General features: G+C 36.9%; 5 protein-coding genes and 1 long non-coding RNA gene across 8 annotated transcripts; 5 read left to right on the top strand and 1 right to left on the bottom strand.

The window, feature by feature from the left end:
* The first annotated feature begins 11,054 nt into the window (after positions 1-11,054).
* Positions 11,055-23,461, top strand: LOC138307906 (monocarboxylate transporter 13-like). The gene is made up of 5 exons (XM_069248835.1): positions 11,055-11,208; positions 15,250-15,467; positions 18,491-18,634; positions 20,590-21,384; positions 21,685-23,461. The coding sequence occupies exons 2-5, from the start codon at positions 15,281-15,283 to the stop codon at positions 21,999-22,001; spliced, it is 1,443 nt and encodes a 480-aa protein (XP_069104936.1). The 5' UTR covers positions 11,055-11,208; positions 15,250-15,280; the 3' UTR covers positions 22,002-23,461.
* An 8,859-nt stretch (positions 23,462-32,320) lies between these two features.
* Positions 32,321-34,539, top strand: LOC138308157 (uncharacterized). Its single transcript, XR_011206084.1, has 5 exons — positions 32,321-32,524; positions 32,830-32,908; positions 33,300-33,374; positions 34,031-34,121; positions 34,518-34,539. It is a non-coding gene; the product is annotated as an uncharacterized lncRNA (long non-coding RNA).
* A 10,735-nt stretch (positions 34,540-45,274) lies between these two features.
* LOC138307007 (mucin-2-like) lies at positions 45,275-71,930 on the top strand. The gene is made up of 20 exons (XM_069247631.1): positions 45,275-46,299; positions 54,686-54,938; positions 55,412-55,435; positions 56,281-56,384; positions 56,741-56,814; positions 57,216-58,957; positions 59,266-59,535; positions 61,723-62,046; positions 62,401-62,739; positions 63,288-63,638; positions 64,358-64,534; positions 65,431-65,475; positions 65,705-66,046; positions 66,374-66,715; positions 66,970-67,128; positions 67,440-67,469; positions 67,749-67,766; positions 70,365-70,583; positions 71,469-71,498; positions 71,881-71,930. The coding sequence occupies exons 1-20, from the start codon at positions 45,619-45,621 to the stop codon at positions 71,928-71,930; spliced, it is 5,574 nt and encodes a 1,857-aa protein (XP_069103732.1). The 5' UTR covers positions 45,275-45,618.
* A 90-nt stretch (positions 71,931-72,020) lies between these two features.
* LOC138308154 (uncharacterized) lies at positions 72,021-93,409 on the top strand. Its single transcript, XM_069249093.1, has 7 exons — positions 72,021-72,048; positions 83,790-84,131; positions 84,370-84,564; positions 85,418-85,459; positions 86,140-86,475; positions 86,854-87,186; positions 92,387-93,409. Exons 1-7 carry the CDS (start codon positions 72,021-72,023, stop codon positions 92,551-92,553), a joined length of 1,443 nt encoding a protein of 480 aa, XP_069105194.1. The 3' UTR covers positions 92,554-93,409.
* An 824-nt stretch (positions 93,410-94,233) lies between these two features.
* LOC138308337 (1-deoxyxylulose-5-phosphate synthase YajO-like) lies at positions 94,234-109,140 on the bottom strand. Its single transcript, XM_069249331.1, has 8 exons — positions 108,981-109,140; positions 107,493-107,638; positions 106,092-106,242; positions 104,182-104,379; positions 103,542-103,639; positions 100,933-101,117; positions 100,224-100,363; positions 94,234-95,258 (listed from the first exon to the last, which is right to left on the bottom strand). Exons 1-8 carry the CDS (start codon positions 109,089-109,091, stop codon positions 95,133-95,135), a joined length of 1,155 nt encoding a protein of 384 aa, XP_069105432.1. The 5' UTR covers positions 109,092-109,140; the 3' UTR covers positions 94,234-95,132.
* Positions 109,001-127,912, top strand: LOC138308336 (monocarboxylate transporter 12-like). 3 transcript variants are annotated; one of them, XM_069249328.1, is made up of 6 exons: positions 109,001-109,139; positions 111,800-112,140; positions 112,417-112,560; positions 113,210-113,353; positions 125,180-126,250; positions 126,619-127,912. In XM_069249328.1, exons 2-6 carry the CDS (start codon positions 111,834-111,836, stop codon positions 126,756-126,758), a joined length of 1,806 nt encoding a protein of 601 aa, XP_069105429.1. In that variant the 5' UTR covers positions 109,001-109,139; positions 111,800-111,833; the 3' UTR covers positions 126,759-127,912. The 3 variants fall into 3 exon arrangements, with proteins under 3 accessions (XP_069105429.1, XP_069105431.1, XP_069105430.1); XM_069249330.1 differs by having other exon boundaries at positions 109,006-109,139; positions 111,791-112,140; XM_069249329.1 differs by lacking the exon at positions 109,001-109,139 and having other exon boundaries at positions 110,573-112,140.
* Positions 127,913-140,693: the final 12,781 nt, after the last annotated feature.

The following is a 140,693-nucleotide window of genomic DNA, read 5'->3' as shown; positions in this document are numbered from 1 at the left end:
TTTTTAAATTTGCTACATCTCGTTGTTTATTATCATTATAGTGTCGAATCTAAATAGTCAGATAAGTATATCTTAGCAAGTTTACTACAGAGTCTTTTTGTATGGAAAACTGTTATAAACATTTGTTTCATTTTGGGAACTGTTCGCATATAAATTCCAGTTATATTATCTGTTCTCGGACTATTGGGCCTTCGGACTATTGGGCCGTAGGGATTTTAAGGCGGTCACCTTAGATTCTATAGATATACGGACATAATGTGGAATAATGATATATTACATATATTTATCTACAAAACAAAAGCTTGTTGTGTTACCAAGGATAAAGTACATCGGTCTTCTGCTTTTCATTTTATAAGCACGTTACATAGAACCTAGCATCAGAGATGGGGATCGAACCCTGTATATTGTAACGTCCCAACCTCGGCTAAAATCTTAGCCCTCGACTGAGATAACCCGATCTTGATCATTTACAGGTAACAGATTTTATTAATCTCTCCATCCACAATGGGTTTCTAGAGCTCTATCTACTTGACAATTAACAGGTTATTGTTTACAAAATGCACACGGAAGCGACTGGTAGTATGCATATGCGACAGAGGTCAAACGAAAAATTGTTTTAAAGACGCTTTGAGTCGCTCAACATAATGAAACTAATTTTAAAGGATTATGGTCAGCGTGGCCACTAAGAGTTCGAAATTTAAATCATTGGTGTTTGATTTGAGAAAGAAAAGTGGAATTGGAACAATTTTCAGTCTGGATGACCTGCATCTATAACATTTGTTTTTCTTTTAAGTGCTATCTTTTAACTTATTTAATTTAATTATCATACTCAAGAATTGGAAACGGTTTCTAATTTTCAGTCACCATAAAATATTACCAACATTGTGAGAATTACAATACTAGCAATGCATAGGTTTTAATTTTACAAGTAGTAGTGCAAATAACAGCTGGAAATAATTGTTTAAGGTCTACAGTGCAGTGAAATGAGTAGTATGGTCAGAACATGAAGCAGAGTTGTGATGTACAATTTCACATTTTGAGGTCAGGATGACCTATAATCATCATGCTTCGTCCGTCATCCTTCGTTCGTTAACGTTTCATTCAAACGACTCCTTCTCAATAATAGGTCCAGGGTACTGATATTGGGCCTACAGTATGCTGGGCTGGCTACCAAGTTTGTTCAATGGAATGACACTGACCTTCATTAAAAGTCACATGAGTCAAAAAGGCTAAAATCTTTAAACTTTTCTTCTTGTTGATAACTAAGAGGCATAGAGACCTGATATTGGGCATGAAGGATGCTGGGAAGAAGGGCTACCAAGTAGGAAATGAGTAAACTATGCTTATGATATAGCATTTTAAAATCATATCCAAATTGGTCCTGGCTAACCCCCAGGGACCAGAGGTTTGAGACCAAAAGGTGTCAAAAAGGGTAAAACTTCAAATATCTTCTGATTTTACAGATTTTATGGAACCAAATACTCTTTATAAATTGAAAGGACTTACACTCTCTAAAAGAAATTGTGAATTTCATGGCTTTGGGTTATCTGATTTTCCCCTTTGGAGGGGGTAAGATTTACTATGGTTTATATAGGGAAAATATTTTTGAGCGTTACTTGTCCAATATCCACATGAAATAAATCAAATTGGGGTATAGTTATTAGCATGAGACAACTTTTACATATAACAACATATCCATAATGGTCCTGGCTGACACTCAGGGGCCAGAAGATTGGGGCCAAACGGTACCAAAAAGGCTATAATTTCCAAAATCGTCTTCTGACTTTACAGATTTGATTGAACCAAATACTCTCCATGGTTACCAATGCAATACAGACCCGTGACGTCACTGCGTCAACAACATGTCTTATTCGCTGATATTTTTTTTACATAATTTCAGAAACTAAGCTAGTTTTGCAACACCATAAAAAAATTTCAACAACGGAATTTGCATTAAAGATATCACGTAATTTTCATTAAGTATTGAGAAATGTCTTGCAGTCGCGGATTTCTACGATCTTACTTATGAAGTTATTTCAAAATGGCGGGAAATGGTAAAACTATCCCCATCCTGCATATTGATATAAGAAAGAGTCTTTTACATGTAATATTTATTAAATCATTAGCTCACCATCAAATTGTATTTGTAGGATTTCCTATGGCCCTAGTTGTGCATACCGATCGGTCAACAACTTAGCCGACAAGCCACCATCTCGGATTTCGATAATTGAAGGGTTTTTACCGCTATTTCTCATAAAGTACTGTATTTGGGACAAAATATGCAGATTTGTAGAAATGCACTTAAACTCCGAACATTTATCTTAAAACCTGTATTCCCACTATATTCGAATGGCATTATAACATTGAATATATATGTAATTGGTACTTATTAGAACGCCTTCATACGATATATACCATATTGGCATGATATAATCTACAAACGTCAATTGCATGACAATGTCAAAAAAACTCAATGTTATATACTTTAGGTAAATCGAATCCGGTCAAACAAGTGCTCCTTGTACATGCTGTAGACATCAGTAAACATAATGGCATGGTTATTTGGTGACAGACATTTGTACTTATCCCCTTGGATTTGCTAAACTAAACCTTTCATTTTATATATCTACGAGTCAACAGTGATACTGAAGTTAGGCTCGTTGCATACACTTTGTATCAACTAAGTTATGTTAAAGGGATAAATAGGTATACAAAATATCACTTGTGTAAACAGGATCTAAAAACCTTAAAGTCCATTGGACCTCTTGTGTATTATTTAAGAAAAAAAAATGATTTTCGGTATGTCTACGCCTTTCTGTAAGAGTTACCTCCCTTCCGAAAACGTGAGGTAAACGTTGAACAATACATTAAAATTACTTTATATGCAAATGAGCTGTACCATTGTGATGCGATACATCATTTATATAAGAGAAATTGTCCAACTGGTTGGGAGGGTGGGAAATCATATACCATAACATGTAAGGTAAGTCCAGCTTGTCTCTCACAGTGCTCAACAACTGTGAGTACTACTCTAGGTATCGTGAGTTTTTAATACAACACAATATGGATTAAATAGTCTGATTCGCTAATGACACATATACGAATCACGAGACGTCCTTGATTGACTTTTAGAGAAAATCTCAAGTTGTATCCTTTTTTCAAATTGCATCATGAGAGAAAATATTAAATTGTATCCTTATAACTCACACATACACACACACTGACAGAAAAGGCAATGATAATGAATACAAGAATAGTAAAGACTGAAATAGATATATATCATATAATTCACACTTGCTACTTAATGTTAAAATCTCCGAGTATTTCTTTTAAAAACATCTTCATTGTTCGACTGTTTAATAAAATTATTAATATTATTCCATAATACAGAGCAATTAAAGCTTAAAGAGACAATTCGCTCAAGTTAATTCTTTTACATAATCAAGAAGCAAACTATGGCATAAATGTATTGTTCTACATTTCTTATGAAACACATAACATAAAATATTGACAAATTCCATGTCATTGTTTAGTATTTTAATTGATACCGTCGTAAATACAAATCATTGATCAATACGATTTAGCAGGTACAAATGTACGATGTACTCATACCCGAGCCAAAGTCACGCACGTTAAACAAATGAACTACATAACCACTGCGGAGGTGATAAAATGATTTTGAGGCAAGATAATTCGTCTAATAAGGTAAACACACTACTGTCAGGGCGATTTGAGCAGTTCTAGACGAAAGTTGCATTACTCTACGAGCAAGGGACAGGGTTCGGCATACAAGATGTTCGACCACAATGTGTAATGGCGGACAGCGAGCGAGTTTGAACATTTCACACGCATTTCACCACCATGGGCTTTTCTGGCATATCACAGTAGAACCAACTGATCTAATTTCCATTGGAACTGGATTTTTTCCGATATATGTACAAATTTTAATGTACTCTTAGACTGAATTGTCCCTTTAAAAAAAGTGTTTTAAAAAGTTGATTTTATTCTACAGGAACACAGAGCCTATATGCAGTGGTAGATCGGGAAGACACTTCCAATATAAATGAAAATATGTAGTTTTCAATTTATGTAAGACATTCGGAACTTTAAATTTCAAAAGATTAAAAGTGACTATTGTTTTTTTTTATTCTAATCTCATAAAAAGCATCATCTAAGTCTGTTAAATCTGTTGTTGCTAGGGATACACCACATTCGTCAACAATATATAAAATTTAAATTCAAAATGTTCTTATATATCTTATTCCAGCGACTCAACTGTTGTATTTTTACATCTTGTGATGTGACGTCTGCATTACTGGTAAAGGCACGCAAAAATGAAAAAAAACCTTCTCAAACTCGTTTTTTAAAATCTCATATAAAATAAATACTCCTTTAAGAATCTAAATATATCGTATAATAACATTTTCAATACGCCTGAGGTGCAATGAAGATGTTTCGATTTGTTTTGTTTTCAATTCAAATCTTCATTTTCTTGCCCAAATATTATTGTCCACAATTTCATTGCACATTTTTACAGTATTATTAATAATTGTAAAGTGATTTCTGAAGGTATGTTTCCATCTAAACGTGTATAAGGCATAAAAAACAAGAATTTCACAGTGCATAACCTATGTGTTCCAACTAACGTTTATAAGGCATTATACATGTTTGTCTGTCCATTTGAATGATTTTCACAGCTTTATTTATTAAAACTTCTGGTTTTAAATAGATATTTGAAGAAAAAATAACATGTCCAAATTTTCGGCCAGGTACGGCACATATAACTTTAAAACTCATCGTGGATATAAACACTCTACCTGATGATGTCAACAGAGAATCGATTTGTATTGATAGTCAACATATCCAAGCTTGTACTGTGTCCTTATTAACAAGTTAGAACGATACGAATTTCCAATCAAGTCCACAGTACATATGTGAAAGAAGCCCTGCCGAGATATCTTAAATAGTCAACGTCCTCCTGAATATTAAATCGAAAGTGGTTAAAGTAATCTTTTCATCTTAATGTGAATATGTGCATTTGAAATAATCGTTGAACCACACTGCGGAATTTTCTGTAAACGATTTTATTGATCATGTTGGGACTATTGTGTTGATACAAAATAATGTGACACAAAAAACCTGCGAGCTGCTATTTACCTGCAGATAGGTATGGCGGTACAGTGTACTTTGAATAATTTATTGTATAAAATAGATTCCCTCCAATACTAGTTAGCTGTTAACTATGCGTGAAGCAATGCAATTTATTTCGAATACTTTGTAATTCACTTTGTGGGAAAGATTTCCATCGTAAACCCCGGTTCTGATGTGTATGAAATATAAGAAATTAGAGTGCAGATTCTGCCAGGGTTTCATAATAATATATTAACCGGAATAAAATGTCCGAATAAATTATCCAACATGAAAGTCTTTAAAAAAGATGTTATTTCGTTGAATTATCTCCTTAACACAAGTCCACATTAGAGCAAAGTAATATCACACTTAAATACATGTAACAGCTATTTCTGTAAATAACAACATGGGGGATAGTTAACTTTAGTTAACCTTTCCCAACCAAAGACAAGGTGGGATATTTACAATTATCATATATCATAGATATGTCTTCTGTTTCTATTTGCTACTCTTCATTGTGTTGATTTAGTAAGTGTAATTGAACGTCTGAGTACAGACACCCAGGGTCGCTGAACACTGGAATATGTCATCTCTTGTTAAATGCTATTTGTAAAATTATAAATCCTACTAACACTGTGTAGTCTCGTGCGATTTATATCTTGGTTTAGCCACAGAAGCTTGAAGTTCTGTCAATAATATATGTTAGCATAAATACTTATAAATACCCACTTATATTCCTGAAGAGCCATTAAGAAACTGCGAAAGTACTAAAGGAAGGTCGTAGTTTTCTATACAAATACCTCTATATACTATATATATAAAAACACCATAAGTATATTTCAAATATGTTATGCTATATACTGTATCATTGACAGAACTGCATGCTCCTGTGGTTTAACAATATTTTATTAAATAAATATACAGTCTTGCACGATGCAACAAATAAATCATATAGAGTTAAATTCAGAAACAAGTACACAGTACTTGCATTAATCTGTCTCTTTTATACGGCACTAGTATCTTTTTGGTACTGGTGTGTATTACGTGCGGCGCTAGTATCTTCTTGGGACTGGTGTGTATTACGTGTAGGCCAATATTTTATGAATAATTTAAATTTTATCTTTACATGCTTTTCTTAAAACGTTAAATCCAGTTAAAATACGTTTTCCTAAGATCAGAAGTGCTGTTCAGCCACGTCGGGTTTTTTTTCACATATGATCATACATGAGCTATTTATAGATACTCAACTTTTGAAAAATTACCTTAATTGTAGCCCGAGATACTCTGGCCCTGACACCAGACTTAGACATTATGAGAGATAGATGTCTGGTGTAGCCCCAGACATCTATCTCTCATAATGTCTATGTTTTGTGTCAGGGCCATATAGTGTCTCGGGCTACCTTAATTGTTACTAGATATACAAGAATGAACATAAACCCCAAACTAATGAGAAAAAGTAAATGTATTTTCGATTTTATGGACTATTCATACATTAACTCACTCGAAATCCTCAATGAAGAATACATTGATACCAATATCAAAGAACGGTTAACAGTGCCCAATGACGGAAACAAAAAATCATTAAATAGTTACAAATGCATACAAAATGTGATTAAATGCCAAATTCGCCATAACAACCAAATAAATTTTGATGGTGGGCTATTCAAATCGCCTTTTGTCCGTGGTCCGACGTCCGTCCGTCCATTAACAACTCTTGTTACCGCTATTTCTCAGAAAGTACTAAAAGAATCAATTTCAAATTGCATATGTAGGTTCCCCTATGGCCCCAGTTGTGCATATTGCATTTTGGGACCGATCGGTCAACAAGATGGCCGACCGGTGGCCATCTTGGATTTTGATAGTTAAAGTTTGTTACCGCCATTTCTGACAAAGTACAGAAGGGATCTTTCTCAAATTTCATATGTAGGTTCCCCTAGGGACCTAGTTGCGCATATTGTGTTTTGATACCGATCTGTCAACAAACAGGCGGCCATCTTGGATTTTTGTAGTGGAAGTTTGTTACCACTATTTCTCTGAAAGTGTTGAAGGGATCTCATGCAAATTCCATACATAGTTTCCCCTAGGGCCTTAGTTGTGCATATTGCGTTTTGGGACCGATCGGTCAACAAAATGGCTGCCAGGCAGCTATCATGGATTTTGATAGTTAAAGTTTGATATTGCTATTTCTCAGAAAGTATTGAAGGGATCTGTCTCAAATTTCATATGTAGGTCCCTCTAGGTCCCTAGCTAGTTGTGTATATTGTGTTATGGGACGGATCGGTCAACATGATGGCCGCCTAGCAGCCATCTTGGATTTTGATAGTTAAAGTTTGTTATCGCTATTTCTCAGAAAGTCTTGAAGGGATCATTCTCAAATTTCATATGTAGGTTCCTCTAGGGCCCTAGTTGTGCATATTGCATTTTGGGACGGATCGGTCAACAAGATGGCTGCCAGGCAGCTATCATGGATTTTGATAGTTAAAGTTTTATATTGCTATTTCTCAGAAAGTATTGAAGGGATCTGTCTCAAATTTCATATGTAGGTTCCTCTGGGGCCCTAGCTAGTTGTGTACATTGTGTTATGGGACGAATCGGTCAACATGATGGCCGCCTAGCAGCCATCTTGGATTTTGATAGTTAAAGTTTGTTATTGCTATTTCTAAAAAAGTACTGAAGGGATCTATCTCAAATTTTATATGTAAGTTCCCCTAGGGCCCCAGTTGTGCATATTGCATTTTGTTACTGATAGGTAAACAAGATGGCTGCACGGTCGCCATCTTGGATTTCATTGTTGAAGTTTGTTATCACTATTTCTTAGAAAGTACTATAGCGATCTGTCTCAAATTTTATATGTAGTGTGTTTGAAAAGCAGGGAAAAGATCCCTCTTTCCATTGTTAGACATAGATCATTCTTTGGTGGCCGCCAAGATCCCTCTGGGATCTCTTGTTGATGACTGTTGAAAATAAAGAGGACATTTTGGATTCTTACCACGATACATTCTGGTTCGACTTGACCCATTTCGATTCTAATTTGAAATTATCATTTAGTTTCTTACCTTCCAGTCAGTCCATTTCTTAGTAGAACATATGGTTATAGTGATAGACAGTTCTGTTACACATGCATTTTTTATCAATAGATTTAAAAAAAAATAAAAAAAATCAATATTCTTTTAGTTATCACGTGAATATTTTATTGTCCAAATACTTTTACAATTTTTCATGATAATGCAATGGCCCTGATTTCATGTATTGTAATGAAATTGGAATATTTGTTAAAAATAAAAAATATTGTTATTCTGTTAATATTTGGTATATCCTCCACGTGCTCTAAGTACTGCCTGTATACGGTCAGGCATACTTTTGATCAATGTTCTACATCTTCTAGCAGGTATCTCATCCCATGCTAGCTGCAATGCAGCTTCCAGTTCCCCAAGGTTTCCGCACTTGTGCTTGCGGACTTCCATACCAAGATCTCTCCACAGGTTTTCAATTGGGTTCAGGTCAGGGGATTGTGGGGGCCATTCCAAAGACTGAATATTGTTTTCATCCTTCCATTCAGTTACTATACGGGCTCTGTGGCATGGGGCACCATCATCCTGGAAGAAAAAGTTATTACCGTAGCCTAGCAGATGTGCTGATGGTATTGCACTGTTCTCTAAAATGTCAATGTACTTTATTCCATTGAGATTTCCTTTCAAAGGAGTAAGATATCCAGTATCCAGTCCCTCGGAAAGACATAGAACCCCAAACCGTCACACCACCCCCACCAAACTTAACTGTAGGCACTACACACTCGTGATGTAATTGTTCATTCACTCTTCTTCTCACGTACGTTCTGCCATCTGTTTGGAAGAGAGTGAATCTTGACTCATCAGTCCATAGAACTGTTGACCAGTCCACCCAGGTCCAATTTGCGTGATTCTGTGCAAATGCCAACCTCTTCTGACGATGGGTAACAGTTAAAAGTGGTTTTTTGGCAGCAACACAACCCTTCAACCCTGCATTGTGTAATCTTCTCCTCACTGTTGTATTTGATGCCACAACACCAGTTTGGATCCATTCGGTTCGAAGTTCAGGAACGGTCTCCTTACGATTTCTTAGACTGGCCCGGACTAGCAATCTGTCATCCCGATCCGTAGAAATACGTGGCCGACCAGAACGTTCCCGATCCTCGTAGTTACCCGTATCTTGGAATCTTTTAATAGCCCTGTACACGTTCTGTCTGTAACAAAAGAGAAATGGTCAAACTTTAAAACTGCATACCAAATTATGAATAGCAAAATCCTCAAAAGTTTCAAGGAAAACAATGATCACTTACCTGCTAGTTCCAAGTATCCTTGCAGTTTGTGCCGCCGGAACACCATGACAATGGTAAAAAAAACACTGAAAACGGTCTTCTCTAGATAATCGCTGCATTTTGTTACATGAAATTTTTCATAATTAAATCATACTTTAAGAATAACAAAAATGATGACACACGGTGAGCAGTGATTAATTTTGTCATTTAAATTAAATTTCCATGGAAATACAGTCCATAAGTGAGTTTGCTTTACTATTTTTAGGCATTTGATAGGTCTGTATTAAATATGAAATAATTGAATTATTAATAAAAACACGTTTTAGGACTTAATTAGGACAATTATTTGTGTTAAAATACCAAAGTAGTATTACCCCCCTTTACTTCATTTAAAACAAAAGACAAAAAAATTCTATCCCCAATAATTTTGTCAAAAATAATTTTATACAGAATTAAGAGAGTTGTAACAGTCAGTCCATTTCTTAGTAGAACATATGGTTATAGTGATAGACATTTTCTACTCTTCTTTATAGTTCAATCTATGATAAACAATTATCGACCTGTTTTGAGATGGATGCCATGATTTTATCAACCCGCGAAAGTGCTGTGATCGGAGGTCAAGGGTTATATATACATGGAAACAAGTCGATAATGTCTGCATTATTGCATGACACTTACGTGGTATTAAACACTTCATGATATTATTCCTGGTTGTATATCTAAATTGATATGGAATCATATACCAACCTGAACTGAAGGGAAGGTCTGCTCCTCATGGCGAAGTACAAATGTATAAATCTTAAGATAATTAATACAAATTCATCCCAGTTTTGTTTCTTTTTTACTGTTTTGAGTTAAACTTAGATGGTGATGTTATAATATGATTTCTATTTATTACAAGTAGTAACAAGTCTGAAGCAATGTCATGCTCTGTTTGTGATAAACCATGTTTTATCATTATTGCAAATCTAAATTAAATTCACAGGTATTGAAACAGGTACTGTGATTAAAGTAAGATTTTTTTATGTTACATCCAAATTGAAGTCCTAATCCTATTCAAGTAAAATCTGTATTTAGATAAATACTTATAAACTATTTTAATTTGGGTTTCAGTAATAATTAAATACGTATAATTCAATTTTGCTTGTTACGAGCATTTTCATTGGCTTAAAAATTTACTTTATCAGCCCATAAAGGAAAAAATGGCGTCGCCGTTTATAACGTTGCTTCTGATTGGCTGAGATGACGGCGTGATGATTTCATAGACAAAAGAGTCCCAAAATGAATTTTAAATGTTGAAGAGATTATCTTTAGTAAATTGAATTATAAGGATTAGATTTTTTAGATTTTTGTGTTATATCTCCATAACATAAAAAATCTATTCAAGTTAATCCTTAAATAATATCATTTTTCGAATATACACCTAGTCCTTAATAATCTAAGTATACAAAATTAATAATCTCTATTAATGCCGTGCTAAGAGATCCCGGATTTTTAGATGTACAGTTCCATTTTATAACACATGATATCCTGGTTTTCAGATCTATTTCCACATGGCTTCTATTTAAAGCTCTATCGACAGTGCCACCACTGTAATTTTCCATACACATAGGCAATGATGCGAATCAATTAATAATGAATTTTGCTTTTGTTGTTCCGCGCATGCTCTGGAGAAGACGGACGCACGTGATGCACTCAGAGAGAAAGACGTCGATGGTGAGGTCAGCAGCAGAGGAGACTGGTCGTAACAGCTGACCAGGGTAGAGATACTGGAGAGTAAGGTAGGCTCAATGATATATACCGCTATTATACTGTATAATCTATTAGGAGTAGTAACACCGTACTATATATAATGTCAGGCTGTAAACCGAGTAAGAAGCCAGCTGATTGTGTAAATCCTTACCAGTCATGAGCTAAACTTAGAAACACACGTACTATCCTGCAGTGTGTGTATGTGTATATTGATTAAGTTTCTTTATTACAGACGATATAGCATTTACACCACTTCCCTTTAGCACTCCATATAAAACCATTCGCCTATCATACACATACATTTATAATATATCTATGTACTAAATATATATGTTTCTTTGTGTGGCTTAATGTTTACAAACACAACCAAAACTGCAGTTTTCAATTGTGAAAATGTGTATTCCATTTTCATTGTTTTATAAAAGCATAGAGTTGGATTTGGAACGTGGACGGAATTGGCAACACTGGGTTCGAATTCTCTACCTACGCATTAGTATGTGGAACACACGTCAGAGAAAATAAGGTTTCTATTTTAACATACACACAGTGATTGTAATACATGTGTATGAACTTATTAAATCCACGACTTATATAGATGCTAGAACTGGCTTCGGTCCAGTACTACGTATTTAAATAGAAAATCGCGTTTAATTTACATTTTAAATGGTAAACAACTAAAAATACCAGTCATAATTTTACCAAGTAGAGCTACATGATGAAACGTGCTGGACTATCTAGAGTGTGATCGGCTTATGAATATCCTTCAAATGTAGCCGAGTCTTTTTTACTCAAATAAATACACCACATTCAACAAATAATAGAAACATATTTTAAAATAACTTTTCACGGATTCACATTCCTGACCAGACTAGTATCCGGTGTTGCTTTTATGTTTATTGTTGTGTTGGTATCCTTATTCATGCGTGACGGTCTGTTTACTGACTTGAACAAAAAGGAAGGATTTCTGTGATGTGAACTGCGTCATTATCTAAGGCATGAGTGTAGAAATGAAAAAAAGGATGGACGTGTTATATAATCCTTTTATTATTGTAATGTTACAGGTCTTAATAGTATACCAGTATTATGTTAGGTAGAAGTGATTATGTAGAACAAAGGTAGAACAATTCTATTGTTAAATGCCAACATCTGTTTCTCCATCTAGATAGCATCAGCGATAACAAGGACAGCACATAGATGTTTGTGCGGGACACCATAAGTATTCGACTCTTTCGTCGTTCTGGGTTTTGTCAGTGATATTAACTAATTATAAGTTGACTATAAGTCTGTTCCGTCCTTCTAGATAAGTTTTTTCGTGTTTCTACTACTTGATATATTGTGATCACTGATTAATACTAAAGAGTGACTGATTTGACGACATTTGTGTATTTGCACAGTTCACTAGACACATAATGTAAATGTAGTAATTTATGAACGATACAGCTGTTGTATCCTTCTAATTAACTAATAAGGCGATATTTTATTATTGTAATGATACTATTTACAGCTGTATGTTTGTTGATAGTTATGTATAACTATAGATCTATCGTATGTAAATAGGGATTGATTAATATTGACGTTCGTCCCCGATATTGTTCTGAAGGTATCATTATCATTATGATCTGTGTTCTAGTCGCTTTATTATGCCCTAGGATAACCATACAGCTGTTTTACCGAGTGGTGGTGTACTAGGTCGGTCCGGATGGGATGTGGAGGATACTGGAATACTCACTATATGATGTAGACACCGGAACCTTGAGATTTAGAACGCCCTTCATGCTGAATCACTGCGCTCACAATTGGTTCTTGTATAATACAATAAGAAACACACAAAGGATAATATCATCTATTATACTTACTGTACTGAAGCAATCGGTCAAAAAATCATTTATGTTTTATATTAAAGAATTTTATGTGGAAAGAATCAAAGCGAAAACTGTTAAATAGTTAATGCTATGTGACAAAAGTCACTGTTAAATATAAATTTCTATTTGCAAAAAACATTACAGACTCTTAAATATAAAGTGAAAAATCATACCACAAACTGTTAAATTGTAAGCGTTACGTGGGAAAGCCTTAGCACAAGGTGCAAGTTAGAAGGTCGGGACATCATAGCAAAACCTGTTTATATACACTGTCTTATTGTCTTTTCTCTTTTTTGTCAGCCTGTTTCATCTGTTTACACAATATGCTAACGTATTTTGGATTAAATGTATAACAGGTTCACTTTTCAATCAAGTAATACCCTACTAGAACGTGTGGTGTAAAGGATTAGTAAAATTTCTACACTTGCTATATCGTATCGATATTGTATCGCAGTTCTTTGGAATCAAGATTTGGTAATATGCAGATATTGGTTACCTGTAAATATTGAATACAGTATCACTGGAGGTTTCTTGAACATTACCATGAAACGTCTATTAGAAAGTCAGTGTTGAAAATAAGGGGAAAGGGATGTAGAAAGAGAATGTGTTATGACTATAAATCCCGAATGAATGATGTGAGTTCTGGGTGATAATTTGGTGAAATAGATTTAGATACAGGTACAGAAAATGTTTTGAAGTAAATATACAAATCTTAAACATTAAACAATAATAACATAATTTATCTGCAATAATCTTTATCTCAATATACTACAGTTCTTTCTCTACCAGCATCGTTATCATATAATCCAGCATAATATTGCTCTTTATACCGGCGCGTAATGTCGACAAGGGCTAGCTTGTTGGACCAAGCAAGTGAATGAAAACCAACAACATGATATGAATTGAAAATGACCGTTTATTATGATAAACGACGAGATATGACATAAACATAAAATGATTCTTTCAATCATTTCTATTAAGCATATAAGCAAATTTAAGATATGGTCCAAGGTGGGGATAAAAAGCGCCCCATCCATAGTTAATGAAAATTCTTACATAAAGTACATGATATACCTATTAAGTAAAACATGAAAAGAATCTTGACATGTGTCATGGTCAAAAGCAAGATACAACTTGCAAGGATGCAACTCGATACAAAGACAACATGTGGTCAAACTATAATATTATATAAAAGCTATTCCGTAACGAAACCTTTTAGCCACAGAATTGAGGAAGGTCATGGGGAGGAGGTGGGTGCTGATAAAATATTGAAAAATATCAGAAAAAACTGACCTTGATCTGTGTCCATCTTGTGATAAAGTGGCTAATGAAGCTGACACACGCGCACTGGTCAGTAGATAATACTACGCGTGATAAGACCTTGACCCAATTACCTCTTACTTGCCCCTTGACCCTCCTCTCAGAAAAATAGCACCGAATATAACAACGTGCAAAATATTAATATGAAGCATTAATATTTAAAAAAAAAAACCTACTTGCCTGTATAAAATACATTAAAATTGAAATTTTAATTTACCATTATTAGGATAAGTCATAAATAATTTTAAATATTATAGAAAGAAACTAAATGGAAGCATTTACTCTCGTCACCTTTTGAATTCGATGTGTAAATAGGCGATATAGCTGTGCCAGACATAGTTTAAACTACCACATCAGGATAGACAGGATATAATATATAGCTAGGTCTGGGGAGGAGGGAGGTATGAATACACATACTAGATATCCACTCAGTTCACCACAAAATACACATACTAGCTCGTCATTACGCCCCATAAAATGAATATCCACTAAGTTCACCACAAATTTAAAAACAATTTTAAATGAAAGCAGGTAACTGCATGAAAACCTATTAGAAGGAATGAATTTGTCTTGCTACTTAGGATGATTATGGCCATTGTCTGAGGTGCATCACGCGTATTTCATTTGAAGTGACGACAGAGCAGGTCACGGACAGCGTCCCACTGCCCTATACTGCACAAGGTCAGGCTAAAACGAGAGTGTAGACACGACAGGGATATTTGTTTTAATTGCACATTGTTAAACTTCCATGCATTGCCCTGAATTTGAGACAGTCCCAGCAGAGTACGGTAAGGTATGGTGTAACGTTTGTATCCAGATGTAATGTAGCTAGAAGGTGATATTTAACAACAAAGGCAGTCTCAAACAATTTCTATTTCCCATTTTCAGATGAAAATAAGTTAGAGACATCCAAACAAACATGGAGAAACCGGACGGATGTTGGGCTTGGATGGTTGTCATAGCAGCGTCATGTATCCGGATTATCGTGTACGGGAACTCGTACACTTCCGGAATTGTGTACTACGTCATCCTGGATGTGTTTCAGAAGAGTAGGGCTGAGACGTCATGGGTTGCGTCTGTGATCACAGCAGCTACGTTTGCCACATGTAAGTACGATAAAAATGGCATAGTTTTAAAATCTTGTTCAGATCCTGGAAATTGTTTTTAAAATTCCGTGATCACAGGACCCAGGTATACACTAGACGTCAAGTACGTAATGAAAAAAGAAAGAATGATATTAAAGAATAATCATCGTTGCCTAAATATATTGAATCAAAACCCATAAAATAATACAATCTGTCAAAATACAACAAAGTGATATTTGTTAGGTTGGTTGGTTATAGGCTATTGACGTCCTATTAACAGCCAGTGGGATTTAAGGACCGCCTCCCATTTATGTAGTGTGTTGCGTGTGTGAAGTGCATGTACAAGCGTATTTTTGGAAGACTGCAGTATTTTCGAATTGTGACTCTTTGTTATCTCACTGAATCATCTTGTCAGAGACTCAGAACAAGCTCATACGGTCACATTACACTGACAACGGGAAAACCAGTCGTGACACTCACTTTCTGCTGAGCAGAAAGCAGCACTTGTATAGACTATGGTGTCTTTCGGTCAGGGAAAAGAGCCCAGAGCCTTTCTCACAAGGACAAGCATTCAATTCGTGGCAAAAATGAGGCGATGTCAAGGGACACACTAGGGAAATGAAACTTCTAGTGAAACTTAATCATACGTAGTCACATTTGACTGTGAATGGAATCTTATGCCCTTGCCCTGCCTTCAGGTCAGATCGTAAAAAGAAACATTTCTCTTCGTAATATTTTTATTCTTCTAAACGAACCTAGTCACCGCCTCACTCTTTTGCCATCTGTGGCTCTGAGTTATAGTATATTAAAATTGAAGCTTCTCTTTCTGATTATAGTCTACGGAGAAAAGGCGAATAGATTGCCCGTTGTCCGTATACTGTGGCCAGATGGGTTGTGTTATTTGGTGTCAGAACAGGAATTCAATGTCTCCACATGGACGTACCGTCTCCCAAAAATTAAACACACTCACCGCTTGTAATTAATAACTTGCGGTAGCTGTGAATAAGATGTTAAGAAGCCAACCCAAAATGTAATTGATCAAATCCTTTTAGACATTCGTAACTTAAAATGACTCTGATAACAAGACACACTAGCAATGATTGTCATCAATGACAATACATGTAATTTGTTTTTTTGAATTCCTGAATGCTTTATCGTAATTATTCCTGAATGCTTCATCTTTATGAACTAGAACAACTTACGTTGACCTTAGCGCATTCAGTCTGAATATCACATTCCATAACCATATATCTACGTGACAAGTACACAGTGATGCACCGTTGGATTTTGAAATGTTTCATGTTACAAAGAACGAGGACCAATGTCAACAATTTCGGTTGCTGAATTTGTATTGAAATATATGTAGATTGAACCCTGTCGTCGGGGGGTAACTATCTGTGAGGGGTTCAAATGTTTTATACATCCTGTTGCTATTGCCTCTGTTGAACTTGCCAGTTATTTCTGATCATTTGTCCGTGTCATAGATAGCGAATCTTACATTATATGTCATGTGGAATTTGTTAAACGCGTTCAACAATTTGATATCCCACAAGCCCTTTCTACTATGTAACGAGTTGTATTTTCATATTGGCCAGTTATGTGATAATTTGAATTTTTACAAGTTCGATACCTGCTTTAGTGTGCTATGGTGTATATATGTGTCAACATGTGACATAATATTTAAAGGAATGTGTGTGAAATACTTTGATTTCACGTACGTGTGACGACAGTACATTGATACCTACTTGAAATAAAAGCTATTTTTGTTTTTTGCCTCTAAACAGAAAGGCATTTTTAGAACACTGATTGACGCAGTATGCACAATTGTTGTTCTTTGTTCTTACACATATGAAATTAAAAAAAAATGAGTGACATAAATTCCTAATTAATAAGTTTTTACCGAGTAGTTGATTCTTTATTGATTCTATCAGGCTGCCGTCCTAAAATGACAACATATGTGAACAACACTACACCATATGTCAGACAGAACACTATCCCTAGCTTTATTTTTTTCTGCATATATCATTTTTAAAAGCTGTGTATTACATCACACATAACTGTGATAATAGTGTGAATATTGATGTTATTAGGCCTTTGAGGTCAATAAAGATAGAGGACGTAACAAATGCTGCCTTGTTTACTCCACCAGATCTCATCAAGAATGACTCACTTCTTATTTACCTACGCAGGTTTAACCGGAACATTACGTAATTATTTAAATCATAATACCACGAAATATTGTCGTCAGTTACCATACACCATGCCACACCTATTCAGGTTCACAGAATTTCTTTTTCCACTTCCATACTTTAAAATTATATACAATGTCAGTGATGTAAGACATGCGCTATTTAATATGTCATATACACAGGTGTCTGTCCGTGTCTTAAGAACAAATAATAAACACATAAAGATATGAATTATTATACGATTTTATCCTAGCAGTACACTGTAAAGTGGAAATTTAACTATGGCGGACTTTCTTCTTCATCACTTTTGGCATTGAGTGAAACGATCGCTTCTGTGAGGAAGGCTGCGAGTTCTGTCATCTAACCGAGATAAACCTAGAGGAGTGGTAGTTTCTGTTCAGACTCAATGGAGTTTGTCCGTTGTTAGTAAACTGTTCTAGATGATTGCTCGGCGTCTCAGCAGTATGTTTCAGCAATATAGAACTATAAAAAGGCAAATGTCTCATTATTACAAGGACGAACAATCGAGATAAACCTAGAGGAGTGGTAGTTTCTGTTCAGACTCAATGGAGTGGGAAGACTGGTTTGTCCGTTGTTAGTATAGTGCTCCAGGGGATTTTACCGGTCAGCGTCTTGGCAGTATGCTTCGGTATTATGGAACTGTATAAGACAATAGTCTCATTTATACAAGGACGCACACCACGAGTCTCTCTCACACAGCACATCGTATACATTTCATTCGTTCTTCATAAGACACTAAGCTAATTCAATCAACCAACTAACCATCTTAGTATTACCACCAGAATTTAACATTGCCTATGATAACTTGTTGATTTGATCCTGTTTCCCTCGTAGGTCCCATCTCCGGTCTGCTGGTGAATCGTTTCGGGATGAGGAAGGTAGCTCTTGTCGGCGGCATCGTGTCGTCGTCTGGTCTGATGGCGAGCTCGTTTGCGGAAAGCCTCCCACTCATGACTGTATGTTACGGCGTTATAACAGGTAATGAAACATCCAATGTGTGACTGAGAGAAATGGAGGCGATGACATGTTTTTTTTTGTTTTCAGTCCAGACTGATACATTCCCCTTATTAATCTCGTTATACCTGGTTTCCTTTCCAGCAGAATAGACAGGCGGTGACAAGCCTCGCCCAGGCGCCACACAATGGTTCCACCATGGGGATAATATCAGTGATGGTAATGTATCTGAGAGACTTCCAGCAGAACCCCGAATCACCCGATCAATTACACGATCAACAGTACATCACACAGGAAACGTTCCAGCGAAACCAAGTTCATGTACTGAAACACTGCTGCAACGCACTGTTCTATGAAATACATAGACACTTAAACGCTCAGCAAATTTCAAGCAAGTCCTGCTACCAATCAATCTGATTAAAATACAGATCCTTAATATCCCTGCGTTGGATAAGAGGATATGACAACATCCCATTAGGGGTCATGTCCAGGTGACCTTTGGAAATGGCCAATTAAATTGCTCATGCCAGAATCTTGAATGTGGTTAAAGGGGACGAAATAGTTTGAAAAGGTGTTAGAAGAATTGTTTTCATGTACAATTCACCTAGCCCCAGCAGCACAAGAAAGTTTATTGTATATGTATACTGGGACGAAATGGCTTTATCAATGGATGTAGCAAAGTGTAGAAAATGCATTTGATCATATGTACATATCGTACAAAGGTCATCCGAATACGGCCCCTCATAGGATGTGGTCAGATCCTCTATTGAACAGAGTGGCTATAAGGATATGTATTTCAATTAGATTGGTTGCCAACGTACTACAATATAAATCAGCACACTGTATATTTGTATATAGATGCCTTAAAAAGAGCACCAGGCCCATGTTTCTGTAAATACTGCATATGCAAATTCATTAATAACCGGTAGAGATTGGGTTCTAAATACTAGGTTGTTCAAAGTAAGTATAGTTGAACAGTATTCCATGGACTGTATCAGGAAGTAATGAGTAGTAAATAGTGCAACTCTTGTCGTTATCATATTATCAACACATAAAAATCGTCCTGAAATATATCAAGTTGCTGGAACCTAATCTTTATGTGTTTGCCGCTATACAATGATCTTGCGATACAACTCTAAAATAGTTTGTCAAGTCTAGCTTTACTACATGTACAGTACACGTGGAAATGAACACGAGGTATGTAGAAATCCACGCTAATTACACGAACACTTTTTTAATTCCCCTGTGACTAAACTGTTGTGACGATATGATAGATAGTTTACAGATGTATATTTCCCGAAATGTTTACACGTGCAAATCGCGAAAATAAACACTCGTGCATATATCCACGTTTAGAATAAATGATAATATTTGGCCATTGTATATATATATATATATGCCAATAGTTTTAAAATTAATACGAATGGAAACAGAGATGTAAATCTTACATGTTCCCCCTATCTCGTATGAAGGGATCCGTGTTTTTATCCTGTGTGTAAAATATGGAACAATTTATCGGTAACTTGGAAGGAATTTACTGAGATTTGTCTTAAGAGTATGGGAGGGGAAGATCAATAATCTAGAGACAATTCTCACGACGCTTAAACTCTGATTTTATATCAACACTAACACATAATTATATATTCATGTATCATGTTTTGCAATGTACAATTTTACTAGCTTGCTCAAATCACATCACAAGCAAACGCATTGATTAATATGAACTTTTATACGTAGTTCATATGTGAACGATTTTTCATAGTTTTAAATAATTTTTGTGATTATATTTTCGTTAAGGTTAGAGAGTTGCTTTTCGTTAAGGTTAGAGAGTTGCTTTGTTTTATGAACTAAAAATGCACTAATCTTCTATTTTTTCCAAAGGGTTTTAATTTATGGCATTCGATTTCAGACGCCGTCAGTCAAAAAAGGTAATGGAGATGCAATGTCTGCCATGTATTATTTGAGAACTATCTTTGCAGGAGTTGGATGCGGACTCACATTTATACCGGGTAGTGTGGCTGTGGCGAGGTATTTCACAAAGCGGAGGAATATAGCGATGGGATTAGCCTCAGCAGGGGGCGGGGTTGGATCGTTTGCATTCCCACCAATCATCAACTACTTAAATGATAAATATTCCTGGCGCGGAATGTTCATGATTTTATCCGGGATTTCATTGAATATGTGTGTGTTTGCATTACTATACCGTCCTGTTTCGACACCAAACAACAACGATGATGAGGTTTCCGACAATGAACAGCCAATCACAGATAAGAACTCTCAAAGAAAGAAAAATGAGTGGACGTTTTTAAAACTAAGCGATTTCTATATTCTTGGTATCAACAATGTACTTTTTCAATTGGGGGCAACAATAATTTATGGACATTTAGGAGCATGTGTCATCCGTCAGCTCCATTTCGACAAGGTATTTGCATCTTTACTGTATTCAATTATTGGTATTACGATTATGTTTTTCAAAATAATTCAAGGATTCGTAATCCAAAATCCCAGATGGAAGTTGTTGCAGCCATACCAGCAGTACATGCTGTGGTACATTGTAGGGGGTCTGTCCGCCTTTATTTTCCTGTTTAAGAATATAAACCATGCAGGTCTCGTGGTGTTCGCCCTGCTGTTCGGGTCCAGCTATGCCGCCTGTGGTGGATCTCTCATTCCAGCTATCCTGATAGATATGTCCGGAGTGGACCAGTTTACCTTGGCCTACGGGATCATCCTGTTTGGACAAGCCATCGGGATGTTATTTGGCCCATTTATTGCAGGTAGGTGATAGTTCTTGTTTAAGAATATGATACAGCATAATGATCATATTATGCTATATCTTGTTGCTAATAAGAGAGGCACGATTTGAAAATGAGAAAGTGTAAATGTGGCTGTTTCAATTTGGAACAAAAGAACGACATAACAATTATTTTACAATCCAATTGATAGTGTAATAGAATATTAAGACAAAAATGCTCGTAATGATAACGTAATATATTTCGTTTGGATATTTTATGTTCTTTCAGTCATAATTCCCAAACTTTTACATTTGTTACAAATATCGGTGCCCATTATTTAAGGTCTGTTGTTTGACACGCTGAGGGCGTATGATGCAGCGTTCGTTTTGGCGGGAGTGTTGATGATTCTCAGTGCCGGCATAATGATCTTTCCCTGTCGGAACTACAGAACGGCAGACAAGAAGTCTGATGTCACATTTGTTGTCACCTATAATGAGCCGACAAATGATGTCGAGGCTGGAGGGAACATCGTCAGCGAGGACGGTGATGTGATTGGGCCAAATAATAGTCCAATTCGACCAATACTTAAGAAGAGAAATGGAGCTGTGAGTGAACCTGACACGGCAGAAGTGGAACAGTTACTGGAATCTACATCATAGTACATAAATTAGTTACTTCTATACATTAGGCCTATCAATCTACATCATAGTATAATACAATAAGAATTAGTTACTTCTATACATTAGACCTATCAATCTACATCACAGTATAATACAATAAGAGTTAGTTACTTCTGTACATTAGACCTATCAATCTACATCATAGTATAATACAATAAGAATTAGTAACTTCTATACATTAGGCCTATCAATCTACATCATAGTATAATACAATAAGAATTAGTTACTTCTATACATTAGACCTATCAATCTACATCATAGTATAATACAATAAGAATTAGTTACTTCTATACATTAGGCCTATCAATCTACATCATAGTATAATACAATAAGAATTAGTAACTTCTATACATTAGGCCTATCAATCTACATCATAGTATAATACAATAAGAATTAGTTACTTCTATACATTAGGCCTATCAATCTACATCATAGTATAATACAATAAGAATTAGTAACTTCTATACATTAGGCCTATCAATCTACATCATAGTATAATACAATAAGAATAAGTTACTTCTATACATTAGGCCTATCAATCTACATCATAGTATAATACAATGATAATTAGTAACTTCTATACATTAGGCCTATCAATCTACATCATAGTATAATCCAATAAGAATTAGTAACTTGTATACATTAGGTCTATACCTTTCTTTAAGGAGTATTGTTTTAGCGCCAAGGCAGCAACGATGGTATATGCCTTTTTGGAGTTTCAACAGAGGTTTTTTATGAATAAGTTGTCGATTCATCGATTCATCGCCATTATTGTGTATAGTTTGTGACATCCGATTTGTTAAACATGGTACAACAGTATCTTGAAGCATCGACTCAACTGCATGCTATAATTTTATGACCTTTTTTTGCTGCGAAATGAATCTTCATTTTGTGTACCTCTTGCTGTTATGGAAAATTCGTTAAATTCCTTGTTGTATTTAATTATTGTTGTATGTTAGTTCTACCCCGCTGAATATGCACATAAAATGCAGATTTAGTAATGAAAGAATATGTATTGTCAGTTGTGACATTTGGGCACAATTTGTCAGTTTTTGTCACATATATAGTCAATTAAATTTCACTGTGGAGGCAATTCATGACTTCCAGTATTCGTTGCGATATAACAATGTATCAATTTCTAGCTGGATAATTTATCATTTATCTTTTAATGAGTTCTCTGAATTATTGAGCCTTAAAAGGTTTTTTTTCTATATGTGAATTTACTTAATGCGATGCATTTTATATTGAATTACAAAATAGTGCTTGATATTGAAATATAATTTTATTGCTTTTCTTACTTCTTACAATTTGATTTAAAATCTGCCGATATATATATACCGAGTAAACAGATGAGCTTGCCCTTTACTCACACATCGCTGGTATATGTGTTATCACTGTGTGCTAGACGTGTGTGTGTATGTTGACAGATGAGCTTGCCCTTTACTCACACATCGCTGGTGTATGTGTTATCTATGTGTGCTAGACGTGTGTGTGTTTGTTGACAGATGAGCTTGCCCTTTACTCACACATGCTGGTGTATATGACGTGTGTGTGTGTTGTTGACAGATGAGCTTGCCCTTTACTCACACATCGCTGGTGTATGTGTTATCACTGTGTGCTAGACGTGTGTGTGTTTGTTGACAGATGAGCTTGCCCTTTACTCACACATCGCTGGTGTATGTGTTATCACTGTGTGCTAGACGTGTGTGTGTTTGTTGACAGATGAGCTTGCCCTTTACTCACACATCGCTGGTGTATGTGTTATCACTGTGTGCTAGACGTGTGTGTGTGTTTGTTGACAGATGAGCTTGCCCTTTACTCACACATCGCTGGTGTATGTGTTATCTATGTGTGCTAGACGTGTTTGTGTGTTTGTTGACAGATGAGCTTGCCCTTTACTCACACATCGCTGGTGTATGTGTTATCACTGTGTGCTAGACGTGTGTGTGTTTGTTGACAGATGAGCTTGCCCTTTACTCACACATCGCTGGTGTATGTGTTATCACTGTGTGCTAGACGTGTGTGTGTTTGTTGACAGATGAGCTTGCCCTTTACTCACACATCGCTGGTGTATGTGTTATCTATGTGTGCTAGACGTGTTTGTGTGTTTGTTGACAGATGAGCTTGCCCTTTACTCACACATCGCTGGTGTATGTGTTATTACTGTGTGCTAGACGTGTGTGTGTTTGTTGACAGATGAGCTTGCCCTTTACTCACACATCGCTGTGTATGTGTTATCACTGTGTGCTAGACGTGTGTGTGTTTGTTGACAGATGAGCTTGCCTTTTACTCACACATCGCTGGTGTGTGTTATTTTTTGTGTGCTAGACTGTGTTTGTGTGTGTTGTGATGTGTTTTGATGAGCTTGCCCTTTACTCACACATCGCTGGTGTATGTGTTATTACTGTGTGCTAGACGTGTGTGTGTTTGTTGACAGATGAGCTTGCCCTTTACTCACACATCGCTATGTATGTGTTATCACTGTGTGCTTGACGTGTGTGTGTTTGTTGACAGATGAGCTTGCCTTTTACTCACACATCGCTGGTGTATGTGTTATTTTTTGTGTGCTGATAGGTTTGTTTTTGTTGACGTGTTTGTGTGTTTGTTGACAGGTGAGCATATTTGATCTCAAATATCATTCCTCACAAATATTTGATATTTTCTTGGATGATATATTAGGATTTTGTTAAATGCCAAATCCAACGAGTAACTCAAGTTAGCAAGATATACTATATCTTTCTCAAAACTATTTTAAACACATAATAAAGGTAACTTAGTCCATTAAAACTGAATTGACACACAATTCAATTAATCGTACACACAATGTCTTGGTGCGTATGAATGGAAATAACTTTAGTGAATTCCCCCCTTAGTGGTTTTCTATTTTTCCATTTATTTTTATCATTTTTCTTCATTTTAAATGTTTTTGTAAAAATGTACAATGTATATTACATTTTGATATGCTAATCAATGAAACATAACGTTTTAGCGTTAAACACTCACCGGAACTCGCAATGAACACACGGCATAAAGTGAAGATGCTTAAACTTCTTTAAGTGCTTTTAGATTCTGCTAGTATATTTACTATATATTTATTAATATTTTATCATTGTTACCTAAATGCTATAGTGCTGAATGTACTGTTCATGTTTATTGATGAGAACTTTGTTAAGACAAATATTAGTGCTCAATGTCTGTATATATGTCACTGACTGTAATTTTGTCATGCAAGTTGAAGTCACGAAAGTGATGGTTTACAAATATCATTCATTCTGCTATTCAGGAAATTTATAATTGGTGCTGATTTAAGTATGTTGATTGGCTATCTATAATTTAAAAAACAGGGGAAATAAGGATTTTTCTTTTGCTTGCCACAGATGTCAAATCCCCCTCGTGTGAGTCGAAAAAATGTTGATACGTATCCTCAGGATTTTACTGTAGCAAAAAAGGAAAAAAAACTTCACATAAAACAATGTTATCTTTGTCTAACATTGTACATTAAGTATTAAATATAACGTAAGATGTCATTACATGGTCATCTTTAAGATGTCGTTACATCTTCATCCATCCTGCTGTCAACTATAAGGAGCCATCAGTGCTAAAGCTTCATGATTTGGCTATTTTCATATCCTGTTTTATTCTTAGATAACTGCTGACTGCCATCATGCAATTTACAGCGAACCTGCCTTAGTGACCTCCTCTGTTTAAAGTATAAAGACCACCTTCCTATTAGATGCCTTTTTTGAGTGTCACAAATTTAACATGACAATTGACCGCATGGTCATTAAGAAAAATAATCATTGTCATTATCATTGACACAATTTATTGCAGTTAAGTTTAAGCATGTAGTATGTTGTTCATCTCATCAATGTAACATCACTGTATACACGTACACCGGATATTGCGTCTAACGAAGCAGTAGACAAATGACACTTTTATATATTTTGCAAATATTTGCAACAATATCGTAGAAAAATACATAGTGAACGTGTGAATATATCAAACTTCCTTTAGTTTATCAATCCATACAGATGAACTCACCTTTCTCACCATCGTTAAGACTATATATTGTTTGGAATATATATAATGTAAACTATTTATCACATAATCTGTCTGATAAACTCATGGTAGTTTTGTTTATGTCCCTAGTGTAATATAACCCGGAGCGTCTTCATTGGCTGGGATTTATTATGATGCCATGACTTGACGTTAGTAAACAATGACAAAATGGCGACCTTTTTTGGACTTTTTTTCAACACATTCGTTGAAATGTAGGTCGTAGCGACGTGATAAAAGTATTTTGTGTGTTCATTTTATACGAAATTTTATGAAACGACTTTTTGGATTTGCTCGCCAAAAATAAAACCTTCTTTGACTCGTTTCATAAAATTTCATATTAAATGAAAACTCATTTCAGACTTATATATATGAGATAAACATTGAGTATGATATCATTCATGTAAAGATGGCGCTGTATATTGGTGGTGACAGTAGTAAATGTTTCGATACGTGGTCAGACATGTATATTGACTTTGAAGTTTCATTAGATTCGTGAAGGCAGTTTGTTAATCACACTTCGTGGAAAATGCAATCTCAGTTACCTTCTGGAAAACTTAATTCGTAACAAAATGTATTTTATTGTATTTTTTGTTTTGTTTTGTAAAGTTTGAATATTGATAGATATTGGAATTTTACTATTTAACTACCTTGCCATTAAATTACGTTTTGACAAAGGGCAATATTGACAAACATTTAGTTTTAGTTTGTTTATGTTATATTTATAGTTCAAAAGGAAAACTTGCCACACTATTTGATCTTTACAACATATTATAGTCTTTAAAATCTTGCCTTGTAATCTAATAATTTGGTATTTTATGTAGACTGATACATGTATCACAATCCAACGAAACAAGAATCACTTTTACCCTCTCCTTTTAGTACCACCTGTTGGGGAATGACCAGAGTCTGTAGTAGAAGAAGTTTACCAGAGTGATGATAATGTAGAGTCTGTAGGGAGATGTTTCCCATGTAATAATGTAGAGTCTGTAGGGGAGCATGTTATTTACCATGTTATAATATAGAGAGTCTGTAGGGAGAGATGTTTACCATGTGATAATGTAGAGTCTGTAGGGAAGATGTTTTCCGATGTTGATAATGTAATGTCTGGTAGGGAAGATGTTTACCATATAGTGATAATGTAGAGTCTGTAGGGAAGATGTTTACCATGTGATAATGTAGAGTCTGTAGGGAAGATGTTTACCATGTAATAATGTAGAGTCTGTAGGGAAGATGTTTACCATATGTGATAATGTAGAGTCTGTAGGGAAGATGTTAACCCTGTGATAATGTAGAGTCTGTAGGGGGAGATGTTTTACCAGTGTGATAATGTGTAGAGTCTGTAGGGAAGATGTTTACCATGTGATAATGTAGAGTCTGTATGGAAGATGTTTACCATGTGATAAATGTAGAGTCTGTAGGGCAAGATGTTTACCATGTGATAATGTAGAGTCTGTAGGGGAGATGTTTACCGATGTGATAATGTAATAGAGTCTGTAGGGTGAGATGTTATACCATGTGATAATGTAGAGTCTATGTAGGGAAGATGTTTACCATGTGATAATGTAGTTCGGTAGTCGTCAGTAGGGAAGCATGTTTACCATGTGATAATGTAGGAGTCTGTAGGGGAAGATGTTTACCATGTGATTAATGTAGAGTCCATGTGATAGGGAGTCTAGATGTTTACCATGTGATAATGTAGAGTCTGTAGGGAAGATGTTTTACCATGTGATAATGTAGAGTCTGTAGGGAAGATGTTTACCCTGTGATAATGTAGAGTCTGTAGGAAGATGTTTACCATGTGATAATGTAGAGTCTAGGGGAAGATGTTAACCATGTGTGATAATGTAGAGTCTGTAGGGAAGATGTTTACCCATGTGATAATGTAAGAGTCCAGTAGGGAAAGATGTTTACCATGTGATAATGTAGAGTCTGAGGGGAAGATGTTACCCTGTGATAATGTAGAGTCTGAGTCTGATAATGTAGAGTCTGTAGGGATGATTTTACCATGTGATAATGTAGAGTCTGTAGGGAAGATGTTTACCCTGTGATAATGTAGAGTCTGTAGGGGGAGATGTTTGCCATGTATGTGATAATGTAGAGTCTGTAGGGAAGATGTTTACCATGTGATAATGTAGAGTCTGTAGGGGAGATGTTTACCATGTGATAATGTAGAGTCTGTAGGGAAGATGTTTACCATGTGATAATGTAGAGTCTGTAGGGAGATGTTTACCATGTGATGAAATGTAGAGTCCTGTAGGGAAGATGTTTTACCATGTGATAATGTAGAGTCTGTAGGGGAAGATGTTTACCATGTGATAATGTAGAGTCTGTAGGGAAGATGTTTACCATGTGATAATGTAGAGATCTGTAGGGAAGATGTTTACCATGTGATAATGTAGAGTCTGTAGGGAAGATGTTTACCATGTGATAATGTAGAGTCTATAGGGGAGATGTTTACCATGTGATAATGTAGAGTCTGTAGGGAAGATGTTTACCCTGTGATCAATGTAGTAGGAAGATGTTTACCATGTGATAATGTAGAGTCTGTAGGGGAGATGTTTACCATGTGATAATGTAGAGTCTGTAGGGAAGATGTTTACCATGTGATAATGTAAGTCTGTAGGGAAGATGTTTACCATGTGATAATGTAGAGTCTATAGGGAGATGTTTACCATGTGATAATGTAGAGTCTGTAGATGGTACCATTAATAATCTATGTTTACCATGTGATAATGTAGAGTCTGTAGGGAAGATGTTTACCATGTGATAATGTAGAGTCTGTAGGGAGAGATGTTTACCATGTGATAATGTAGAGTCTGTAGGGGAGATGTTTTTACCATGTGATAATGTAGAGTCTGTAGGAAGATGTTTACCATGTGATAATGTAGAGTCTAAAGGGAGATGTTTACCCATGTGATAATGTAGAGTCTGTATGGAAGATGTTTACCATGTGATAATGTAGAGTCTGTAGGGAAGATGTTTACCCTGTGATAATGTAGAGTCTGTAGGGAGATGTTTACCATGTGATAATGTAGAGTCTGTAGGGAGACGTTTACCATGTGATAATGTAGAGTCTGTAGGGAAGATGTTTACCCATGTGATAATGTAGAGTCTGTAGGGAAGATGTTTACCATGTGATAATGTAGAGTCTGTAGGGGAGATGTTTTACCATGTGATAATGTAGAGTCTGTAGGGGAGATGTTTACCATGTGATAATGTAGAGTCGGTAGGGAGATATTTACCATGTGATAATGTAGAGTCTGTAGGGAAGATGTTTACCATGTGATAATGTAGAGTCTGTAGGGAAGATGTTTACCCTGTGATAATGTAGAGTCTGTAGGGAAGATGTTTACCATGTGATAATGTAGAGTCTGTAGGGAAGATGTTTACCATGTGATAATGTAGAGTCTGTAGGGAAGATGTTTACCATGTGATAATGTAGAGTCTGTAGGGGAGATGTTTACCATGTGATAATGTAGAGTCTGTAGGGGAGATGTTTACCATGTGATAATGTAGAGTCGGTAGGGGAGATATTTACCATGTGATAATGTAGAGTCTGTAGGGAAGATGTTTACCATGTGATAATGTAGAGTCTGTAGGGAAGATGTTTACCATGTGAATAATGTAGAGTCTGTAGGGAAGATGTTTACCATGTGAATAATGTAGAGTCTGTATGGAAGATGTTTACCGGTGTGATAATGTAAAGTCACACCATTGTGTTTGTAATGTTGTAGCTACTTCCACTGCCAAATTCCTACCCCATATCACCAGATGACGGGGAGAATGCTGAACTTCTCAAGTCTAATTCTTTAAAGGTAACATAATTTTGTATATGGTAAAACTTATCAAGTCTGGTTCTTTAAAGGTAATACAATCATGTATATGGTAATAATTATCAAGTTATGGTAAAAACTGTGTCAAGCCTGGTTTGATTATTTAAATGAAATACAATCATGATATAGTGGTTATAACTCCTTCCCTGAAGTCTGGTTTATTTAAAGGTATTAAAATGTATATAGTAGAACTGAACAATTCATGTCATGTTTATTTAGCAGAATTTGTACTGAAATAGGACTGTCGAGAATCCTGTAAATGCTTGGTGTTTTCTGAAAAGGCTGTTATTTCGACATTAGATAAAAGTCTATAAGATATTTTATTTACCTTACATTACAACCCCCAAATCAGATATAGAAAGGCAAGACTTGTTTAGAACATTTAATTAAAATACTTAACACCTTTAAAATGATGTTGTATTGAAACTAATGGACTGTTTGGTGTGACCTGTGTTGTAATAACTATATTCGACCCAGTGTAAGCGCCCAGGGCATTTGAAAAATTTGAAAAAGAATCATAAACAAAAGATGCCAATAAGACAAAATTATTACAAATCTATACAGTTTTATGTAGTTTTGGTCTTTATCTATGCTTAGGCAATTGAAATTAAGGCCTCAAAATGGGTGAGAGAAGCGCCTTTTAGGGACATGGGCGCTTATTGGGTCAAATACGGTACCTACATTATTGTTGTGTTGTGATTCAGATGAGGCTTCGGGGTAACTTGGAGTGGGCCCCTCCCCGGCCACAGATTATATTTTAATATCCATCCTGCTCCAAAGTAAGTAACTGAACAAGAAACCTGTTAGAATTAATCAGGAAAATTAATTGACTGAAAGCCTCTATATCCATATCAACATTATGATACATACATGGAATATAATTATCATTATGAGCACCAATGCACTATAACATACAATAGCTATGCAGCTACTACAAATTATTAACTTCAAACAATTTACATTTGTAATAAATAGTATTTCCCAAGTATTCTTTGAGCAAAATCACATGTTGTGGTAAATGGATACCACTGCTGATAGTCATTCTAATTCTTACCACTAAGTCATCATATTTATCATCTTTCTTTGCATTCTCGTTTACATGTAATTTTTTTCTATATACATGTATATTATTAACACCACATAGGCTGCTGTCTCCCTATATATAGCTATATATATATAGCTAGTAGATACAATATCATGTTTTAGTTTTTGTATTGAATGATAAATCATTTTTATGTTTCAATGCAATGGTAAATACTGGGTATCTTTGGTATTAATCAACAAAAGTTTATTTGTTTCAAAACAAAGTCTGTGTTTGAATAAATGTGAATTTGAGTGAAAAAAGATTGACTGAAAGTTTACAATATAATAATGTTTATTCCTGTCAATATGAATGTATTACATGTTTGTTCTTGTTTTCGTCGTATTGTTGTGAGGGCCATATGTAAGATATGACTGTACTAAATATGTAACCCTCGTGAAATAAAGTTTGTATTATTATTATTATGTTACTGGTTTGTCTATCAAAGTGGCATAAAGTCAAATATTCGTTAGAACATGGTCAGAACCCCTGATTGTGATATCACTTATAATTTTGATGTCAAAATCAATATGTGACATAACATGATTTCCTTGTTCTGTAAAAAACTAAAATTGTAGAAAACTATGATTTTGATGTCAAAATCAATGTGTGACATAACATGATTTCCATGTTCTGTAAAAAATTAAAATTGTAGAAACTATGGATTTGTCCTCTGTATACTCCTTATACAGAGAAATGATTGTTGTGTTCCTTTTCTGTTTACAGAAGAAGTACCATCATGGCCAAACAGAATTATATGTGTGTGCTGGGTGTGGTACGCGGGTCGAACAAGGTGAGAACTACACAGTTTGTATAGGATTTGGATACGTTATCAGGTCTCTTCATTGTAATTGAAGTCAACAATTCCTTGGAATAGTCAAAGTCAAACCTCATTGGGTTCCAGTTCTCTGGCTGATTAAGTTTCACATGTTACTTGTCCTAAATGTGAATTCCTCAGAAAGTCATACTCAGATATTATTTGTTTTAATATTATTATGGACTCTCAATCAGATTTTGTTATCCATACTTTAAATGATAGTTTTTGAATTCCGGTAGCATGCCATTTGTCTCGTGTGATAATTAAAAGTAATAAGATATTATATATCAATAGAAGTCATTACATATGTTCACACAAATAAATAATTGGAAATAATATTGGAAATTCGCCAGATCTTGATCTGATTTATAAAATTAAAGTGTTATATGTTGTGTTTTTGTCATTTCAGGTTATATAAGAAGATTCCGTTATTGTGAATATCTTGGGAAGTACTTTTGTCAGTGTTTGTCATAGTAACAGTTTATCATACATTCCTGGACGGATATTAAGACGTTGGGATTTCAAAAAAGTATTATGTGTCAAACTTTTCACGTGATTTGATATCAAGAATCATTGGTGATCCGTTATTCAATCTGACGGATATCAATTCTAATTTGTATCGGCGAGTCCGAGCGTTGGACAATATTAAGGATCTGCGGACACAGTTGATACATCTGAAAAACTTCCTCAGGATTTGTAAAAGGGCTTCCAGGTAAGTCTACAGGGTGTATAGAGTGATTACAGAATATTTTATGGTGCTGTTCCTGATGCTTGGGACTATTTCACATATCATGTGATACCCGATAACATTTGTGCATAACTTTTGTTTCCATTAGTGATTGAATTACGCTAAAAGATCATATCCGGTGTCATTTTTGTATGTATTCTTTTTTCATTGAAAAAGATTGATTTGTCAGTATAATAGAGAAATACAATCAGAAATTTTGTCGTTAGCACAATATTGTGATAAATTCTGATAAGGGGAGGTAATCACTACAACTTATCTTAATGTTTCAGTGTGCTTAGTGATGTAGAACAACTCCAAGGTCATTGGACAGATGATATACACCTGTACTCGTTATCCGACCTTGTACAGGTATTTTAATTGATACATTCTTCCCATTTGCCTGCCTGTTTTACTTGAATTTTACTTGAAAACCAATACACCAATGATTGCCAATAAGTTATTGTATGTAGATGTATATACATGTAGTGGAGTCCTTTAATAATCATAGTATCCAATCGTCTTACTGTACATCCTAAATTGCTTTAAGTTTTACTCGGAACAGACACACATATTTATTGCCAATAACTCATTGTATGTAGATGTGAAATGTGAAATTGAAATTTGAAAATATTTGCTGAGAAATCCAAGATGGAGGCCTTGATCCCTATCTAGATAATTGTCAAATTTGTGGTACAAATTCGTAGGAAATACTAACCAGAATAATCTGAGTAATTGGTTTTTCATCGTTTGACTGTGACAGGTGAAATCTGGTGAGATGCTGACCCAGCTGAGAAACATTGTAAATATTTCCATGGTTCACGTCCAGGACTGTGCTGTAAGTATACTTTACCATCATATAAATAGCTTAAAGTGTATAGTTAGCTACAAACCCTTCAGAAAAAAAGTATTGTCACAGATTCTGAAGCTGTAACAGAAAAATCTTAGCTTAAGGAACTCTCTTTACCTTTTGTGCTGATTACGTTTGGATAATTTCAATTCAAGTTCAGGTGATCATGATGAGCTGGGCCTCATCTTGGTCCATAGTTTGAGTTTGTCTTTTGTTTACCTCTCAACAAGGCTGGGATTTATATACGTGTATAGATATTTAACTGGTCAGGAATAGCCTGTAGGTTCTCGTTTAATTTACTGTTAAAGACTAATTAACAATCTGAAGTATATGATTTCTTTTCCAATATTTTGTACCTTACAGTTACAAAATATATTGGGATTAAATATTATGCCCCATTTCCATTAAATGGATGGGATGGAGACGAGAACCCATCTTATCTTGTCCTAGTTTGTCCTACTTTGATATATCGAGGTGGGGAGATTTATTTGTATGGTCAGCTTTGATTAAGTCCGCTTTACAGAATAATATTTATTCGCCCATAATGATATGTATTTAGTCAAATTAGCAGACCCATCATTTCTAAAGGTCTGATTTCTAGTATTAGATTATCACACTTAATTTTTTTTTCTTCCCTTTGATAGTTTTGCCAGGGTCTTGGCTTTTTCTGTGAGATGTGCCATGATAAAGAAGTAATTTTTCCGTTTGAGCTACAGAAAGTCACAGTTTGTCCAGGTAAGCTACAGAAAGTCACAGTTTTGTTCAGGTAAGCTACAGAAAGACACAGTTAGTCCAGGTGAAACTTGAAGGAAAAGTTGTCAAGTTACAGAACTTCATTATATATACATCATATATTATCAAAGTCATCATGTCATGTCATCAAATATTTTAAATGTTCATCGCTATTTTGAACAAAAAATAGGTCGCTGTTACTATTAAATAGAAATTGACAGTTATGGGTCCATCAATTTCTATACCAGCTGAGTTAAATGACAAAGCTTTAACATACATGACGACGTGTGGAAGGGGAGAGCATTCTGCAATACCTTTGTTAAGTAAATCTATGAAACAAACAGTTTCTATTACCTTACTGTTCTTTGATATTATATAATATTACTTGCTGTTTACCAGGTTGTCGTGCTTGCTACCATAAAGTCCTTGTTTTATCCCTGACAAATGTCCAAAATGTGCAATGAATTGAAGCAAGGTAATACTGCTCATACAGATCTTGACTTAGTGCAAATATTTGTATATATCAGTGTTATTAGTTAGTGTTTTCTCGACATATAATGGTTTTCTTTAATTTCATTTGTATACTTTTAAAAAAAGTGGTTCTGTTACTGCTAAAAAATGTATTGAAATCACACACTCCATGTGAAACATAACAATGATTTTCATGTCTGAGTAGTTTTCTCATCTTTAAGAAGTTCTGATGGAGGTTACATTTGTGATATAGTTATTTGACCTTTTTGAAAGATAAATAGTTTGAAATAAAAATTTAGAATTTTGTTAAAGTTATCTGTTGCGTACCAATAGTTTGTCAATTTTACATTTTAGGCGTTTGAGGTTAGCTAAAGAGGCTTCCACAGATGTAGAGGAACTGGATGAGCAGAATGAAATCGACGATGGATGACATATGGAGTTAAATGATGTGTGTTCTTTGTTTTTATAAAATCGGTGATGTTGACTGTGATATTATAATACAGGGGTTATGAGGTCCCAACAGGTAATGGGTTAAGTACGATTTACAGTTGATAGGTCCCACTTTCCAGTGATGGTGACATCATCTGTTGGCGTGAATTTTGTGACGTCGTAATCACCGGAAGGTTACACTACTGTAAACCAACTTTCCTTCGTGTGTGATTTATTTTCGCAAATTTAGTGATCAAGGTAAATTCGCAAATGTAAATCTCCGCGAAATAATATCTTAGGACCATTCTAGCACAATTATATTCAAAGATGACTCAGTTAAATTTTAAATCCGCAAAACATTTTCTCTGCAAAAATGTTTTAAAACCAAATTACGCGAAATTTAGAAAGCCGTGGAAAAAGTAAAGTTTACCAGTAATCCAACAGGTTAGGACTAATTTGATGGTGTAAATTGTACTTATACTCATGTTCAATTGGGATCTCTAAATCCCCATTACTGTTGGTCATGATAAGTTTAATATGGGTAATCATGTGCATATAGGAGGGAATAATCAAAAAATATTGCTTTTAGTAGGGTTTTCCATCTGTCTTGGAATTTCTTGTACTTCCCTTTATTGCGTTAAATGTCATACTGTGTAACTAGTGAGAACACATGCTTTAGGCAAATTTTTACCAGTATATATCAAATATGGTAATTACAGTTCAAGAAAAAAGTTTTTACAATCATATCAAGGGTTTGAATAATGTTGACTTTATTTTTGTCAATGCCAGTAATTTCTTACTTGGTATATCAGGCATGCTTTTACCTGATTTTTACTCCAATACTTTATTATATATATCAGTTACCAGGTAGTTTGGTTATTCAAAATGATATGCTACGGTATAAATTGAGGTCAATATCATATGTCTTCCATTGTATACTATTAGAGCTATTCAGCTCATGATCGTAATTATTTTAATTATCCTCACTTTTGCCACAGCTTTTAAAGTGCATATTACCGGGTATATTGTTTATTTATTATTTTGATAACTTAGAATATTTAATTGGATTCTGGTATAGGTAAAACTAAATCTGAAGAGTAAAAAGTGTTATTACCCATATTTATTATTTAAGGCAACCAAAACTATGAAATCCTTTTCCTACATGTTTATTTTATGTGTCCATACAAAGTTCTTGGTTTACATGAGGCTTTTAAACTCACCATTCCGCACCTTTGATATACACATGTAACTTTATCAGAAATTACTGAAATCCTAATTCTTTTATCTCATTCCCCATGAAGACAAATTTTAGACTCTTCTACATTTGTAAATCAAAGACTAGACCAGTCTATTATGAAAATTTAGAGGTGTATAAGTTAGAAATTTTGCTTTTCTGAACCCAGCTTAAATGAAACTAAAAACTTCTTTCTTTTTTGTTTATTTCCAATCCTCTGTGTTCAGCTTGCCATCCTTCTGTATTTTGTCAGTTCTAGTCTCATTAAACTGATGTCAAATTATATTGAGTTGTGCTTTAACTAATCGTTGTGTCCTTATAACAAATGAAGTCTTTTACTTCCTAAGCAGATTATTTATATACCCAATCCTCCCCATAATCCAGATTTTAGGCAGGTGCAATTTCTATAATACCTTTGTTCATTTGATGTGTTATTTTTGCATGATCAATAAATTGTTTATGATTTCACATATTATTTATTTTATTAAACAACCGATGCAATACGATTAAATGAAAAACATTTATGTTGTTTTTTTTTTTTTTAAATTTTTTATTGAAGATGTAAAGAATGAGTCATTCAATTTAGTTTTGAATTGGATCTGAGGTAACACCATTATCCAGTGGTCCGACTTATGGTGTGTACGAACAATTGAAACAATAATCGTAAAAAGGCTTTTGCGATTTACACACAGGTGGGCGAACTTAATGTCCGGAAAATACGGTAAGTCAATCACTATGCAAACATTGGCATGGGGGGGATTCATTTACCTTGAGACGAACTTACTTCAGTTGGTAGTAGACTAAAGGTTACACCCTTGTGCACATGAAGTGCACGAGGTTTAGACTACAGGTAGACACGGAGTGCACAAGGTTTAGACTACAGGTAGACACGGAGTGCACGAGGTTTAGACTACAGGTAGACACGGAGTGCACGAGGTTTAGACTACAGGTAGACACGGAGTGCACAATATTTAGACTACAGGTAGACACGGAGTGCACTACGTGTGAACACACGGTGTCCATCTACAGGTGGACATCGTGTCCAGGTACATTGAGACCTAGACAGACAAGGTGATGTGTTACAGTTAGGGATCGGGGAAGAATAAGTTCTTCAATTTGAAATAATACATAATTATAATTTTTAAGTGTTTATTTTTTTATTACAACATCTACAATTTAATGTACAGTATACATAACTATATAATACGATATTTTTTTAGTATACACGAATAAAATTTTTTCACTGCAAAAGTAATAAAGATTAATTTATATTCATTAAGTATATGTCTATTTAAATTTTATATCAGTAGTTTCCATTTCATATCTTAAATTGTCTATATTACGTTTTCAAAAATAAATGTTTTATGGGTAAATTGCATTAAATATATATATATATATATATCATTTACATGAAATAGTAAATACAAGCATTTTCACAAGTCAAAAACAACTTTAAATTGCAGCAAAAACCCAGTCCTAATGTGCTTTTGAGACACTTTTTTATGATAAGCTATCAGTAATACAATCATATACCGGGTAATACATAGCTTTTAAATAAAAAGATTTGGTGCCTATCAATCAGTTGTCTAGCGATACCCTTGTAGATCGTCTTTCATTAAATATATACACACTTTTATAATATTTTTCTTGCTATTTTAAGTTCTAAAAGTATTGTACGTAAAAATAGCTTAATTACATATTTTTTATTAAAAATTGAACATCTTTAAAAGATCATGCAGAATTAAATCCACTTCAAACTATATGACGTCCTCCACTAATTGGTGGCTAGTCTACCTACAATTACCCAATTCAGCTTGTTTTGATTCTTAATTACCGGTACACACAATATGTTTATGATTCCCAACCCCGTAAGTTATCTTGACCGTATATTGCGTCATGGTCCAATAATTATAACTTGTCAAGCATACAGGTAAGCCACAGTATCCAGCTATACAGGTGCCTCAAGGTGACCATCGATAGATGGCCAGGAGGGCAGAATCGTTGCCTTCTGTGTTTGCACGGCTTTATGAGAATGGGGGCAGTATCTTTATATAATATGTGATTTTAGAATTGTTTCTATGTAAGTTTGTTAAGACAAACAAATATACTTAACCGTTTAAAAATCATATAGGTTCATGAGTTTGAAACACATAAGTACCATTCTTATTAGATACATGTACATGCTTGTTGTAGAGCCTGGGTAAACATGTACACCGTTTCCCGAGGGGGGGGGGGTGTAGATTGGGGGATTGGGATGAGGTAAAATCTAGCTGCCAAAACATATAGTAAGTGATGCTGAATACACCTCAATTATTGTCACAATTATTGTCATGACAGGCAGCCATAAAGTGGAGCTGATGGAAGCTGTACAATGTGTAATATCATACCAATAATACATGTATAAATTATAATCAATTAGGGATTTGGGATGAGGTAAAAAACTAGCTGCCAAAACATATAGTAAGTGATGCTGAATTCACCTCAATTATTGTCATGAAAGGCAGCCGTGAAGTGGAGCTGACGGGAGCTGTACAATGCGTAAATCAAGCATGTCTGTCACAACCTTGAATTTACCAATAATGTATACATGTATATATTATAATCAAATATTAATTTAGATTAGGTACTTATTCAACATTGTAATATGGTATTTTATATACATAGTCATGATAATCAGGTTTCTGATATATGTAAAAAGCCAGTGTAAAAAAAATAAATTAATGAGAAGATATCGGATGAAATATGATATTCCAATAATCTTGAAATAAATGTTTTAGTTAATTATACACTTGGTATTTAGATTATTTTTAATTTTAATATATAAAGCTTCATTATCAAATCAATTAAAATGCACTACCAGTTAAAACAACATATCCCTATTGACTAGCATTGTTGTATAACTGTACGTATTTGTGTGATGAGTACAATGTATGTATGTAAAGAGGCTGCCACCTAGGTACAGCATGCTATAAATGGACCCCCTGGGGTTGGGACAAGGTACTACAAATATACAGGTGTTGTTAGTATGTGATACACTTGACTGAACATATTGAAGGTTGCCCAAGGAAGGCCCCAGGCCCCTGACCCCACCATGACCAATGTTAGGTAATTTAGATTATCATACCTGTGTGGTTGATGGAACAGTATGAAGTCCAAGTGACCATGGCAACTGCAGTCCTAGCCTATATAGCTAGGGGTTTACTTTTCGAGCAGGCAACAAATGGCATCGGGAGTTCTTCCAGGCTCGTCCCCATTGCTGGGGCACTCTCTAGTAACACCAGGAGTGAGAACTGAAGTAAACAACCAGCCAACACACCACACATCCAAATGTTATCCATCGACAACCACCCACTCCCCCCCCAACCCCGTATACAATCCCCATTTCTGCCCTCATGTTTTTATCTCCCACTCTGTTGTCCACTATCGTAGAAATATTTATCTATTTATTTATTTAATGTTTTTTTTTTCTCTCTTCCAAAATTATCCATACATGCACTTTCGGCTCAACACCCTCTTTCTATAATAACTTCCTATAGTCGTCCTACTAAAATTCTCTACTCCCTCACAAAAAACTAATGTCACAATATGCACAATCATACTTTAAAAAAAACGTCGGAATGTACAGTATTATGTGTCGAAAGATAGGTATGGCAATACAGAAAGCAGAGACATTGACAAGAAGAACAGTTTTTGTATGGAGTCAGTCTTGGTTTGTGTTTAAATGTAGGGACACCAAAAAATTCACAAGCACACGCACGACAACCACTAACTACTAACACCTAGTCCGTCGGATGGGACTTAAAGACGGTGTCCCGTGTGAGGATGCCCAGCCTTGCACGATAAAAAACCCCTCTGCGGTCTTTCGATGAAGAGTAGGTGTGATAACGCCGGCCCAGAGGTTAGGTATAGGTACAGGTCATAGCTTAGATATTTTCACATAGATAAATTAGAAGGGCTTCAAAATTATAGAATCTATATACAAAATTGATAGATTAGGTTCCTTCCTTTCCCTCTGCTCTTGATGGGTGGGGCTAGTTGCTGCTAGACGATGCCATGGTAGGACATTTTAGAATCTAGGAGTCGTCTTCCAAATTAATAGATATATAGGTATAGCAGACGACTCCTCACTCTATGCTTTCTCTATATACTCTGCTCTTCCTACTCCATTTCCTATCTTTTCTCGTGCCCCGAAACGTTATATTTAGCGTCACGGTACGTAAAACTCTTCATTCTTTCGAGCAGGCAAATTTTAAGTGTACAATATAATACATGTATGGATCATACATTGTTATCACGTAACTCACGCGGTTTGTAAAAGAAGGTCAGAATAGGATATTGTCAAATTATCAAGGTTTCTAGAATTAAACTAATTATGACAAATTCAGAATTTAATCAACAACTTTGAATCTACAGTTTAAAACAAAAAAAAAAAAAAAACAATGGGTAGAAGTTGGATTTATTTTTGATTCTATCTGTTTGATTAATAGGCATGTGACCTACATTTTAGCGATCGGTCCTTTGAACAGTGTTGATGCTCACGGGCAGCCACATGCCCGATACTAAATTTTTGCTTTCTTAAGCCAGTTTTTTACAGGTTCCTCAATCGGTTGACACAATAAAATGTAGTTTCTAATGCAAATTTTTAACGTCAATGGACGATTTCTCATTTTTCCAATGCTTTGCAACGAACCAGGTTCCATGTAGCAAATGTATACATATTATACATTTGACAGGATTAAAACTATTTCGCGCACCTTGCCGTTTAGAAAACTATATTCCCATACATACATAGTTAAACATTTTATGAAGAATTTAATTTGTTTATGTTTATATGTCCTTGTTTTTATTATGCCCATCAATATATTCTTTTTAATCAAAATATTTTGCCGATCAAAATATCTCTTTGGCGACGATTTGCTTACACTGAAAATCTTACTTCACGCAAGGTTCATCACTTTATGCATTCGAAAAAAAATTTCATCTTTAAACTACATATCACTAGCTAAGAAAAATATTTTTTCCTGGAAAATGCGGACTTGAACTATCCATTGATGAGACATAACCAGAACGTGATTTACCGTACGCAGTTAATTTGCAACGCAGTTAATTTGCTTTTATAACTTCTAATAAACGTCCTTATTTATAAATTAAATTGTATGATAATATATATTGATACATTTTGCTTTATATGTATCTATTCAAATAAACATTACAGTACGAATGATTTCCAGTAATTAACGGCAATTTTTATGTTGCAATAAATATTATGTTTCTGATCGCAATAAATATTTCTATCTGTCAAAGTCCATATAGACTGCAGAATAAATACATTTTTTTCTCATATCTCTGTGGCACATCATCTAGTCTGTCTGTGGTCTGGATGTAGTGGACATTTTACCTGGACACGATGTCCACTTGTAGTGGACACCGTGTTCACACGTAGTGCACTCCGTGTCTACCTGTAGTCTAAATCTTGTGCACTCCGTGTCTACCTGTAGTCTAAACCTCGTGCACTCCGTGTCTACCTGTAGTCTAAACCTCGTGCACTCCGTGTCCACTCGTAGTTCACACCGTGTGCACAATGTGTAACCTTTAGTCTACTACCAACTGTACGTCATGAATCACATGACTATGAAACACTCATGCAAGTTTATTCACATGCCCTATGAAGAATGTAATTTTGGATACAATTCCTATGTTACAAGCATCATATAAAATATTGTTTAATCTATGGGATGGGGTGTTTATACAATGTTCAGCTCCTTATAAGAGAATAGGAAAGGGACGCTAATTACGGCAATTACGGTAATACGATAGTGTCTCAGCTGATGGTTCCATTAAGTGCCATTCTGATCAATCAGAATTACTTCGTTTCACTCTCCCAGTATTTACTGAAGAGAAGGGAAATAACTCTGATATATCATATAGATTTGATGTATGAATTGCAGGCCTGAGTAAACAATCTGAAATAAAGTCTATAGTTTTATTTTGCTAAACATTATACTGATATTTTGTTGTGAAGATACATGTATATGTCTCACGATTAAAAAAAGACAAAACGTAGATTTATGATTAGTGAATGACATCTACCCAAATCGGCAACCTTGGGATGGAATAGTGACAGAACATTGGATCATTTAATCAACAAGTAAATATATATTGCCCATATATAGAGCATCATGGTATAAGCGCAAATCGCTCAGAGATCCAAAGAGATGACAATAAATGTACACTAGCTAAATGGATGCTCAGCAGATATAGGATACCTTCTTTGCCTCCGTTTCTTTGCTTAATCTTCAAGGGAAAAGTGAAATGGAAAGCAAGACTACGTATACTTTTATGTCATAGAAAGAAGAAACTGGAGGAAGCTTTAAAGTTTACCAACTGGAATGTATATACTTGTCGGACCTCAGTTGTATATCAGTACCACCGCCAAGACTAGCTTTGAGCATCAAAAAGACATTCTGGCGTTTTGTCTAATGACAAGTCTGGAGTAGCACCGTTGAAAAGATTAGGGCACAACTTCAGTAACTGGAAAGATAAAACACGAAATTGCTGCTAAGAGGAAAATTGGAGGACGGCAACCACCTGCTTTATAACGTGTTCAAACACTTCGAGAAACCCAGCACCAATGAGATCAAACCAACCCGCACTCTCTGTCGTCCCTGCGTCTGGCAGCCCGACATACCAAATCAAGGAACGATTTGATTCGTAGCCACAGAACACCGTGCAGATGGGCGGCTCATTTATTTTTTTCAAAAGTATTATCCCAAACTGTTCCATGTGATCAAAATACAAAAAGTCCCGTAAAATGTCGACGGTTGGTTTGGAAGGTCGGTTTAGATATAAACAATTAACGGGGTTAGACCTCTGTGTAAATATTGAAACCAATGCCCACAGTAATGGATACGATGACATGAAACCCGATAGTACATTTATATCATTACTTCTTTGTTTAAAATCAGTTCCGGATCGACTCAGAACGGTCTGTGGGGACAAGAGCAAACCAGTCAGAGTATGCTTTGATCTCTACATAAACTGTGTCCACTGTGATGAGCAAATAGTGAGTTTATATTGTAACCCTTTAGGTAGGACAGTAGAATTGTACCTGCTTCTATCATTTCATGTTATCGTTTCTCTTATTCTGGTTTCCTTTTCACAATGTCTCCCATGACTTTGCCCCACTTTAAACCTTGAGGGTTCGCGGCATGAACCATCAAGGTTCTCGTTCTTTCGGCCTAAAACTCTAATGCCTATAACATTGGAAGTGCATGCTCCTGTTCATCGTAAAGTGAATGGGACGACTAGTTTCTAATCTGATCAGTATACTGTTACTAGAGAAGGTGGGTGTGTTGTTAGGGTCTTTGAAAGTATGATGCATTGGGATACCACTATAGGGTGACACCCTTATATCCCTACGGCCCAATAGTCCGAAGGCCCGTTAGTCCGAAGGCCCAATAGTCCGAAGGCCCGTTAGTCCGAAGGCCTAATAGTCCGAAGGCCCGTTAGTCCGAAAATTAGTAAATATTGCAAGTTAGAGAGTTGTTATAATTAACGTATTTTGACGAAAACATTTTTCGGCACTGATGATCTGACAATTTCTATGGACAGCAAGTTGTCATTTCTTCATGAGCAATGCCAGGTCAAAATTACATCAAAATAAAAAAATAGATAAAAAAATAAAATAAAATAACATCTTACATTTTATAGGGTATCTCACAAGCATACATTCTATGGATTATCTTACAAACATGCAAGCTTTAAAATGTCCGATTGTTAGCCTTTTGTACACTGTATTGCATTAGGATTAACATTGTTTCATGAATAAATGATGTATATAATCAAATCTTATCGAAAAATGACTTTTATTATACCTGTAAACGTCGTTATTTTGTACAATATATACATGTATTTAAGGACTTATTTTTGCTTCCCCATTCTTTGAATTGTTTATTCTACCAATAATGATGGAAATGGTCCACATAATGATATTTTTTCGGGGAAATATTAAACAGGATCACATTGTACATATGCAAAATAATACTCTTTAATATCAGATACGTTTATGTATTTCAAGATTATGCTCTTTTTGAAAATACGCTACATTTCGTTGTTTCATATCATTTTCCGTATCAATTCTATAGTCACATACATGTAAGTATACCTTAGCAAGTTTACAACAAATCTTTTGCATCGAAAACTGTAATAAACGTTTGTTTCATTTCAAGTACTATTCGCATATAAATCCCAATTGTATTATCTGTTTTCGGACTATCGGGCCTTCGGACTAACGGGCCTTAGGACTAATGGGCCTTCGGACTGACGGGCCTTCGGACTATTGGGCCGTAGGGATATAAGGCGGTCACCCACTATAGAATGGCCTGAGTTCACGCTGCTAAAGGTATGTTGGGTACACGCATAGATAATACAGGCTTCAAAAATCAAACCCAAAGATAATTATATATAGGGGACCTTACTGATATTATATTGATAGTGGGCGTTAGGAAACAAGAAAACTACCCCGAATCACACCGTATCATGCTTTCTAAATAATTCAAACAAAAATAAGTAGCAGTTAATGGTACAGGTAAACAATTCAATATAACAATAAATGTCAATATACTACAACAAAAAGTGAATGTCAGCAAGGATAATCATCATATCGATCTGGATATATATACCGCCAGATGAAAAGAAGCGTGAATCCCCTGGCATTCAGAATGGCCTTCAACTACTGCAAGGCTTAATAAGTAAGCGTTGTAACTAGACCAGGTATGTTGTTTTACATACCTTTATGTGGTAGATTCAGCCTAATGATAGGTAATCTAAGGTTCTTACGACAAAACGCAAAGTTCGGTAATTATTATCTCACTGTTCCTACTCACAAAACTAACCGAGATAATGATTGACAATTTGTTGTTTTATCGATCGATTGCCATTGTTAATATTTAAACCCCCGATTCTCTGTATATAATATCTATCTTATACGAATGGTTCCAAACCCGGTAGTAAAATTCCAGTTGTTTGTTGTGTAATGAAATGCATGGAGGAATCATTACCTGTGGTATACATAGTTGTTGCGCACCCCGGACAGTTGGTGGACTCGGAGTGGTATTAGATTGTGGGTATCGGATTATTTATTGGCAGTTGTTAATAGAACTCGGTAAAACAGAGAGGTTCCATTAGCATACGAGATTTGAGATATACGCAAGGTTCTGTTGCAATATAAAGGAATTTACCAAGAGTAAAAGTAAAATCACCCAGTGAGCTGTGAACATCCATTGGGTGTTGTAGGTACCTGTGGGGAGAGCCATTGGTCTAAAACGCCAACTTTGCAGTGCAACACTTGATGGTTCTTAGCTGACCATGGCCGATAGTCATTATCTCCGCCACACCTACCACCCGAACACCGATAATGTGCCTACGGACGATAGACAGAATACCAATTTGGGACGATCTCTTGGACCACGTGCTTTCGAAGGATTTGATGGACCAACGGATACACAGAATTCTCCTTTGAGGCGATCTCTTGGACCACTTGCGTTCAAAGAATTCAATAGTCCGAATAAAAATGCAGAACAGAAGGCCGAAGAGGATGCAGCAATGATGCTGAGGCGGTCTGTTGTCTATACAGGATATCGTAACACGACAGTCGATGGAATAGCAAATCAAGAAAATGATAGACTCCCCGATACCTTCTTATCTGGTGCAGGTAATCTGCCAAATAATCAGAACCTTAACAGACATAATCAACTCAGGGCAACTATGCCCGCCGGCAGACTTACCGGGGAACCGAATCCGTCATTTAAGTTAGGGTTGTCAGAAAAGCCGAGACTTACAAGAATGTACGAATCTGATGATATGGCCAGCAACAGGCAAAGTGACAACGAAAGTTATCTTCACAGAGAAGTAGAATCGGACAACAATGCCAGGAAAAAAAGTCAGTTCAACAAAACAGATAAGAAGAAAGTGAAAAATAAAAAGAAAGGAAAAACGAAAAAGCAGGGGGAGGAACAGCACGACGATGAGAGTGTTTTCAGTCGACAGGTAAGATCATTAATATCTATTAATTATTACATTTGCTTTATTCTCTCTTGAAAATCCCTCACTTCATGCTCTAGTGATTCTTCATATAAACCTTGCATGACACTTTTCCCGTGAGATTTTGGTCTATTATCTTTTTTGCTGGCTGCATACTTTGTATACTGTGTGATAATAATTTTCTCATTTCTGTAGAGAATAAAATACAATGTCGATAATTTCATTCAGGTATCTCACACTAATAACGCTAATACTGAGGTTCTTACATCAAAATAGCGACTTGCAATAAAAAAATGTTTCACAACTTCTTAAGAAATTAATCAGTTGATTGACAAGAAAACCTATTTAACAAAACACTTAGATACAGTTTGTTACATTGTGTTTTCAGTAGATATTGACAGTGTTGTCAGAACGATATTTATGTAATTTTTAATTACATAAGGATATAAATAATTGCTCTTTCTATGACATAATTATTACATATTGTATGTTCATTGTGGAATGTGTCAATAATACAAGTGTACCAGAATTGATATGTATCATTCATTCAATGGTTAGATAAGTAATTTAAAGATGCTCCACCGCTGACAAATGGTATTTTTTCCTCTACCAAAAACAGGAACAGACGAATTAGTATTTTTCTTTAGTTACAAAAGTTACTTACTTTACACAATTGACACCATTGAAAAGTTTGAGTTTCTGATTTTATTTAAGATAAAAATATTAAAAATAATCAATTGTGTCCAGAAAAAAATCCATGGCACTATATCCTGTAAGGCATGACGTACTGATTGCGCATGCATAAAAAATAAAATAAATTATTTGATATTTCTTTTTGTGAATTAGGCACATATAAACACAATTATACATAAGTTATTGTACAAATATTGAGTATCGTTTATGCTCTGACGGCGGTGGGGCATCTTCAAGTTTTTTAAGAATAAAATTAACCAATAAACTGAAAAACTTAATTACGTTGATGTCATAAATTAAATAATGTTTTTAGATTTGTAATTTAAGAATAGAATTAACCTGAATAGCTTTTTATGTTATGGAGGTATATTAAGTGCTTCTAATAATACACAAACCATGGTCAAATTTCAACAACACTCATTAAATGTAAAGAATTCCTTAACTTAAAATTCTCCATAGGAAAGCATTACAGAAGTTAAGAAAAGCTCCGTAACTCAAGACGTTCCCTTATCTCTCTTATACCTTTCCTGGTGGTATTTTTTTTAAAGTTTCGGAATTCCTTAAAGTTAAGGAATTTTCATGAAGCTGGGTCCTGAGAAATAAACCACGTATAGGTTTATGATGAGAGTACACTAAGTTTGGGTTACATCTCTATAACGCAAAGAACAGAAGATTACTCGTGTTTTCATGGGAGTACACTCAGAGATTTTGTTTATCTCTATCGCATAAACATCTATTCAAGTTTGAAACGATGACGTCATGTTTTACGCCATGAGATGTTACCATAATTTTTAATCCAATGATATAGCTCGTTACAATAAGATTGAATTATATATTGGACAATTTAACAGAACACAGTCTTCAGCACCAGGGAAAATGTGTTTGGTTAAAACAAATGTAATAATTGTTACGTTTTATAACTAAAATACGTTTTTACGTTTTGCACAAAAGCAGATGTACCAGTAATTGTTATATTTATAGATATACGGTGTGTATTTGTGTATCAATAAATCAATTACTATTCATATATATGGAATTTACATAAAATAACTAGGCAAAAAATTGACATTTTAATATTTTTCCAGTAATCTATTGAAAATCATCAGGTTTGATGAATGAAGCTCTGGAAATCATTTAAATGGACAAACAAATATTCATGATGTCTTATAAACAACATAAGTTACAACACACAATCTATGCACAGTAAAATCCGGTTTTATGCCTTATGTATCTTATGGAAACATACCTGCTGAAATCATTTTTTACCTTTTGAATTAAATCCTATGTAAGTATTGTAATTATCAAAATGTTGGTATATTTGGTGGTGAATAAAATATTAATGCTCTTCCCGATTCATGGGTGTAAAAATTGCGAAATAAACTGAAACTGAAATAAATATTATAAACGTCTATAAACCTTCAGATCCTGTTCAGATGGTAAAATTCGTATTTTAACACAGGTCAAAATAAATTATTGTTTCCTGAGAGTGACATATCTTCTAAACGTTTAGATTTTCAAATTAAATTTACAAAAAAGTACGAATGTTAGAACATAGTTGTGTTTTTGGGATGATAGTATACTGTATTGGGCAAATAATTCTGTTCAAGTACAGCTGTATATCACATTATACATGTAAAAGCGTTCTTTGATAATAATCAAGATATTTATCTTAAATGCTTTGAAAAAGACGATAAATATAGTAAGTGATTAATTTATATTCAAATAAATATCACAACTACAGTCTGACGAAATAATAAATCTATATATCTTTTATTACATGAATAGGTATAATATCTATATACCATAGAAAACGTCAATATTCAACCCCTTGAGAAAAACCAGGCATAGACTAGGCGGTATTCTATGTCTGTACTTGCTATTCGATTGCACTGAGAACAAAACCATTGAGAGAATTCACACAATGCACAATATTGTATAGATCTAGTGTTGTACGATAGTTCTAGTCAGGATTAGACAATAGATGGCGCTATGTAAATGTCACTAGATCCAGTGTGGTACTATATAATAGGTACATTTCGATTCAGTATTAGACAATGGAGTCAGTCATGGTACTATGATAATGTCACTACATGTATGTTTGAGTTAAGACCCGGAAGTTAAAACAGTTCTACGTATTTAGGTAGTCTGACTACATGCTACATGTATTGCAATTAGCAATTCGAATACCCAGGTGTTTCAGCCACATGGCCTTTTATCATGGTGATAGCAATTAACGGTATTGATGTCTGATCACTTCCTTGATATCATAGTCTATGACGGAGTACGAATTAAATCTAAATACCCTGGTCATTGTAACGTATATCTCTAATAGACTTTTAACTGTTTATGATAATTTCGCCGCACAAGTTCGTACAGATGAAAAATGAATAGTATTTATTAATGTTAAAAGATTTAAATTCTAAGTCCATTGATTTGATGTATAAACGATTCGAATATAACGGTTTAAAATCTAAAATTTACTGACAGTACTTGTTACTAGATTATTTTATTACCACGAATAAATCTATTTCAACCTTTATTTAGTGATGTTTGAAAAAATCTAAAATTGGAATTATATACATTTATATATAGGATATGTTTGGTGACTCCAATTATGGGTTTGAACCAGTTCTATATGTTGTTATACTATGCCGGTCAATCCCCACTCCTGAGATCTTTATAACTGACTCATCGAGAAATGGCTCCATTCATTATGTAATACGCAATTCGAAATGGCAATTATTCAAGAATACATAACAATACACTGATACCAACCTGTATAATTGTTATATCTACTACATGTATATGCATGGCTTATTACCTCAATATAAATACTTTATTGAGTTTTTAACATACCTGATATATCATTAACAAAATATTGTATTGAAATGAAGCAATAGTTTACCTGATGAATGGTGATTGTGCCACATAAAACAATTATAGAAAGGCTATTTACATGGTATCTTACCCATATATCATAAATACAGTCTTTTTTCAAAAAAATATGTTATTTATATATCTAAGTTAAAGCTTACTAAAACAGGTGAATTATATATATAAAAAAACTGAAATATTAGCACTTATTAAAAGACACATGTAAACTAGACCCAGGTGCTCAGAGAGAGTTAGCGCTTACAATGGCAACATATCTAATTGACAGATCGGCAGTAGGTGTCATGCAAACTTAATTGAAAATTATGGCTTTACGATGCAAAGAAGAAACCTTTTCACAATAATTCATGTATAACTAAACTGCTCCGTAGAAATTACCAACCACCAAATAACTATATTCTGAATTTGAATTTCGTTTGATGACGGAGCGATCAGAATTCAAGTTGTTAGTGTTTCAGGTTGATAGTTATTTAACTATGGTTCTAGTCTGTTTCGGCACTTATCAGTACTAGTGCCTTTGATATCAACATTTAATTGTTTATTTATTAAAGCTTCATCACATCAATTTGGAATGCCTTTAAAGATCTGCTCTGGTGAGGTTTTAGTCTCGTTTCAACATTAATCAAAGATTTGTAGATTTTTTATTCACGATTTTTAAGATTTGGTTGCCATTTTCAAAGATGCATTTCTTACACTTTGTAGAGAGATGAAATTTCACATTTTTTTTTATAACTCGCTGGTGCAACATTTTCAGGTATATCAAGTTATATTGATTGTTGTTGTTTATCGTTTTAACAAAGGTCTTTGAGATGAAAATGATAAGCATTTAAGTATGGAATTAAAACTTATTGATTTTTAATTTTTACATTTAGGTGAGCATAAAGTGATTTGAATTTATAGCAACGATTTTTGTAACGAGACCAAAAATCAAGCACACTGACCCACTATTTTTATTATAGTTTTAGAACCAGCAACTTGTTTTCTTTTGAACTGCAAAATTTTAGAGAAATCTTTTGATTTTGTCAATTTTGCAAATATTCATTATTATCAGACAACTAATTTGCTAAATATTGCTTTAGTTTGTCTTAAATCATTGAAATTCCGGTAAAATAACAATTTACGTTAAATAGCTATCTTTTTGATCAATACTAGTTCAAAATCAAGCACACCACACCATTATCTTTATTATATATTTAAACTTTGGTATGGATTCTTATTTCCAAATATATATATTAGAAAAATGTATTTTCACCAGAGCAGATCCTTTAATTATACAGTTTAAGAAGACTGTCCTAGCTGACAAACTTTGAATAGACATAATTATTATGTCGGTATAATCATGATTAACATTTTACTCAGCACGCCTTATTTTGTCTTCCTGATTTCCTACCTGAACGGTCTGCCTACCTGGCATCGTTTATACACAATAGACACTACACCATTATCGATATATTAGCCTTACAACCAGGAAGGTTCCATGCCATATCTAGCGTAACTGTACACCATTAGGTAAAGGGTAAAGTAGCCATTACATTAAAATTAAGACATAGATCGAGACAAATCATAATATACAATACTTATTATGACAACGTAAAATAATTACCATAAGAAAGTAAAATGCTTTGAACTTGGTGTAAAATACATATTCATACACATTGCTGGGATGTTTAAAAACACATACAACGTACGTGGATGTACTTGTATTTTATCGTCGGAAAACAGTTATGCATTACCAACATACTCAAAACATTAATAAATAAAACATACCTTTGTTAGTAAGCAATTGTTAGTAAGCATTTCTCGTATTGGTACTGTGTATAGTGAGATCTCTCGAGTTTAAATATGGATAATTCTTTACAATATACCAAAGTGTCGTCTAACAAAGCTATTCTTTAAAAACTATTGTCCGCATTTAAACTCTGCACCATAGTATAATCTGGTGAATATTATATTTTTTACCAGCTTTTGTTGCAATGCTGCGTTTTGTTTCGTTCTTTGTCATATCATCTAACATAATATGACTATAATAAAGATCACACTGTCAGGAATCTCTTTGTTAGCATAACAAAACTATTTTATCTACGTCATTTTGGATTTAATTGGCACGTGTTTAAAATTCAACCAAATACTAAGACATTGAATACAAGTATACTAAACTATTAATGGTGTTTCTACGTAATACAAATTCTATCTATACAATCACAATCTATCTCGAATGATGTTTCGAATTTAGCATTGATTTCAAAACTACTAAAATAATTGAAATTAAAACAACGATATTACTCATTGATACGTAAATATAATATACTCCTTTCGCTGTGTACAAATAAAGTATCGCTTTATTTTCTTTCGCTTTAACAATATTTTTTTATTCAATAAGGGTACAGTACAACATGTATCACATAAAGGTTGGATTGAAAAACAAGTGCAATGTTCTTATATTAATTCGTCTCCATAACATCTTTCGTTTCAGTCTTGCTTGATTTAATGTTTTTAATTATCTACTTAAGGCACTTCCCAGTTATTTTCTGTTTTCCTTTGACTTTGACCGACCCAACCCTAATTGGCATGTCCTGAAATGGCCATAACTCTAATGTTATGACGTAAAAACTATCTGACAACGACAACGATTGAAATATACTGTACTTTAAACACAACAAAGTACATAACACGTATTTACTTTGTCTCCGTCATTCAGCTATATATTTATATCAAACGTTCACTTGGTCGCTTTATATGATAGCAGAAATTACAACACCAGTAAATAATAGCCAAGAAGTACTGATGGTACAGATTCAAGTGTGATGAATAAGGCGTTCTACAGCACTTTTATAATTCGTTATATGTCAATGATAGGCACGCATGGTCAGCACAACACGTATACACAATAGCCTGGCAATGTCATGTATATTAGTTTGCAAAAAGTAAACATCTTATCCAGCATACAGTGCGCATTTGATTCATCTGAATTATATATGCTCCTATATTGGCCCATTTATTGCAATCAATTCCATTTAATTTCATTCAATGAAAATGTTATATGCATGACCAGTGTATAAAACAAGAGGCCCAGAGGGCCCGTATTTCTCACTTGGTTTGTAAGGCCAAGTAATGTTCTGAATACAGGTTCATTGTGCCTTTACTGAAGGAATTTAGATATTTACCTCTAATTTGTCTTTTATGCCCCACTCATTATGCTCAAGGAGGTCAAAGCCAAAAGTTATAAAATTCTCTACAACCGCTCTTCAGCCCCGCCACTACTGCCTGCAGGGGCCTGAGCCAAAGTGTATACAAATTCTGTCCCCCTTCCCCAGAGGAAGTTTCTGGCAAATTGGGTTGTAATCCATGCAAACTCTATGACTAGTAGCGATTTAAAATTTTTTCCTCTATTTCCCCAATTGGGCCCCACCCTCCTATCCCCGTGGTCAGAGCTAAAATTTATACAAACTCTGTTCCCCTTCCCCTAAGAATGTTTCTGGCCAAATTTGGTTTCCGTCCATCCATACATGACTAGTAGCGATTAAAATGGATTTACCTCTATTTCCCTATTGGGCCCCGCCCATCGTGCCCCCCGGGGATCTGAGCTAAAATTTAAGGTTACAATCTATACAAAACTTTATGACTAGCAGCAATTTAAAGAATTTACCTTTATTTCCCCTATTGTCCCGGGGGTCAGCGCCAAATTTATACAAACTCTGTTCCCCTTCCCCCAAGGATGTTTCTGGCCAAATTTTCATTTGGTTACAATCCATGTGGAGGTCTATGACTAGTAGCGATTTAAAGTAAATGTTGACAGACGGACGGACGACGGACGCTGCGCCATGATATAAGCTCACTGGCTCCTCGGGCCAGGTGAGAGCCAACAAGCCTCACGTTGGTTAGATTGGAAAAAACCGATTCATTAACACTTAAACTACTACTTTTTTCACAAATATTTAAATGCAAATTCGTTTCATCTGAATGATATCTGTTCTCATTTTGGCCCATTTATTGCAATTATCTTTCATCTTATTTCATTCAATGGTACAAGTTGATCTGCACAGTGTACTAAAACCATACACTAATGCAGTCAGTGTTTATAGAGTCTGGTGAGCGAGACATAAAATGAGTGGGACTTGGTTAAATCTTCATAGTGTATTATTTCCCCTTCTCATCCAGGCACTATGTTTTATCAGAACAAATTACATATCTTAATTTCATTCTAAAATCAAGATGAAAGAAATATGCAGGACCACACACTTAAACATGCGAACAACAAAAAAGGTCTTCAGTTTACACACTCGTGAATATATTCATCCACACTTCATCCACACAATAAAGAAAAAAATAACACAATTGTGTGTTTTTGGTTTTACCTTCCGTAGTTGATATTGATCGATACTTAGTTTTTAAGGATTAACTTGAATATATTTTTCATGTTATGGAGATATAACACAAAAATCTGAGTGCACTCTAAATAAACCGCGAAGCGGTTTATGATGAGAGTACATTCAGATTTTTGTGTTATATCTCCATAACATAAAATATCTATTCAAATTAACCCTAATAATTCAATTAACTAAAGACAATATGTTGAAAATTCCGATTTCATTTTGGGACTTTTGTTTTCCCTATGAAGTCATTACGCCGTTGTATCAACCAATCAGAAGCAACGTTACAAACGGCGACGCCATTCTTTCCTTTATGGGCTGACAAAGTAAATGTTAAAGCCTATGAAAATTCTTGTTTCAAGCAAAACAGATATTATTTTATGAAAACACAATATTAATATTTTGTTTGTAAACGTTTTTAAACTTTACAATTACAGTTGCCGACCCGGTGGAGTACACGGGGAGCGGAGTTCGATGCCTTGTCTGTTAAGCAACACCTTAGTTACGGTAACTGGTGGACCGGTAGTTATGACGACTACACCGACTCACAGTCCTCTATTGTCAGTTGCCATGGTGACGACGACAAGGTACACTGGTGGCCAAATAAGAAACTGATAGTTGCTGCCTTATGTGTAGCCTTGTTCACTGTGGTGTTGATCTCAGTTATTTTCGTCAGTCTGCGTGACACCCGTAAGTGTTCATTATCTATATAACACTTTATAACGTATAATCAAAAGTAAAATAATTGATCCATATTCATACATATACATATCATTACTCACAAATGACCTGTCTCCGATTTCTCGAAACAAAAGTGCAAATTGAGCTAAACTTCACATTTTTTCCTTATGTAACGTATATGAAAATGTTTCACCCAAGTCAATTTTTAATTCAAGCCTGTTTCGAGAAATTGGGGCAAGGAGGTTTTTGATTATATTTAATGATATCTCTCTGGCCCAGAATAATATGATTTTAGCTATTTTTGATGCAGACTAATCTTATTTCCACAGAAAGACGGGATTAAATAGGCTGATATTGTCATTTTTGTCGCTTATAATACACTGAATCATTATTGAGTATTAATGAAATTATTTATTACTCTCAATTATTACAATTCAGTAATCAATCGGATATTTTCATTGTTTTGTATTTTTGTGTTACAGCTTTGATTGAACAGAAACAGGACAGTGAGTACAAACACCAAATTTTAATTTATATAGAATTAACCTGCGTGCATCAGTTTTCAAGACATATACTTCTTACGACTTTTTGTTTTATTAACAAGATACTAGCAAACAAACATGGTATTGGAGTGATATCACCAAGTGATTTTACAATTACAGAATTAATAACCGTATGAGTAATTTGATGGCATTAGAAATTCATTAAAAACTCTCAACAATATACAGAAATATCAAGGACTTTGGACTTATGGAAGTACGAATGATAACTGGACAGCAGCAGATCGAACGAAGCGCGTTTGCGCTTATTGTTGAATTTATCGTTGTCCATTCGGCATTCATACTCCCCTAATTGCCAAATAATTGCAGTTTAACGCTTATTTTTACATTTGATAACAATTTCATGATAGAATACCAAACGATTTAATATTTATCATGAATAACTAATTCAGTATCGCCAAGGACAGGGCAGTCATTTAAATAGCCATTTTCCATGATCACTTGCGCAATTGTGGCGTCACAATGACAATAACGTCAAAATAAGCGGATGTCAGTTCATGCACTGGTGAACGCCAACTGAGTTTGGTAATGTTAAATAGTGGGATTGCAAGGAAAATGTAAATGCTTCCTTATCTTTCGTTATATTGGTAGTAGTTTCTCTTGCTAATTAAGCTATTTATATATGCCTAGCTTTTTATTAGAAGTAGTTTTTGTCATTGACCACTCCTGACACCTCAATGTTGTATATTTTCTATGTATTCGTATTAATATGTACATTTTGCAGTAGTGTTTTACAATACTTGATAATTTTGTAGTTATTGTTACTTTACCAATGACCCTTTATGTTTTAGTGAGCGTGGCTATGAGTATGACACTTAATAAAACATACCTACAAGAATACAATGACACTAGCTCTACAGGATTCAAAAACTTCCAAAGCGAGTTCTGTGAAGTGGTGAGTGATAATAATTTATCCGTGTTGTAAATAGTTGTTTATTACTTATAAATATTGTAGAAGAAGATATGTATACCTAAATGACAAAACTTTAAATGTTAACTTGAAAGTCACATATTTTAAATGATATTCAATTATTGGCAAATCGTGTAAAATTACCTTTTGGATCGGAGTATTTTTCCTATAAATGGAGAGGATTGGTGTGGCTTGTAAATTGTACTTACATGTACATGTAGTGTTAAATACTCACTCAGCTGATGTAGCATGATTCTTTCATTCAATCAGTATAACTACTGATTCATCGGTATAGAATAGTTGTATGAATATAGTTTTTATGTCTTTATTTTATGAATCAGGTTCACCAGACATTCACAGCTGACGACAGTGTCTTTAAGGAACATTACTCGAGATGCCTCGTAACTGCACTGACGTAAGATACTTCAATATTAACCATTTATTTTAAGTCGATTCGTTAACGGTTATATTGCTGCAGATTTGTATATAAAAGAAAACATGACATACGGATTTGTTGATCTTTCAAATATTACAAAACACTTAATATCAGTAATGTCTTTTATTATAATGAACTCACCTCAAATCAGAAATATTGAAAATATTTATCATTTCAATTTTATTTCGTCGTTTGTAAAGTAGTTTTGGTGTTAACTATAAGTGTACTTATGTTATGAAACGTGGAAAATTACTGACCACTATTTAAAGCTTATCAAAGAAGTATCAGTTATACTGACAGAACCGTGACCGTACTTTTTGTTGTGTATCAATTATATCGACAACACGGTGACCATACCTTTTGTTGTGTTTTTTCTTTAGACCAGGCAGTGTGCATGTCATGTTTACAGTTTTATTTGATGCCGTGACTGTCACGGATAAACAAACCTACCTTTATGCCATAACATCAGTTGTAACATCGACTGGACAGGATAACGGAAAGTTTGGGACATATGTAGTGGTGATTTCTACCATAGTAGTGTTGTCTGTCAACGAAATAACAACAACAACACCTGAAATAACAACCACAACCCCTACTACGACCATGTCAACGTCAACTATCACTACACCCACCACAACTACAACACCGACAACCATCACACCCACAGCTACTGACACTTCAATAACTACTACCACTGCAACAACTACAACTACCACTCCAACAGCTACAACTACCACTCCAACAACTACAACTACCACTCCAACAACGACAACTACCACTCCAACAACTACAACTACCACTCCAACAACAATTACTACCATTCCAACAACTATAACTACGACACCAGCAACAACTACCACTCCCACATCCACAACTACCACTCCACCAACTACCACTCAAACAACCACAACTACCATTCTGACAACTACTACCACTCCAACAACCACAACTATCACTCCAACTACAACACCAACCACTACTACTACTCCAACAACTACTACTACTACTCCAACAACTACAACTACTACTCCAACAACCACAACTACCACTCCAACAACTACAACTACCACTCCAACAACTACTACCACTCCAACAACTACTACCACACCAACCACTACTACTACTCCAACAACTACTACTACTACTCCAACAACTACAACTACTACTCCAACAACTACAACTAGCACTCCAACAACCACAACTACCACTCCAACAACTACTACCACTCCAACAACTACTACCGCACCAACCACTACTACTACTCCAACAACCACAACTACCACTCCAACAACTAAAACTACCACACCAACAACTACAACTAACAATCCACCAACAACAACTACCACTCCAGAAACCACAACTACCACTCCAACAACTACTACCACTCCAAAAACCACAACTACCACTCCAACAACTACTACCACTCCAACAACCACAACTACCACACTAACCACTACTACTACTCCAACAACCACAACTACCACTCCAACAACCACAACTACCACTCCAACAACAACTACCACTCCAACAACTACTACCACTCCAACAACCACAACTACCACTCCAACAACTACAACTACCACTCCAACAACTACTACCACTCCAGAAACCACAACTACCACTCCAACAACTACTACCACTCCAAAAACCACAACTACCACTCCAACAACTACTACCACTCCAACAACCACAACTACCACACTAACCACTACTACCACTCCAACAACCACAACTACCACACTAACCACTACTATTACTCCAACAACCACAACTACCACTCCAACAACAACAACCACTCCAACAACAACTACCACTCCAACAACAACTACCACTCCAACAACAACTACCACTCCAACAACAACTACCACTCCAACAACTACTACCACTCCAACAACCACAACTACCACTCCAACAGCTACAACTACCACTCCAACAACTACTACCACATCATCAACCACAACTACAACTCCAACAACTACTACCACTCCCACAACTACCACTCCAACAGCTACTACCACTCCCACAACTACCACCCCAACAACTACTACCACTCCACCAACTACTACTACCACTCCCCTTACAACATCATCTTCGCCGATAACCACTACAGTTGCATTACCTAGTAAGTACTTAAGATCTTGTATAGTCCTTATCGTTTGCAAATGCTAGGAGAAAAAAATCACATTGTTTAAGTTATGTTGAAATTATAACTAATTAATGAATTATTTTGATTCTTGTTTCGTACATATTTTGAGTTACTTACAGGATCTACACAATATTCCTTAAATCTAAGGTATTCATTCACTTAAAATACCCCATAGGAAAGCATTACAGACGTTAATGATAAAGGAGCCTTCCTTTAAATCTGTAAGGCTTTCCTTTTATAAGAGAGTTATAAAGGTCGGCATGTAATAATAGTTTCCCTTCCAGTTGTTGTTTTTGATGACGTCACTGTTACATCAAAGGAGTCAGCACAAATAGTGTGTGTAGTTGTGAATGCTGGTGACTGGGACAATATAACCATATTCCATACCGGAAGTGACGCTATTGTTTTCAAGAAAAGTGAGAGTAAACACACAGAGAACGGCGACAACGTCACTGCAGCTGTAGACATCCCGTCTGTTACATGTAATGACGCTGGTATCTACACATGCGCAGTTGACAACTTAATCACAGGCACGGCAGGCGTTACAGTTATAGGTAAGTTGTTGTCATGGGAACACAGGTGTATATAAAAAAAAATCAAGTTAAATTCTACCCATTTGGTATAGGTTCTCTTATTGGTTTCAACAAGAAAAAATAGAAAATAACATTATGTTTGTGGAGACTGCCAAAATAGTGCAAACATGCGGGTCACATATTAGACACGAATAATTATGTATCAAATATAATTGAACTCAATATCGTAAATAAATTAATATTTTTCAATAATGCCATGCCGGTGTAACGTTGAAAATGGACCTCCGTTGAAAATTGACCTTGGGTCAGTTTTCAGCTTTGAAAACGGACCCCGAATGCCGTTGAAAATTGAACATGCCGTTGAAAATTGACAGTGTCTAGGGTCAATTCTCAACGGCAGGTCTGTTGAAAAATGACCGTTAAAAATGACCTTGGCAAACTATCAGCGGATGATCTTTTGAAAAGTTTGTACTATGTGGTGTTCACTTCATAGTACAAGCGGATATTGTTAAAAAACTGTAATTATGTGATATTATTAATTTGTTTCTTCATGGTTTTTTATGATTATATTTTCGACGATTTTACGTTTGTCAGTAATTGTTAATATATATTTATTCCCTGCAATACAAGAATACATTAATATATATCTGCGTATGGATCAGTTATGTTGTGTTCTGCGTATGGTTGTGTTGTGTTGTTGTGTTGTTTTGTGGTTGTGTGTTGTATGTTGTTTGTTGTGTTGTTATGTTGTGTGTTATTGTGTGTTGTTATGTTGTGTGTTATTGTGTGTTGTGATGTGTCGTTGTCTAATGTTATTGTGTTGTGTGATATTGGTGTGTTGTTGTATGCTGTATGGCTGTGTTTGTGTTGTGTTGTTTCATTGTTCCGTGTTGTGTAATGTGTTGTTGTGTGATGTTTTGTGATGTGTTGTTGCGTTATGTTGTGTGATGTTGTGTTGGTGTCGGGTGTTGTGGTTGTTAGGTGGTGTTGTATTGTTGTTGTGTGGTTGTGTTGTGTTGTTGTGTGATGTTTTGTTGTGTGATTTTGTGTTGTGTTATGTTGTGTGATGTTGTTGTGTGTTGTGCTGTTGTGTATTATTGTGTTGTGTTGTCTTTGGGAGGTGTTGTATTGTTGCTGCGTGGTTGTATGTTGTGGTTGTGTTGTGTTATGTATTGTTGTGTGATTTTTTGTTTTTATGTTGTGTTGTGAATCGTGTTGTGTTGTTGTTGCGTGTTTGTGTGATATGTTCTTGTGTTATGTTGTGTGATGTGCTGTTGTGCTGTGTTGTGTTGTGTGATGTTGTGTTGTGTTGTTGTTATATGTTGTATTGTTATTGCGTGTTTATGTGTTGCGGTGTGGTTGTGTTGTGTGTTGTTGTATTGTGTGATGTTTTGTTGTGATATTATGTCGTGTTGTTGTGTGGTTTTATGTTGTGTGATGTTGTGTTTAGTGTGATGCGTTGTTGTGTTGTGTGATGTTATTTTGTGTGATGTTGTGTTATTTTTTGTTGTGTTGTGTGATGTGTTGTTGTGTTGTTGGTGTGGTGATGTGCTGTGTGATGCTGTGTGGTTTCGTGGTGTTGTGGTGTCGTGTTGTGTTGTTGTGTAAAAATGAGGGTCACTTTTCAACGGGGTCTATTTTCAACGTGTCGGTGTAAAAAGTGCGCTTAAAGTTCAGTTTTCAACGGTTTTCGGAGTCATTTTTCAACGTTGAAAAATGACCCGAGGTCAATTTTCAACGGGGGTCCATTTTCAACGTTACACCGGTTCTCTTGAGTTGAATAAATATAAGAATTTAACGAAATAATCTTGGTACAATTCTCTGGGTGTTGAAACACATACATTTTTGACTTTCGTGTTTGGTTCACGCCCAAATAAAACAATAAATTGCGATTAGCATTTACTATGTATTGTCCGGATACCCGGTATGATACAAATGATATCTTTTCGATAATGTCACACCAGGCGAAGATATCCCGTTTAGAAATTATTGCCCCGAAAGTGATATGTATAAGAATATTCCGAAGACACAGCAGAACAAGAATTGTACATTGTATATCACTTTCCTAGAAAGGCAAACACCGAATAGTTTTCTTCTTGATAAGCATATAGGCAAACAAGTACAACGAACTAAATATACTTAAAAATACATATATATATTTTTTTTAACTTTTCACTTATTTATGATATGGTTATACTTTCATTCAAGGTAAACCTGAAAACGTCACTCTGGTCGTATCGGGAACACTTAACGAAGGACAAACAACGTCTGTTGTGTGTGAAGCGATAGGAACTGCAGACATCAATATCGAACTGCGTGTAAAGAAACCGTCATCGGCAACTTTTGAAAACTACGTTGGAGGGAGCCTGACTCACCAACAGGATAACGACTGTATCGTGTTATTTACAGCTGCCTTCGACTTTGTTCCTAGTTATGTGGACAATGGGACAGAATTCAAGTGTGTAGCGGAGAACACTAAGCTGGGTGTGACGAGCGAGTCGGGGTCAGGGGTCGTCACTGTGATCAGGGGAGGTAAGTGTGGAGTTTGTGTTTACTTTCACCAAAAAGCTGTCACAAAGGTCGATTTGTTGAGGTGTTCAAGTTGAATCTGAAAAGGCATCGTAAGTAAAGATTGGGTTTATTTTCAACAAAAAGCGGTCACAAAGGTCGATTTGTTGAGGTGTCCAAGTTGTCTCCAAAAAGGCATCAGCATCTATAGTAATTCTTCAGTTATACGATCATGCAACAATCAGTTGTTCCTTTAATCAGATGAAATTGACATATATCACTCCCTGTCAAATGTTAGAATATACAGTCTATTTAACTTTTGGTATTTTATCCATCGTGACAGTGTCAATAAGTATTTTTTGTTTTTATTTCGCACAGATGTGTCTTTCGACAGCTACAAAGACACATTACAGCAAGGTGAGATATCTCCTACCTTCAGATGTACTGCTTCAAACACGTCACCTTCATCTCAAATGACCATTTATAGACGTGACAAATATGGGAATAAAACTGTAGTTATTACCTTTGATGGCGCCACAGTCCAGTTTGATCCAGCCAGACTACAAGATGGAGCAGTTTCCTCTCCCAGCGGAAATGACCTTGACCTATCGTTTGTGATCAGCAATGTGTCCTGTGATGATATCGGTGATTACAGCTGTGAGGTCAATAACAGCGTCTCCATTCTGACGTCACCGGACAAAACTGTTGACGTAGAACGTAAGTTATTCACGCTATAAGCGACTGTTGATGGAATACTGAAAAGGAAACAGGAACGTTCTAGATTAAACGGTCATGCTATTTCAATACTTCGAATTTTTAACCATCAGTTACTATATCCGTTAACGAAATGCGTATCTGATCGTTGTATATTAAGTCAAGGAACAAACATTACCTTACTATTTGAAAAGGACATATACTATAGAAACGCTAATATTCGTGGAGTTTTCGTGGTGGTTTTAATGTTATTAAATTCATCCGAATTTACGAATTTAATAAGTTTTAAAAAGGCATTTCAAATGATACAAAGTTGATTTGCGAATAAGTTCTAAACCCTAAATTGTGAACATTTACACCCGTGAACTTTAAGAATTATACAGTTCCTGATCCTCATGCCTACTGAGTAAGATATATATATATAAATTTTGAAAACGCAATGTTTTGAAATGAACTGATCAATGAGATATAAGATTCATTGGTTTTCATAACATCTTGTATCTTCAAGGACATCAAATGTGATTTTTAGCACATAAATGCCATTATTTTAGGGTCCCCTGGTACCCCAACACTAGTACTAGATCCTCACCAGACCACCATACCCAACGATCCCCAGGCCCCGGGGCACAGACACACGTGTAGTGTGGACGTGGGGTACCCGGCGGGAACGGCACAGATAGAAATTCTGAGGAGAGATTCCACCATGTTCGAGCAGCTAACCGAGGTCAACAGTGTAGACGTTACACCGGAGAATTGGGGATGTGACGACAGTTTACAGACGATCAAATTCGGAATAGATTTTACAGAGGACATGGAAGGAGCGACCGTCAGGTGTGTGGCTGAAAATAGTAATGGAGACTTGAAGACATACTCAGAAAATGCTACCATACAACTTGTACCAGGTACGATTCATTAAACGCGTGTGTCATCATGCAACGCAATGAACAATTGTATACTTCGCAGCAATTACCTTGTTATAATCTTAAAATTATGTTGTTTATAATGCAATAAACATTTAATGTTAACGATGTTGGAGTTTAAATCACGTTTTTGTCATTAATATCACAACTTAAAATGTATTGGACCATTCTTGTTGACATATTCAGTATTACAGCACATCATAGGACCAGTCTGGTTAAACAAATGCTCCAACGCTCCTTGCTCCTGCTAAACTAGTAGGCACTAGTAAACATAATTGAACGGTTATTTGGTGACAGATATTTTGGTGAAAGATATTCCGAACATTATGGACTTATTTTCCTGAAATGGACAATTTTCGTTATATTGCCAAAACTTACAAGCTAAACACGAAATATCGAGTCAATAGTAATACCTAGTATTAGCACCGATGCGTACACACGTTTTATCAACTTATTATGTTCATGTCCACCTCAGAAGTGAAATAAAGGCATACACAATACAATATGGTTAAAAGGGGCTAATAACTTAAAACAATTTCGTGGGTAGAAATTTTCGAGGTTAGTCTATAACGATAGTTAAGGTAGCGTATAAACATATTTTGTTTTAATATTCGTGGCTCCATAGTAACCACAAAACTAACGGAATAGTCTAAATTACGACAGTTTTATGCATATATTGTTAGTTTAAATCGGTTTTCCAGGTGACATATGCGAGGATATTGGAGATGACAAGGTTACAGCCCATCCTAGTGACTGTCACAAACATGTTGAGTGTTACAGTGGAGTGCTGGTAGTCAACCATTGTAAACACCAATGTTTCGTGTCTAAAGGGACGTATGCCGGGTGTGATGACTGCAGTAATGTACTGTGTCCCCCTCGTAAGTAGTATTTATCTATAAGAGTGTGATTTAAATGACAACATTAATGTTGATTTAGGTTCATATTCATATTCGATAACATGGATACTAGATACGAAACATACGTGGAAACTGGTATTCATGGTAGATGTACATTTTAAAGTGAACAGTCGGGCAAGGATGGCTGAAGTCGGTAAAAATGGTGTGAATGTATCCAGTATAATTTCTTATGAAATGGAAAAATAAAATCTCTTGTCAAAATCTGTCTGCGTACGAAGAAATTAATTTAAAGTATTTGAAATTCTAAAACGTCCTCCCGGCTCACTATGTCCGTGGTTACAATTCCACGCAGCCTCGCTTTCAATGCTTTCAACTTTTCTTTACTTTAATGGTCAGAACTGGGAAACTAAGCAGAACTTGGCCGTCGTATTAATATATGAGATCTTTTGGAAGGCCAATGAACGCATTTAGACTGGTTTTCTTTGCCCGACTTTTCACTTTAACGTTATATTTTATGTTTGATTCACATATTCTGGTGTTGCATTGTCACGTGATATATTACTTTTCATTCACGTTTCCTGGTGTTCCATTCTCATGTGATATAATACTGTTGATTCACATTTCCTGGTGTAGCATTTTCATGTGATATAATACTGTTGATTCACATTTCCTGGTGTTCCAATCTCACGTGATATATTACTTTTGATTCACTTTTCCTGGTGTTCCAATCTCACGTGATATATTACTTTTGATTCACTTTTCCTGGTGTTACAATATCATGTGATATATTACTTTTGATTCACTTTTCCTGGTGTTACAATCTCACGTGATATATTACTTTTGATTCACTTTTCCTGGTGTTACAATCTCACGTGATATATTACTTTTGATTCACGTCTCATGTTGATGCCTTGTAGCGACTACCACAGAGTCTCCCTCTACTACACCTGCCGGACCAACATGTAAGTACCTTTCTATAAGGGAAACATAATTGAAACCATTTTAGAAATTAGATATTATTGTAATCTACTTGCAGACTGTATCAATTGCTCTGACGAACAAATGGCAAAGGCACTATGACTATCTTGCAAAAGGTCGTTTTAATAAAATACTGATGTAATGATGTCATGAACAGTACAAAAAGTAAGTCGTATGGCGAAATGAATAATTGATTATTATGTCCATTTACAGTCTTAACCTGTGACGATTTGACAGAATATGTCGATGATGAAGCATTTCTTCAGTGTCAAATCACAAGCCCGGATTTTGATTCGATCGTACTCTCACACACACCTTCTGTAACACCCGGAACAAACCCGGAGCCGTTAGGAAGACTCACAAAAACATCAGCGACTATCCTGACAACGAATCAAGTGTGGAATGGCCTTGACCTTTCTTACCACAAATCTGGATCAATGGAGTACATAAACACCACAATACCTCAAATGGACTGCACCATGAGTGGAAACGTCTATCTCAACTTAACCAATGGCGATATTTCATCAGTAACTATATCACAAATAAATGTAATAGGTACGTGTGTTATGTTCTATGTTATGTTTCTATTTTCGTCGAACTATTACATCATATAATGGTACTGTATAATGCTTTAGATTGGCGGGGTCGATATTTCGTGGTGTTTTATAAAGGACATATTCATAGAGGTTACTTTCGTGCTTTCTCTGATGCTTATAATTCATAAACTGGTATGATACTTTTGCTCTTAGATAGAAACGTGAATATTTAACAGCTATAATGGCTATGTTGTTAGATCGTTCGAGGTTTGGTTTCAGCCGCCATGTCTTGTCAGATTTAATGTTATATTAGTCTTTATCATCAAAATCCTCTTATTGTTCCCAGATGTACCAAGGACACCTCCAGCCATCGGTTTATCATTTGGCTCAGTGGTTGAGGATGGTTCACAGACCTTTACCTGTGAAGGCGATATAGGTACTGGTCATGGCACTATGACACTGGAGATTTACGACAGGGATACAGCAACATTCGTCCCGATTCCGAGCTCCAATAGTCCAACTGACCGACAAGACGGATGTATGGTGACCCGGAGCATCAAGACACAAAGCTTCCTATCACTCAGCCAGAATGGAACATTAGCACGTTGTTCTGCTTCATTGGTTGATAGTGTCAAGGCGAAGAACGTTACCTTGGTTTCCGATAATGCCACGTTGCTTGTAATTCCAGGTAACTACAGTGTCTACCAATGTAGTTCAAATATCCAAAAGTGTTGTAACTCCTATCATTCATCATTATTCAAAATTTTCATGATTGTTTTGTCAAATCTACATGCTTATAACTGAAATAAGATGTCGATATTTTCTACTCTTTTGTCTCGTGGTTTTGGACTTAATTGTGTCCGTTTTTTCCAATTATTTTACAGTTTTTGTCAGTATTTCCGACCAAATGTTATCTGAATATTTTTTGTTTTAACTATATAGACAGTGTGTGTGGCCCTAACGATACTATGGTAGCCAATCCGTACGACTGTTACCGGTTTGTGACGTGTGGAGAAGTAAATATAGACCAGCCGTGTGGAACTCTCTGTTTCCACCCTGTCTACAAAAACTGTTCCACAAACTGTGCACATTGTGATTTAGGTAGGTGTTCAAGTTTACTCCGATATAAAACATTCCATTTCCATTCAGTCTTTACATACTTCTCATAAATCAAGCTCGTTCAGACTCGATATTAATCTGCGAATACGAATAACAAAAATCTCCTGCTCAAAAAATGTGCGAAACAGAGGCTGTTATGGGTTTTCTTTCGGGATATAAATACAACTCGTAAACAGATTTAATAATAACCCAATTAAACGAGAATAATGCCAAATATGATATTTTATTCGTTTTAAGACAATTCCTTGTATACCTTCCTGGTCCTTGAAAACACATCTAACATTATTTTGCAGGGAGTACAGGTATAACAACAACAACACCAGGTATGTGATTTACTGTTCTATAACAGCTATGTGTATGTTCTAAGTTATAAGTGATAGGTTCCGATAAATACAGGTTCTCTATCTGAATATAATCAAATTACAAGCCATACAACAGCATCATCAACTTAGTATAATTATATATTATGTGACTGGTACATGTATTATACTATAAGGAAATATAATAATGATCAATGACATCGGTAGTTTGTATGTAACGTTAGATATATATACATGATGTATGATTACTGAAACCAGAAATGCATGATATGACTATTTCAGTTCTCACAACATCAACAGGTATTATATACTAATATTCAATATAACTAATATAAAACCAATATATATATAAAATGTTACTAGCATATGTAGGTCATATCCTACATTAACATCAACTCTCTATGGGAAGGCTTTACTTGCGTAATTTGAAAAACCTCGCGACATGTCATTAACGCTTTCGTCTCATACTAGGTTTCTGTGGTTTCAGGTTATGGTTTAATATCTACAACTTGTCTATATTTCGCTGTACTGCATTATAATCCTTTATATTGTCGGGAGAAAATATAATTTAATATTCTTTTTTATACCATATTATTATTATTATTTGATATATCTATCACTACTAACAATGGACTATATAAGAGGACTGTGAATTCATTGAGTTATTATACAATCGTCTTCGTATCGCATTACAAAGTCTGTTAAGTAATCTCAAATTGCGTTTTATTTGCCCAAGATAAATCAAGGTTAAATGTTGCGTCATAACTGAAGTAAATGTTAACAATTTCTGTTAACATATGTCGAGAGGTAAAGTAATAAATTGTTATAAAGTAATTTTTTCTTAATTAATGACATTTCTTTTTGCCTATTTATCAATGAATAATAGGATTAAAATGTTTCGGAAAAGTAACAGGTCTATGTTGCATCCGTCACATTAAGTTAAGGGTAATTAAGGATGGAATCTTAATTCAGTAATGATGACTATAAACCAAATATATGTCGAAGTACTGAACACACCTTTTCACCTGTTAAACAGACGAGGATTCTTTGTGTCTGTATACTCTTACAATGCAATGGACTGGCTAAGGGAAATTAAAAAAGAGAATCAGCATATAACAGGCAAGGTTCATACTTATTTCTCAAGGCTATATACATATGTATTTACAGTCATAACGGTCAAATAATTTCAAAAGAGGTTTTAAAGTTATATAGTCTATGAAATCTATTAGTAATATCGTGTTGACAAAATCACTTGTATTAAAAAAACGTCATCGCATAATTTTCATTTGTTCGCTTGTTTCAAACCGTTTTGTGTTGAACTATATTCAGAAGTTGATGCTATTGCTGTTCCGTCTATTGAACTTGGTGACGTCAACACTAGCGCAAGCGGGAAATTTAAAGGATATACGTGTGTAGTTTTGAATTCGATTGATCGTAATGGAAATATAAGTAATAAACTGTTACCAGATATTTACGGGCGCCATGAATATTTATCTTTCGGACGGATGGGCTTCATATCAACTGTATGTTCAATCTGGTAACAGTTTATTGCTTAATTATTTAGTCACTGGTGAATTTGTAGTATAAACCCCGTTGATTTCAACCAAAGGCTACACAACTTTATATCTCTTTAGATTGAGTATGTCACGCGCAATTTGGAGCCGCGCGGATGGATATATATGGTCCGCGAAGTTGTTTGTGTTTTCAGTACTGTAGGCCTACCGATCGTACAATCGAGGAACATGTGTCAAAATAAGTTTAAACACATACGTATGTATACTATACATGTTTAAATACAAATGTAGAAAGGTTACATTGTTTATGTTACTACCGTACACTTTGAGCCGTGCTTATGATAAATACACAATGTTGTATAAAATACAGTTTTGCACATTCCGATGACGTCGCAATGTTTACATGTTGTATCGGCAACATTGTGTTGTTCGTTACAACATGTACATCCTATTTGTATTTGTAACAGTTTTGTTGTATGCAAATGGATGTGTCAGGACAACAACAGTTTTAGAGTTGGAGAAGTTTAACCAAAACGACAAATGTTATTTGTAACACGACAATTCATTTTATTCAGCTCAGGGAACTCGTGTTCGTTACTGTGATCGCGGGGGAAAGAGTAGGCCCTACATACATTTACGTTTGGGTGTTTCAAAATATTAATGAAAGGGATCCTCGTGATCGATCTATCTAATATTTAATGTTTGAAGCAACAATGCAATTAATCTATGCTAACATTTTGAGAGCTGTAATCTGTAAGGTATAGTTTGGGCCTACATGTATTTGTACATGTTCCTCGGCCGAAATCCCATTCATTTGAAAACCTCCACAATCCGGAAAGTAATGGCATGTATCCATTATAACATCCATATATTCAAGTAATTTTTAACCTTGATTGATCAAAGTAAAACTCAAGTGATCACAAAGTAGAAGACAATCTGTTCGTCATACTTCCTTGATGCAGGCGGTTTGAATCGGACGCCTCGTCACAGCTACGTTAAATATTCTGTAAGCTTGTGTGATCATACGATGCAAAAGACTTGTGAAATAAAACTGATTTGCACTATGGAGATTTTAACATCAGATTAATAAAACGATTTATATAATACCTAGTGGCTGTTCTTGCCCTGTCAGAGCCAAAGATGTAATTCAATTTAAATCTTGTAAATCCCTTAGACTCTAAATAGGGTAAATATTGAGCTATGGAAATATTATAAAACACTGTAAATATATTTATTTGTTCATTTCAAATATCGATACCCTACTCAACTTTATCGTTCGATAGAACCGCCAGAGAGATACTTTAATCCTTAAATATTGTCGATGAACGATTATAAATATTCTTTTTGATGTAACTACATGAATCATTGGTTATTTTATGTTTAGGTCCTGACGATCCATACGACTGTTCTACTTATACATCTGGATCCTGGTACATACCTCCAAGGAATATTTACCCTGACAGGTGTGACCAGTTCACGTGGTGTGCCACTGGAAGGAAAGTGTCGGATGGGGCGTGTCCTACAGGAGAATATTTCACCAATTTCACACAAACATCATTAACATGTACAACAGTGTACGCAGACTCTTTCTGTGCGGCATTCGGTGAGAACTTATATCCTAAAACATTAGATATTCATTTTAAGTCTCACAAGTTACTTTCGAGAGATTTTGGGATAGCATGTGTCGTGTAATTTTATAAGACTCTTTCATATGTAGATATGGAGGATAGGGATATTCTACCCTCGGGACCACAAAATGTTGCAGAACCCTCGGAAGCCTCGAGTTTTACTCGGGGGTAGAATATCCCTATCCTTCATATCCACTTATGAAAGAGTATTTTTCTTTCATACCTCGACTTTTTATTGCAATTTTACAGCTATAATATCCCGCCATTTTGAAATGAATTCAAAAAAATCCACGGCTGAAAGTCAATTTTTCACACATGAAAAATTACGTGATGTTTTTAACAAAAAATCCGTTGTTTGCATCTTTTATAGTAAAACATGTCATGTTTGTGAAAAAAATGTTAAAATTTTGCCGAGGAAAGAGAAATTTTGTTGACGCCGTTACGTCACGAGGCTTTATTGCACGAGTAGCCATGCAATACAGCCTCAGGCGGCATGAGTGTATTGCCCTAGACAAGCCAGTATTACACCCGTAGGTATGAAAGAAATATACATATGTATGCATTTACTAGGCATACACGAGACCAGGACAAATTGGTTTGTTTACTCATCTGGTTTCGGTACAAAGGTCGCATTCAATTGAAATTGGCCATTTGAAACTCAAACAGATTGAATTTGTAAAGTAGTTTTTTGCATAAATAATCAATAACAATTGAAAATTCTGTTGTATGTAGAGCATTTTTCAAATTTAATACTTTGGTTCTTTAATGATTGAACATTTTTAAAATTAATTTGTAACATAAAACAATACATCAAATAAGTAATCTAAGAAATTCTCAATATGAAAAATGTTTCGTTCCAGGGGAAGAACCAACGACAACTACACAACAAGGTAGGCAATATAAAACACATGTTATATAAACAAGGAGAGGGATGGTGAGGTGGTAAAGTCACTTGCCTTTCACTTAGGCGGCCGGGGTACGATCCCTAGTACGTATGTGGAAATGTAGGGATCACCTGCCCGGTTAAGTGGGGGCTTTCCGAGCCCTTTCCAATATCTTCCCACTGTAAGAACCCTTGTGGGATTTATGTACAACAACTTCTATCGCAATATATGTAAAATAATTAACGTTTTAAGGTATTGGAGGTATATGATATGATAGACAAAAAGTTTTTTTCCTGTGATTTATATCCCTATACAGAAAGATAACAAAGCTAGAAATTTTCTGGACTATTATAAGATTAATGTATTAAAGACTACTTTCTATTTCCAGTGTCCACAAGCACTACACCATCTACTACTACAGTTCAGCCAGGTCAGTAATATACTGGGTCATTACGGAACTCCTTGAGTGGATATATGAGTGCAATGACATATAAAATAAACTTCATTTGTTGCATACCGACCACGAAAATGTCTGTGGCACAGTTCAATGATTATGGTAGTATACTACAAGATGACATTATACAATTATCGACTTTTTTGTAGGTTAACACGAGGAATTGTTAACCTGAGAAAGGTGATAGTTCCCGAGGCCGGGGGGAATATCACATTTCAAAGGTTAACAATTCCTCGTGTTTACCTACAAAAAAGTCGATAACTGTTTTGTTATATGAAAATATTTTCATACAGTTTTTATATGATACAAGCATTGCTGTTTGATAGAATTCCGAAACTAATATAACGCAAAGATAACTGAATTCTGTTTTTTATTCAAAACTTAAACAACTTAACAAAGAATAGTTGTGAAATTGCAATAGTGTAATCTGAAATGTATACTCTAAACATCTTCAAAGGAGACAGTTTACTGTTTCAGGTTAAAATTGATTGTGACATTGCCACAATTATTAATTGCTGTCAGTTGAAATGGCAAATTTGTAATGTTCATCCAAGAATTCATGGATGATTCAGTCAAACACCTTGAAGTTGTAGCATCATTATTTGTGGCTGTTTGGTATGACTACCTGGTTTTGTGGCAATGGAGTTGTAACAATGTTGTTTTTCACAGTTTGTTCGACACTTGTACAGTCATTAAATTTTACATCATCTCCCCAAGAATCAAACTCATTTAACAGCTCATCCACTTGATAACCTGTTAATAGCATGAAGTCTGCGTTGTTTATGTTAGCAGGCCATTCGTCAATATTGTTCTCTTTGTCTTCCTGGGTTCTTGACTTTTTCATTGGTGGTTCAACAGATGAATTTGAAGAGACAGAGGCCTCAGACTTTCCATGATAGTGTCCGACATGTTTTTTTAATGCCCTGATCAGTATAACTGCTGTAGATCTTTAAAGAATTCTCAGATTTATGTCTTGTCACGCTCATTATATGATCGTCTGGAACATATAAGAGTAAAGACATACCATAAATAATTGAAAAATAGTCTCACTTTCAAAGGTCTTAGTAATACTGTCTAAATAAAATGAACGCTATATTAACAACATAAATTTTATGAAATGATGCTTGACGTCAGTTTGCTACGCATATTTTCGTGACTTACCTGGCTTAGCATACATACGACCATCAGCGGTGTTCGGGTCGTCAAGGTGGTTTTTTGTCGCTTCATCATTAACCATGCAGCAACATCATCAGTTCTTAAATTGTGAATTTTTTCACGACCTCTCTTTCCAAAAAATAACATCATATCTACAAATAATTTATACTGCAGTTTGACACTGTCCTCTAGAGTAAAATAGGCAAACATTTTCTGGAGATCAGTCACCTCAATAGGCGGGTAATGCAAAATGCCTCCCTTTTCTTCACATTTGAGTTCTTTTGTAGCAGCTTCGAACATCTTATTTGCCTCATCAAATGCTGAATATTTTATGAAATTAACTGGTTTACATTGACTGGATAAGTGCCTATTTATACCATGGCGATTACAAAACAATGTTGTACGTTGGTATTTTGATCCGTCTTCTTTCCTTACCTCCACATAAAACTTTTGCAGCTTCCCTGCTAAATCCAGGGGTTCTAGGGATTCAAACTCACGGACATGTCTCTTTTCTTATAAATAGTCACGCAAAATTTTAACAGAGGTCTCCGTGGCACGTTTCGTATTCTTGATATGAGTGTTTAAAAGTATAGTCTCCAGATCATCCTCGGAAACAGAACCGAAACGTTTTTTTATCCATTTCCAATGCCGTGTCGTCTGCCATATTGTTTGGTATGGTTACTGCCCGAGGATCGACAATGCTCAATTTTGATTGGTCAAAAATACGGAAGACATGGGGGGGATTATCGCAACTCGGTCTTACCATGCACTTAATACCGACGTAAGTAAACCACGTCAGACACAATACAGTCACCGACCTCAGTACTTAATACCCGACGTAAGTAAACCACGTCAGACACAATACAGTCACCGACCTCAGTACTTAATACCCGACGTAAGTAAACCACGTCAGACACAATACAGTCACCGACCTCAGTACTTAATACTCGACGTAAGTAAACCACGTCAGACACAATACAGTCACCGACCTCAGTACTTAATACCCGACGTAAGTAAACCACTCAGACACAATACAGTCACCGACCTCAGTACTTAATACCCGACGTAAGTAAACCACGTCAGACACAATACAGTCACCGACCTCAGTACTTAATACCCGACGTAAGTAAACCACGTCAGACACAATACAGTCACCGACCTCAGTACTTAATACCCGACGTAAGTAAACCACGTCAGACACAATACAGTCACCGACCTCAGTACTTAATACCCGACGTAAGTAAACCACGTCAGACACAATACAGTCACCGACCTCAGTACTTAATACACGACGTAAGTAAACCACGTCAGACACAATACAGTCACCGACCTCAGTACTTAATACCCGACGTAAGTAAACCACGTCAGACAAATACAGTCACCGACCTCAGTACTTAATACCCGACGTAAGTAAACCACGTCAGACACAATACAGTCACCGACCTCAGTACTTAATACCCGACGTAAGTAAACCACGTCAGACACAATACAGTCACCGACCTCAGTACTTAATACACGACGTAAGTAAACCACGTCAGACACAATACAGTCACCGACCTCAGTACTTAATACTCGACGTAAGTAAACCACGTCAGACACAATACAGTCACCGACCTCAGTACTTAATACCCGACGTAAGTAAACCACGTCAGACACAATACAGTCACCGACCTCAGTACTTAATACCCGACGTAAGTAAACCACGTCAGACACAATACAGTCACCGACCTCAGTACTTAATACTCGACGTAAGTAAACCACGTCAGACACAATACAGTCACCGACCTCAGTACTTAATACCCGACGTAAGTAAACCACGTCAGACACAATACAGTCACCGACCTCAGTACTTAATACCCGACGTAAGTAAACCACGTCAGACACAATACAGTCACCGACCTCAGTACTTAATACACGACGTAAGTTAACCACGTCAGACACAATACAGTCACCGACATCAGTACTTAATACCCGACGTAAGTAAACCACGTCAGACACAATACAGTCACCGACCTCAGTACTTAATACACGACGTAAGTAAACCACGTCAGACACAATACAGTCACCGACCTCAGTACTTAATACTCGACGTAAGTAAACCACGTCAGACACAATACAGTCACCGACCTCAGTACTTAATACCCGACGTAAGTAAACCATGTCAGACACAATACAGTCACCGACCTCAGTACTTAATACTCGACGTAAGTAAACCACGTCAGACACAATACAGTCACCGACCTCAGTACTTAATACCCGACGTAAGTAAACCACGTCAGACACAATACAGTCACCGACCTCAGTACTTAATACCCGACGTAAGTAAACCACGTCAGACACAATACAGTCACCGACCTCAGTACTTAATACTCGACGTAAGTAAACCACGTCAGACACAATACAGTCACCGACCTCAGTACTTAATACCCGACGTAAGTAAACCACGTCAGACACAATACAGTCACCGACCTCAGTACTTAATACCCGACGTAAGTAAACCACGTCAGACACAATACAGTCACCGACCTCAGTACTTAATACCCGACGTAAGTAAACCACGTCAGACACAATACAGTCACCGACCTCAGTACTTAATACCCGACGTAAGTAAACCACGTCAGACACAATACAGTCACCGACCTCAGTACTTAATACCCGACGTAAGTAAACCACGTCAGACACAATACAGTCACCGACCTCAGTACTTAATACCCGACGTAAGTAAACCACGTCAGACACAATACAGTCACCGACCTCAGTACTTAATACCCGACGTAAGTAAACCACGTCAGACACAATACAGTCACCGACCTCAGTACTTAATAGCCGACGTAAGTAAACCACGTCAGACACAATACAGTCACCGACCTCAGTACTTAATACTCGACGTAAGTAAACCACGTCAGACACAATACAGTCACCGACCTCAGTACTTAATACCCGACGTAAGTAAACCACGTCAGACACAATACAGTCACCGACCTCAGTACTTAATACTCGACGTAAGTAAACCACGTCAGACACAATACAGTCACCGACCTCAGTACTTAATACCCGACGTAAGTAAACCACGTCAGACACAATACAGTCACCGACCTCAGTACTTAATACCCGACGTAAGTAAACCACGTCAGACACAATACAGTCACCGACCTCAGTACTTAATACCCGACGTAAGTAAACCACGTCAGACACAATACAGTCACCGACCTCAGTACTTAATACCCGACGTAAGTAAACCACGTCAGACACAATACAGTCACCGACCTCAGTACTTAATACTCGACGTAAGTAAACCACGTCAGACACAATACAGTCACCGACCTCAGTACTTAATACCCGACGTAAGTAAACCACGTCAGACACAATACAGTCACCGACCTCAGTACTTAATACCCGACGTAAGTAAACCACGTCAGACACAATACAGTCACCGACCTCAGTACTTAATACCCGACGTAAGTAAACCACGTCAGACACAATACAGTCACCGACCTCAGTACTTAATACCCGACGTAAGTAAACCACGTCAGACACAATACAGTCACCGACCTCAGTACTTAATACCCGACGTAAGTAAACCACGTCAGACACAATACAGTCACCGACCTCAGTACTTAATACCCGACGTAAGTAAACCACGTCAGACACAATACAGTCACCGACCTCAGTACTTAATACCCGACGTAAGTAAACCACGTCAGACACAATACAGTCACCGACCTCAGTTAATACCGACGTAAGTAAACCACGTCAGACACAATACAGTCACCGACCTCAGTACTTAATACCCGACGTAAGTAAGTAAACCACGTCAGACACAATACAGTCACCGACCTCAGTACTTAATACCCGACGTAAGTAAACCACGTCAGACACAATACAGTACCGACCTCAGTACTTAATACCCGACGTAAGTAAACCACGTCAGACACAATACAGTCACCGACCTCAGTACTTAATACCCGACGTAAGTAAACCACGTCAGACACAATACAGTCACCGACCTCAGTACTTAATACCCGACGTAAGTAAACCACGTCAGACACAATACAGTCACCGACCTCAGTACTTAATACCCGACGTAAGTAAACCACGTCAGACACAATACAGTCACCGACCTCAGTACTTAATACCCGACGTAAGTAAACCACGTCAGACACAATACAGTCACCGACCTCAGTACTTAATACCCGACGTAAGTTAACCACGTCAGACACAATACAGTCACCGACCTCAGTACTTAATACCCGACGTAAGTAAACCACGTCAGACACAATACAGTCACCGACCTCAGTACTTAATACCCGACGTAAGTAAACCACGTCAGACACAATACAGTCACCGACCTCAGTACTTAATACCCGACGTAAGTAAACCACGTCAGACACAATACAGTCACCGACCTCAGTACTTAATACCCGACGTAAGTAAACCACGTCAGACACAATACAGTCACCGACCTCAGTACTTAATACCCGACGTAAGTAAACCACGTCAGACACAATACAGTCACCGACCTCAGTACTTAATACCCGACGTAAGTAAACCACGTCAGACACAATACAGTCACCGACCTCAGTACTTAATACCCGACGTAAGTAAACCACGTCAGACACAATACAGTCACCGACCTCAGTACTTAATACCCGACGTAAGTAAACCACGTCAGACACAATACAGTCACCGACCTCAGTACTTAATACCCGACGTAAGTAAACCACGTCAGACACAATACAGTCACCGACCTCAGTACTTAATACCCGACGTAAGTAAACCACGTCAGACACAATACAGTCACCGACCTCAGTACTTAATACCCGACGTAAGTAAACCACGTCAGACACAATACAGTCACCGACCTCAGTACTTAATACCCGACGTAAGTAAACCACGTCAGACACAATACAGTCACCGACCTCAGTACTTAATACCCGACGTAAGTAAACCACGTCAGACACAATACAGTCACCGACCTCAGTACTTAATACCCGACGTAAGTAAACCACGTCAGACACAATACAGTCACCGACCTCAGTACTTAATACCCGACGTAAGTAAACCACGTCAGACACAATACAGTCACCGACCTCAGTACTTAATACCCGACGTAAGTAAACCACGTCAGACACAATACAGTCACCGACCTCAGTACTTAATACCCGACGTAAGTAAACCACGTCAGACACAATACAGTCACCGACCTCAGTACTTAATACCCGACGTAAGTAAACCACGTCAGACACAATACAGTCACCGACCTCAGTACTTAATACCCGACGTAAGTAAACCACGTCAGACACAATACAGTCACCGACCTCAGTACTTAATACCCGACGTAAGTAAACCACGTCAGACACAATACAGTCACCGACCTCAGTACTTAATACCCGACGTAAGTAAACCACGTCAGACACAATACAGTCACCGACCTCAGTACTTAATACCCGACGTAAGTAAACCATGTCAGACACAATACAGTCACCGACCTCAGTAATTAATATTTCGACGTAAGTAAACCACGTCAGACACAATACAGTCACCGACCTCAGTACTTAATACCCGACGTAAGTAAACCACGTCAGACACAATACAGTCACCGACCTCAGTACTTAATACCCGACGTAAGTAAACCACGTCAGACACAATACAGTCACCGACCTCAGTACTTAATACCCGACGTAAGTAAACCACGTCAGACACAATACAGTCACCGACCTCAGTACTTAATACCCGACGTAAGTAAACCACGTCAGACACAATACAGTCACCGACCTCAGTACTTAATACCCGACGTAAGTAAACCACGTCAGACACAATACAGTCACCGACCTCAGTACTTAATACCCGACGTAAGTAAACCACGTCAGACACAATACAGTCACCGACCTCAGTACTTAATACCCGACGTAAGTAAACCACGTCAGACACAATACAGTCACCGACCTCAGTACTTAATACCCGACGTAAGTAAACCACGTCAGACACAATACAGTCACCGACCTCAGTACTTAATACCCGACGTAAGTAAACCACGTCAGACACAATACAGTCACCGACCTCAGTACTTAATACTCGACGTAAGTAAACCACGTCAGACACAATACAGTCACCGACCTCAGTACTTAATACCCGACGTAAGTAAACCACGTCAGACACAATACAGTCACCGACCTCAGTACTTAATACCCGACGTAAGTAAACCACGTCAGACACAATACAGTCACCGACCTCAGTACTTAATACCCGACGTAAGTAAACCACGTCAGACACAATACAGTCACCGACCTCAGTACTTAATACCCGACGTAAGTAAACCACGTCAGACACAATACAGTCACCGACCTCAGTACTTAATACCGACGTAAGTAAACCACGTCAGACACAATACAGTCACCGACCTCAGTACTTAATACCCGACGTAAGTAAACCACGTCAGACACAATACAGTCACCGACCTCAGTACTTAATACCCGACGTAAGTAAACCACGTCAGACACAATACAGTCACCGACCTCAGTACTTAATACCCGACGTAAGTAAACCACGTCAGACACAATACAGTCACACGACCTCAGTAACTTAATACCCGACGTAAGTAAACCACGTCAGACACAATACAGTCACCGACCTCAGTACTTAATACTCGACGTAAGTAAACCACGTCAGACACAATACAGTCACCGACCTCAGTACTTAATACCCGACGTAAGTAAACCACGTCAGACACAATACAGAATACAGTCACCGACCTCAGTACTTAATACCCGACGTAAGTAAACCACGTCAGACACAATACAGTCACCGACCTCAGTACTTAATACCCGACGTAAGTAAACCACGTCAGACACAATACAGTCACCGACCTCAGTACTTAATACCCGACGTAAGTAAACCACGTCAGACACAATACAGTCACCGACCTCAGTACTTAATACTCGACGTAAGTAAACCACGTCAGACACAATACAGTCACCGACCTCAGTACTTAATACTCGACGTAAGTAAACCACGTCAGACACAATACAGTCACCGACCTCAGTACTTAATACCCGACGTAAGTAAACCACGTCAGACACAATACAGTCACCGACCTCAGTACTTAATACCCGACGTAAGTAAACCACGTCAGACACAATACAGTCACCGACCTCAGTACTTAATAGCCGACGTAAGTAAACCACGTCAGACACAATACAGTCACCGACCTCAGTACTTAATAGCCGACGTAAGTAAACCACGTCAGACACAATACAGTCACCGACCTCAGTACTTAATACCCGACGTAAGTAAACCACGTCAGACACAATACAGTCACCGACCTCAGTACTTAATACCCGACGTAAGTAAACCACGTCAGACACAATACAGTCACCGACCTCAGTACTTAATACCCGACGTAAGTAAACCACGTCAGACACAATACAGTCACCGACCTCAGTACTTAATACCCGACGTAAGTAAACCACGTCAGACACAATACAGTCACCGACCTCAGTACTTAATACCCGACGTAAGTAAACCACGTCAGACACAATACAGTCACCGACCTCAGTACTTAATACCCGACGTAAGTAAACCACGTCAGACACAATACAGTCACCGACCTCAGTACTTAATACCCGACGTAAGTAAACCACGTCAGACACAATACAGTCACCGACCTCAGTACTTAATACCCGACGTAAGTAAACCACGTCAGACACAATACAGTCACCGACCTCAGTACTTAATACCCGACGTAAGTAAACCACGTCAGACACAATACAGTCACCGACCTCAGTACTTAATACTCGACGTAAGTAAACCACGTCAGACACAATACAGTCACCGACCTCAGTACTTAATACCCGACGTAAGTAAACCACGTCAGACACAATACAGTCACCGACACCAGTACTTAATACCCGACGTAAGTAAACCACGTCAGACACAATACAGTCACCGACCTCAGTACTTAATACCCGACGTAAGTAAACCACGTCAGACACAATACAGTCACCGACCTCAGTACTTAATACCCGACGTAAGTAAACCACGTCAGACACAATACAGTCACCGACCTCAGTACTTAATACCCGACGTAAGTAAACCACGTCAGACACAATACAGTCACCGACCTCAGTACTTAATACCCGACGTAAGTAAACCACGTCAGACACAATACAGTCACCGACCTCAGTACTTAATACCCGACGTAAGTAAAACCATGTCAGACACAATACAGTCACCGACCTCAGTACTTAATACCCGACGTAAGTAAACCACGTCAGACACAATACAGTCACCGACCTCAGTACTTAATACCCGACGTAAGTAAACCACGTCAGACACAATACAGTCACCGACCTCAGTACTTAATACCCGACGTAAGTAAACCACGTCAGACACAATACAGTCACCGACCTCAGTACTTAATACCCGACGTAAGTAAACCACGTCAGACACAATACAGTCACCGACCTCAGTACTTAATACCCGACGTAAGTAAACCACGTCAGACACAATACAGTCACCGACCTCAGTACTTAATACCCGACGTAAGTAAACCACGTCAGACACAATACAGTCACCGACCTCAGTACTTAATACCCGACGTAAGTAAACCACGTCAGACACAATACAGTCACCGACCTCAGTACTTAATACCCGACGTAAGTAAACCACGTCAGACACAATACAGTCACCGACCTCAGTACTTAATACTCGACGTAAGTAAACCACGTCAGACACAATACAGTCACCGACCTCAGTACTTAATACCCGACGTAAGTAAACCACGTCAGACACAATACAGTCACCGACCTCAGTACTTAATACCCGACGTAAGTAAACCACGTCAGACACAATACAGTCACCGACCTCAGTACTTAATACCCGACGTAAGTAAACCACGTCAGACACAATACAGTCACCGACCTCAGTACTTAATACCGACGTAAGTAAACCACGTCAGACACAATACAGTCACCGACCTCAGTACTTAATACCCGACGTAAGTAAACCACGTCAGACACAATACAGTCACCGACCTCAGTACTTAATACCCGACGTAAGTAAACCACGTCAATGTCAGACACAATACAGTCACCGACCTCAGTACTTAATACTCGACGTAAGTAAACCACGTCAGACACAATACAGTCACCGACCTCAGTACTTAATACCCGACGTAAGTAAACCACGTCAGACACAATACAGTCACCGACCTCAGTACTTAATACCCGACGTAAGTAAACCACGTCAGACACAATACAGTCACCGACCTCAGTACTTAATACCCGACGTAAGTAAACCACGTCAGACACAATACAGTCACCGACCTCAGTACTTAATACCCGACGTAAGTAAACCACGTCAGACACAATACAGTCACCGACCTCAGTACTTAATACCCGACGTAAGTAAACCACGTCAGACACAATACAGTCACCGACCTCAGTACTTAATACCCGACGTAAGTAAACCACGTCAGACACAATACAGTCACCGACCTCAGTACTTAATACCCGACGTAAGTAAACCATGTCAGACACAATACAGTCACCGACCTCAGTACTTAATACCCGACGTAAGTAAACCACGTCAGACACAATACAGTCACCGACCTCAGTACTTAATACCCGACGTAAGTAAACCACGTCAGACACAATACAGTCACCGACCTCAGTACTTAATACCCGACGTAAGTAAACCACGTCAGACACAATACAGTCACCGACCTCAGTACTTAATACCCGACGTAAGTAAACCACGTCAGACACAATACAGTCACCGACCTCAGTACTTAATACCCGACGTAAGTAAACCACGTCAGACACAATACAGTCACCGACCTCAGTACTTAATACCCGACGTAAGTAAACCACGTCAGACACAATACAGTCACCGACCTCAGTACTTAATACCCGACGTAAGTAAACCACGTCAGACACAATACAGTCACCGACCTCAGTACTTAATACCCGACGTAAGTAAACCACGTCAGACACAATACAGTCACCGACCTCAGTACTTAATACCCGACGTAAGTAAACCACGTCAGACACAATACAGTCACCGACCTCAGTACTTAATACCCGACGTAAGTAAACCATGTCAGACACAATACAGTCACCGACCTCAGTACTTAATACCCGACGTAAGTAAACCACGTCAGACACAATACAGTCACCGACCTCAGTACTTAATACCCGACGTAAGTAAACCACGTCAGACACAATACAGTCACCGACCTCAGTACTTAATACCCGACGTAAGTAAACCACGTCAGACACAATACAGTCACCGACCTCAGTACTTAATACTCGACGTAAGTAAACCACGTCAGACACAATACAGTCAACCGACCTCAGTACTTAATACCCGACGTAAGTAAACCACGTCAGACACAATACAGTCACCGACCTCAGTACTTAATACCCGACGTAAGTAAACCACGTCAGACACAATACAGTCACCGATTCTTCAACACTGTTCAAACCCTTTGTATTTAGCATGGATTTCTTAAATGTTAGGGCATTACCTGCAAACTTTTCTAAGGACTTTATCATCTTAGTTGCGGAGGTGGTTACTTGTTACCAACAAATATCTTGTTGGTCTGTTAAAAAACAAAATTTGAAATGTTCAAACAAATAACTCCTAAAAACCTAAATAAGTGAATTATTTTTCTGACATTATACTTATAGGTGCCCCGTCAGATCTCAAACTTGATCTAAACGGTCACCAGGTTGTTGGTTCTGTTATCAATAACTACTACAAACACAATTGTACTGGCGATGTAGGCTACCCTCCTGGAGAGGTCAAAGTTCAGTACGCAGCCGTCGGCTCATCTGTCTTTAATGAACTCTCGGTATCCAACATTCAGACGTCTCCGAGTGAGTGGCTGTGTAACAGTACCGAGCGGACAATCGAGTTCGTTATAGACTTCAATCCCAACATGGACGGCGGAGTAATACGGTGTGTCGTCACTAGTGCAGACATGAACGTCACAACATACTCCAATAACGCTACCATTGAACTAATACCAGGCAAGTATCTTCCAAAGAAAAGTATACATAGTTTCCAAATTTGACTTTAATGTATCTTAAATAATAATATTATGATGTGAAAACGTGAGCAGGAAAAATAAAAAGGGATATTTCACTAAATGTACGATGTCAGAACTTGCAGATTCACATGCATGTGTAGAATATTCCATGTCCTGATAGTAATCTTTGATTTGAATGGTTTACATCAAATATCACATATGAAATGATTTCTTTTTAGGTAATATATGTACCACGACTGATGCAAACGTCAAAATTATCCATCATCCAACCAACTGTAAGAAATATGTCACGTGCTACGAAGACCCACCTGTCCCTAAAGGTTATGATGACTGTAATGGGTTGTGTGTAAAGATAGAAAACGGACTGAGTGCTTCCTGTGTGGACTGTAGCCAGGATGTCTGTCCGAACACAGGTAATACTGTAGTCAGGATGTCTGTCCGAACACAGGTAATACTGTAGTCAGGATGTCTGTCCGAACACAGGTAATACTGTAGTCAGGATGTCTGTCCGAACACAGGTAATACTGTAGTCAGGATGTCTGTCCGAACACAGGTAATACTGTAGTCAGGATGTCTGTCCGAACACAGGTAATACTGTAGTCAGGATGTCTGTACGAACACAGGTAATACTGTAGTCAGAACGTCTGTCCGAACACAGGTAATACTATAGTCAGGATGTCTGTCCGAACACAGGTAATACTGTAGTCAGGATGTCTGTCCGAACACAGGTAATACTGTACTCAGGATGTCTGTACGAACACTGGTAATACAATAGTCAGGACGTCTGTCCGAACACAGGCAATACCCTAGTCAGAACGTCTGACCGAACACAGGTAATACTGTATAGTCAGGATGTCTGTCCGAACACAGGTAATACTGTAGTCAGGATGTCTGTCCGAACACAGGTAAGACTGTTGTCAGGATATCTGTCCGAACGAAGGTAATACTGTAGTCAGGATGTCTGTCCGAACACAGGTAAGACTGTTGTCAGGATATCTGTCCGAACACAGGTAATACTGTAGTCAGGATGTCTGTCCGAACACAGGTAATACTGTAGTCAGGATGTCTGTCCGAACACAGGTATTACTGTAGTCAGGATGTCTGTCCGAACACAGGTAGTATCGTTGATATATCTACAGGTAAAATAAGGTAAATTTTAAAAGTGACAGACATTTTCAGGCTACCATCCGAGATTGCATTATTAACAGAAACAAATATCTTCTCATTATACACGTGTGAATAATATTTAATTTATTTCATTTATAGGTTCAACAACAACTGCGACGTCAACCACTTTAGGACCATCGTGTATGTAATACAGATTATTTTAATTACAAATATCCAAGTACTTGACTGTTTATTGATTATCTTTTTGAGTTTTTTTTTGTCGTTTCCCAGTACTAACATTTTAGCCTTTAGAATTAATGACGGGCTCAGAAAGGAGATTTCAACCAAATTGAAAAATAGAGATTAATGTATTTGCTTTAACTTTAGGGTAAATTTTGAGATGAATTGTAGAAAATTTCATATCAAAGTAACAGTTTCAAGATACTTTAACTACATTAATAAAACAGCCCACGTTTTGAAGAATTCAACGTCAATATCTAGCTGGGGCAGTCATTTTGTGACTTCTAGCTTGGTTTCTGATGTCACGTCATTTGTTTTAGCATGACAGGATGGACTTCCTGCTCGATACAGCACATGGAAAGCGATCTTAGTCAAATTAAACACGGGACATACTCAAAATTTAACATGAACCATGTCACTGACTATTGCGTAAACTAAGATGTTGAAAACTAATTAGATTCGTCAAATAATTGTGTATGCCACGTACATTTATGCAAGTGACATGGCAGTTTATAAAATTCGTTTGATAATTTCCATATTTCGTAACCAATCATGTAATTAATTATGATCACCTAGATACAACTTTGATATATCTGTTGATCTCAAAGTAAATGTTTCACTATTTCACTCCCTATTTACAGATCTAACTTGTGGTGAAATCTCAGGATATATTAGTGATGCTGTCAGTCTTCAATGTCAAATCACGAGCGCGGATTTTGACGAAGTGGTTGTCTCACATTCGTCTTCAACATCGCCCGGTAAAGTGTTACTCGGGAGCGTCACCAAGACAACATCTATTGTCACGACGACTGATGCTGTTTGGACCGGCCTTAACCTTATATACTATACCATTAGTACCATAGACTTTATCAACATTACAATACCAGCTATAGCCTGTGATATGAGTGGAGCGTTTTATTTAAATCTAACAACCGGAGCCCTGTGGTCAGAGGAAACGTCAAACCTTAACGTATTAGGTATTGATGAGATATTGAATATTTTAATTATGGTGAAGTACCAGATCATAAATACTTTGTCAAAAAACATTTAATGATTTTACTAATTTTAAAACCATTCAAAGGTTGTAAGCATAAGAGGTCACTTGAAGACTTTACTTGATTTTAATGTTAGCTTTACATCATTAAAATCCTTGGTGCGGAAATTTCATTGAATTTAGTGCCAATTACCAAATAAGAATATATGTATAATAAAATTAGTGACACTTAATTTCCACTTTATATTGTTTATCACTTTGTTATCTCACACGAGTATCTAGTTCGGGTGAAGGAAAAACCCTATACAAGACCCCTGACTTAAAACACCTTGATCACTGTTATTATGACATTTACTTTTAGCTACTCCATCAACTTCCCCGACAATATCCCAGAAGGCTTATTTGGAAGGCACAGCAGGACAGATCGAGTGTATCGGCGATGTAGGAAATCCAATTGTCGAAATGGTTCTTCAATATCATGATGCCACCTCCGGTAGCGATGTTGAACTGACGTCAGAACACTCCGGTGATGACGTAAAGGAAGGGTGCACCTTCAAGAGAACGATAAGATCAACAGCCTCACTGTCCACGCTGAATGGAACAGCAGTCAAATGTGTGACATCATACTCTAATGGAGGATCTGCTCCCCCTACTACTCTAGAATCTAACCCATTGACTATACTACTCATTCCAGGTGAGTTTGTACATATTGGAAAGACATATTGATACTCTATATTCAAACACAAAATTACGATTATTTACTACCATTATGATTTTGAAATATGAGGTACAATCATTTTATGGCATATTCATCTCTATTGTAGCAATTGTAATAGTAGGCAACATTTGTCAGTCCTAATCAATATAATGAAATTATCATAACTGTATTATATGTAACATGACTCTATTATTCTATTGTAGGTAACACGTGAGTCTACCAATGTACCCTTCATCCTTAATTACATATTTGTACTATTCTATTGTAGGTAACACGTGAGTCTACCAATGTACACTTCATCCTTAATTACATATTTGTATTATTCTATTGTAGGTAACACGTGAGTCTACCAATGTACCCTTCATCCTTAATTACATATTTGTACTATTCTATTGTAGGTAACACGTGAGTCTACCAATGTACCCTTCATCCTTAATTACATATTTGTATTATTCTATTGTAGGTAACACGTGAGTCTACCAATGTACCATTCATTCCTTAATTACATATCTGTATTATTCTATTGTAGGTAACACGTGAGTCTACCAATGTACCCTTCATCCTTAATTACATATCTGTACTATCCTATTGTAGGTAACACGTGCGAGTCTACCAATGTACCCTTCATCCTTAATTACATATCTGTATTATTCTATTGTAAGGTAACACGTGTGAGTCTACCAATGTACACTTCATCCTTAATTACATATCTGTACTATTCTATTGTAGGTAACACGTGAGTTTACCAATGTGTCCTTCATCCTTAATTACATATCTGTACTATTCTATTGTAGGTAACACGTGAGTCTACCAATGTACCCTTCATCCTTAATTACATATCTGTATTATTCTATTGTAGGTAACACGTGAGTCTACCAATGTATCCTTCATCCTTAATTACATATCTGTATTATTCTATTGTAGGTAACACGTGAGTCTACCAATGTACCCTTCATCCTTAATTAAATATCTGTACTATCCTATTGTAGGTAACACGTGTGAGTCTACCAATGTACCATTCATCCTTAATTACATATCTGTATTATTCTATTGTAGGTAACACGTGTTAGTCTACCAATGTACACTTCATTCCTTAATTACATATCTGTATTATTCTATTGTAGGTAACACGTGAGTCTACCAATGTACCCTTCATCCTTAATAACATATCTGTACTATCCTAATGTAGGTAATACATGAGCCTACCAATATACTCTTCATCCTTAATTACATATCTGTATTATTCTATTGTAGGTAACACGTTCGAGTCTACAAATGTATACTTCATCCTTAATTACATATCTGTACTATACTATTGTAGGTAACACGTGAGTCTACCAGTGTACACTTCATCCTTAATTACATATCTGTATTATTCTATTGTAGGTAACACGTGTTAGTCTACCAATGTACCCTTCATTCCTTAATTACATATCTGTATTATTCTATTGTAGGTAACACGTGAGTCTACCAATGTACCCTTCATCCTTAATTACATATCTGTATTATTCTATTGTAGGTAACACGTGAGTCTACCAATGTACCCTTCATCCTTAATTACATATTTGTACTATTCTACTGTAGGTAACACTTGAGTCTACCAATGTACCCTTCATCCTTAATTACAAATCTTTACTATCCTATTGTAGGTAACACGTGAGTCTACCAATGTACCCTTCATCCTTTATTACATATCTGAACTATTCTATTGTAGGTAACACGTGAGTCGACCAATGTACCCTTCATCACATATCTGTACTATCCTATTGTAGGTAACACGTGAGTCTACCAAGGTACACTTCATCCTTAATTACATATCTGTACTATTTTATTGTATGTAACACGTGTGAGTCTACCAATGTACCATTCATCCTTAATTACATATCTGTATTATTCTATTGTAGGTAACACGTGAGTCTACCAATGTACCATTCATTCCTTAATTACATATCTGTATTATTCTATTGTAGGTAACACGTGAGTCTACCAATGTACCCTTCATTCCTTAATTACATATCTGTATTATTCTATTGTAGGTAACACGTGAGTCTACCAATGTACCATTCATCCTTAATTACATATCTGTATTATTCTATTGTAGGTAACACGTGAGTCTACCAATGTACCATTCATCCTTAATTACATATTTGTACTATTCTATTGTAGGTAACACTTGCGAGTCTACCAATGTACCATTCATCCTTAATTACATATCTGTATTATTCTATTGTAGGTAACACGTGAGTCTACCAATGTACCCTTCATCCTTAATTACATATCTGTATTATTCTATTGTAGGTAACACGTGAGTCTACCAATGTACCCTTCATCCTTAATTACATATCTGTATTATTCTATTGTAGGTAACACTTGCGAGTCTACCAATGTACCCTTCATCCTTAATTACATATCTGTACTATTTTATTGTAGGTAACACGTGAGTCTACCAATGTACCCTTCATCCTTAATTACATATCTGTACTATTCTATTGTAGGTAACACGTGAGTCTACCAATGTACCCTTCATCCTTAATTACATATCTGTATTATTCTATTGTAGGTAACACGTGAGTCTACCAATGTACCCTTCATCCTTAATTACATATCTGTACTATTCTATTGTAGGTAACACGTGAGTCTACCAATGTACCCTTCATCCTTAATTACATATCTGTACTATCCTATTGTAGGTAACACGTGTGAGTCTACCAATGTACCCTTCATCCTTAATTACATATCTGTATTATTCTATTGTAGGTAACACGTGTGAGTCTACCAATGTACACTTCATCCTTAATTACATATCTGTATTATTTTATTGTAGGTAACACGTGAGTCTACCAATGTACCCTTCATCCTTAATAACATATCTGTACTATCCTAATGTAGGTAATACATGAGCCTACCAATATACTCTTCATCCTTAATTACATATCTGTATTATTCTATTGTAGGTAACACGTTCGAGTCTACAAATGTATACTTCATCCTTAATTACATATCTGTACTATACTATTGTAGGTAACACGTGAGTCTACCAATGTACACTTCATCCTTAATTACATATCTGTATTATTCTATTGTAGGTAACACGTGAGTCTACCAATGTACCCTTCATCCTTAATTACATATCTGTATTATTCTATTGTAGGTAACACGTGAGTCTACCAATGTACCCTTCATCCTTAATTACATATCTGTATTATTCTATTGTAGGTAACACGTGAGTCTACCAATGTACCCTTCATCCTTAATTACATATCTGTACTATTCTATTGTAGGTAACACGTGAGTCTACCAATGTACCCTTCATCCTTAATCACATATCTGTACTATCCTATTGTAGGTAACACGTGAGTCTACCAATGTACCCTTCATCCTTTATTACATATCTGAACTATTCTATTGTAGGTAACACGTGAGTCGACCAATGTACCCTTCATCACATATCTGTACTATCCTATTGTAGGTAACACGTGAGTCTACCAAGGTACACTTCATCCTTAATTACATATCTGTACTATTTTATTGTATGTAACACGTGTGAGTCTACCAATGTACCATTCATCCTTAATTACATATCTGTACTATTCTATTGTAGGTAACACGTGGGTCTACCAATGTACCATTCATCCTTAATAACATATCTGTATTATTCTATTGTAGGTAACACGTGAGTCTACCAATGTACCCTTCATCCTTAATTACATATCTGTATTATTCTATTGTAGGTAACACGTGAGTCTACCAATGTACCATTCATCCTTAATTACATATCTGTATTATTCTATTGTAGGTAACACGTGAGTCTACCAATGTACCATTCATCCTTAATTACATATCTGTACTATTCTATTGTAGGTAACACGTGAGTCTACCAATGTACCATTCATCCTTAATTACATATCTGTATTATTCTATTGTAGGTAACACGTGAGTCTACCAATGTACCATTCATCCTTAATTACATATCTGTATTATTCTATTGTAGGTAACACGTGAGTCTACCAATGTACCCTTCATCCTTAATTACATATTTGTACTATTCTACTGTAGGTAACACTTGCGAGTCTACCAATGTACATTTCATCCTTAATTACGTATATGTATTATCTATTGTAGGTAACACGTGAGTCTACCAGTGTACCCTTCATCCTTAATTACATATTTGTACTATTCTATTGTAGGTAACACGTGCGAGTCTACCAATGTACCCTTCATCCTTAATTACATATTTGTACTATTCTATTGTAGGTAACACTTGCGAGTCTGCCAATGTACCCTTCATCCTTAATTACATATCTGTACTATTCTATTGTAGGTAACACGTGAGTCTACCAATGTACCCTTCATCCTTAATTACATATCTGTACTATCCTATTGTAGGTAACACGTGAGTCTACCAATGTACCCTTCATCCTTAATTACATATCTGTATTATTCTATTGTAGGTAACACGTGAGTCTACCAATGTACCCTTCATCCTTAATAACATATCTGTACTATCCTAATGTAGGTAATACATGAGCCTACCAATATACTCTTCATCCTTAATTACATATCTGTATTATTCTATTGTAGGTAACACGTTCGAGTCTACAAATGTATACTTCATCCTTAATTACATATCTGTATTATTCTATTGTAGGTAACACTTGTGAGTCTACCAATGTACCCTTCATCCTTAATTACATATCTGTACTATTCTATTGTAGGTAACACTTGTGAGTCTGCCAATGTACCCTTCATCCTTAATCACATATCTGTACTATCCTATTGTAGGTAACACTTGCGAGTCTGCCAATGTACCCTTCATCCTTAATTACATATCTGTACTATCCTATTGTAGGTAACACGTGAGTCTACCAATGTACCCTTCATCCTTAATTACATATCTGTATTATTCTATTGTAGGTAACACGTGAGTCTACCAATGTACCCTTCATCCTTAATTACATATCTGTACTATTCTATTGTAGGTAACACGTGAGTCTACCAATGTACCCTTCATCCTTAATTACATATCTGTATTATTCTATTGTAGGTAACACGTGAGTCTACCAATGTACCCTTCATCCTTAATTACATATCTGTATTATTCTATTGTAGGTAACACGTGTGAGTCTACCAATGTACACTTCATCCCTAATTAAATATCTGTACTATCCTCTTGTAGATAACACTTGCGAGTCTACCAATGCCTCTCTTATCCTCCATCCTTACGACTGCCATCGGTACGTACAGTGTGGGGACAGCACTATCACGGAATTTGTATGTCCGGGATCCACGTGTTTTAATCCGATTGGGAATAATTGTGATATCGACTGTAGTAGATGTCCTTAACCATCCAACATAACCTCCTCACTATTATCTGTGTTTCAGTATAGCGTGGATTTAGAATGCCAAAGTTATATATGTAGCAGGTTTGTCTTTATAATTACATATTGCTTGTAACAAATATTATCATTGACGTTCATTATTCCTTTCCTTTACTCGGTATTGTGTTAAAAGGATCAAGTTACAAGATTTGGTGTATTCGAAGTTACAATATAGATCTGTTTGTCCGTAATGTATCTTAAACACATAAAATCAGAATGCATACCCATCATAAATTACTATTTTGATTACTGTACATTCTGATCGGAATGCTTTATATAAACACCTATCTATATAGGAGTTGATCGTTGATTATCCAGTGTTATCCACGAAATCTGTCAACTGGACAAAACTCGATAACAACGATAGTGGATAATTCTTGTATGAATGATTTACATGAAATATCCTGACCTATCCACATAATTAATTATGTTTTTATTGTGTTTTATTGTGGAAATGACTGGATATGATTTCATTATGGTTCAATATGTAATAAACAGCTGACCTATTTCATTCACATCCGATGAAATTTAATTGCCTACATATGAATTAAATATTGGATTTGAATAAAAAAGAATTTGCAAATAATTTCGCACCATCAGGTTGATGCATATATTATATGCAATGCACTATACATGTGGTGGGAATGTCTGGGACATTCATTTGATGGTGATGGTAGTCTATAAGCTGTGCATATAATAACGGTTCAAAATTGATTTAGGGAATCATATTACTGATATAATTAACACCAAACCCGTACCGATCCTGTCGAACCTATGTTCAAAGTGGTTGGTGTTATGGACAATACTTTTGCCGATATTGGCTCAGTAAATACCTTTCAGATAGCCAAAATTAATATTCTATTCATGATATATAATGAATGAATTTCATTACAAAAATGTTTTTCTTGGATTCGTGTTTGAAGACATGACGATCTATTATGATTTTTGTTTTGGAACATTGTATTGTAATTATTATTTATATATAAACACAATGATATTGTTTCTTAGTTTCCCTCATTCCGTCCATAAATTATTCATCATATTTTGCATGATTTTTTTTACAAATGTCTTTTATTCTGTACTCTGTTTTTATTTTCAAAGTATTTCTAATGTATAAGGTTGTGTTTGTTCAACCGTTCGACGGTGATTGTATTTTTTTATATCGTATTTACGTATTATATTATCGTATAATTTTGGTTGTAACAAGTATTTTCATTGGATAAAAACACACTTTATCAGCATATAAAGGATACAACTGACGTTACTCTTTGTATCGCCGCTTCGATTGGCTGATACAATAGTTAAAGTTTAGCTAAAATTAGCTAAAATTTAGTTTATCTAGGGTACACTCAACTGTTTGTGTTATCTTTCCAAAACTTTAACAATATCTACCCAAGTTAATCCTTAATCAACATTATTTGAATCGAATTCATTATACCTCATCGCTTTGTGAATATAAACGTTGTAGTCATCCGTGGTGAATACATTTGTGTGACAGCAAGACGTTGCACAATTATTGTAATCAATTCATACTTACATGTATCTTATATGGTGACAAAGTATATACGCGGTTTCTTTAAAATGTATTTTATTGACAAATTTAATTTTCATATTCTATTTCTTCATTATTAAAAGGAATATCATAATAATCGATGTTGTTTTATTTTTATAAAAGGTCACCATCACCATTAACTAACAAACATATATAAAATATAAATATATATCACAACAAGTATTGATACATTGTACGTTGTTACATTTTCGGTTTTGGGGAGTTCACACGAGTCTTATTCAGGATTTACAGAATTCAAACTGATTTATAGAATATGTCATGATCTTTAAAACTTAAAAAAACGCTCATAATTGTACATAATCAATTCTTTACGATTGTATTAGATTTCTATTGATTGTATATACGCATAAAAGGTTTTTCAGAACGAATAGAAATTGCAGAGAAAATTTAAATACCAGTATAAAGCTTAGCACCGATAAGTACATTTGTATATAAAAGTACATCGCTATAAAGTTCATTAATATAAAAATACATTTACCAAAACTGTTAAACGAAAACTCATACAATACTTCCTATCAATGCAACTGACGAAAACATAAGACAACGATGTACAGTGAACAAGAAAATTGATATAGTGAAAATAAGTTTGTTCTGTTTACAACAATGATGAGAAAGTATCACAGGCCTTAATCAAATCAACCTTCATCGATTTTTAGACATAAAAGTCACTTTCTGAAGTGCATCGATCATATTTAATAAACACACTATTTACAGTTACATGTAAGACAGTGAATGTAGAATTCACAATACAAAAAAAAAACCCAAAAAACATTATAGTAATACTATGATACACCTGGATTTGCTTAGGATAACAAATTAAAAAATTAAGAATTATTTTTTTAACCTGCCAATTATATATGTTCAATTAAAGCATGCTTACCATACTCATTTAATAGGTATTAATCCAATACACCGTGATTACAAATTATAATGTGATATACACGACTTTTATCATATACCACAATAACTGTTCATTCCGATATATTTTCCACAAATGGCGAGCCATTAAAAGGGTTTTTCCTTCTCTCGTTCATACGGAATACCATTTCATATGGATACGGCAGTTCTACACTAGAGGCAGTGTCCAGTTCGGCCATCTGTGAAAAAAACCCATTATTCAACATTATACACATGACTCGTTTCTTTCATGTTATCAGTCAAAATATACAAGAACAAAATTAAGATTTGATTTATATTTGACCCATCCATATATATGTAGTTTAGGTACATGAAGTTTATCATAGCGACCCTGACCTAACATATAATTGTCACAAAATAAACGGGAGATCCCATAGAGATCTTAGTGTTCACCAAAGAATTGTTTATGTCTGACAATGGAAAAAAACCCATCTTTTCTCTGCTTTTCAAACTTCAACTTCAAACTACACATGAGTAAGATACCTTCATTATTTACTGAGAAATAGCGGTAACAAACTTCAATTATTAAAATCCAAGATGGTGGCCTAAAATCCATCTTGTTGACGATCGCTACCAAAATGCGAAATACACTACTAGGGTCGTAGGGGAACCTACATATACAAGCGACCCAAGAGGTCTTGAACGGTCAAGATTAAGTGATTGCTGATACAGAAAGAGCATTTTCGGTTCAAATCTCACCATCAGCAGCCTTATTTGAAACTATTTTTTCTCCCTTTACTGTTTTAATACAAAAAGCATTTCTGAATGCAGTTGGGCACACTTTATGCAGACAATGTGCGCACACTGTTTTTAGTACGTTGTGCAATCAGACAACTGTATTGATATAATATACACGACTTTTATCATGCATATGTACCATGTCTTTTCAACATATTGAAGACATCATACGCATTCCCATGACCCGGTTTTCATGACCTGGTTACAGTGCGATATGAAGGTTTACATATAGGCTATTTACCAGAAGTTGTAACATTTCCAGAGGGCTTGTCCGAGGAAAATATTACGTTTGAGGGTAAATAAACCTTCATATCACACTGTCACTGGGGAATACAATGTCTATTATACCGAAAATTAGCAATTCGCTACTCTTGGGGTTAATATTACTTAAATTCCAGATGAGTAAAGACTGCCGTTTTACACTTTGTCGGTCTTTGTTCACAATCGGAAGAGAAAATAGCTCCGTGTCACCATGTGGGAACGCTGAGGTCCTCCTTAGTAAGACTCTAATTACGTTATAACACATTGACCTCCTCCTTAGTTAGACTCTAATTACGTTATAACACACTGACCTCCTCCTTAGTTAGACTCTAATTACATTATAACACACTGACCTCCTCCTTAGTTAGACACTAATTACATTATAACACACTGACCTCCTCCTTAGTTAGACACTAATTACATCATAACACACTGACCTCCACCTTAGTTAGACTCTAATTACGCTATAACACACTGACCTCCACATTAGTTAGACACTAATTACATTATAACACACTGACCTCCACCTTAGTTAGACACTAATTGCATTATAACACTCTGATCTCCTCCTTAGTTAGACACTTATTACATTATAACATACTGACCTCCACCTTAGTTAGACTCTAATTACGCTATAACACACTGACCTCCTCCTTAGTTAGACACTAATTACGTTATAACACACTGACCTCCTCCTTAGTTAGACACTAATTACGTTATAACACACTGACCTCCTCCTTAGTTAGACTCTAATTACGTTATATCACACTGACCTCCACCTTAGTTAGACACTAATTACATTATAACACACTGACCTCCACCTTAGTTAGACACTAATTTCATTATAACACACTGACCTCCTCCTTAGTTAGACTCTAATTACATTATAACACACTGACCTCCTCCTTAGTTAGACTCTAATTACGTTATAACATACTGACCTCCTCCTTAGTTAGACACTAATTACGTTATAACACACTGACCTCCTCCTTAGTTAGACTCTAATTACGCTATAACACACTGACCTCCTCCTTAGTTAGACACTAATTACATTATAACACACTGACCTCCTCCTTACTTAGACACTAATTACGTTATAACACACTGACCTCCTCCTTAGTTAGACTCTAATTACGTTATAACACACTGACCTCCTCCTTAGTTAGACTCTAATTACGTTATAACACACTGACCTCCTCCTTAGTTAGACTCTAATTACGTTATAACACACTGACCTCCTCCTTAGTTAGACTCTAATTACGTTATAACACACTGACCTCCTCCTTAACTAGACTCTAATTACGTTATGACACACTGACCTCCACCTAAGTGAGACTCTAATTACGTTATAACACACTGACCTCCTCCTTAGTTAGACTCTAATTACATTATAACACACTGACCTCCTCCTTAGTTAGACACTTATTACGTTATAACACACTGTTATCATCCTTAGTGAGACTCTAATTACATTATAACACTCTGATCTCCTCCTTAACTAGACTCTAACTACGTTATAACACACTGACCTCCTCCTTAGTTAGACTCTAATTACATTAAAACACACTGACCTCCTCCTTAGTGAGACTCTAATTACGTTATAACACACTGACCTCCTCCTTAGTTAGAATTTGATTACATGTACGTTATAACACACTGACCTCCTCCTTAATTAGACTCTAATTACGTTATAACACACTGACCTCCTCCTTAGTGAGACTCTAATTACGTTATAACACACTGACCTCCTCCTTAGTTAGACTCTAATTACGTTATAACACACTGACCTCCTCCTTAGTTAGACTCTAATTACGTTATAACACACTGACCTCCTCCTTAGTTAGACTCTAATTACGTTATAACACACTGACCTCCTCCTTAGTTAGACTCTAATTACGTTATAACACACTGACCTCCTCCTTAGTTAGACTCTAATTACGTTATAACACACTGACCTCCTCCTTAGTTAGACTCTAATTACGTTATAACACACTGACCTCCTCCTTAGTTAGACTCTAATTACGTTATAACACACTGACCTCCTCCTTTGTTAGACTCTAATTACATTATAACACTCTGATCTCCTCCTTAACTAGACTCTAACTACGTTATAACACACTGACCTCCTCCTTAGTTAGACTCTAATTACATTATAACACACTGACCTCCTCCTTAGTGAGACTCTAATTACGTTATAACACACTGACCTCCACCTTAGTTAGAATTTGATTACATGTACGTTATAACACATTGACCTCCTCCTTAGTTAGACTCTAATTACGTTATAACACACTGACCTACTCCTTAGTTAGACTCTAATTACGTTATAACACACTGACCTCCTCCTTAGTTAGACTCTAATTACGTTATAACACACTGACCTCCTCCTTAGTTAGACTCTAATTACGTTATAACACACTGACCTCCTCCTTAGTTAGACTCTAATTACGTTATAACACACTGACCTCCTCCTTAGTTAGACTCTAATTACGTTATAACACACTGACCTCCTCCTTAGTTAGACTCTAATTACGTTATAACACACTGACCTCCTCCTTAGTTAGACTCTAATTACGTTATAACACACTGACCTCCTCCTTAGTGAGACTCTAATTACGTTATAACACACTGACCTCCTCCTTAGTTAGACTCTAATTACGTTATAACACACTGACCTCCTCCTTAGTGAGACTCTAATTACGTTATGACACACTGACCTCCTCCTTAGTTACTCTAATTACGTTATAAACACACTGACCTCCTCCTTAGTGAGACTCTAATTACGTTATAACACACTGACCTCCTCCTTAGTGAGACTCTAATTACGTTATAACACACTGACCTCCTCCTTAGTGAGACTCTAATTAAGTTATAACACACTGACCTCCTCCTTAGTTAGACTCTAATTACGTTATAACACACTGACCTCCTCCTTAGTTAGACTCTAATTACGTTATATCACACTGACCTCCTCCTTAGTTAGACTCTAATTACGTTATAACACACTGACCTCCTCCTTAACTAGACTCTAATTACGTTATAACACACTGACCTCCTCCTTAGTTAGACTCTAATTACGTTATAACACACTGACCTCCTCCTTAACTAGACTCTAATTACGTTATAACACACTGACCTCCTCCTTAACTAGACTCTAATTACGTTATGACACACTGACCTCCTCCTTAGTGAGACTCTAATTACGTTATAAACACACTGACCTCCTCCTTAGTTAGACAATAATTACGTTATAACACACTGACCTCCTCCTTAGTTAGACTCTAATTACGTTATAACACACTGACCTCCTCCTTAGTGAGACTCTAATTACATTATAACACACTGACCTCCTCCTTAGTTAGACACTAATTACGTTATAACACACTGACCTCCTCCTTAGTTAGACTCTAATTACGTTATAACACACTGACCTCCTCCTTAGTTAGACTCTAATTACGTTATAACACACTGACCTCCTCCTTAGTTAGACTCTAATTACGTTATAACACACTGACCTCCTCCTTAGTGAGACTCTAATTACGTTATAACACACTGACCTCCTCCTTAGTTAGACTCTAATTACGTTATAACACACTGACCTCCTCCTTAGTTAGACTCTAATTACGTTATAACACACTGACCTCCTCCTTAGTTAGACTCTAATTACGTTATATCACACTGACCTCCTCCTTAGTTAGACTCTAATTACGTTATAACACACTGACCTCCTCCTTAACTAGACTCTAATTACGTTATAACACACTGACCTCCTCCTTAACTAGACTCTAATTACGTTATGACACACTGACCTCCTCCTTAGTGAGACTCTAATTACGTTATAACACACTGACCTCCTCCTTAGTTAGACTCTAATTACGTTATAACACACTGACCTCCTCCTTAGTTAGACTCTAATTACGTTATAACACACTGACCTCCTCCTTAGTGAGACTCTAATTACATTATAACACACTGACCTCCTCCTTAGTTAAACACTAATTACGTTATAACACACTGACCTCCTCCTTAGTTAGACTCTAATTACGTTATAACACACTGACCTCCTCCTTAGTTAGACTCTAATTACGTTATAACACACTGACCTCCTCCTTAGTTAGACTCTAATTACGTTATAACACACTGACCTCCTCCTTAGTTAGACTCCAGCCTGTACTAGCCCCCATGTTGTCCTCCAATTGTTTGATTGACGTGGCTCCAATGATCACAGACGATACCACATTCTTCTGGAGGAGCCATCTTAGTGCTACCTGGGGCACACTTTTACCTTCAAACAAGAACAACAACAGATATCATTTAAATCAGAACTATACAGGCAGCCATCGATATCAGTTAATTTGAAAGACAACTTCCATTTATTGCTTTGTATTACTTTGTGGGAAAAGATTTGATATAAAGCATCTGTGAGATATATCCTTCACAATGTAGACATTTTCAATGAGTTCAACTTTTGCTTAATGGTCTACTTGATCAGTTGTTGTGGAATGGATAAGGTCTTCTCAAAGACACATTCCAAAATACAGGTTAATGTACAATATTGACTCTGTGTGCTTAAGTAGGTGAGAATAATTTAAAGCTAACAACCTCCTTCTGTGTGCTTAAGTAGGTGAGAATAATTTAAAGCTAACAACCTCCTTCATCATTAGGCCTCATTCATGTAACCTGATGAACACAAAGCAAACACAATGATAGAACTTAGAATGCTTTAAAATGCTGACGGTCATGCTTCTCTGATTCTCTTTAACGGTGATTATTCCTGAGTTAACATATAAAACGTTTTTTTAATGAAGTTTTGTTGCAGTATAACACATAAAATTATGTATTATGTATCATTACCATGGCTCTTGGCAACTTTGTTCATAGTATCTATCAGGTTCCAGTAGAATTCATTGTCTTCATACTTGCTCCAGGCTGGACTGCTCTGAAATGCTCGGTTGGACTCTTTCTCAGCTACAAATCCAATTCTGGACCCGTCACCGGCGGGTTTGACACCACGCTCAAACTTTCCTGTTAGTAGTCCCCTAAACAGTAAACACAGCAATTTGTCAAGTTAAAGTTTTCTGGATAGCTGTAGTGTTGGTATAATGTTTACCTGGATAGCTGTAGTGTTGGTATAATGTTTACCTGGATAGCTGTAGTGTTGGTATAATGTTTACCTGGATAGCTGTAGTGTTGGTATAATGTTTACCTGGATAGCTGTAGTGTTGGTATAATGTTTACCTGGATAGCTGTAGTGTTGGTATAATGTTTACCTGGATAGCTGTAGTGTTGGTATAATGTTTACCTGGATAGCTGTAGTGTTGGTATAATGTTTACCTGGATAGCTGCTGTAGTGTAGGTATAATGTTTACCTGGATAGCTGTAGTGTGTATAATGTTTACCTGGATAGCTGTAGTGTGGTATAATGTTTACCTGGATAGCTGTAGTGTAGGTATAATGTTTACCTGGATAGCTGTAGTGTGGTATAATGTTTACCTGGATAGCTGTAGTGTAGGTATAATGTTTACCTGGATAGCTGTAGTGTGGTATAATGTTTACCTGGATAGCTGTAGTGTTGGTATAATGTTTACCTGGATAGCTGTAGTGTTGGTATAATGTTTACCTGGATAGCTGTAGTGTTGGTATAATGTTTACCTGGATAGCTGTAGTGTTGGTATAATGTTTACCTGGATAGCTGTAGTGTTGGTATAATGTTTACCTGGATAGCTGTATGTAGGTATAATGTTTACCTGGATAGCTGTAGTGTGGTATAATGTTTACCTGGATAGCTGTAGTGTTGGTATAATGTTTACCTGGATAGCTGTAGTGTGGTATAATGTTTACCTGGATAGCTGTAGTGTTGGTATAATGTTTACCTGGATAGCTGTAGTGTTGGTATAATGTTTACCTGGATAGCTGTAGTGTTGGTATAATGTTTACCTGGATAGCTGTAGTGTTGGTATAATGTTTACCTGGATAGCTGTAGTGTTGGTATAATGTTTACCTGGATAGCTGTAGTGTGGTATAATGTTTACCTGGATAGCTGTAGTGTTATAATGTTTACTGGATAGCTGTAGTGTGGTATAATGTTTACCTGGATAGCTGTAGTGTTGGTATAATGTTTACCTGGATAGCTGTAGTGTCGGTATAATGTTTACCTGGATAGCTGTAGTGTCGGTATAATGTTTACCTGGATAGCTGTAGTGTCGGTATAATGTTTACCTGGATAGCTGTAGTGTGGTATAATGTTTACCTGGATAGCTGTAGTGTGGTATAATGTTTACCTGGATAGCTGTAGTGTAGGTATAATGTTTACCTGGATAGCTGTAGTGTTGGTATAATGTTTACCTGGATAGCTGTAGTGTTGGTATAATGTTTACCTGGATAGCTGTAGTGTTGGTATAATGTTTACCTGGATAGCTGTAGTGTTGGTATAATGTTTACCTGGATAGCTGTAGTGTTGGTATAATGTTTACCTGGATAGCTGTAGTGTTGGTATAATGTTTACCTGGATAGCTGTAGTGTTGGTATAATGTTTACCTGGATAGCTGTAGTGTCGGTATAATGTTTACCTGGATAGCTGTAGTGTTGGTATAATGTTTACCTGGATAGCTGTAGTGTTGGTATAATGTTTACCTGGATAGCTGTAGTGTTGGTATAATGTTTACCTGGATAGCTGTAGTGTTGGTATAATGTTTACCTGGATAGCTGTAGTGTTGGTATAATGTTTACCTGGATAGCTGTAGTGTTGGTATAATGTTTACCTGGATAGCTGTAGTGTTGGTATAATGTTTACCTGGATAGCTGTAGTGTTGGTATAATGTTTACCTGGATAGCTGTAGTGTTGGTATAATGTTTACCTGGTATAATGTTTACCTGGATAGCTGTAGTGTGTTGGTATAATGTTTACCTGAATAGCTGTAGTGTTGGTATAATGTTTACCTGGATAGCTGTAGTGTTGGTATAATATCAGAGATAAACACTAAAATGCAGACCTCATTCACCAGAATTTTATCCTAAATATTCCATTAAAAATTAGCAAAAATTTCTTCAAATAAAATTTTTCTAGCGCTGGGTTTATTAACACATCCTCGATACTCCAGTGGTTCTGATCACTTACGATCTCTACACCTCTCATTCTTACACACCTGGAATTCCTCTAGCCCAAGATAGTCTGGCCCTGACACCAGACTTAGACATTATGACAGATAGATGTCTGGTTTAGGTCCAGAGTGCAGTTGTACTCGAAAACCTGGAGGTCAGTCTATATAGGAGATGACCTGGCCCGATACCAAAGGGTGTCAGCTTATTCCAGGTTTTCGAGTACAACTGCACTCTGGCCCTAAATCAGACATCTATCTGTCATAATGTCTAAGTGTGGTTTCAGGCCCAGAGTATTTCGGGCTAAAATTCCTCTAACTCTGGGATTATTGTTACAGATATAAATATTAATGCTATACACCTACCCCTTGAGTGGACTCCAAGGTAACACACCAAGTCCTTCATTCTTACACACCTGGAATTCCTCTAACTCTGGGTGTCTACAGAGCAGACTGTACTGTTGCTGTAAAAATATCACACTTTTTCTATTCATTAATCACTCATTGACTTCTTATTATCCGTCTTGGGTTTTTCCCCCCTCAGATTATTCACTACACTGAAAACTGGTTTAACTTGGGGAGGATCAACTGTTTATTACTTATGTGTGGAATTTTTCAAACACTTCAGCCATTTCAATGACCTTCATTGTTGTGTTCATTTGGACACCATAGCTAATTATATAAAGCTGCTACAATGTATATTCTGTCTGTCCTCTGCTTGTTGAAGGATTTACTATATGCATAATATTTGTTTTCTTGGTCTTGTTGTATTTTCCATTCTAGAAGAAGTCATTAAACAGTTAAGAAGATATCAGTTTTTGATTTAGTCTATACCTGTAGCCCTATGATAGAGTTGATCCCCACCTCTTTGTTACATAGAAGTCATTTAAATGTATCTATATTTGATTTAGTTTATTTACCTGTAGCCCTATGATAGAGTTGATCCCCACCTCTTTGTTACATAGAAGTCATTTAAATGTATCTATATTTGATTTAGTTTATTTACCTGTAGCCCTATGATAGAGTTGATCCCCATGGCCTCTGCTTTATCAACAATCTTCTGCATCTGCCATCCTACCATTTTCTGCATCTGCCATCCTACCACATTACAGACACCGATGTAGCGAACCTTTCCACACTTGACCAGGTCATCCAATGCCCTCAGAGTTTCCTCAATTGGTACTGCATTGTCCCAGCCATGAGTCTACAATGTGTCAAGTACATCAATGTTATAATAGTTTACTGGTATAGGTTCATGTAGATAAAGGTACATAAAATGATCTATAGTTGAATATCAATACTATGCCAAGTAACAAAAGCAGTGAAAACAACCTTAATATCACATAAAATTACACTGGGAATCTTGCTGCTGTTTTATTTTGTAACTTGATCTAAGGCCATAGATATAGATATAAGATTATCTTACCATATAGTTGTCCTTGATAAACCTTCAATTTTGTAAGAATGAAAATATATATACTTTAAGGACCAAATTTCACGTGAACTGGGGCAAAAAAGTGAATTTCATGTGAATATTTTTTACATGAAATATATGTAAACCTCATGTGAGGAAATATTGCCTAAGAACTTCATTTACTCAAAATTTCACATAGGAAAGCATGACAGGCGTTAAGGAAAGTTTTCTTAATTTAAGATTTTTACATTAACTTCTGTAATGCTTTAGAGGATTATAAGTTTATTGAATTACTAAAAGTTAAGGAATGTTGCTGACAGAGTAGCTGTCTACATATTATATGATTGTGATCAATGAATGTTTTAGGCTGTACCTGGTATAGGTCTATGTAGCTTGTCTGTAGAAGGCTAGTGATAAATGAATGTTTTAGGCTGTACCTGGTATAGGTCTATGTAGCTTGTCTGTAGACGGCTAGTGATAAATGAATGTTTTAGACTGTACCTGGTATAGGTCTATGTAGCTTGTCTGTAGACGGCTAGTGATAAATGAATGTTTTAGACTGTACCTGGTATAGGTCTATGTAGCTTGTCTGTAGACGGCTAGCTAGTGATAAATGAATGTTTTAGACTGTACCTGGTATAGGTCTATGTAGCTTGTCTGTAGATGGCTAGTGATAAATGAATGTTTTAGGCTGTACCTGGTATAGGTCTATGTAGCTTGTCTGTAGACGGCTAGTGATAAATGAATGTTTTAGGCTGTACCTGGTATAGGTCTATGTAGCTTGTCTGTAGACGGCTAGTGATAAATGAATGTTTTAGACTGTACCTGGTATAGGTCTATGTAGTTTGTCTGTAGACGGCTAGTGATAAATGAATGTTTTAGAATATACCTGGTATAGGTCTATGTAGCTTGTCTGTAGACGGCTAGTGATAAAATGAATGTTTTAGACTGTACCTGGTATAGGCCTATGTAGCTTGTCTGTAGACGGCTAGTGATAAATGAATGTTTTAGACTGTACCTGGTATAGGTCTATGTAGTTTGTCTGTAGACGGCTAGTGATAAATGAATGTTTTAGAATATACCTGGTATAGGTCTATGTAGCTTGTCTGCAGACGGCTAGTAATAAATGAATGTTTTAGACTGTACCTGGTATAGGCCTATGTAGCTTGTCTGTAGACGGCTAGTGATAAATGAATGTTTTAGGCTGTACCTGGTATAGGTCTATGTAGCTTGTCTGTAGACGGCTAGTGATAAATGAATGTTTTAGACTGTACCTGGTATAGGTCTATGTAGCTTGTCTGTAGACGGCTAGTGATAAATGAATGTTTTAGGCTGTACCTGGTATAGGTCTATGTAGCTTGTCTGTAGACGGCTAGTGATAAATGAATGTTTTAGACTGTACCTGGTATAGGTGATAAATGAATGTTTTAGGCTGTACCTGGTATAGGTCTATGTAGCTTGTCTGTAGACGGCTAGTGATAAATGAATGTTTTAGACTGTACCTGGTATAGGTCTATGTAGCTTGTCTGTAGACGACGTAGACTGTCATCACACTGTTGAAGAATGTGTCGTCTGCTCAGACCCATATCATTGGCTCCTGGTCCCATGGTAGCCCGCACTTTAGTGGCTAAGACAATGTCACTTCTTTTTTGCCTGAAATTATATCCAAATACATTGGTATAAGTTAATTTATTAAGTAGCAGATTTACTGGTAGGGTAAATTTATCCTTACTTAAAAATCATACTTATTCTTTGAAACACTTACAAAATTGTACAGTGACAATTTAGCATCAAATAAAATAACATATCATTATTTTGTGTGATGTAGCACTTATTTCAAATATTCATTATCAAGAAGGGGAAAAGCATACACACATACAAAATCTGACTCTCCGCCTATTTCTCTCCCTTTAAAGGCCCGCTACCTTTCCGAAACAGTTTTTTATTTTCAAAAAGGGAAAGTAAAATGTGATCAATAATTTTGTAGAGTCATAAAAGTTAATAACTTACAGTTTATACTACACTCATCATCATCGTCTGAAAAATTTAATTAAAGTAAATAAAATGTCTTAACTTAGTTTTCACAACGTGGGTCGTCTTATAGTTCCCGCTGTCGTCCTAATTACCGTGTGGCAGTTGAATATCACTGCGCCAGATAGCAAAACAGTGAATTGTATCTCCTAGTTATCATATCTTATACAGGAAATCTTGCACATGTTTGGTGTTATTACCTCATCTTAGGCCACCGATATGTTTTTTCTGATGTTATTAATGTTTTTGAGAAACCTTTAAATTTTGCTTCGGAAAGGTAGTGGGCCTTTAATACTAACTCCCTCCTCTTTCTTCCCTGTCCCCGCCCACTCATTGTTCATCTGTCCATTCCTCCTCCATTTCCTCCCACCCTACCTCACTCACTCACCCTATCTTATTTCACTTCATCACTCATTCAATCCACTCTGACTCACCCTCTCACAAGAGTCTTCTTCCTCACCCACCCACCACCCATCCTTTCACTCACTAACTCACTCATTCACTCAATCTTACTACGCTTCTTCAATCATACTCGCCCTCCCATGCCACCAGTCTGCTTCCTCACCCACCCAGCCACTCACTCATCCATTTAACTTTTCTCACCCCTCCATCCATTCACTCACTTTGTAATGGTAATGCTTCAGGTCGATCGCTGGTGACCTGAGGTAGCTAATTTGGTAAAGCACTAGCACAACTGTATGAGCTAAGTGTTTAAAAGGTACCAGGTTCAAATCCCGGTCTGGTCGTGCAATTGATCACTCACATAAACTCACTTTTTTACTATCTCCTTTTCTTCCTTTTTTCTATCTTGGTTGCCTATCTCCTTCACATTCATTCATTATTCATTCATTCCAGATGTGTAAATAATTTACTTTTTTAGCCAGCTGCCAACTATTTCCTCAGAAACTCCAAGACTGTAAATATTAGCAGTGTCAATAAAGTTTCCTCCCAGTTCTACGAATCGGTCCATTATAGCATGGGACTCAGCCTCATCCCGTTGTGTAGGTCCATTAAATAACTGTTAATAAAACATAGTTGTATCAGTATGTTTACTTAACACTGCGTACAGGGCAGCTATTTATATTGTTATAAACATTGTATGTGAATACTTGTCACTAAAAACATGCAACTCATCATGTTAAAATGGTACCAAAATGATTAAGACCCATTTGGAATCATTGCCCAAAGAGCATTAATCACAGATTTTCTGATATCTATCTATCAAATAATTTCATATTTTGATAATATCATACAGCTTTTGGTAAAAACTTTAAAAGATAGGCCTTTAAAAGATAGGCCTATGTATCATGGATTTTAAAACTTGTAAATCAAATGGCAAATGCAGGTGTCTTTAGGGTTCAATTTAAATCATTTTAGATTTTCATTTCAACAATTTGCCCCAGCTTTAAGAGACAGGTCAATTAACACATGTACAGGTGTATATATGTTACTCCAAGGATTTTTTAAGGGAGAACATATTACACGTCCTTAATTGATAACACTGACCAACGAAAGGCCATTATGATATAGCTATAGGATGACACCAAGGGGAAATAAATCAGGCTGTATACAGCGGTAGCATTGCCATACCTGCATAAATCAGCACTGACAAATTGATACACAATATATATATAAATTCCTTTTTGATTTGATGATATTAGAAAAAACATAACTTTTCAAAAATATAATTCACTACTGAACATTACAAACTCAAATTGTTTTGATCAAATTTCAGGTTTTTTTTCTGTATCTGAAGAGGGCTTATTGCCAGAAATACTTTATTGCTATTTTGATTGCTCAATAATTTGTCATTCAATTAATTTACTTTAAATGTACAATTTTTTCCCCCAAATTTTGATTTTCATACAATTTTCCCCTAATATAGTACCAAACATTAGTCTAAATCTATACCAAAATATTTCAAAAAGTTAAAATAAAGAAGGAACCTGTTGAAATAATTTATACTAGATACTAGATTGACCCGACGAACAGGTCGACACAGATATGTACATACATGTCTAAATACACAGAACGCGTACGGTGTATGGCATTATATGGAACGACTTCAAGCAAGGGGAGGTAAATCAAGCTGTCTACTACTTTTTATGTATCGTCATACATATACTATACAATATATCAACACTGACAAATTGATACACGGTATCTAAAACCCATAAAATACCTTTCTCATAAAAATATATGAACACTGTATACATTCTTTTGGATTTTACTACACATGCACATGTACACAGTTACCGCAACCATAAAACCCGGAACCAAAGTCCGATTCCCCAGTTATAATTAATGTTGGTTGCACAAACCTCGATTCCCCAGTTATAATTAATGTTGGTTGCACAAACCTCGATGGTAGACGATTTGCCATATGTCATTGTTCCTAGGCAGATATTGGAGACACTTAGTCCCGACTTCCCGAGGAACCGGTAAGCTACTTTAGGTGTTGTACCAGCCATGTCTTCGCTGTATCGTTATCGAACTTGACGCGGGGGTCATCTCAAAAGGTAAGCTTTATATACCAGTACCACACACACGTGACGCCTTCAGTAGGTCAACTGTACATGAGTTGACTTGTGTTATCTGTTTTATCATTTGTGTCCAGCTTATGATGAAATAGAGCTTTGGTATTTTATTGGAGTGCCAAATATGATTCGATATACATTTATTGAATGTCGGATTGAAACAGAAAGTAGAAACTAACTGTTGGAAGCGGACGAAAATCCGTACTTTACTTTAAACTTCTACAGTTTTATTGGAATGATCCTGACATGGTCCCAAAAATGTGTTGTTATTTTTTGGGTCGATTCGAAATCCAAGATGGCCGTCACATCCGCTATCATGAAAACACATGCTGAGCTTCTAATAATTAAACACTTACGATCACCAAAATAAACCACATGGCTTGAAAGGTTAGAAATATTCTGAAAACAAATAATAAATTATAATGTCAAAATGATAGCAAAACATCTCAAAAAATACCACTTGCAAAATATTTTTGGCCTTTGTAACGAATAAAGTGTTCTTTTTTCAATTTTGGTTCACTTTCCGCGTGTTCATCCATGATTTTCGGTGTATTACCCACGAAATAGTTGACTTCCTTTTTGACGAATATGAACATGTTGTGGATTTAGAAAATAGTTTTGTTGTCGTATTTTAGAAATAAAGATCTAAATAGACCAGAATGGGTAGAAAACGTGTCATAAATACACTGTTTAAGTTTTGTAATAAGGTATTTGCATCCTCGATATTCCAGGGGTTCCGATCACTTACGATCTCTACACCCCTGGACTATCTCATAGTAAAACTGGAGGCAACGGAATTGAACAGGTAATTTAGTCATTTGATGTGCATCAAAAGAGCCGTATAACGGTACACTGTGGTTGACTGTGTGGCTTTGATGTTAGGCGTCGCTCTATCTGTAGTCTTCAAAGAAAATCTTTGCTAGCCTGTGATTGGTCAAATGTTTTCCGCTGAGCTGCCTTCAATTTCACTATGAGATAGTCCAGGGGTGTAGAGATTGTAAGTAATCGGAACCCCTGGAGTATCGAGGATAAGGTACATGTATTCCAGAACTGGTTCCTTCAAGATTGCTGAAAATATTTGCCACACGTTTGTTCTTAGATTAATAACACAAAATTCAACCATTGCTTACTATTTTAATTTTATAGCCAAAATCCGTGTGTTTTGGTTCGAGCACCAGTCATCAGTGGAGTCTAGTATAATACGATTATACGTATATAAAATCACCACTGTTCTAATTTTATGTTTTATGTTTCCATGGTTATCACTTAAATACCGAGAACTCCATTTAACCATTCGTATAAATTATACGTTAATAGTTACCATAGAGGTAAAATAATTACTACATTGTAACAATATCCTGTCAGCTTCTGGGGGGGGGGGGGGGGGGGGGGGGGGGGGGGGGGGGGGGCTTTGCCCCCATACCCCCTACCGGGGCTTCGCCCGTGGACCCTGAACAGGGGCTACCGCCCCCCTGCACCCCAAGCATACAGGTCTTTCCAAACCTAGCTACAATGTACGCCGCTGAAGAGCAAAGCTCTACTTGTTTATTTTATTTTATTTTTCATGTAGAAGACATAATTTAGAAATAAAAGGACGCACTTTAAACTATAGAAGTATATGATGTAATAATTGTCTAACATAAACTACCGAATATCCAGGTACACTGGTCTTAATTTAATGGACCCCTGTCAAGTACATTGTGTACCTGTACCTGTATCTTTAAGTGATTGACCAGCGTTTTAGCTACATTATCATCAGTCTAGAATACTTACATAGAAATATGGTAGCATGCATGTATAGCGAGAAAAGCGTACTGTCTGTTCACAGAATAGATGGGCACTTTCTTGCATAACCGCCGTAGATCGTGTCTTCTAACATTATTAACAAAATTTGATGTACATACGTACATTACAACTTTCTACAAAATTGTTCCGTGTCGTTGAACATGATCAGAAAGCATGAACTAAATTTGTTAAAGACCCACTGCCTTTTCGAAACTGATTTTAATTTTTAAATTTGGTATGTAAAATCATTTTACAATGAGATAGATAATTTTTTATTGTCGCAAAAGTTATTAATTTACCGTTATTACTACGCGTATCATCACCTTCTGAGCAATTTAATTAAAATAAATTAAAAAAAAGGAAAAGAAGAAAAAAAACCGCTGTCGTCCTAAATACCGCGTGGTAGTTGACTATCACTGCGCCAGACGACAAACCAGCGTTAACACTACTGTTATGATATATTACAAAGAAAATCTTGCATAAGTTTGGTGTCGTCACTTATCTGATGTTAACAATGCTTTTAAGAAACCTCTTTGTTTTGCTACGGAAAGGTAGTGGGCCTTTAAACTCGTTCTTCACAGTTATTTACATGTGTTGATTTTAATTTTAACCTATTTGATTTCAATCTGAAGCCATGCATGAATAATTAAATATTACAAGTTAAGGATTCAGGAAGATGAAAAAAGATCTATAGTATGCATTAATCTTCAATCTCCTATTTCCAATGAGTGACCATATGACCGTGAATGAACAGGATGTTATATATTATTTTAGACTTTATCTTTTTAAAGTTGACTGCAACTAGCTAGGTTATACATTTATGTGTGTGTGTTTATGTACATCAATAGTATTTTTAGACTGCACAGCTGATTTTGACGTTGGGAGTGTGAGATGGGCGACCTAGCGAGCAGTGATGGCGGGCACTCGGGAGTGAGGACACACGACCCAGATGGTCAGCGTGCACGTGGGGATGTGATGGAGCACAAAGAGCTCGAGGAGACACAAGGACTAGATGGTCGGAGTGACGATGAAATGGTACACAAAAAGGAGACAGATGAAAGGACTATAGGAAACAACGACGGGGAAACACAAATCGGCGATGTCGAAGATAAGACGAGAATAAAAGACGAGGACAAAGCGGACGAGTCGTTGTATGGTAACCCAGTGGACAGAGGGTGGTCCTGGGTTGTACTTCTAGGTGAGTCAGAGTACATCGTACTAGTAATATCTCTAATCCGTAAACGATGATATCGTGAAGGCACGTTAAACCCTTAAATCATGTCACCTAATTGGATGTAATTGTGGCACAACTGTGCTGTGATTTTATTCAGCGTTGTTTTTTGAGAGGTTTCGTTTGTTATGTCATCAGTTCGCGTAAGCCAGTATATACACGAGATAGTCCTGCCTGTCTTAGAAGCGGTGGATCACAAAAAAAGGATAAGTGGATGATTTGTTTTAATTATTTTATTTTCAGGTTGTTTCGGACTCAGCATTTTTATCATAGGGGGACTGAAATCTTTTGGTGTGCTCTATGTGGAAATGTCTAAGAAATATCAGGTGTCGAACCAAGCTCTATCGAGTGTTCAGTCTCTGGCCGGCTTTTTCTACCTGTCCTGTGGTTGGTATAGTGTAATTTACAGTGTCTTATGTAACCTGTCTGTTCTACGATGAAATGCGATCGTGCTGTAAATATCGTAATACACACATATCACGTCACTAGTAATCATAATCACGTGATTGTCTCGATTGACGGAAATGTTGCATCTGATATCTGATATATTTTATCGATATAATCTCACACTCAAATCTATGTAATATCAAATTAATCAAATTCTTTGAATAATTTGAGATGGAACTTACCATAAACGCTCCTAGGCTATATATATATATTGTTTGTCACTCATGCAGATCCGCTTTAAAATCGAGAACATGATGATCAGCTAGCTAGTCAAGGGTATTCAGCCCGTTGCAGGCAGAGCATCGGACTGAATACCCTTAGCTAGCGAAGTTTGATCAGCGTATAATGCTTTAACTCTATCGCTTAGCACATTCTTATAGAGCAATTGCATGCAATTTGAATTTCATTTTAATGTTACATAAGACGAATTATATTATAGTCACTGTTCGTAATAAATTTCTAAGGCTACTTAAAACACATTTTAATATACCGAGCATAATTTTTAAAGGACTAAATAAAGGAATCCTTGGATAAATCCAAATCCATTGGTATTTTGAATATTTAACATACCATATGACTTCTGTTCCAGCTCCCGTATGCAATGCACTAAGCACTAGATTTACACACAGAGTGGTGATATTTATTGGCGGGGTTCTGACAAGTGTAGGACTGATACTCTCATCACTAGCGCCAACTGTCGCCGTCCTCTTCGTTACATATGGCATCTTTACCGGTAGGTATTATGTTCAAATTATAATATCAAAATCAATACACATTGTAATACAAAGCTGTTGCCGTTTTCCGATGTCACGACTTAAATCACATTTAATAACTAAAGGAATATTTTAACAATTAATGAAAGCATCCATCAAAACTAAGTTATCATATTTTCAAAATGTGCATTTAACCTGTTTTTGAATTGTACCCTATCCGCGTTAATGACGTGTTGTGGGAAGTGTTCCAATCATAACTTAACATTTTCGGAAAATCGGTCTTATAGCTTGTAGTTGGAGTATCCCCCTTGTTACTCTATTATCTTTATATTTCGTGTTTATATTACATCTCCTCTTGTCTGTCGATGCTTCCGGGTTGGTAGTTTAATAGTCTTCCAATATGTTCAATGACTTTCGTAACTCTCCTTTGCACATTCTCCAAGAGACCAATATCCATTATTTTACACTGGTTCCCCATTTCTAAGTGTGGCGAAACGAAAGTTTTGAAAGAGGTAGTTAAAGCATAATCATGTTAATCTGAGTAGGTAAGTCCAACAGTGCTGTTAGCTTTGTTTACAACTGATTCAATAGAAGTTTCAATGCTCTCGTCAACAGCACGTGACTCCTATGTCATTTTCGTCGCTAACATTTCCAAATTTTATTTCCTGGCCATTATCCCCATACATGAAGTATTTTCATCTAGACTTCATTGACAGGACTTGTCACTTCTTTGGATGGATTTCTGTCACCATTTTTTCGACCAGACTTGCATTGCTTCTAATTTAAAAATGTAATGTGGAAATCTGTATTTTATACTATTGTCGTAGCTTCTGTGTGATGGTTTTTAGAACTCAAACGTAGATTTGAAGGTTGAATACATTTAATGAGTTCTTACGGAGTGACTCCATTCACAGTACAGTTGTGGTTTATATAGGCCGTATATGTTGGTTGTGTGATTGATGTGGAATAATATGTATACATTAATGTTATAAGTGTAATTAAAGTTACTCAAAACTTGACCATTTACTAGACATATCCTACAGGGCCATTGTAATCAGATACAATACAGTTCTTGTCAATGTGGTCCCGACAGATCCTAAGACATTGATACACTATTGTACAATTTCTAAACTTCCGATCATTACTATATTATATTACAATATCATATATTTTGTTTTGAAGCTGCATGGTTGTCATTGTGTTTCCATGGTTTCTCGGTTGTTGTCTGGTAATTAAAGCTGCATGGTTGTTGTATTTCCATGGTTTCTCGGTTGTTGTCTGGTATTGGAAGCTGCATGGTTGTTGTATTTCCATGGTTTCTCGGTTGTTGTCTGGTATTTGAAGCTGCATGGTTGTCGTTGTATTTCCATGGTTTCTCGGTTGTTGTCTGGTATTAGAAGCTGTATGGTTGTCGTTGTATTTCCATGGTTTCTCGGTTGTTGTCTGGTATTGGAAGCTCCATGGTTGTTGTATTTCCATGGTTTCTCGGTTGTTGTCTGGTATTTGAAGCTGCATGGATGTCGGTGTATTTCCATGGTTTCTCGGTTGTTGTCTGGTATTTGAAGCTGCATGGTTGTCGTTGTATTTCCATGGTTTCACGGTTGTTGGCTGGTATTGGAAGCTGTATGGTTGTCGTTGTATTTCGATGGTTTCACGGTTGTTGTCTGGTATTGGAAGCTTCATGGTTGTTGTATTTCCATGGTTTCTCGGTTGTTGTCTGGTATTTTAAGCTGCATGGTTGTCGTTATATTTCCATGGTTTCTCGGTTGTTGTCTGGTATTTGAAGCTGCATGGTTGTCGGTTTATTTCCATGGTTTCTCGGTTGTTGTCTGGTATTGGAAGCTGCATTGTTGTCGGTGTATTTCCGTGGTTTCTCGGTTGTTGTCTGGTACTGGAAGCTGCATGGTTGTCATTGTGTTTCCATGGTTTCTCGGTTGTTGTCTGGTATTGGAAGCTGCATGGTTGTCGGTAAATTTCCATGGTTTCTCGGTTGTTGTCTGGTATTGGAAGCTGCATGGTTGTCGGTGTATTTCCATGGTTTCTCGGTTGTTGTCTGGTATTGGACGCTGCATGGTTGTCGGTGTATTTCCATCTTTTCTCGGTTATTGTCTGGTATGGAAGCTGCATTGTTGTCGTTGTATTTCCATGGTTTCTCCGTTGTTGTCTGGTATTGGAAGCTGCATGGTTGTCGTTGTATTTCCATGGTTTCTCGGTTGTTGTCTGGTATTGGAAGCTGCATGGATTGTCGGTGTATTTCCATGGTTTCTCGGTTGTTGTCTGGTATTGGAAGCTGCATGGTTTTCGGTGTATTTCCATGGTTTCTCGGTTGTTGTCTGGTATTGGAAGCTGCATGGTTGTCGGTGTATTTCCATGGTTTCTCGGTTGTTGTCTGGTATTGGAAGCTGCATGGTTGTCGTTGTATTTCCATGGTTTCTCGGTTGTTGTCTGGTATTGGAAGCTGCATGGATGTCGGTGTATTTCCATGGTTTCTCGGTTGTTGTCTGCTATTGGAAGCTGCATGGTTTCTCGGTTTATTTCCATGGTTTCTCGGTTGTTGTCTGGTATTGGAAGCTGCATGGTTGTCGTTGTATTTCCAAGGTTTCTCGGTTGTTGTCTGGTATTGGAAGCTGCATGGTTGGTTGTATTTCCATGGTTTCTCGGTTGTTGTCTGGTATTGGAAGCTGCATGGTTGTCGGTTTATTTCCATGGTTTCTCGGTTGTTGTCTGGTATTGGAAGCTGCATGGTTGTCGTTGTATTTCCATGGTTTCTCGGTTGTTGTCTGGTATTGGAAGCTGCATGGTTGTCGGTTGTAATTTCCATGGTTTCTCGGTTGTTGTCTGGTATTGGAAGCTGCATGGTTGTCGGTGTATTTCGATGGTTTCACGGTTGTTGTCTGGTATTGGAAGCTTCATGGTTGTCGTTGTATTTCCATGGTTTCTCGGTTGTTGTCTGGTATTGGAAGCTGCATGGTTGTCGTTGTATTTCCATGGTTTCTCGGTTGTTGTCTGGTATTGGAAGCTGCATGGTTGTCGGTTTATTTCCATGGTTTCTCGGTTGTTGTCTGGTATTGGAAGCTGCATGGTTGTCGTTGTATTTCCATGGTTTCTCGGTTGTTGTCTGGTATTGGAAGCTGCATGGTTGTCGTGTATTTCCGTGGTTTCTCGGTTGTTGTCTGGTACTGGAAGCTGCATGGTTGTCATTGTGTTTCCATGGTTTCTCGGTTGTTGTCTGGTATTGGAAGCTGCATGGTGTCGGTAAATTTCCATGGTGGTTTGTCTGGTATTGGAAGCTGCATGTTGTTGTCTGGTATTTGGAAGCTGCATGGTTGTCGGTTGTATTTCCTTGGTTTCTCGGTTGTTGTCTGGTATTGGAAGCTGCATGGTTGTCGGTGTATTTCCATGGTTTCTCGGTTGTTGTCTGGTATTGGAAGCTGCATTGGTTGTCGGTGTATTTCCATGGTTTCTCGGTTGTTGTCTGGTATTGGAAAGCTGCATGGTTGTCGTTGTATTTCCATGGTTTCTCGGTTGTTGTCTGGTATTGGAAGCTGCATGGTTGTCGGTGTATTTCCATGGTTTCTCGGTTGTTGTCTGGTATTGGAAGCTGCATGGTTGTCGGTGTATTTCCATGGTTTCTCGGTTGTTGTCTGGTATTGGAAGCTGCATGGTTTTCGTCCATGGTTTCTCGTTGTTGTCTGGTATTGGAAGCTGCATGGTTTCGTTGTCGGTTGTTGTCTGGTATTGGAAGCTGCATGGTTGTCTTTGTATTTCCATGGTTTCTCGGTTGTTGTCTGGTATTGGAAGCTGCATGGTTGTCGGTGTATTTCCATGGTTTCTCGGTTGTTGTCTGGTATTGGAAGCTGCATGGTTGTCGGTTGTATTTCCATGGTTTCTTTCTCGGTTGTTGTCTGGTATTGGAAGCTGCATGGTTGTCGGTTGTATTTCCATGGTTTCTCGGTTGTTGTCTGGTATTGGAAGCTGCATGGTTGTCGTTGTATTTCCATGGTTTCTCGGTTGTTGTCTGGTATTGGAAGCTGCATGGTTTCTGTTGTCGTCGTGTATTTCCATGGTTTCTCGGTTGTTGTCTGGTATTGGAAGCTGCATGGTTGTCGGTTGTATTTCCATGGTTTCTCGGTTGTTGTCTGGTATTGGAAGCTGCATGGTTGTCGGTGTATTTCCATGGTTTCTCGGTTGTTGTCTGGTATTGAAGCTGCATGGTTGTCGTTGTATTTCCATGGTTTCTCGGTTGTTGTCTGGTATTTGGAAGCTGCATGGTTGTCGGTTGTATTTCCATGGTTTCTCGGTTGTTGTCTGGTATTGGAAGCTGCATGGTTGTCGGTGTATTTCCATGGTTTCTCGGTTGTTGTCTGGTATTGGAAGCTGCATGGTTGTCGTTGTATTTCCATGGTTTCTCGGTTGTTGTCTGGTATTGGAAGCTGCATGGTTGTCGGTGTATTTCCATGGTTTCTCGGTTGTTGTCTGGTATTGGAAGCTGCATGGTTGTCGGTGTATTTCCATGGTTTCTCGGTTGTTGTCTGGTATTGGAAGCTGCATGGTTTGTCGTTGTATTTCCATGGTTTCTCGGTTGTTGTCTGGTATTGGAAGCTGCATGGTTGTCGGTTGTATTTCCATGGTTTCTCGGTTGTTGTCTGGTATTGGAAGCTGCATGGTTGTCGGTGTATTTCCATGGTTTCTCGGTTGTTGTCTGGTATTGGAAGCTGCATGGTTTGTCGTGTATTTCCATGGTTTTCTCGGTTGTTGTCTGGTATTGGAAGCTGCATGGTTGTCGGTGTATTTCCATGGTTTCTCGGTTGTTGTCTGGTATTGGAAGCTGCATGGTTGTCGGTTTATTTCCATGGTTTCTCGGTTGTTGTCTGGTATTGGAAGCTGCATGGTTGTCGGTGTATTTCCATGGTTTCTCGGTTGTTGTCTGGTATTGGAAGCTGCATGGTTGTCGGTGTATTTCCATGGTTTCTCGGTTGTTGTCTGGTATTGGAAGCTGCATGGTTGTCGGTGTATTTCCATGGTTTCTCGGTTGTTGTCTGGTATTGGAAGCTGCATGGTTGTCGGTGTATTTCCATGGTTTCTCGGTTGTTGTCTGGTATTGGAAGCTGCATGGTTGTCGGTGTATTTCCATGGTTTCTCGGTTGTTGTCTGGTATTGGAAGCTGCATGGTTGTCGGTGTATTTCCATGGTTTCTCGGTTGTTGTCTGGTATTGGAAGCTGCATGGTTGTCGTTGTATTTCCATGGTTTCTCGGTTGTTGTCTGGTATTGGAAGCTGCATGGTTGTCGTTGTATTTCCATGGTTTCTCGGTTGTTGTCTGGTATTGGAAGCTGCATGGTTGTCGGTGTATTTCCATGGTTTCTCGGTTGTTGTCTGGTATTGGAAGCTGCATGGTTATCATTGTGTTTCCATGGTTTCTCGGTTGTTGTCTGGTATTGGAAGCTGCATGGTTGTCGGTGTATTTCCATGGTTTCTCGGTTGTTGTCTGGTATTGGAAGCTGCATGGTTGTCGGTGTATTTCCATGGTTTCTCGGTTGTTGTCTGGTATTGGAAGCTGCATGGTTGTCGGTGTATTTCCATGGTTTCTCGGTTGTTGTCTGGTATTGGAAGCTGCATGGTTGTCGGTGTATTTCCATGGTTTCTCGGTTGTTGTCTGGTATTGGAAGCTGCATGGTTGTCTCGGTTTATTTCCATGGTTTTCTCGGTTGTTGTCTGGTATTGGAAGCTGCATGGTTGTCGGTGTATTTCCATGGTTTCTCGGTTGTTGTCTGGTATTGGAAGCTGCATGGTTGTCGGTGTATTTCCATGGTTTCTCGGTTGTTGTCTGGTATTGGAAGCTGCATGGTTGTCGGTGTATTTCCATGGTTTCTCGGTTGTTGTCTGGTATTGGAAGCATGGTTGTCGTGTATTTCATGTTTCTCGGTTGTTGTCTGGTATTCTGCATGGTTGTCGTCGGTTTCTCGGTTGTTGGTATTGGAAGCTGCATGGTTGTCGGTGTATTTCCATGGTTTCTCGGTTGTTGTCTGGTATTGGAAGCTGCATGGTTGTCGGTGTATTTCCATGGTTTCTCGGTTGTTGTCTGGTATTGGAAGCTGCATGGTTGTCGGTGTGTATTTCCATGGTTTCTCGGTTGTTGTCTGGTATTGGAAGCTGCATGGTTGTCGGTGTATTTCCATGGTTTCTCGGTTGTTGTCTGGTATTGGAAGCTGCATGGTTGTCGGTGTATTTCCATGGTTTCTCGGTTTGTTGTATTGAAGCTGCATGGTTGTCGTTGTATTCCATGGTTTCTCGGTTGTTGTCTGGTATTGGAAGCTGCATGGTTGTCGGTGTATTTCCATGGTTTCTCGGTTGTTGTCTGGTGTATTGGAAGCTGCATGGTTGTCGGTAAATTTCCATGGTTTCTCGGTTGTTGTCTGGTATTGGAAGCTGCATGGTTTCTCGGTTTATTTCCATGGTTTCTCGGTTGTTGTCTGGTATTGGAAGCTGCATGGTTGTCGTTGTATTTCCATGGTTTCTCGGTTGTTGTCTGGTATTGGAAGCTGCATGGTTGTCGTTGTATTTCCATGGTTTCTCGGTTGTTGTCTGGTATTGGAAGCTGCATGGTTGTCGTTGTATTTCCATGGTTTCTCGGTTTATTTCCATGGTTTCTCGGTTGTTGTCTGGTATTGGAAGCTGCATGGTTGTCGGTGTATTTCCATGGTTTCTCGGTTGTTGTCTGGTATTGGAAGCTGCATGGTTGTCATTGTATTTCCATGGTTTCTCGGTTGTTGTCTGGTATTGGAAGCTGCATGGTTGTCGGTGTATTTCCATGGTTTCTCGGTTGTTGTCTGGTATTGGAAGCTGCATGGTTGTCGTTGTATTTCCATGGTTTCTCGGTTGTTGTCTGGTATTGGAAGCTGCATGGTTGTCGGTGTATTTCCATGGTTTCTCGGTTGTTGTCTGTAGTATGGTATTGGAAGCTGCATGGTTGTCGGTTTATTTCCAAGGTTTCTCGTTGTTTCTGTTGGTCTGGTATTGGAAGCTGCATGGTTGTCGGTTGTATTTCCATGGTTTCTCGGTTGTTGTCTGGTATTGGAAGCTGCATGGTTGTCGGTGTATTTCCATGGTTTCTCGGTTGTTGTCTGGTATTGGAAGCTGCATGGTTGTCGGTGTATTTCCATGGTTTCTCGGTTGTTGTCTGGTATTGGAAGCTGCATGGTTGTCGTTGTATTTCCATGGTTTCTCGGTTGTTGTCTGGTATTGGAAGCTGCATGGTTGTCGTTGTATTTCCATGGTTTCTCGGTTGTTTATCTGGTATTGGAAGCTGCATGGTTTCTCGGTTTATTTCCATGGTTTCTCGGTTGTTGTCTGGTATTGGAAGCTGCATGGTTGTCGGTGTATTTCCATGGTTTCTCGGTTGTTGTCTGGTATTGGAAGCTGCATGGTTGTCGGTGTATTTCCATGGTTTCTCGGTTGTTGTCTGGTATTGGAAGCTGCATGGTTGTCGGTGTATTTCCATGGTTTCTCGGTTGTTGTCTGGTATTGGAAGCTGCATGGTTGTCGGTGTATTTCCATGGTTTCTCGGTTGTTGTCTGGTATTGGAAGCTGCATGGTTGTCGTTGTATTTCCATGGTTTCTCGGTTGTTGTCTGGTATTGGAAGCTGCATGGTTGTCGGTGTATTTCCATGGTTTCTCGGTTGTTGTCTGGTATTGGAAGCTGCATGGTTGTCGTTGTATTTCCATGGTTTCTCGGTTGTTGTCTGGTATTTGAAGCTGCATGGTTGTCGGTGTATTTCCATGGTTTCTCGGTTGTTGTCTGGTATTGGAAGCTGCATGGTTGTCGGTGTATTTCCATGGTTTCTCGGTTGTTGTCTGGTATTGGAAGCTGCATGGTTGTCGGTGTATTTCCATGGTTTCTCGGTTGTTGTCTGGTATTGGAAGCTGCATGGTTGTCGGTGTATTTCCATGGTTTCTCGGTTGTTGTCTGGTATTGGAAGCTGCATGGTTGTCGGTGTATTTCCATGGTTTCTCGGTTGTTGTCTGGTATTGGAAGCTGCATGGTTGTCGGTGTATTTCCATGGTTTCTCGGTTGTTGTCTGGTATTGGAAGCTGCATGGTTGTCGGTGTATTTCCATGGTTTCTCGGTTGTTGTCTGGTATTGGAAGCTGCATGGTTGTCGGTGTATTTCCATGGTTTCTCGGTTGTTGTCTGGTATTGGAAGCTGCATGGTTGTCGGTGTATTTCCATGGTTTCTCGGTTGTTGTCTGGTATTGGAAGCTGCATGGTTGTCGGTGTATTTCCATCTTTTCTCGGTTGTTGTCTGGTATTGGAAGCTGCATGGTTGTCGGTGTATTTCCATGGTTTCTCGGTTTTTTATCTGGTATTGGAAGCTGCATGGATGTCGGGGTATTTCCATGGTTTCTCGGTTGTTGTCTGGTATTGGAAGCTGCATGGTTGTCGGTGTATTTCCATGGTTTCTCGGTTGTTGTCTGGTATTTGAAGCTACATGGTTGTCGGTGTATTTCCATGGTTTCTCGGTTGTTGTCTGGTATTGGAAGCTGCATGGTTGTCGGTGTATTTCCATGGTTTCTTCGGTTGTTGTCTGGTATTGGAAGCTGCATGGTTGTCGGTGTATTTCCATGGTTTTCTCGGTTGTTGTCTGGTATTGGAAGCTGCATGGTTGTCGGTGTATTTCCATGGTTTCTCGGTTGTTGTCTGGTATTGGAAGCTGCATGGTTGTCGGTGTATTTCCATGGTTTCTCGGTTGTTGTCTGGTATTGGAAGCTGCATGGTTGTCGGTGTATTTCCATGGTTTTCTCGGTTGTTGTCTGGTATTGGAAGCTGCATGGTTGTCGGTGTATTTCCATGGTTTCTCGGTTGTTGTCTGGTATTGGAAGCTGCATGGTTGTCGTTGTATTTCCATGGTTTCTCGGTTGTTGTCTGGTATTGGAAGCTGCATGGTTGTCGGTGTATTTCCATGGTTTCTCGGTTGTTGTTGTCTGGTATTGGAAGCTGCATGGTTGTCGGTGTATTTCCATGGTTTCTCGGTTGTTGTCTGGTATTGGAAGCTGCATGGTTGTCGGTGTATTTCCATGGTTTCTCGGTTGTTGTCTGGTATTGGAAGCTGCATGGTTGTCGTTGTGTTTTCCATGGTTTCTCGGTTGTTGTCTGGTATTGGAAGCTGCATGGTTGTCGTTGTATTTCCATGGTTTCTCGGTTGTTGTCTGGTATTGGAAGCTGCATGGTTGTCGTTGTATTTCCATGGTTTTCTCGGTTGTTGTCTGGTATTGGAAGCTGCATGGTTTTCGTTGTATTTCCATGGTTTCTCGGTTGTTGTCTGGTATTGGAAGCTGCATGGTTGTCGTTGTATTTCCATGGTTTCTCGGTTGTTGTCTGGTATTGGAAGCTGCATGGTTGTCGTTGTATTTCCATGGTTTCTCGGTTGTTGTCTGGTATTGGAAGCTGCATGGTTGTCGGTTTATTTCCATGGTTTTTCGGTTGTTGTCTGGTATTGGAAGCTGCATGGTTGTCTTATATTTCCAAGATTTCTTGGTTGTTGTCTGGTATTGGAAGCTGCATGGTTGTCGGTGTATTTCCATGGTTTCTCGGTTGTTGTCTGGTATTGGACCAGAAAGTAGTCTTTGTTGTGGTTTGGTGAAATGATGATAAACCTGAATTTTTAGTCGACATTTTATTTCTGGATTGCGAATCACATTTATATACAATTCACTACTTACAAGGACAGACAATGTTTACATTATATATATAGCCACAGCCGTTAAACAGCTGTTAAACTGAGTAATGTTATCGTGGCCCCAATATAAAACCACACACAATGTGTGACCTCTGTCAGTCTCTTTGTGCACGATGCTGTTCCACTTACAATTATTTTCTGTCTTCTTGTACTTTATAACGGGTACATTTCGAAGGGGATTCATTTTTGCTTTACTCGCGGTTTTCTTGAAATCTTCGAATTCAAAACATCAGCGAAATATGTTACATATATATACTTTTGACTTCTGCTTTGTGCCAAAGTGCAAAAAGTGCATATAGAGGGTTCAGTGTACCGCAGAATTAAAACCACGTGAATATTTTCCATCAAGGAAAACGCGAAATATGCATCTCGCGAATTGAAAGCGCTGTACATTATTAAAGAATTGCTCTATCCAATAAATAACACAAGTACTTGTTCCATATGGTTTCAGTTATTATATTCGTAAGTCCACGGTGAGGTACGTATATATAGTATACACCTTATCAAAAGTCTTTATTAAGTCCATGTGGATTACACATAGTCAGCGGACTTTGTCAATAGCCTAGTTCAGTCTTCTAACACAGTAACTGTAACCGTGTCCACCTTCTTGGTGTTTGGTCGAAATGTTTATTACTGAATAAATAACTATTTATATGACTTTCAATACTGTCTTTAACCAATTTCTGTGTTGGGTTACAACTACACTTGTCATTGTTACACGGTTATGATTACTTGCATCCGGTTTCGTTAGAACCTTCCTTACACTTTAACTTTGTTGTAACATTAGCTTCCTTCCATAGCTATGGTAATTCCCCAGAAGAAATATGTCAGAGTATATATATATCAGAACATTAGTATATTTCGACAGCTCCCTCTGTACCTACATGTGTGGATGGAACATAGCTAACTCCAGTTCATTAACAATTTACATTTTTACACTGTTACCGCTGTGCAACCAGTTTCTTAAGCTGGTGCATAACATACCTTCTGGTAATTTCTGTAATGTTGTGCTAATACTTTAGCCTTTTCCTTGACATTTACTGCCAGTGCTTGTTTGTTCCATTCGTGTATTTCAAATATTATATTCCACTAATTACATCTCTGGACTATTCGTTGAATTATTGATATAACTAGGAAGTTTTTCACTTGTTATACAAAATGTTGATTTCGTAAAGAAACAAGGATCCGTAATGGTTTCGTTTGACGCATTAAAATACATGTGCAAGTATTTTGACGAATTTAGTTTAGGTGGTCTTTGATTTCTTGTACTCTTTTCCTCTCAAGTTCGTGGTTTGACTTTCTAATCTAACAAATTTTCTTCTGATCGTGTCTCCGAGTATTACTGCCATGACTTACAGTTGTATGTTTCTTATCACATAAGATAATGATTCATTTAGAAGTGTGTTGTCGGAGTGGATATGTGTTAGTTATGTTACGTCTGTCCTATTTGATGTAAATCATCACTATATGAAGTGATTGCGTTATAACTGCATTAGATAAAGAGATATAAATATCAAAAAGTATAATCTCTTAAGATCTCGCTGAGACAATGCTATTTATATCCTGTTACAACATTAACGTAGATTAATCAGTCCCACTCGTACTCTAACTTGAGACTTTAAATTAGCCAATCAAAACTGATGTAACTTTCTATAACGTCATCTGTGAGTAATCAAGTCACTTTAGCATTGAACGTCTTTCAGTTGGCATTCATAGTCATTATGAATGCCAACTGGACAGAGGCAAATACCATGAAGCGTGTAATTGGCATTCATATTGGCTATGAATACCAACTGAAAGACGTTCAATGCTTATATTTGCATTTGGTTACAATTTTATGTTGACATATTAAGGGATTTTGCATCTATAATGAATATATCATTCGTAATCGTCAAGGATGGAACAGCCATTTGAACAGCCGTTTTCCGTGATCGCTAGCACGACAATAGTGTCGTCACAATGTAATGACGCCGTATTAAGATATTGAAGTGCATAGTCTATATGACTGCAAACTGCACTTGGTAAGGTTACATAGTGGGACTGCAGTGGAAATGTAAAGAAGTAAGACAAAATCTTGATGTTTGAACAGTTCATTTACTTTTCTTTCGCAGGTATCGGATATAGTGTGTGCTACTCATCAAGTGTGGTTATGGTGGCCAACTACTTCAGGAAGTATCGCTCATTCGCTACAGGCCTCTCTCTATCGGGAGGGGGACTGGGGGCCATGACCATCCCCTACCTCATCAGGTACCTAATGAACCAGTACGGACTGGAAGGGGCCTTACTCATACACGCTGCCTTTATGGCTAACACCTGTGTGTGCGCCATGCTTCTTCGACCATACACTAACTATCCCCTAAAAAGCCAAGCCAAACAGACTTCTGATTCAAATAAAGACGTTGAACTAGAATCTCTCATACACAAGACAGAACACAAAAGTAAGGACGAAAACAACGAAATGAAATCTATTGTTGTATCTGAATGTACTGAAAACAATACAACTGGAGCTATGTTACGTACCTATCACGATACCCATGACCCTGAAAGACTTCACCCTAAAAGTCACGTTGAAAATGGCCTACATTTGTCAAAAGACAGCGTTAACGCGATAGCCTCTGCCATATCTTGCCAAAGTCTTAATCAGGTTTTTGAAGCGTCTTCAGACACTAAAGTTCGTGCCAACGATACAAAGAGGAGTTTTCTCCGTGAAATCAAATGGAAACTTTTCCTAAATCCTGTGTTTACTGTATTTTTCGCAGTGATATTCTTCTCAATGGTTAGCTACCATAGTTTATTTAACATTGTCCCGCCATTCGCAGACGAGATAGGTCTTTCTGGCGAGGATGGGGCAATCGTAATTCTGGTGTTTGGAGCTACAGATTTAATAGGACGAATAGGATTCGGTATTTTAATGGACATCTTCTCTACACAGAAACAGCGCCACATCATCTTCACCACGTGTGTTCTAGTCTGTGCTGTCGGCGTGATCTTCACGCCATTGTTCCGGTCCTTACTGACGCTGTGTCTCTTTATGGCATCGTACGGCAGCTTTGCCGGAGGATTTAATGCCACTGCCATGATAGTTATCGTAGATAAAGTTGGTATGAAGAGGCTGCCTAGTGCCTGGGGATTTATCTGTTTTGCTGCCTCCATTGCCATGCTAATCAACCCCTGGGCGTCAGGTATGTACGTTGGCTGTAGTATTTCTGTCTTATAGCAAACTGCAACAAATGGTGCCTTTATTTAGTTTGAGATACTAGCTTCAAATTAAGATGACAAATTTATCGGTGGAACAATTAATATTTTGTAATACAAATGGGAAGGACACAACTGTCACTGTTTGTATTGCGATGTGGGCAGCCGGTCTGTCGTCTTTTTGTATAGGCATTTGCTATCGGTGCAGGGCATGTACAAACTAATGATATTACGGTATAATAGTTCGGACTACATGATTAGAACAAGAGGCTTGGTGACAAACGAATTACAAGTAGTTCACCCTAAAACGTTGACACTATGTTTATATTGAGCAATTTCTTTCGCTTTTTCACAGGACTTATCAAGGACAGCACTGGGACCTGGGCTCATGCTTTTAGGTTTACGGGGTCAATGTCCCTGATGGCCGTCATACTCCTGCTGGTGATGCCATGTGTGGAGCGATGGTATACTAGAAGACAACACCGTGCTGTCTAATAAGGAGTCAAGATTATAATACTCATGCCTCCTATCCTAGAAGGGTCTTATAACGTGGACTCTCCTATAAAGACAGGGTCGTATCACCAAGACTCTCTAATTAGGTTGTACCAGAATCCCATGTAATAACATGTGTAGCATCTTATAACCACGCATCCTGTCCTACACAGGCAATATTTCTTCACGTGAATTTCACGTACGTGAACTTCACGTGTATTTCACATGAAATTCACGTGAAGGCCCTTTAACGTGAAATTCACGTGAATTTTTTCACGTGAATTCATGTGAATGTTTTCTTCACGTGAATTTCACGTGAAAAAAATGCGCGTGAAATTCACATGAACTTTACGTGAATTTCAAATGAAATTTTTCACAAGAAAAAAAAAAGCTCTTTCTGTTCAAACGGGTCTGTTTAAATACAGATTAAAAGATATAATAGGGTAATTTTTAATAATATGATTATCCTTTTACAAAACATATTCTGAACTATTCTATTTCAAAATTTAAAAATTGAAATTACATGCAGTAAAACCCATGACAGTTTCGGGCATACAATGTATATATATTCCTAAACATCTACATGTAGTCTAGCTTTCTGATGGAGAAGCAAATTAATGCTTAGAATATACATAGTTGTTTCCGCGATTTAGACTTCGTATGTTACGGATTATGGATTTCATGATGCGCTGACTTTGAATGAACATGCCTATATTAGTTTAGTGTAAGCTAGTATATTAACATTTTTAGGTCATCTGACGTCGTCTGCCGTGCGCCGTGCGTTAACTTTTCACATTTTGAACTTCTTCTCAAGTTCTATCGGTGCAATTTGGCTGAAACTTGCATGAAATGATCCTGACATGGTCCCGACAAAGTGTTGTTATTTTTCGGGTCGATCCGAAATCCAAGATGGCCGCCACAGCCGCCATCTTGAAAACACATTATGAACTTCTTTTTAAGTTCTACCGGTGCGATTTGACTGAAACTTGCATGAAATGATCCTGACATGGTCCCGACAAAGTGTTGTTATTTTTCGGTTCGATCCGAAATCCAAGATGGCCGCCACAGCCGCCATCTTGAAAACACATTATGAACTTCTTTTTAAGTTCTACCGGTGCCATTTGACTGAAACTTGCATGAAATGATCCTGACATGGTCCCGACAAAATGTTTGTTATTTTTCGGGTCGATTCCGAAATCCAAGATGGCCGCCACAGCCGCCATCATGAAAACACATTATGAACTTCTTTTTAAGTTCTACCGGTGCGATTTGACTGAAACTTGCATGAAATGATCCTGACATGGTCCCGACAAAGTGTTGTTATTTTTCGGTTCGATCCGAAATCCAAGATGGCCGCCACAGCCGCCATCTTGAAAACACATTATGAACTTCTTTTTAAGTTCTACCGGTGCGATTTGACTGAAACTTGCATGAAATGATCCTGACATGGTCCCGACAAAGTGTTGTTATTTTTTCGGGTCGATCCGAAATCCAAGATGGCCGCCACAGCCGCCATCTTGAAAACACATTTTGAACTTCTTCTCAAGTTCTACCGGTGCCATTTGACTGAAACTTGCATGAAATGATCCTGACATGGTCCCGACAAAATGTTATTTTTCGGGTCGATCGAAATCCAAGATGGCCGCCACAGCCGCCATCATGAAAACACATTTTGAACTTCTTCTCAAGTTCTACCGGTGCGATTTGACTGAAACTTGCATGAAATAATCCTGACATGGTCCCGACAAAGTGTTGTTATTTTTTAAGGTCGTTCCGAAACCCAAGATGGCCGCCACAGCCGCCATCTTGAAAACACATTTTGAACTTCTTCTCAAGTTCTACCGGTGCGATTTGACTGAAACTTGCATGAAATGATCCTGACATGGTCCTGACAAAGTGTTGTTATTTTTAGGTTGATCCGAAACCCAAGATGGCCGCCACAGCCGCCATCTTGAAAACACATTTTGAACTTCTTCTCAAGTTCTACCGGTGCGATTTGGCTGAAGCTTGCATGAAATGATCCTGATTTGGTCCTAATAAAGTGTTGTTATTTTTCGGTTCGATCCGAAATCCAAGATGGCCGCCACAGCCGCCATCTTGAAAACATATTTCGAACTTCTTATCAAGTTTTACCGGTGCAATTTGGCTGAAACTTGCATGAAATGATCCTGACATGGTCCCGATAAAGTGTTGTTATTTTTCGGGTCGATCCGAAATCCAAGATGGCCGCCACAGCCGCCAACTTGAAAACACATTTTGAACTTCTTCTCAAGTTCTACCGGTGCGATTTGGCTGAAACTTGCATGAAATGATCCTGACATGGTCCCGACAAAGTATTGTTACATCTCTGGTTGATCACAAATCGAAGATAGCTACCATGACACTATATCTAATTAATTTCCTATATGTTAAGGCCCTTGGGCCTCTTGTTTGAAATAAAATTTGTTGAAAGAAATTGAAAATGATCCTGACATGGTCCTGACAAAGTGACACCATATATAATTAATTTTACTATTGCCAAGGTAGTCAGATGACCATTAAGGCCCTTTGGGCCTCTTGTTGTAATCATTAAACTTTTTGGTACGTTATTGTTTTCCGTTGCGAATAAATGTATTTGTATTACATGTATGTACAGGTTCAACATTTCAGACATTTGTTCTCCGTAAGTCAACAGTATATTTTATTATACCTCAAGTGAGAATCCTAATGTGTCATATTCTCCATAGTCATTTATTTTTCATATGCATGTACATGTGACATGGGTATTTGTTATGTTGGAGCGAGAATCTGAAGTATCTACCATACATCTATTTCCATACTATTTGTATTTAAATATACACTGAATTTTACAGTCCAAACATTTTAGACTCTTAACAGTCGTGTCTGGTTTTATTTTGATTTTTTTCTTCCTACTGGATCACAATATGAGCCTTGGATTTTACACCATCTTGTGACCTTCGGATAGAATAGTCCTATCATTTATATTCATATTTTAAAGAATCTAAAATAATGTACACAGTGTTTCACTTTTCAAGCATTTTATATTCCTATCAGATACATCATGCCTGTTGTTATTGTATTATTCTATTATTCGAACACTTCATTTACATGTATTCCCTTTGTACACGTTACCACATACATATAATGAAAAGGCTGGAGACTAGAATCTCTTCCGGGTAGACATCCAGTGTGACTTCATTATTTTGTGAGCACAATCCACGTCGTTTCCTCGAAAGTTATGACGTTACGCTCGCAAACACATGACGTCACAATCAATACCTACACGACGTTGCAGATAACGCTGTAATATGCAAATGCAGAATACATGTATATATATTTTAGCTTAAGGTTAAATATTCTACATTCATTCAATGCACATTAAGAACGGTACGGACATGTACCTTGTACATGCATGACCAGAATGATATCAAGATATCAGGATTTCAAACTATATGGTACTTACATTTTTTGTTTATATTTCTGTTTTCTATTTATATATACAAACAAATAGTATAATGGTATACCATGTTCATACTCATTGAAATAATAATATTTGATATGTAATGAAGCTGTATCTACTTACAATGATTATTTACTAGTCAAGTGTTGAATAAGTTGTTTGGTACATTTGTGTTTTTATCACCGGTGGATATTCACAATTTGTTTTTAGTCTTTATGTAAGAAAAGAGATTTGCATTTTTGTCTTAAAATGCACATTTTTTTTACATTATGCTATGTTTGTCACACAATTATAATTATACATATGTTTGATATGACATATTTGCTTTGTACAGTATATAAAAATGTACTTAATGTACTAGATTGGCATGTAACAATTACATGTATATTTATTTTGTACGTATTTTTGAAATATGAAATAATTGCTTTGTCTATACAATGTAGAATGTGCTAGATCGGTATCTGAAAATTGTAAACTAGATAGATGAAAAAAAACCTTTCTGGATGTTTTATTTCTTGTTTGCCATTTGCACATAAGTTTGTAATGATGATCAATATATCGGAACACAGATCTGTCTAGATAGTAGAAACATACATTTATCGCCTGGCAGGCATCGGTTAAGTTTTGTTTGTGCCTTTTTAATGCGAGTGTACTCGTACTATTATTTTCCTTGTCGGGTGTAGAGTCTGTGTACATCCGCTATGCGCAGATACCAACTGCGAACCCGATACCGGAAGTCCAGTGTCATTTAGCGTTTAATAGATTTCGCCATGATTTAGTGACACCAAACTTTCAAAAACATTTATTAAGAAATACTTGTCAGCGATAATCTACTATAAATTAATAACAGTGACATTTAACAATGCTAAACGCATTTGTTTTGTGTAAACTTCAAGCGGCGTATCATACAAATACAATGCAATGCAATTCAGGTTTATATTGTCAATAAAAGAAAGTGACGAAAAGGATAACTTTTAGTACCGGCCACATATTTAATTTATTTCACATCATCCTAGGTCCTAGGTGTACGTTGCTATATCGCTTACTAAACCCTGTGACCATAGAACGCATTTGCTGCAGTTCTAATTAATATTTATAAAATTACACAATTTTGCTTGAGAGAAACAGAATAAAAAACAAATTATTAAATATCAGTCTGAGTGTCTGAGCTCTAGATCTAATGTACCCCAGAAAGGCGTTCAAGCATGTCCTTGTAACAGTCCCAAGGATAATGAGCGAAAGTGCTACGTACACCTGTTGCAGAGGATGATTTCATAGCGGAAATTTGGGTTAGGAAGTACATGTATTTAGCGAGCACTTAATGTCTAACAGACATATTTCTAGTTTCATAGCTTAAAGCCCCATTATGTTTTGGGGTGAAAAAATATCGTCATAAAGTACCAAACTTTGCTGAATAGTAGAGCATATATCCTTATGAAAATATCCGCTAATAAAAAATGCCCAACATTTCCATGTTTTTAAAAAACAATAGAAAACCCCTCTTCGGAGAGGGGGAAATCCGTAGTTCCGCCCCAGAGCCATAATAATCTAGTACGCATGCGTAGGCACAAAAAAAGTGGAATTTCCCTAACAAACTTCAACATATAGTGCATGGCGAACGCACTGAAGACTCGCCAAATACGTGTCAGCGAACACACATGGGTCCGTTCTTCACCACGTGCACGTTCCTTCAAACAACGACAATTTAGCGGTCAAGTTGCATTGCTCGATCGCGATCGACTGCACGTTACGATCCCGGCCACGGATTCCACGCATGGACCTACAAATACATGTTGTACATGCATGTATTTACATGTAGTTTCTATATAAAACTAGGCTAAAACTATTCAAAAAGTGTTTGTTCTTGAATGGAAAGCAAGCAATTAACAAAATTATAATTACAATGGTATTTGCTGATCTTATGTATTTTGTAATAAAGATTTATAGATGCCTATAATGTCTAATCTAGCTTTATTGAAATGTACATTGAAACCGAACACACGTTTAAATTTGTGTACATCGAAATCGAACACACGTACGTTTGTGTTACCTGATGAGGCCTCCCACGGGGTGACTAGCCAAACTCGTAAACAAATGTAAGTAAACACAAACACGCCATGTCGTTACCTGCTATATATATTACACTTTGTTTCTTTTTATAATAATACAGCGATGTATACATACATACATACATACGAAGTCTGGAAAGCCTACATGTTCTACTCCATCGAAGACCGATCGCGAACATGTACATGAAACTTAAACCAGTGTTTGAGACAACAGGGTCAACGACGATATCGGCATTATCGGATATATCAATGACAAGTGATCATGATCATGAATTACTAACTGAGTACAATCCACATTGTAGCATAAGATCATTATTATGAACTTTGTAATAACTACATGCAAAAACATATATACATAATATATGTTTATGCTACATGTAAATATACATGTATATGAACCACAGGTGTTAGGCTCTATAGACTTTTTTCTCTCTCTATAAATATATACATGTACAAATGTATATGTAATACTGCGTCAATATATAAAGAGAGAAAAATGTCTATGGAGCCAAACACCAGTGCATGAACCACATATGTAGGCCAATGTGATTCATTTGTATCTCGTAACTCATTGCATGCACGGGACAGGAAAAGGAATGCATGTACAAAATGTAAAATAGTTTGGTTTGATTGAATAGTACTAATTAAAAAATAAAGTATAAAAACAGTCCGTTAATGATTTCTATATAGTTCATCAAGTGAAGAAGATCTGGTGGAAAAGTATACCAAAACAGCTAAAGAAAACCTGGATCAGTCCTTCATTAAAAGAAGAGAAAATGGGGAAAATATCCGTTTAAATAAGACTGGTAAAGTCCTAGCAATCATCACGAACTTATTTTTTCTCACATATTTTATTTAGCGCATAAACTTTTAGACTTGCTCCATTAATCGAACTTTTCCTATGAAAACAAATGGACTGAACGCTAATAAACATTATTCACGTTCAGCATAAAATGAAATGCACACTCGTAAAATTAGAGAAATTTCAGTTTCAATTCCCTTTTCCTTTTTACTATGTACATGTAAGAATTACGTACCGACGGCAAATGATAGTCCACCAGGTAGTATCAAGGGTCAAAATAATATATGTTGTGTCTTTGTAATGATGAAAACTCCAATAGTCTGACAATATTTATATCCCCTTAGTTCACTCTAATACTAACGTTTGTACTAATATAAATGCGAGTCTTTGATTAGTTTAATTCGCTCCGTGTACATAAAATTGTAGGCCTATATTTAAAAATGCCCATACGATAATTAAGACTCATGCACCTGGTAATCACTACTTGATGTATATAATGATCCTTTTCTAAATACACGAAACGTAATCGAAAAAAAATTAACCAGTTAATTATACAGAAATGAAATCTCGACAGGTATCGATATCGGTATATAGATACAACGTACAGATCGATGTATCTCGACTAGCGTCGATTCCAGTGATCTTTCATCTATATGTACATGCATGTACTATAACATATTTCATAGACGAATATCGTTATAAAATACCCAAAGAATGAATAGAAAGCAGTTATAATACATGTATATAGTAAGCTATTAGTCCACCTCTTTACTTATGTTCTAAGTACTTACATGTAGATATACTGTGGTCTCCTTACTCTCAAATTATGAATAGATTAGTAGCATCATGGTATTTATTTATCTATATATAGTTTTGGATTAATACTGTATTTATCTCAAATTATTACACGAGAGGAAAGAAAATCAACCGATCATCACCAAAATTGACACGGCCACGTGTTTATATTTGTACGATAAAATACCCCATATGGTGCCCCATGTATGCATTTCACTATTTACATCCACTATTTTTTCGATTAATACGTATTTTGTATTAAGCTTTATATAAACTATATGTAACCTTTGACAGGACACATTTATAATCTGTGAAATCTAATATGTATCATATACTAAAACGATTATAGAACATTGTATTGCTCACCGTTTCCTCAAAACTGCCCTCTGTCTCGGCCATGCTTGTTTTGTTTACTACATGTATATCCGGGTATCGAACATATATACGTATACACGAGGTATTTTTAACTATGCAAATCAACCCGTTCTATTTTAAGAATTCTTTACTAATTGATTATTGCGTAATTATCTTCATTGGAAAGAAACCAAATGAAGAACCTTTCATAAGGGATGTTAATGTATATTTTAGCAAAGTTTGGAAAAAGCATAATGGGACTTTAAATCTATCAAACCTTACGGTATTTGATAGACCACTGTAAAAACAATATTATGACAAAACGTTCGCCCAGGCATGCGAGTTATGATAATAGGTAGATAATTCCGCATGAAAGGTATTTATACACAAACTATTTTAAAACAGTAACTTTGTAGAACTCTCTATTATTATAATAAACTATAAAACAACTAGATCTACTGTATCACATGAAAGACTTTACCAGGATCAAACTATCTATTCAGTTAATTTCAAAACCTTTACCATGGCGATGTATAGTATAGTACCATGGGGATGTAAAGTATATATGTGTTCCTTTGATTTTTCCTTGGTTTTTAGCTCACCTGGCCCGAAGGGCCGGTGCGCTTATGTCATGGCGCGGCGTCCGTCGTCCGTCCGTCCGTCCGTCCGTCAACATTTCCTTTAAATCGCTAACAAAGAGTTCTGCATGGATTGTAACCAAATTTGGCCAAAACATCCTTGGGGACGGAAACAGAACTTGTATAAATTTTGGCTCTGTCCCCCCGGGCAGGAGGGGCGGGGCCAAATAGGGGAAATAGAGGTAAATCCTATAAATCGCTACTAGTCATAGAGTTCTGCATGGATTGTAACCAAATTTGGCCACAAACATCCTTGGGGGAGGGGAACAGAACTTGTATAAATTTTGGCTCTGGTCCCCCTGGGGCAGGAGGGGCGGGGCCCAATAGGGGTAATAGAGGTAAATCCTTTAAATCGCTACTTGTCCTAGAGTTCTGCATGGATTGTAACCAAAATAAGCCACAAACATCCTTTGGGGAAGGGGAACAGAACTTGTATAAATTTTGGCTCTGACCCCCCGGGGGCAGGAGGGGCGGAGCCCAATAGGGGTAATAGAGGTAAATCCTTTAAATCGCTACTTGTCATAGAGCTCTGAATGGAATGTAACCAAATTTGGCCACAAACATCCTTTGGGGAAGGGGAACAGAACTTGTATAAATTTTGGCTCTGGTCCCCCGTGGGCAGGAGGGGCGGGGCTCAATAGGGGAAATAGAGGTAAATCCTTTAAATCGCTACAAGTCATAGAGTTCTGAATGGAATGTAACCAAATTTGGCCACAAACATCCTTTGGGGAAGGGGAACAGAACTTTTATCAATTTTGGCTCTGGTCCCCCAGGGGCAGGAGGGGCGGGGCCCAATAGGGGTAATAGAGGTAAATCCTGGGGGACCAGAGCCAAAATGTATACAAGTTCTGCTCCCCTTCCCCAAAGGATGTTTGTGGCCAAATTTGGTTACATTCCATTCAGAACTCTATGACTAGTAGAGATTTAAAGGATTTACCTCTATTTCCCCTATTGGGCCCCGCCCCTCCTGCCCCCAGGGGACCAGAGTCAAAATTTATGCAAGTTCTGTTCCCCTTCCCCCAAGGATGTTTGTGGCCGAATTTGGTTATAATTCATGTAGAACTCTATGACTAGTAGCGATTTAAAGGATTTACCTCTATTTCCCCTATTGGGCCCCGCCCCTCCTGCCCCCGGGGGACCAGAGCCAAAATTTATACAAGTTCTGTTCCCCTTCCCCAAAGGATGTTTGTGGCCAAATTTGGTTACATTCCATTCAGAGCTCTATGACAAGTAGCGATTTAAAGGATTTACCTCTATTACCCCTGTTGGGCCCCGCCCCTCCTGCCCCCGGGGGGTCAGAGCCAAAATTATACAAGTTCTGTTCCCCTTCCCCCAAGGATGTTTGTGGCCAAATTTGGTTCCATTCCATTCAGAACTCTATGACTTGTAGCGATTTAAAGGATTTACCTCTATTTCCCCTATTGAGCCCCGCCCCTCCTGCCCCCGGGGGACCAGAGCCAAAATTTATACAAAAGTTCTGTTCCCCTTCCACAAAGGATGTTTGTGGCCAAATTTGGTTACATTCCATTCAGAGCTCTATGACAAGTAGCGATTAAAAGGATTTACCTCTATTACCCCTATTGGGCTCCGCCCCTCCTGCCCCCGGGGGGTCAGAGCCAAAATTTATACAAGTTCTGTTCCCCTTCCCCAAAGGATGTTTGTGGCTTATTTTGGTTACAATCCATGCAGAACTCTAGGACAAGTAGCGATTTAAAGGATTTACCTCTATTACCCCTATTGGGCCCCGCCCCTCCTGCCCCAGGGGGACCAGAGCCAAAATGTATACAAGTTCTGCTCCCCTTCCCCAAAGGATGTTTGTGGCCAAATTTGGTTACATTCCATTCAGAACTCTATGACTAGTAGAGATTTAAAGGATTTACCTCTATTTCCCCTATTGGGCCCCGCCCCTCCTGCCCCCGGGGGACCAGAGTCAAAATTTATACAAGTTCTGTTCCCCTTCCCCCAAGGATGTTTGTGGCCGAATTTGGTTATAATTCATGTAGAACTACTAGTCATATAGTTCTGAATGGATTGTAACCAAATTTGGCCATAAACATCCTTGGGGGAAGGGGAACAGAACTTGTATAAATTTTGGCTCTGACCCCCTGGGGGCGGGAGGGTTGGGGCCCAATAGGGGATTTAGAGGTTAATATTAAAATTCCTTCAGAAAAGAAACAATGAACCTGTATTCAGAACATTACTTGGCATTACAAACCAGGTGAGCGATACAGGCCCTCTGGGCCTCTTGTTTATCTTCTTTCTTGTGGTTGTATGATATTTACAATGTAAGATTCCAGTTTGGTAGAAACTGTGGTGTCCACATTATTTGTTATCAACAGGATTATAGGAGCATTTAGCCGACGTTTGTGTATATTGCGTTCACCTTCCTCAAAGGAAATAAGTGAAATATGACGGCGATACTTACATGTGCATGTAATTGGTGAATTATATACTGTATGGAGATTGTATCATGTTTCCACGTCACTTACTATGATTTAATTACTGCTACATATATTATGTATTTGAATTTACTTATCAACGTCTCTGTCTTTTTGTGGATCACTTGACTTTTCAGTAAACTCTCTCAATTCCTTGTTTAACTTGTTTTTTTTTCGGTCTTTTGCTGTGTCCTTTGGCTTTTCTGTAAAATGCATCTACTTCTTGTTTTATTTTTTTTATCTTATTGGCTGTATCACTTGCTTTTCTATAAACTCTCAATTCCTTGTTAAAGATGTATGATCTGTGACTTGTTGTGTTTTTGCCATAGAAAAAGTATTTAAAGTGTTTTATATATTTTTTTTCCGCCTCTCTAAGTTTTAAACTTTCGATATTTATCGACTTTTGTAAAGTTCGCATTCGCCAAAGTTGTTAAACAATTAAATTGAAATATTGATTTTTAACGTGTGAACGTTTAAAATAGCTCGGAAATATCCAAACTGTTCCGATCTATTCAGATCTGTACGGGTATTGCCGATATTGACCACGTGATGTGGCTCGAGAGGTTACGATCTATACGGGTATCGCCGATGTCGGTCAGGTGTTGCAACTCGGTTTTCCGATATTACCCGAAAGTTTGAAACTTGGCGTTGACTGTGTCGGTCCTATCAAAACGTGGGCTATTTCATGTGACATTTACCGCTATGTCAATAGTATTTGGTGCTTTCATGGATATTCACACATTGTATGTTGTATGAGAGTTTGTGATGGTGAAAATTACAAGATATACAACTTTAAAGTGAATAGTCAGTCAAAGAAAACCAGTCTAAATGCGTCCATTGGCCTTTCAAAAGTTTTCACATATTAATACGACGGTCAAGTTCTGCTTACGTTTCCCAGTTCTGACCATTGAAATAACGAAAAGTTGAAAGCATTGAAAGCGAGGCTGCGTGGAAATGTAACCACGGACATAGTCAGCCGGGAGGACGTTTTAGGATTCCTGTACTTTAAATTAATTTCTACGTACGCAGACAGATTTTGACGAGAACGTTTATTTTTTTCTATTCCATTAGAAATTATACTGGATACATTCACACCATTTTTACCGACTATAGCCATCCTTGCCCGACTGTTCACTTTAAGCTTTGTTTTTCTGTCTTTTGCTGTATCACTTGACTGTTTTGAAAACTGCCTTAACTCTTTCGACACTTGTCCTGATATATTTTTAGAAATCTTCTTTGTACATCGACTAGTCATCAATATATAACAATGAGAAATATCGCTCTTGTAATACAGTGATTATATATGCATATTTAATATATATGTACTAATTGCAAAAAAAATCGGAAAAAACATTTTATATTCGCTTTACTGACTTCAGAACTGTTATAACGATTACAATGACAAATCACATAGTTAGCTCCCATCACCACTAATATTAGATATACAGACCCTTCCTCTCATTTCGTAACGCAAACAGACCATTAAAGATCATAATATCTGTTACGTCATATCTAAGTACATCTTAGAGGTAATGATTGGCTACATATCCGTTATACATTTTATGATACAAATACATGAGACACGAAAAGGAATTTTTTGCTTGTTTTTTTTATGTTTTAATTCGTTTTATAATTTGACATTTCTTTATTGTTACATGGTATCGATGTCACTTGATAAGTATATATGTTGTATTTAGTCGAGGAACGAATTTAAGATACATACTTTGTATTATTATTAAAGTGAATAGTCGGGCAAAGAAAACCAGTCTAAATGCGTTCATTGGCCTTCCAAAAGTTCTCACATATTAATACGACGGTCAAGTTCTGCTTACGTTTCCCAGTTCTGACCATTGAAATAAAGAAAAGCTGAAAGCATTGAAAGCGAGTCTGCGTGGAAATGTAACCACGGACATAGTCAGCCGGGAGGACGTTTTAGGATTCCTGTACTTTAAATTAATTTCTACGTACGCAGACAGATTTTGACGAGAACGTTTATTTTTCTATTCCATTAGAAATTATACTGGATACATTCACACCATTTTTACCGACTTTAGCCATCCTTGCCCGACTGTTCACTTTAACAACTTACATGCACTGAAAAGTTCTGAAAACAGAAATTGTGAATTTAAATATGAATGCATAATTTAAAATTAATGTTTGATTTACTTCCCTTCATTCAGGAAACGCGAAAAAGATCTGATATATCTCTTCAGTTTGATTTGATAGTCAAGTCGAAATTATGATGAGCTAGAATTTGTTAAAGCTGTCTAATTAAATAATTAGATGTATACTTACAGATGTAATTAACAACAATTGGAGTTTTTTTAGTACCTAAATATATTAGGGAAATGTCTCTTACACAAAACAAGAGGCCCAGAGGGCCTGTATCGCTCACCTGTAATTATCACAAAGACTTTTACAATTAGAATAATTAGCAAAACTGACACCACAATTACAACTAGCATGAGCCGGCCATGATGATGAAATTATACTAGTGACTAAAAATGATATGGCACAAGAAACACAGTAAAATCCAATAAGACACCAGTATCATGTCAATGCGAAATTCATGTTTAAATGCTCAGATTATATTTGAACAATACAGACTAAATGAAATTCTGAGAGTTTGGCAAATAGTAAGGAGAATTTACGTTCTCTGGAAACTTTGTTACGATACTGACAAGTAAACCTAAAGCGAAGCGATTATATGTATGACTAAAACTTACAAAGCTTTAGAAATCATTAAAACTTCATAATAATACCGGTACCCGGTATGTGATAAATGTAAAACCACCCATATGTGTTGATCTGACGCGTCGGATCACACTCGTTTGTTGCGGAAAATGTCACTCGTGTGCTACACAAACTCGTGATATTTTCCTCCACACAACAAACTCATGCGATCCGGCTCGTCGGAACAACACATATGGGTTTTATGTATGTATACATTTGTGAAGCCCTAAAATATAATTGGATAGTCAAATTGCAGCTTCTTACCTTCATTTGTAATCTAAAACATTGACTTTGCTAGTTGTTCTAAATCGGGTCTGTTCATAAGTAACAACCTCTAGATGTCAATGTGACTTTGCTAGTTGTTCTAGCTCGGGTCTGTTCATAAGTAACAACCTCTAGATGTCAATGTGACTTTGCTAGTTGTTCTAGCTCGGGTCTGTTCATAAGTAACAACCTCTAGATGTCAATGTGACTTTGCTAGATGTTCTAGCTCGGGTCTGTTCATAAGTAACAACCTCTAGATGTCAATGTGACTTTGCTAGATGTTCTAGCTCGGGTCTGTTCATAAGTAACAACCTCTAGATGTCAATGTGACTTTGCTAGATGTTCTATCTCGGGTCTGTTCATAAGTAACAACCTCTAGATGTCA

The sequence above is a fragment of the Argopecten irradians genome, chromosome 14 (genome assembly GCF_041381155.1).
Source record: "Argopecten irradians isolate NY chromosome 14, Ai_NY, whole genome shotgun sequence".
Classification (NCBI taxonomy): Eukaryota; Metazoa; Mollusca; class Bivalvia; order Pectinida; family Pectinidae; genus Argopecten; species Argopecten irradians.
The sequence above is the reverse complement of the archived record's forward strand: the minus strand, read 5'-3'. Positions and strand labels throughout refer to the sequence as shown.

Bases quoted from the DNA above. Each gene is read 5' to 3' on its own strand.
- LOC138307906 (XM_069248835.1), top strand. From the start codon at position 15,281: ATGGAGAAACCGGACGGATGTTGGGCTTGGATGGTTGTCATAGCAGCG. The intron at 15,468-18,490 runs GTAAGTACGATA...TTTCCCTCGTAG, and splicing joins AGCAGCTACGTTTGCCACAT to GTCCCATCTCCGGTCTGCTG. The intron at 18,635-20,589 runs GTAATGAAACAT...CTATCTTTGCAG, and splicing joins ATGTTACGGCGTTATAACAG to GAGTTGGATGCGGACTCACA.
- LOC138307007 (XM_069247631.1), top strand. From the start codon at position 45,619: ATGGCCGATAGTCATTATCTCCGCCACACCTACCACCCGAACACCGAT. The intron at 62,740-63,287 runs GTAAGTTATTCA...CCATTATTTTAG, and splicing joins CAAAACTGTTGACGTAGAAC to GGTCCCCTGGTACCCCAACA. The intron at 70,584-71,468 runs GTGAGAACTTAT...GTTTCGTTCCAG, and splicing joins CTCTTTCTGTGCGGCATTCG to GGGAAGAACCAACGACAACT.
- LOC138308154 (XM_069249093.1), top strand. From the start codon at position 72,021: ATGTCTGTGGCACAGTTCAATGATTATG. The intron at 72,049-83,789 runs GTAGTATACTAC...TTATACTTATAG, and splicing joins GGCACAGTTCAATGATTATG to GTGCCCCGTCAGATCTCAAA. The intron at 87,187-92,386 runs GTGAGTTTGTAC...ATCCTCTTGTAG, and splicing joins GACTATACTACTCATTCCAG to ATAACACTTGCGAGTCTACC.
- LOC138308337 (XM_069249331.1), bottom strand. From the start codon at position 109,091: ATGGCTGGTACAACACCTAAAGTAGCTTACCGGTTCCTCGGGAAGTCG. The intron at 104,380-106,091 runs GTACAGTCTAAA...GACACATTGTAG, and splicing joins GCTACATAGACCTATACCAG to ACTCATGGCTGGGACAATGC. The intron at 101,118-103,541 runs GTAGGTGTATAG...TTTACTGTTTAG, and splicing joins CCTTGGAGTCCACTCAAGGG to GGGACTACTAACAGGAAAGT.
- LOC138308336 (XM_069249328.1), top strand. From the start codon at position 111,834: ATGGGCGACCTAGCGAGCAGTGATGGCGGGCACTCGGGAGTGAGGACA. The intron at 112,141-112,416 runs GTGAGTCAGAGT...TTTTATTTTCAG, and splicing joins GTCCTGGGTTGTACTTCTAG to GTTGTTTCGGACTCAGCATT. The intron at 112,561-113,209 runs GTTGGTATAGTG...CTTCTGTTCCAG, and splicing joins CTTTTTCTACCTGTCCTGTG to CTCCCGTATGCAATGCACTA.